The sequence below is a fragment of the Zingiber officinale genome, chromosome 9B, assembly GCF_018446385.1.
Source record: "Zingiber officinale cultivar Zhangliang chromosome 9B, Zo_v1.1, whole genome shotgun sequence".
Taxonomy (NCBI): Eukaryota; Viridiplantae; Streptophyta; class Magnoliopsida; order Zingiberales; family Zingiberaceae; genus Zingiber; species Zingiber officinale.
In genome coordinates, this window is record NC_056003.1 from 4,007,698 (window position 1) to 4,116,024 (window position 108,327).

The 108,327-nt window shown below is 38.4% G+C and overlaps 12 protein-coding genes across 19 annotated transcripts; 2 read left to right on the forward strand and 10 right to left on the reverse strand.

Annotated features, from left to right (window-relative positions):
* Nucleotides 1-13,575: 13,575 nt before the first annotated feature.
* Nucleotides 13,576-20,631, reverse strand: LOC122023835 (protein SAWADEE HOMEODOMAIN HOMOLOG 2-like). The gene is made up of 10 exons (XM_042582212.1): nt 20,374-20,631; nt 18,585-18,670; nt 18,471-18,516; nt 18,260-18,398; nt 17,555-17,618; nt 16,619-16,670; nt 16,243-16,386; nt 15,198-15,317; nt 13,910-15,003; nt 13,576-13,820 (listed from the first exon to the last, which is right to left on the reverse strand). The coding sequence occupies exons 1-9, from the start codon at nt 20,425-20,427 to the stop codon at nt 14,644-14,646; spliced, it is 1,065 nt and encodes a 354-aa protein (XP_042438146.1). The 5' UTR covers nt 20,428-20,631; the 3' UTR covers nt 13,576-13,820; nt 13,910-14,643.
* A 110-nt stretch (nt 20,632-20,741) lies between these two features.
* Nucleotides 20,742-30,743, forward strand: LOC122022443 (alkylated DNA repair protein ALKBH8 homolog). 2 transcript variants are annotated; one of them, XM_042580454.1, is made up of 8 exons: nt 20,742-21,029; nt 23,308-23,633; nt 26,416-26,517; nt 26,838-26,924; nt 27,350-27,475; nt 28,684-28,974; nt 29,344-29,409; nt 30,451-30,743. In XM_042580454.1, exons 2-8 carry the CDS (start codon nt 23,316-23,318, stop codon nt 30,535-30,537), a joined length of 1,077 nt encoding a protein of 358 aa, XP_042436388.1. In that variant the 5' UTR covers nt 20,742-21,029; nt 23,308-23,315; the 3' UTR covers nt 30,538-30,743. The 2 variants fall into 2 exon arrangements, with proteins under 2 accessions (XP_042436388.1, XP_042436387.1); XM_042580453.1 differs by having other exon boundaries at nt 20,742-20,952.
* Nucleotides 30,744-30,774: 31 nt separating this feature from the next.
* LOC122022442 (pectin acetylesterase 7-like) lies at nt 30,775-33,623 on the reverse strand. The gene is made up of 13 exons (XM_042580452.1): nt 33,466-33,623; nt 33,259-33,389; nt 33,045-33,127; nt 32,532-32,658; nt 32,289-32,368; nt 32,126-32,212; nt 31,934-32,058; nt 31,802-31,862; nt 31,671-31,724; nt 31,511-31,588; nt 31,342-31,447; nt 31,135-31,271; nt 30,775-31,065 (listed from the first exon to the last, which is right to left on the reverse strand). The coding sequence occupies exons 2-13, from the start codon at nt 33,386-33,388 to the stop codon at nt 30,958-30,960; spliced, it is 1,176 nt and encodes a 391-aa protein (XP_042436386.1). The 5' UTR covers nt 33,389; nt 33,466-33,623; the 3' UTR covers nt 30,775-30,957.
* A 1,941-nt stretch (nt 33,624-35,564) lies between these two features.
* LOC122022741 (probable folate-biopterin transporter 7) lies at nt 35,565-38,779 on the reverse strand. Of its 2 annotated transcripts, none has more exons than XM_042580830.1 (2): nt 38,427-38,779; nt 35,565-36,750 (listed from the first exon to the last, which is right to left on the reverse strand). In XM_042580830.1, exons 1-2 carry the CDS (start codon nt 38,677-38,679, stop codon nt 35,699-35,701), a joined length of 1,305 nt encoding a protein of 434 aa, XP_042436764.1. In that variant the 5' UTR covers nt 38,680-38,779; the 3' UTR covers nt 35,565-35,698. The 2 variants fall into 2 exon arrangements, with proteins under 2 accessions (XP_042436764.1, XP_042436765.1); XM_042580831.1 differs by lacking the exon at nt 38,427-38,779 and adding an exon at nt 36,973-38,426.
* A 466-nt stretch (nt 38,780-39,245) lies between these two features.
* On the reverse strand, nt 39,246-45,201 carry LOC122022740 (probable methyltransferase PMT20). 2 transcript variants are annotated; one of them, XM_042580827.1, is made up of 8 exons: nt 45,035-45,201; nt 44,569-44,862; nt 43,927-44,075; nt 43,598-43,793; nt 42,894-43,104; nt 41,596-42,265; nt 40,397-40,474; nt 39,246-39,695 (listed from the first exon to the last, which is right to left on the reverse strand). In XM_042580827.1, exons 2-8 carry the CDS (start codon nt 44,836-44,838, stop codon nt 39,482-39,484), a joined length of 1,788 nt encoding a protein of 595 aa, XP_042436761.1. In that variant the 5' UTR covers nt 44,839-44,862; nt 45,035-45,201; the 3' UTR covers nt 39,246-39,481. The 2 variants fall into 2 exon arrangements, with proteins under 2 accessions (XP_042436761.1, XP_042436762.1); XM_042580828.1 differs by lacking the exon at nt 45,035-45,201 and having other exon boundaries at nt 43,598-43,710; nt 44,569-44,708.
* Nucleotides 45,202-46,458: 1,257 nt separating this feature from the next.
* Nucleotides 46,459-47,872, forward strand: LOC122023519 (acyl-CoA-binding protein-like). Its single transcript, XM_042581648.1, has 4 exons — nt 46,459-46,597; nt 46,892-47,009; nt 47,450-47,512; nt 47,596-47,872. The coding sequence occupies exons 1-4, from the start codon at nt 46,586-46,588 to the stop codon at nt 47,673-47,675; spliced, it is 273 nt and encodes a 90-aa protein (XP_042437582.1). The 5' UTR covers nt 46,459-46,585; the 3' UTR covers nt 47,676-47,872.
* A 243-nt stretch (nt 47,873-48,115) lies between these two features.
* On the reverse strand, nt 48,116-54,445 carry LOC122023518 (urea-proton symporter DUR3-like). Its single transcript, XM_042581647.1, has 8 exons — nt 54,039-54,445; nt 53,344-53,451; nt 53,074-53,252; nt 52,765-52,985; nt 51,425-51,687; nt 50,386-50,624; nt 49,118-49,767; nt 48,116-48,630 (listed from the first exon to the last, which is right to left on the reverse strand). Exons 1-8 carry the CDS (start codon nt 54,216-54,218, stop codon nt 48,326-48,328), a joined length of 2,145 nt encoding a protein of 714 aa, XP_042437581.1. The 5' UTR covers nt 54,219-54,445; the 3' UTR covers nt 48,116-48,325.
* A 1,508-nt stretch (nt 54,446-55,953) lies between these two features.
* Nucleotides 55,954-59,545, reverse strand: LOC122023517 (transcriptional repressor ILP1-like). Of its 2 annotated transcripts, none has more exons than XM_042581645.1 (2): nt 59,391-59,545; nt 55,954-59,306 (listed from the first exon to the last, which is right to left on the reverse strand). In XM_042581645.1, exon 2 carries the CDS (start codon nt 59,280-59,282, stop codon nt 56,487-56,489), a length of 2,796 nt encoding a protein of 931 aa, XP_042437579.1. In that variant the 5' UTR covers nt 59,283-59,306; nt 59,391-59,545; the 3' UTR covers nt 55,954-56,486. The 2 variants fall into 2 exon arrangements, with proteins under 2 accessions (XP_042437579.1, XP_042437580.1); XM_042581646.1 differs by having other exon boundaries at nt 56,274-59,309; nt 59,391-59,523.
* A 3,770-nt stretch (nt 59,546-63,315) lies between these two features.
* On the reverse strand, nt 63,316-71,807 carry LOC122024133 (altered inheritance rate of mitochondria protein 25-like). 4 transcript variants are annotated; one of them, XM_042582688.1, is made up of 13 exons: nt 71,662-71,807; nt 71,428-71,497; nt 70,934-71,342; nt 70,348-70,434; nt 69,029-69,070; nt 68,896-68,940; nt 68,059-68,124; nt 67,904-67,960; nt 67,755-67,816; nt 66,558-66,678; nt 66,405-66,482; nt 66,231-66,334; nt 63,316-63,708 (listed from the first exon to the last, which is right to left on the reverse strand). In XM_042582688.1, exons 3-13 carry the CDS (start codon nt 71,324-71,326, stop codon nt 63,681-63,683), a joined length of 1,083 nt encoding a protein of 360 aa, XP_042438622.1. In that variant the 5' UTR covers nt 71,327-71,342; nt 71,428-71,497; nt 71,662-71,807; the 3' UTR covers nt 63,316-63,680. The 4 variants fall into 4 exon arrangements, with proteins under 4 accessions (XP_042438622.1, XP_042438620.1, XP_042438623.1 ...); XM_042582686.1 differs by having other exon boundaries at nt 70,934-71,497; XM_042582689.1 differs by having other exon boundaries at nt 70,934-71,437; nt 71,662-71,787.
* Nucleotides 71,808-73,443: 1,636 nt separating this feature from the next.
* Nucleotides 73,444-77,712, reverse strand: LOC122024348 (WEB family protein At5g55860-like). Its single transcript, XM_042582962.1, has 3 exons — nt 77,518-77,712; nt 75,972-76,149; nt 73,444-75,415 (listed from the first exon to the last, which is right to left on the reverse strand). The coding sequence occupies exons 2-3, from the start codon at nt 76,122-76,124 to the stop codon at nt 73,649-73,651; spliced, it is 1,920 nt and encodes a 639-aa protein (XP_042438896.1). The 5' UTR covers nt 76,125-76,149; nt 77,518-77,712; the 3' UTR covers nt 73,444-73,648.
* A 1,280-nt stretch (nt 77,713-78,992) lies between these two features.
* Nucleotides 78,993-82,791, reverse strand: LOC122023881 (protein NRT1/ PTR FAMILY 8.3-like). The gene is made up of 5 exons (XM_042582294.1): nt 82,591-82,791; nt 81,433-81,538; nt 81,054-81,271; nt 80,410-80,957; nt 78,993-79,970 (listed from the first exon to the last, which is right to left on the reverse strand). The coding sequence occupies exons 1-5, from the start codon at nt 82,648-82,650 to the stop codon at nt 79,163-79,165; spliced, it is 1,740 nt and encodes a 579-aa protein (XP_042438228.1). The 5' UTR covers nt 82,651-82,791; the 3' UTR covers nt 78,993-79,162.
* Nucleotides 82,792-83,310: 519 nt separating this feature from the next.
* On the reverse strand, nt 83,311-94,154 carry LOC122024682 (ER lumen protein-retaining receptor-like). The gene is made up of 7 exons (XM_042583354.1): nt 93,873-94,154; nt 92,058-92,323; nt 86,500-86,615; nt 84,734-84,807; nt 83,846-83,909; nt 83,719-83,764; nt 83,311-83,618 (listed from the first exon to the last, which is right to left on the reverse strand). The coding sequence occupies exons 1-6, from the start codon at nt 93,961-93,963 to the stop codon at nt 83,728-83,730; spliced, it is 648 nt and encodes a 215-aa protein (XP_042439288.1). The 5' UTR covers nt 93,964-94,154; the 3' UTR covers nt 83,311-83,618; nt 83,719-83,727.
* Between the last annotated feature and the right edge of the window lie 14,173 nt (nt 94,155-108,327).

The window sequence follows — 108,327 nt, forward strand, 5'->3', positions numbered from 1 at the left end:
TCCTGTCTCTGTGTGCTTACTTTGTTTTATTCCGCTGCACATTTTAACTCCGATAGTTTTTCGATAATCGAACAAGATAGCCACGAGCGCTATTCACCCCCCCCTCTAGCGCTTCTCGATCCAACATCAATCGCAGATGCCTACAAAATTTTGAAAAAACTATCTAAGTTAAAATTAGACGAGCTTTTCTGTGAGTTAGAATTACATGAACAAACTAATGCTAGAGCCGAGAAAGGTATTGCTTTATTTGCAGGCTCATCCAAAGAAAAGAAGAGCAAGCCTGAATCTGAAGAAGATTCTGATCAAGATTCCGAAGACGAAAAACACCTGGTGAACCTGGTAAGAAAAATGTTCACCAGGAGAAAGAGAAGCTTCAGCAAGAAGGACCTTCAAAAGATCAGTTCTCCCTCGGAACAAAAGAACGTGACGTGCTTCGGATGCAAAAAAAGGGGCACTACAAGAACGAATGCCCAAGACTGAAATTCGACAAACCGAAGTCAACCAAAAAGAAGGCCCTCAAAGCAACGTGGGACGATTCCTCGGACGAATTGGAGGCAGAAGAGCAGAAACACCAGAGCCACCTCGCGCTGATGGCCCGCGAAGCTGAAACGGAAGACGAGTCGGAAGATGAAGACGGGTCTGAACCCGAATCAAGCCACGAGTCCGTACTCGTTTCCGAAGGCCCGGATGAGGTACATTTTAATTTAAACAAAAAGTTTTTTAAAATTATTTCCTGCTTAAATAGTAAGTTAATTAAAATAGAAAATGAAAACAAATCACTCCTTGAGGAAAATCAAGACCTCAAGGAACAAATAAAAAATTTAAATTCAACTCAAGATCTAATACTTGAAGAGAATTCATCACTAAAATCAGAAATTAATAACTTAAAAGAAATACTAGAAAAATTCACTACAAGATCAAAAAATCTAGACTTAATCCTGAACAATCAAAAAACATGTTATAATAAAACCGGACTTGGATACAAGTCGAACTCAAATAAAACCTTTAAATCGTTAATAACCCAATACAAATCAACCAATCAAGCTTGGGTTCCGAAAGCGTGTTTGACCACGCAAGTAGGAAATAATCAATATTACATACCTAAAAAAAAAAATACATTATATAAACTCGAATAAACAAAATCAAAAACCAAAATACAAGTCAAAGAAATCAGAAACTCAACAAAATATAAATTATCACCAAGTTAATTATAATTATAAAAGAAATCGACACAAACCTAAAACGAAAATTTAAATTAAAGGCCAATAATTCAGGGGGAGGCTCCAGAATAGCTGGCACCTCCAAAACTAACTTACTCGACAGGGTAACCTAAACAAACTAACCCGGCAGGGTAATTAGGGTTAGTTAAAAAGAGATCAAGTTTAACTTGAATCATGGTACTGGTGAAATTTTTGGATGATAGTACGTTAGGGAAGCTTGGGCATCGCATGTCTAGAAAGATATGGTTTCGATCTGGTGCATTTGGCCAAGTGGAACTGACCGAAGCTACCCTTAAATGGATCCTAACTAGTTAGACCAAGATTTAGTACTAAGCTCTGTGGATAGGACTATTCGGAAAACCTCGAAAGGTTGGTTACTTCTAATGACGTCCATGTGACTCACCAAGCTTAGAAGTTTATCCGAAGAATGCCTATTTGTAGAGACCAAAACTAAATCTGAATCTAACCCAAGTTAAACCAAACTCCATAATTAAAATTCAACCCATCTCACAAAATTATAGGATTCCCTGATTGAAAACTTAAATCGGGTGAGATGACTAAGGATCAAAATTAAATTTCAAATTTCAAATTAAATTAAAATTAAATTTTGAATTTCAAAATAAATTAAAATTAAAATTCGAATTTCAAATTTAAATTAAATTTTGAGTTAAATTAATTAAATTAAAATTCAAATTAAATTAATCAAATTAAATTTTGAACTGAATTAGTTAAGTTAAATTTTGAACTAATCAAATTTCGAATTAAATAACTAAAATGAATTACGATTAATTTATTTTTAATTTTAAAACCAAATTAACCTCAAAAACTATTTTAAAAATTATTTTAAATTAACTTTAAAAACTATTTTTTTAAAAAAATATTATTAAATTAAATTTTTAAAAAAAATTATTAAATTAACTTTAAAAACTATTAAATTAACTTTAAAAACTATTTTAAAAATTATTAAATTAACTTTAAAAACTATTAACCTTAAAAACCCTTTTAAAATTATTAAATTATCTTTAAAAGTTATTTTAAAAATTAAATTAAACTAAAAAAAATCATTTAAAGGGTCAAAAACCAGGGGCGGGCGCCCCTAGTATTCCCTTTGGGGGCGCCCGGGAGGGGATCCAGGCGCCCCGCCCGAAATCAACCCGGGCGCTCGGAAAGGCTCCGGGCGCCCGGAGTTCCCTATAAATAGGGGGCAGCAGGCGCCCCCAACACTTGCCCCAAATCTCTTCACTCTTACCAAGGTTCTATCCGAACCTCAGTGTGAGAGTGTTCTAAAATTAAATTTTCTTGCGGTGAAGACGCTGCTGCAACTCAACCGAGGTCATCAGTTCTATATTTTACAATGGCTCCTTAGTAAATCCTTTTCCTTGTCTAAAAATTCTTTAAATTTGTCTTGATATTTTTATTTAGAATATCTCTTTGATATAATAGTAGGAAACGAACAAATACTGGTGTTGGGCCCTCTAACGCTAGTACTGACCCTAGGTTTCCCACAGATGAACTTAGAGTCAAGTTTGAGTCAACCATTTATATGGCCATTAGGACTAAATGTATAGATAGATCGTTCTTTCTAGTTTCTTGTGCTCCCGTTATGGAGGTTATAAACCACTATAACTTACGGAACCTTGTTGAATGTACTAGTCCGGTAAACATAAGTCTGTGTGCTGAATTTTATAACAACCTAGTGAAAGTAGACAACCTTACCTATACTACTAGGGCAGCGGGTACTGATATCACTCTATCCCCTACGACGATCCGGGAGTTTTTAGGGTTACGTCCATCCACTTGTTCCTTTTTGTGCTATCCTCCCAGGGATCTACCATTCGGGGATCCCTACTCACATATCACTCTTGATACGATTTATTCGTATTTTTTTAGGGGAGAGCGAGATCCCACTGTGATCCAGTTTAGGTCGGTAGAACTTCGAGTCCAGGACTACGCTCTTTATAGGGTCTTAGTCTTCTACATTTTACCACTGACTACACGGGACATCGCTGTGATGCGCCCATTCCATTCATTTTTACTCTATGCCCTGAGTCATAGGTTAGATATTGACGTCAGCCTACATATCTTCTCCACTATTATCTACTCTGCTGGATACGTGACTAATAGACGAGTCCACATGCCTTTCTATCACATTCTGACAGCATATATGCCCTCGTTGCACATTAATGTCACTAGAGGAGGCATTCGCTATATGACTGAGTTTGACGTCATAGCAGCTAGGAACTTCTCTCTAACTAGTATCCACATAGATGAGGGTGACGGTACTATGTCTTGGCGGAGGGGGGCACGGCACCAGCACAATCCAGACGCACAGGGGGAGGCCGAGCAGGATGAGTTCATGCTTGCATTGTTTCCGGAGGAGGCCGTTCCACCTCCACCACCAGCTCGAGCACCACGTCACGCACCACGCACTCTAGCCGACCGCATGACTGGACTTGAGAGAGCCATGGCGAGTCTCCAGCAGGAGAACTCTGACTTTCAGCGTGGCATGCGGCGAGAGGTCTCCAAGTTACAAGCTGACGGGCAGACCCGACACACTGAGCTGATGACACTACTCCGCTCCTTGGGATCTGGACCACCCCCTTCCTCATCTCAGTAGCTCTAGTTGTGACACTTCAGTTATCTACATCACTTGTAGAATACTTATTGATCTATCTAGTGTTCTTTCTGATATGGATTGATTATGTTTGATCTTAATAGACTAGGAGTTTCAAATTTCAAAAATATTTTCAAAAATGGTTATTCTCAAATTATAGGTTAAAACATATTTCATTTTCAAAACTTTCCTATTTTTAGATTTTTAAACATATTTTTAGCCTTAGACTAATTCAAAATCCTTAGAAAACATGTACCCATAGGACTAGTTTTGAGCATCTCACCAAAACCCTAGGCTTACCTTGCTTGTGTTTGACGAACATAGAAAGGGGTGAGATGTATATGCCACTTGCCTAAGACTTAAGATATTTATTTCAGTGCATCGATATAAGTCTGGGCGTTAAATACAAAATATACATTAATCAAGTTAAGGTTGAACTTAACTTGACTAACCAAGTGAAAGCTGCTATCTTATGATAAGTCAGTCAGTAACAAACTGGTTAGACATTTGATTTAATGTCAGATTCAGGGGGAGATATAAAACTACTTCAGTTTTTCAAATTGAATTTTAAACTTATTTTTTCATCAAAAGTTTAAACTCAACTTATTTTTGAAAATTTCTGAAAAAGAATTTTACAAAATTATTTTGAAAACTCCTTTGTTTTAAAAATTATTCTACTTTGAATATTTTTAGCAAATACTTTTTATGTTCGTATTGAAAAATGTTTTCTTAAAAAATTTCTTAAACCTATTTTTGAAAACTAACTCTTATAAAACTAAGTTCTTTCTAAGAATTGGGTTTTACTTTTTATTGAAAATTGATTTTGAAAATTAGATTTAACTTAGTTTTGAAAATTGAATTTAAAAATCTAGTTCTTAAAATTTGATTTTACTTAATTTTGACAATTTGATTTAAATTAGTTGTAAAAATTGCTTTGATATTGAAAATTGTGAAAATTAGATTTTTTTAAAAAACTTAAGTTTACAAAATCATTTTTCCTTAATTTTGAAAATTGAATCTTTTTGTTGAAAAATAAATTTCAAAGTTTTAAAACTGATTGTTTCCTTAAATCTAAAACTTAGTTTTAGAATTTTGAATTTGTAAACTTATGTTTGAAAAGCGTTTCAAAGTTGAAACTTGTTTTGAAAATTTAAACTTGATATTGAAATTTAGAACTTATACAATTATGTTTGAAAATCAGACTATCTAAACTTAGCTATTTTTCTAAACAGCTAATGCTTTAAACAAGTTTTCAAAAGTTTAACTCCCCCAGATTAACTTGACATTATTTCTTACTTTGTCTGAAGTCTATGTTGATGCTTACTTAATCCATACTCTTTTTTTTTTTATGAATGCCAAAGGGGGAGGGTTAGGTGGTTAAGTTAGCTAAACCAATTTGACCAACTTGAAAATACAAACTAACTTTAAAACCACATAAATGCATGTTGTTTCTTGCATATGTTTTCACTAACTTAACCAGGTTGTCATTCCATCAAAAAGGGGGAGATTGTTGGTGCGGTTAGCACTAACGATTTAACCCAGGTTTTGATGAATGACAAATCAGGTTAAGTTAGTCTGTTGTTGTCTAAACACTCTGATCGAGTGTGCAGGAGAAGTCCAGACAGGTCGACGGACTGACCGGATGTCTGGCACGAAGCCCAGCTAGGTCGACGGGCTGACCGGACGCTTGGCGAGAAGACCAGCTAGGTCGACGGGCTGATCGGATAGTTGGCGAGAAGTCCAGACGGGTCGAAGGGCTGACCGGACGTCTGGCAGGTAAGTAAGGTAAGTCACTGGAGGGGAGTGACTGCGAGGACGCATTCCCGGGAAGGGAACATTAGGCGTCGATCCGGCTTAGATCCATTTCGGATATCTAAGTCGAGATCGTGACTAGATTCCGGTCTCGGAAAGACGGAATCTAGGTCATACTCAGTTTTGCTAAGTCATACTTCTTATACTAAACTCATAAACTGTGCTAAACACTTTATTTCGCAGGATCTATTTGTCTCGGACTAACCTTGTTTTGCAGGAAAGTTGTTCGCTGGAAAAAGGTGGTCCAGGCGCCCGGAGGGGATCCGGGCGCCCGGGAGGCACCCGGGCGCCCTGGAGGCAAAAATTATCCTGACCGCGCGTCGCCACTTGGAGCTCGCTGGTTGGACTTGCCACGTCTCACCAGGGCGCCTGGAAGGGATCCAGGGCGCCCCGAGCTTCATATAAAAGATGGGGTGGAGGCAGAGATCAGAATCAACTCAGAACTCTTAGACTGCTTGCTCTACTGCTCTGCGCTCCTGCGACGCTAACGAAGATCCGACAATACGCTCTTTTCCTCGTCTTTAATTCTTGTCGGTATTTATTTTATTTTCATTAGCATTTCTGTACTTTAAATTGTAATAATATTCTAACTGCTAGTGATTGCCCAACGAAAGTACTCAAGGAGTACGGGCCTTCGAGTAGGAGTCGTCACAGGCTCCGAACGAAGTAAAAAATATCGTGTTCATCTGTCTAAGCTGTTTTATTTCCATTGCGCTTAACTCTTTTATACTCGTTGTTTTTCGAATCGATATTCACCCACCCCCCTCTATCGACGTTTCACGATCCAACAGCATTGTCATCGTCATATAGTTATCTTCTGTCAGATTCTACGCCTACTTCTATAGGAATGACAGCTTCTCCCCCATAAACCAGTTGGAAGGGAGTGATTCCGGTAACTTCTCGGGGTGTAGTACGATATGCCCAGAGAACACTAGGCAATTCATCTACCCAGCTGCCTCCAACATGATCCAGTTTGGTTTTTAATCCTCTTATAATCTCTCTGTTTGTTACTTCTGCTTGACCTTATTCATAACCCTTTGATAAGTTGCTCCTGCATTTTTTAGTCCAAACGGCATAACATTATAACAATAAGTACCTTCAGATGTTATAAAACTGACCTTCTCTTGATCTTCCTTAGCAAGAGGGACTTGATGATAGCCTTGATAGGCATCCAACATAGAGATGTATTCACATCCGGCCGTAGAGTCTACTAATTGATCAATCCGGGGCAAAGGATAGTAATCTTTTGGGCAAGCCTTGTTGAGGTCATGGAAGTCAATACACACTCGCCATTTATTTCCCGGTTTAGAGACCAGGATAACATTAGCTAACCAGCTAAGGAACTGCACTTCCCTGATGTAGCCGGCTTCCATGAGTTTATCTACTTCTTCCCTGATGATTTGATTTTGCTCAGTACTAAAATTTCTCTTTCTCTGCATAACAAGGCGAGCATCTGGAAAGACATGCAGAGAATGCTCCATAATTGAAGGAGAAACGCCTGTGACTTCTTTAGGCGTCCACGTGAAGACATCATTATTCTTCTTCAGGCATTGAACCAGCTCGATTTTCAGCCCAGGCTCAAGATTGGTCGCGACATAGGTAGTGGCTTCAGGTCGACCGGTCTGTATCTGGACCTTTTCCTTTTCTTCATAAACCAGAACAGGTGACTTCTCTTGAATGACATTGACCTCCATTCTTTGAATTTTTCGAGCGGCGTTAGCCTCGGTCCAGATGATCTCTACATAACATTTACTGGTTGCCTTCTGATCGCCCCGCACTTCCCCGAACTGGTCATCGACAGGAAATTTAATCTTCTGACAAAAAGTAGAAACGACCGCCCTAAACTCATTTAAGGTCGACCGACCCAGTATCACATTATAGGAGGAGGGGGCATCCACCACCATAAAGTAGGATCTTCTTGTTCTCATGAGAGGCTCCTCCCCTAGAGATATGGCCAATTTTATCTGGCCAAGCGGTTGTACTTCATTATCAGTGAATCCGTATAAAGGGGTCACCATCTGTTGAAGTTCGCTCAGGTCAATCTGCAGTTGATCAAAAGCTTTTTTGAAGATAATATTCATAGAGCTACCAGTATCTATAAAGGTATGAGAAATAGTATAATTGGCTATCACAGCCTTGATTATTAACGCATCATCATGGGGTATTTCTACCCCCTCAAGATCTTTGGGCCCGAAACTGATCTCTAGACCGGTTGCTCTCTCCATGTTGCACCCTACGGCATGGATTTCAAGTCTTCGTGCATGTGCTTTTCTGGCCCTATTGGAGTCTCCATCAATGGGCCCACCCGCGATCATATTAATATTTCCCCGGGCGGCATTGCTTCTATTCTCTTCTTGCTGAGCGGTCGTGACCTCAGGCTGAGTCTTCTCAGGCACGTGGATCGTACCGACCGAGGTTGGTAACACACCTTGTTGAGGCTCGACCGGACGATATTCTAACTTGAGCGGACTTTGCTGCCTAGGATATTATTGCCGATAGTAATTTTGTTTCAGATATCGATCCCTATTTGCTCTTTTGTTTTTCAAAACAAAACAGTCTTCTGTGTAATGACTGCTAGTCTTGTGATAAGTGCATCATCTCCTTGGTGCTTCTTGCTGTATCTCCACATGTTGCACTGCTTGTGGACGATACTCTGTATGCCAATGGGGTGGGTGAACTACTCGAGGTCCCCTCGGTGGAGGAACGGGAGCAGGAGTCTTCTCCTTAACAGGGTAGGAGAAGAAGTAGTACCTTCTTTTCGACGGGCGGCTTGAGCTTCTTCAACATTAATGAATTCAGTAGCACGTTCGATTAATGAGTCAAAGTTGGCAGGAGGATTTCTTACCAGATCCTTAAAGAAATCATTATCATTCAGGCCTTGAGAGAAGACACTCACCAATATCTCGATAGTAGCATTGGGTACATCGATAACCTGATTGAATCTCTTAATATAGGCTCTGATGAACTCTTTAGATCCCTATTTAATTGAGAATAAGCTCCAGGGAGTTTTGTGATACCTCTTGTTGCTAGAAAAATGATGCAAGAAAACCTTCTTGAAAACTTTGAATTTTCGAATAGAATTCTCAGGCAATCTCTTAAACCAGCATTGAGCAGCTCCTCCAAGCGTTGTAAGAAACATCCGACACTTTACTCCATCGAAAAATTATTGTAATAATGCTACATTATCAAATTTTAACAAATGATCATCTGGATCTGTAGTTCCAGTGTACTCGCCGATCTGAAGATTTTGATACCGCTTGGGAAGTAGATCATCCAGTACACTTTGAGAGAATGGAGAGATAACTCTTTCCGGCGAGCTATCACTAGCTACCATCATCTTAACTTTACGCTTCTCTTTGTCTGGCGCCTCGCCAAAGGATTCCTGGAATATAGGCCTTCGTCCTCCTTGTTCCAAAGGAGTACGAAGGAAGGTTCGAGGACGCCTAGTTGGAGAAGCAGTGGCCGGAGGGAAATATGCATGATCTTCTTCTTCCGACTCTTTTCCCCTTCGGTGCTCAGTAGTCGAGATAGCCAGATTATGAGCTAATGGCAGAGTAGCTCCAGTATGGGCTTATTGTTGTTGCTGTTGTTGTTGTAAAGCCTTCTGTACATGAGTGTTGATGAGGAAATCCAAGTCTTCGCGACTAATGGTGAGTAAGTTTGATTTTCCAGTGTCTTCCATCTTGCAGCCTCAGATTCAGGTGAAGTTCCCACAGACGGCGCCAAATTTGATCCTGTCTGAGAACCCTGACAAAACGGAAAGCTGGGAGAAAAACCTACTGCTGATGAAGAATAATACCTGTAGAATACCAATCCGAAAAACCCAAAGCGGATCTAAGAGAACAAAATCACAGAATGCCCTCCTCGTTCGAAGCTCTAGAGACGAGAGGAAATCTTTGATGAAGAAAACAGAGATCTGGAGCTTCCAAGGCTTCCTACGTACAAGAGATCAACCAACACTATCGTTAGTGACCTAAGACCAGGGTGGGAATCTCTGGCTAGGCCCTTCGACACTCAAGTTAGTGATCTCTCTCGGTGTGGAAGAAAGGAGAAGATGAACAGTAGTTGAAAATTAGGGTTGTGAGTGCGAGCATCAACGTGAGCATACCTGGCCAACAGAGAGGATTTCTCTTTTTATACCACTTCATATAACCTCCGTAGTCATGAAGTGGACCCCGGTTTGTTAGAGTTTGTTATGAGATGACGTAAGCCACGTACTTACAGAAAATGGCTTTTAAGGAATCTCTTTTCTACCCCAGATGTGCCTTTTTTGTCGTCTAGTACCTGCAGAAGAGTCTAGAAACATTCTTCCCGCCAAGCAAGTCAACCTGTTATACTATTACATAAAGCACATATTTTCATAAGCTATTCATAAATATCCTTAAAATATTTATTCCCGTCCTGTCCTGTAAGTTATATTTTATCACCCCTGTTTGGTTATCCTATTTTCACTACAAGAAAACAAGGTTTCAAAGACAGATTTTTAAAACGGAATTGAAATCTGTTTTAGATTAGACAGATTTTTAAAACGGAATTGAAATCTGTTTTAGATTTTAATATATTAGAGACGGATTTGCAACAGAATTAATATTCTGTTTCACATAAATAAAATATAATATACGAATAAAAAATTAAGACAGAATTTAAAATGAATTAGAAATAAATTTATAAATATATTTTTATAAACAAAAATAAAAACAGATTAAAAATGAAATTTGATACAAAATTATATTTGTCTATAAAATCTGTTTTTAAAAAAATTAAACAGATAAAATTCTGTTTTTAATTTATATAAATTAGAAAGAATTTTATTAGATAATTATAATTTTATTTTATTTTAATAAAATAAAAACGGTTTTCTCCTCTTTCCCTAATCTTCTTCTCTTCCTCGTTTGACACCCGCCGCATCCACACAACCTTGGTCCGGTGGTACTTGTTCGTGGTCTTCCGCCATGGACGACGCTAGGGGTGTAGCCAAGTGGAGACCTAAGGTGCGAATTCCTCCCTGAGATTTAACAAAAAAAAAAAAACTGCAGCCAATCTAACTTTCCCAATTCCTTCCATCGCGACTTTCCTCGGGCGATCTTCTCTCCCGATCTCCGATCTACTCATGTGATTTTTCCTCAGGTAGACAGGCCTCTCTCCTATCCCGCTTCCCCCCAATCTGTCGACAGGACAACAAAGGCGCGACCTCGTCATGCCCGCAGCTGCCTCGCAGCGAGGTAGCGAGGTCGCGAGGTCACAAGGCAGAGTGCGACATCAGTCATGTTGGGGTTCAATCAAAGTCTCACATTGGAAAGATTTGGTAAAGATCATGGGGTTAAAAGGATGCAAGATATCTCCATTGGCATGAGGCCTTTTGGGAAGAGCCCAAGAGCAAAGCCATGAGGGTTTAGGCCCAAAGTGGATAATATCATGTCATTGTGGAGATATGTGGACATCCTTTGAGCTCAACAAATGGTATCAGAGCCATGGTTCAGACCAGATGCCATATGGGGTGACCTTGAACGAAGTTGAGGGTGGGCCCGGAGCAAGTTAGGATGATCAGATGCTTGTAGGAAAGGCCCCGAAGCAGGTCAGGGTGATCGGATACTTGTGCGGAAGCAAGTAGGTCAGGGTGACCGGATGCTCACGGGGAGGCCCGAAGCAAGTCAGGGTGACCGAGTACTTGCGGGGAGGCCTAGAGCAGGTCAGGGTGACCGGGTACTTGCGGTGAGGCAAGTAGGTCAGGGTGACCGGATGCTCGCAGGTAGGCCCGGAGTATGTCAAGATGACCGGGCGCGAATGCTTGCGGGGAGGCCTAGAACAGGTCAGGATGACTAGATGCTCGCGGGGAGGCCCGGACCATGAGAGTAATTGTGGTCCTTCGTTTGAGGGGAGGATTGTTGGGGTTCAATCAAAGTCCCACATTGGAAAGATTTGGTAAAGATCATGGGGTTAAAAGAATGCAAGATATCTCCATTGGCATGAGGCCTTTTGGGAATAGCCCAAGAGCAAAGTCATGAGGGTCTAGGCCTAAAGTGGACAATATCATGTCATTGTGGAGATATGTGGGCATCCTTTGGGCACAACAAGCCACATGCTCTCAACCTCAACTGTGTGCCCTCGACCGGGCCGCGATACTAATCTTTCAAGTTGTATTCCACTGATTTAGGGTTTGAAGAATTTCATCAAGACAACTAGAGTCCTTTTGCTCAAAATGCAAAAATTTGATGGAGATGACTATCCTGAGGTATTGGACTTTATCTATTTTCATCTTATTCCTCTCTTCAATATTTTGCTTGTTAAAGTGCAGACTTTTCATGAGATCCTATGTCAGGGTTGACTACATGAATATTGTCCCTCCATTGAAGTGCATCCATGGCTCTATTGTTGCATATCCAAATCTCTTAAATTACTTTGTAACGGTCACTAAAATTTTCTTTGGTCTTCTTCTCCTCCTTTCAACTGTAACTCTTATGTTCTTGTGTAATTAAAAATATTTTTTTTTAAGATGTTCATACCATCTTAACTATGTTTTCTCATTTTATAATCTACATAAATCATTGTAGTTAAGTGGCTTGTTGAATGACTTGTTGGAATGAAGAAATTCCTTGTTGCATGTCTTATACCGCTATTGCACTTGTTTATTATGATCCATATGAGGAGTAGCTAACCAGTTTTATCTAAGAGATGCCTAACTATTTAGGTTGCCAATTAATTGATAGCCATGCTCGTCACTTGTGTTGAAATATGCCCCAGTATGATTTTTCAAATAACTTTTTGAAGATAGCTTTAGATCAACTTGTGCAGTCTGTTAGCATTGTGATTTTACTGCAGAAGTATATGTTCTAGATTATCATGATATCATATCCTGTGATGTTCTGCTTAGCTTGTTGGATCAATAATGTTTAGGTTATTTGGAATCTCTGTGATCTCTTATTTGTGGCTTTGTTTCCTTGCAGCACTTCTGCTTCCATGGGAATCCCACTGCATGCAGCCAACTTTTCTAATGTAATTTCAACATCCGTTCAGTCTTCATCTGGCCTGCAAAACAATTGGTTGGGGAAGTCGGCACATATTTCCATGGCTGATATTGTCAAGATGGGCAGACCTCAAGGGAAACATCCAAGCATGTCTGCCATTGCAAGTGGAAAACCTTACATATCTGAAAATGCAGCAACATCAAATGGACCACATCTCAATGCAAAACAAATCCCAGCTTCGATCTACAATAATATTTAGAATTTTCAAAAATCATCCCTAGTTAAAAAATCCAAACTACACCACTTCATTTACTCCTAAGCTTCTGTTTGTACTGTTAAACATATTTATAAATCAATTTACAGTCTTTTTATATAAATTTTTAAGACCGTAATTATTTTGCAAGGTTAAAATTATAACAGCACATTATTCTAAACTTTAAGACACCCTAGTTAAACATGCCAAACTTCCACGTGTTCAAAAAAAAAAAAATTTAGCTTACACTGTTTTTTTTTAATTATTTATTAAGAAATAATAATTCCAATGGTATTTTAGAGCTAAAAAAATTGAAATCTCTTTCAGTAAACATGGGCCTTTTCATCCATTCTCATTATATATCTTGTTATAGTAAAATGCTCAAATTTCAAATGGAGAGAATCTAAGTATTAAATGGAGAAAAAAAAATCCCGTCAGTTTAAGTTTTACAAAATATTTTTACCTTTACAAGCTGTGATTTTGATCTATTCATCTTGAACTTTCTTACACCGAAGAAGAGTATGAAAAAAAACTCTATATATTATTATTATCTGGCATCATATTTTATCTATTTATTAAAAGATGTGTCTTTTATTCAACCTGTATCTTTTGGAAGTTCTTTTCGTAGCTCTAAGTTAAAAAGGACTTATGGTATATTGAGTCACCAATTAGAACAGTGGCACAAAAGGATGGTACCTTTGCGTTACTATATAGTAATCGTTGACTTGTCTCCAACAAGACAATTTCTTTGATTAATATTTTATTTTATACTATATTTTCAATAAACATTGATCAAGTATCATCACTGAGTGTAATTATATGTCCCAAGCCAACCATGACAACATTACATACTCCTTATTCCATAACTACTATACTTATGCCCCATAACGACATACGCAGGAGCTCGTTCACTTTGACTTTGCTGGCTGAGTTGCCTTGGGAGTAGTATTTGCGGCCTGCAACATACATAGGGATGGTCATATACATTTTCCAGTGAACTAGGGTTTGCAATAAATAATAAAGAAGAAGTAGGATGTGAATGGACCTTCTTTGGTTCCTGTGGCCTCCTGTTCGTGGTGGCTGCAGGTTTGGTGCCTGCAGGCTTGAGCTGAACCTTAGGAGCTGGGGATGAAGCCACTGGCTTCTCTGCTTTCATGGAGGCCATACCGAATTACACGCAGGGAAATTTGCTTCTGGATCTTGCATTGCATCCACTACAATTTATAGAGCAGGACAGGACAGGACTGGAGGACGGTGCTGTGACACAGAAGCATGAATAGGATGTGAAGGAAGAATGATCAGGATTCCTTGAACGCAAATCAACGTTTAGGAGTAAGATGCTCGTCTCTTTTGTGAGCCGCTATTGAGCAGGATAGGAGATTCCGATCAGTAGTGGAACGGAAAAGGTGCTTGGAAATAATGGAGGAATTATTGAGGCAAGTTGTACAGGCATAAAGGGGATTCTACCTTTTTTTCGTTTTCATTGGTGACTTTTGAAGACTTGCAGATGCATACGTCTTTCGTTAGCGGGAGAAAAAAAAAACGTATACAATCGTTCAGATCAAATGCTTGATGGAAAGATAATAGATCATTCTGAGGTAGTAGAACTATCGAATGTGGGTTACATTTCCAATTTCGACGAACTTAAATTTAACTAAGGCATTTTCCAACCTAGAGCTCTGGTATTAAGCCTGACTAAACTGAAATGTTGATTCACCAACAATGAAATAAAGCAAATGAGTTTTTTTACTTTGTGTTCATCCTACATCAACCATCAGACTAGGTATTTCCTTCTGGTTGGGACTCCATGCTCTGGTTGTTCACTGCAGCCTCCTCAGTTACAACCTTCACAGGGGTGCTGCTGCTATTATCAACAGTTGCTGCTGCTGGACTATTGCCATGGGAGCTAATCAAATCCTTTGAAGGAGGAAGGGAGACCATTGTTACCTCGTCGGTGTTGACATCCATTAGCTTGCGCTGCTTCCCGTTCCTTTGCGAAGCCAAATCCTTAGGAATCGACCAGCTGTCTGTTGCTGTGGCTTGTAGATCAATGGGGCCAGATAATTTTGAAGCTTGCAGCACCTGCAGACGGTAATCAGTTTCTGGGCGCCTACATATTTTTCTCAGTGGAACTATTTCCTGGGGGAAAACAAAATGAAATTACAAATTGCTTCAGGCATCAAAAAGTAATTCGACAAGAAAAACAGCAGCTAAAATATGTTCATTTGTGATCTAAAAAAATGATCATAGAAAATTTTGTTATCATCTTGAGTTTTTCCATTTACTTGCTCATACATAACAAAGTCAAAGATAGAAAATTATACATACGGTACCTCGGATTGGTCATGATCATAACGAACAAGGAATCTACACCTGCATCCTCGTACATCGTGCCTTCGTCTTTGTACATCAAGAACATGAGCATCAAAGTAAAGAGCCTGTTCTTTACCTTCCTGAAAACACCAGCCGAGAAATGTAATAATCAAATAATAAACAGTAAAATAATTTTTTTTAGAAACATTAAATTGCAGATGAAGAACTTTTACGTTGCATTGCAACTAATGCAAGAGATAGCAAATAATAGGTTCTTCAAACCTCTGACTGAACATGGAAACAGAAAAAAAGTTCATATCTAGATTTAAAATATTTTATATAATTGTCATATGAAAAAATCAATTAAACTATTTTTTATTTTTTTTATTTTTAATAATGTCTCAAACTTGGTCTTCCACCATGTAGACATGAGTCACATGACATACTTTAATTGGATGGTAAGGATACTACGCTAATTGACTAAATTATAATAACATATGTATGCCCTTAATTGACCATTGATGTTAAAGTTTCAATACATAATGGGCAATAAAGGAAGCCAAAATGTGTACATAGTTTGGAGTTGGTCTAGATAAAAAGGTCAGGTAACTGCTGCCAAAACTATTAAATTCAAATTTTAGTAAAATTTGTGCTGCATAAATATACAGATCAAGAGAATGAATGGTGAGATCATAACACTTTTCACCCAAATGAAAGAAAGTCCTCAAAGAGAAATTTATGTTCCAACCAGAGTGATGCTTGTAAGCATGGCCTAATTTATTAAGAAGCTAAAACGGCACTTAACTAGACTTATATTCAGTCATCCAGTCAAAGACAAACAAAAGAAGAGACTGCCCCAGGATTTGATAATGTGAAAACAGAAACACAGAACTGAAATCCATTATACTTCAAGATCAATGATTCACAAGTATGGATCTAACAATTCAAGATGTGCTATTCTCCTAAGTACTATTTTGATATTCACATTTTATGTTCAGAATGCTCACCATCAGTTAAAAATCACCAGTGGGCAAAGTAATTTAGAAAACCAACATGGGAAGTCACCTGAAAGCAAAGGATAAGGTCTCCCGGAAGTACAGCAACACATTCAGCAGCCTCACATGGAAGGGAACGCTGTCTAACATATCTGCGTACATTAATCCACTCATCCTCTTCCACACCAAATCCCGAGAACCGAACACGAACTTCCTGGAGAAGTGAATACTATGAATTAGACAAAATGAAAGTTCCCTACATTTATACTATCAGGTATCTACTATGACGTATCATCAATTGGACCAAAATTATTTTCTGATTTCAAGAAGTTGCTTGCCATAAATGCAAACTGAAAGAATGATATTAACAAGCATTGCATCAAATACTAATGTAACAACAAGACTGGAGCACAGCAAAGTAGAAGTGGAATTTGAATATAATTTACCGGATCACCAGTTTCAAGCATTCTATAGGAAAGAAAGGTTGAAACATCATACCTGCATATGAAGTCACTATTAGATTCTATGTGGAAATAAAAGGAGAATTATCATATAACATTTAAGAATGGAATCTGATTGTAAGGTAATTTGCCAAGAAAAGGCCTAGGTTAGAAGAATTTACCCAAGAGCTCTTGTATTTCTAAATCCTACAAGAAACAGAAAATTTTGACCAGGATAATAATAAACAAGAGTAGTTGGCTAGCACCATATGGCATAGGTGCTTTGAGCGTGCATATGTAAACAAGAGTAGTTGGCTAGCACCATATGGCATAGGTGCTTTGAGCGTGCATATGTAAACAAGAGTAGTTGGCTTGCCTCTTCACTCTTCTACCATCCTTTGCCTTCTCCATTTACTATTTGAAGTACGGTTTCAAGAGTTTTGTAATTGCGAGATTTACTTGTAAGGAATTGATTCCTGACATAAGTCTAGATGAACCCAATCTTGTGTGGTTAATTTATGTTAATCACATTTTAGTTTAGATGCAACTTGAAAGGTGTTTTTGCATATATTTCAGCATTGTTTCTTATATTCTCCATTCCAGTTCCTTGGATGAAGTTGTATTCTTAAGGTTCCTCATGATTTGTAAACTTTCACCTCATGCCCTACATTATAAGGTGTCCTATTCTAGTTGACGTTAAATCTTTCAAACAGACTGATTTAATTAAAAAAAAAACAGGTGGGATTTACTTGGCCTGCCAAAATTGTATCCCTAGACAAATATAACAGGTAAGAAAGCTTGCAAGTAGTCAAACATAAAAAGGAATATTAAGCATATAAACTAGCTTATTCAATGAATTTATGAAGAGAAAATTGGATATAGACATAGGTTATTTCCTTGCAAGCTGTAGCAATAAAATCTGAGGTAAGGAAGTATTCTCACCATGCCCCATCTCTAGCGGACTTTGCTTCGAATTCCACCAGAGCATTATCTGTTGAACTCCGTCCTAGATGACAAAATAAAGGGATCATTTAATGTGGGAGAGGATAGTGAGAAATGATATCCAAATATAGAAATCGACCAAACAAAGTTACAAGTCAGTTAGGTGGAGGTCCCTTGATACATTTCCAAGAGGGTGAAGCAAGGGTGCAGACCTTGCTCCCCAAGAGGGTGAAGCAAGGTGCAAAATCCCTTGATAGTTAAGCATCTTAGGAGGGTTCGATTATCCCATGCAGCCAACTAACATGGTCACTTGGTACATGTTTGATTGGTCAATATAGGAGGTTATGATACCATGTAAGCAAGGGAGAGTTAAATCTAATATAAATTTACCAGGGCAGTTAGCTGGGGTGCCCTTGGTACTTGATCATGGCCATTATCTTCCTACCAACCATGTGGGACTAGGCCCAGGGGCCAAGCAGACCTAGGATCTTGTTTAATATTTAGATTACTAGCATGGAGGGCCAATTTCTCAATTCTTCCAACAGAACTTCGCCATGTGAACAGACTTAGGGGAAAATAATCAATAATTGCTACTCTTAAGCAAGTTATCAATTTGTAAATAAATATAGCCTTCCTAAAAGATGAAAACAAGAAAAGAGAGACACAACAGGTAGAAAGAAAAAACAGTAAACCAAAGGGAAGTACCAGGAGTAGAAATAGGAGTAGACACATTTGTAAAAGGAAGTGATTCTTCTCGATGCATTGGCAAAATGGTTAACTTCGCAGGTGCCTTGCTCAATTTTGCTCTCTGTGCATATCTCCTATTCTGGAACCAATTCCATACCTATAACATCTCTACTGTTAACAAAAGTTCAAGAAGGTGACATCTCAGTAGCAGCATGTAGAGGTAGTAAACCTGCTTCGGTTGCACGACAATCTTCCCAGCTCGCTCAGAGGATTGACTTCAAACAGCAAAAATACTAAGAAAATTCTCTGTGAAGGTTGACCAGAAATTGACACACAAACATACCTAAATTTGTCGGCGAGTGCACACATAATTTCACGAGGTGGTATTGCATTATTTATTTCTTGTAAGCACGATTCCATCTCCGAAACCTTAAATCAGTCACCACCAAATTTCATTAGATCACATAGTAGATTGAGTTATATGGTATATGCCTATCACTCATTGGCGATTGATGATTGTATTAGTTGTCATAATTAAGTATTAATTAGAACATTGAACTGTTTCCAACAGTAAGCATAGTAGGCATATGATTTCCCAAAGGAAAATTGAATACATATATAAAAAAGTGCAGCATTTCCAGGAAAATAATTGCAAACTAGGACGATGAGCAATTATAGGAGATACATATGCCATTAGTAATGGAAATAATATAAATGGATGGTAATCATTCAGTAATTAATTTGGAAAAGAAACATCATTAACATCATCTAATTGTGTCAATCTCAATTATCCTCAAGTAAAATTTATGCAAGGCTTATCACTACTACATTCTTCAAAACGTGATTTAGATCACTGATATACTAACACTAACATAGTTTACAATTGAGGTGTTAAACAACATATGTAGCAATGGTAGTGCCAGGTACTCAAGTAGATATGAGAATACAATAAAAAGGCTCAAATCGAATCAAGTTACATAGTCAAAGTTCACAATTGGGAATGAGAACCAATATGAACCATGAAGCATCTTCTAAACATTGAAATTTGTTATTCTTTGCAATATCCACTTTGCTAATCAGAAAACTGATACTAACTAGTTTTAAAATTGATCTACTTGTTATTTATGAAATGGGTTAGTTGATGGCACTAATAGCACAAAACTAAGAAACAAGTCCTCCTAGTCCAAGATTCTCTCAAACTTAGCTAAGTTTAACTACCAATTAAGTGTTGAAAAGTGCCCAAACCGGGATGTCCTTTGCATTATTCTAATAAATGGCGCTCAGCCACTCACAATTAAGTTCTCCAATAAGATCACCAAAGAACAGCATGCACAATTACTGGTTAAATACAAAATTCTAAGACCGCTATGACACCATTAAATAATAGCAGTCACCTACATTAGCATACTCCTGCATATACCAACTTACTCTGTGTTTAACATTAGTGAACCGAAGTGACTGATGTACTAGGAGGAGAGTAGAAGATTAGGGAAGAATTTATTCTTCTGACTTTACCTTCCAATTTTGAAAAAAGATTAAAAAGAAATCCCAAAATTGGGAGGCAAAGTGAGAACAAAAAAAATCTTCCATGATCTTCTACTCTCAAGTCTCAATTGACCATATTTATTTCTTTTTTTCGATGATCTTCTTTCTTTCCTGATTTTCAGTGTTACCCTTTTTCTCTCCAAGCAAACCAAAAATTAAGTATTTCAGAACGGAATCTAGGTTTTCGTTCCTTGTTTTCCATTCGCTTCTTTTCCACCTCGTCCATGGATTATCACAAGATTATCATCCCTACACTCTAATTTAAGACAACGAGGTTACTTATTCGCTCTTCGTTTCTAGATTTTTGCAAGGTATCGTCATTGATGACTCCTAGCAGCCAATCTGTGCGGAAAATGGTTAGCGCGAGGAAACTAAATCAGACTAGAAGAAGAAAAAAAAAAGCGAAAAACTTCCAGTCTTGAGTCTCCCATCGAATTGAAACCAACAATCTCCTATAACGAAAATTCATCCGCAGGCACGGAAACAAAACCCTAAAATACCACCGCTAAAAAAAAATATCACAGAAATTTGAAGGCGAGGGATTCGCAATAGCAAGGAAGAGAGAGCACAGAGATGTTTCCATGTACCTCGTTCTGAGTGAATCGGAAGACGGGACCTCCGCCGTGCGGAGGCCGACCCATCGCGGATCTCTGGTGGAAAACGGAGCGGCGACCGTAAACAAAAGAGAAAGGGCTAAAGAGAGAGGAGAGGGAGGATGCAGCACAAAGCAGGAGCACCAGGAACCGATCACTCTCGAATGCGCTCAACAGCCGTCACCGAGCGGATAAATTTGGTGGCCGGAGCTTTCTTTGCACGGAGGAAGAAGGATGTCAAAAGCTCAAATAAAAAAAATTAAATAAATTAAAAAAAATTAAATAAATAAATAAATATATATATATATAAAAGAAAACTTGCTAATCCGACCCCATACACCTTTATATAGGCTAACTTAAATAGATTCATGCCTTTTGGTTGCACCAGTCCATGTTTATGCGGGCTCGCTTGAAGTAGCTGGTCAACAAACAACCGGCCTGCTATCACGAACGTGCATATCTTTCGAAAAGTTTCCTGATTGCATTCCTTACGAGGGAGAGAATGAAGAGCAGAGAGATTTCGGCTTGAGCTCCGATCGAGAAGGCAACGGGTGGTCTTGAAGCGGGTGCGAGGTCCGTAGTTTGTTTCTCAAATCCTCGAGTGAATCTTCGTGTTTCAATTGTACTACTTGTTGATTGCAAATGCTGTGGTAATCTTGCTCTTCCTTGATCTAACTATAATTTCAGTTTCTATTTGATTACGTTTTGCCGTGGGCAGATCCTTCGTTGTAGTAACGTGCACAATAACTGTTTGATGTAATGCTTAGGAGATTATTTTTATCACTGTTTGCATTTTTTTTTTAGAGGGAAAGGGGGGAGGTAGGTTCCCTTCCTCGCTATATTGTGTAAAATCCTCTGTAAATCTTGTTTATTTGCAGATTAGGGCTGAGGAAGACAGCCACACTTAACAATTGGTGTACCCATTGGTATAACAGTTTAATTACCAAGTCAACCAAACATTGCATCAGGTTACATTGATTTCCTCACAAGATCCAAGTTTTGCTCAAATCATCCAAGTTTGGTTACTGCTGCTGTACGGAGACTACTTTGGTCGAAAAAGTTGAGCTCCATTCAGTTTCTTGTACCAAATGTACTTGTACGTTCTAGACAAACTGTCTCCAACCAAAATGTTGCCACTTCACATAGGACTAGTAGTAGTAGTCGTAGAGAAGTTTATGGGCATTGGCTGTAGAACACGGACGAAGCTAAGGTAGGTGAAGGAATTTGTTCAAATGAAGTTTATTCTTATGTTAGCCCAACCTAGAGTTTTAACTTTGGTAGAGCGGAGTTGCTTCAAAAGAGTCCATGCCAGTTGACTTGTATTCCACCATCCCTAATTTGAGTATAGAACTTTTTGGTTGAAAAAACCTCCTTTGTATACGGTAAAATAGAGGAAAATGTCCTCTTCATCTCCAGGTGGAACGTGGATGGAGAGTAGGAATTGGATCACACATGAGGAGCAAACATGACTAGAGAACCTGATCTTCCAAAGGGGTTGGTCTCCTTCACTGGATAGAGTACAATAAAGCAAAATAGTCAAGATTCACAAGTTTGATTGGATATGAGGAGTCTCAAGGAGGAGATATACCAACACATTTATCACACTGGAAGGAAGTAAGGTAGTCCTCGGGTGCTCGGTGACCACCAAAAGTTGAAGGCTTTCATGCAGTTAAGTATAATTCTAGATAGCGGGAGCTATCTGTAGGAGGGAGTGTCATGCAACGCCATGGGGGAAAATTTTGCACCCATGGGAGTAGAGTGGAATTCACTGTCATCCACCACCATTTAGAGAGCAAAAAGCTAGCTTCTGGCAATAGAGGTCAATTACATCAATGCCTAATTTCTATCTTCAGTCTATGCATTTTTGGCCATACCATCTTGCATTGTAGTCCATTTGTCTTTAGACTGTAGGAAGGTGCAATGGGTTTCTCAATTTTTTGGTTGACCCAAGCAGTTATCTCACAAACTTCAGATACTTAAGTAAGAAACCCTAAGAAATTGAATTCCTATTGTGATTCCTTCTTAAACAAAATTTATACTTTATTTTTAGGAAACTATTTTTATTGTGGAATTCAGTTCCAACTAAAATGGAAACATGTTGCTGGAAAAAAAAAAACTGGAATCATGATATAAACATGGCAATTGTGATGCTCTTGATAGGCAGTCTTGCACCAACATTATATATGATTTTAGTGCCAATTACTTGGATGGAAGATGGAAGATTCAAAGGAGAGGAGGAAATGTGACAAAAAGATGTACATAAAGGATGAAGCTCCATATATCATTAAGTTTGTGAGCCTTTCCCTCCTCTCTCGCTATAACTCTCATACTAGTAATTCGACTATTGTCTCATCATGCCACTTGGGATAGGTCTGTATGAGGAAAAGAAAAACTCCATCTTAGATTTGCTTTTACCATGGTTTGCCATGTATTCTTCACGAGAAATCTATTCTTATTAAACATTTATACATGTGTGGGATGCAAATATGATCTTGGAAAGGTAAGATAATGTTTCTATGAATGAATTTATAATACGAGTTATGTCTAATAAAAATTGAAATCTACTTTATATTTCTCTGATAATTAGCTATAGAACTGGTCTGGTGCACTTTTTGGTTTACGCCCCATTGATTAGCATTGAGAAGTATCTCATCGTGGAAAAGATGACTCCTCGTATCTTCCTTGCAAAATGTTATTTGAATGCCAATATGTGTGATAAATGTTGCAAAATTGTGTGGTTTTTTAATTTTCTCATAAATTTTGCTTGATGTAAACAGTGCATGAACAGATTAACCAATCATATGATATATCTAACCAAAATGCCTCTTCTATACAACCATCCATCTTACTATTTGATTATAATATTACTTTCTCTTCTTTCATGAGATGGAGTGGAGTTATCTCTTATTTTTTTTCCCATGTTCTTAGGTTGTAAAATGCCAGTAATTCAGATGAGTAATTCAAGATTTACAAAGCCTAAAGGCTTGAAGCATGAGCCAACCCCTTACTTGTTCATTGCCAATTGTGGACCAGCTGTGGGCATACCTTTTGAAAATATTGAAGCTGCCTTTAGCATTTTTGGGAAGGTCATTGGAGTCCATGCTGCTGATGAAACTGGTGCCCGTGTGATTGTTTGCTTTTCTGAAGTCAATGCTGCCGAAGCAGCCATTAAAATGTTAAATGGATGCCCTTGTGCTGAACTTGGAGGGAGAACCTTGCACATACGCTATTCAGCAATTCAGCCACCGCAAAAGGTTTAGTCAGAGACTAATTCTTTAAATTGAGTAATACATCATATGTTTAAGTGTTTTACAGACATGTATTGCTTAAATATGTCGGAGTTTATATTTGTTTCCAGCAGATATATCCTACTTGATGATTAGGACATATCATCTAAATCCCTTACTTTGCCCAATATACTTATCAACATATAATCTTCTCATATATAGAATATATCCCACATTGAATTTCAGGTGGGCATTTATAGATACTAAAAACTGTTTTAGTTAAGCTGATTTTTTTTTTTTGAAAGGAGCCCACAAATTATATTTGATGTGTATGGACGCAAGCCCTCATTTGGTAAAGGTGGATTTCAGACACATGTAACACCTTAGCCACAACTTCCAGGTCCTTTGCCAACACTGTAGCAGACACTGTACTTGAGACAAATTACTATTATGTCTCCTCTAAAAATGATGGGCTATAATTATCTATTTACTCCTTTATATCAAATACTAAGAGGACTCATTGTTATTGACTTTTGTTTTATCTATTTAGTCTACCATTGCATCAGTGTGTATATATTGCTGCCATGTGACTTGATGGTCACGGGTTCGAGTCGTAAAAATAGTCTCTTGCAATGTAGAGTAAGGCCATGTACAATAGACCCCAGGACCCTACATTAGCAGGAGTTTCGTGTACCAGGCTACCCTTTTACTACTCAGAGAGGTAACTTTTTTAATAGTTCTAGTCTTGGGTACTATTTCAATAGCAAAGAAATTACATTCAATGAGGGAACAATTTTGTGATGCTTTCTCTAGGCGATCTTTATTTTATGTACAGTTTCTATTGTTTCCAGAGTTTGAAGGATCATTTAGTGTCATGCTATTAATTATGAGATACTGAAATATTTGTGGAATTTGTCAATCAATCATGATCATAATGTTTGAAGAGTCCACTGCTATTTTATTGAGTTATTCTTTGCTTGTTCCACTTGGAACATTTTGTAAGTACTAGATCGTGAAGCATAAGAGTGATTTTAAGATTTTTATATAAGCATATTTCTAGTAACTTCTTATGCATTAGAGTTAAAATCATATCTGTTGCAAATTGTTTATAATCAGTCTACCAAGCATAGTTTAATTCTTTTTCTTTTAGAATTTGCAAATTGTTTGGTAGTTCTCCAAAAGGAAAAATGATTCTCAAGTGAAAATCTTGAGAAATTATTTTCTGAGGTTTGTAGATAGGTAGTGGAAAAGCACAGCATACCACCGAGTGTTGATGGCATCTTCCTTCATGGTCTTTATTGTCTCAGCTTAATTTTATGTGAATTTACTAGTTGGTTGGAATATCTCACATTCAAAAATGTTGTAACCAACTGCCTTCTCAATGTTGATCAAAGTATGAATTCTTTTAGTTCTAAATCATCAAAGAACTAGTCATATATACCTACACCGTGATATTTTCTACAAGGGTTCTATTCCCTTCATTTTGGCATTTTTTTGTAATGGAAATCAATTAAACCCAAACTAGATCAGTTGTCTCCTTTCCTGTTTAGTCTACTACTAATGGTACTAAGATGAGTTGAACTAATCTGGATTGGTCTAGACTGGCCCAATCGCATATTAAAGCAACCAATTGCATTTGCATATGTGCGAGATGTAATACAGTTGCATATGGATAGACTACCTAAAGCTTTGGAGCTGCAGGTGAAGTGCCAATGACAGGCGAGTTCTTTTCAGTCTGATGGGATAAACAGCAATTTCTAAATGAACTGGATGCATGATGGAAGCTGAATCCAGATATGCTTCCTCACTGACTACTAGCTTCTGTATTTTTTTTAATCTTATTTAGCAGTACAATACTTTGAACTTTAACCTATTATCCTGCTATTTGTCATGTTGTAGCCTTTGGTTCTCCGCAGTTTAACCTTTTTATCAATGCCATCTGAGTGAGAACCAAGCTCACTCTTACCTTTTCTCAGAAAAAAAAACGAACAATGATTGGTTTATGATATCTGCCCTGCTCTCCCTTGTCTTTCCACACTACATATAATAGAGTTGACAATATTAAACACGACCCAATATCATGACCCAACACAACTAGAAACACAATTAACAAAGATAAAACCTAAAAGCAACACAATATCACCCAAATATATAAATAGGTTAACTTGAAATGAGCTATTTGTCTAGATAATTATTTTTAAAAATATTAATAACTTTTATGCCACATAATAAACTTTTAGGGAGTAACAATACTTTTTTTAAAAAAAGTATAATCAATTTAATATTTTCTCTTATAGATTTTTGTTGACCCATTTATGACACAATTAGTATGGCACAAATGACCACCCCTAATATATAATAATAAAATAAATATATAGTGGAACAAACTATGTAGATAATTTCTGTTGGCATGGGATTAGAAAAACAAATAAATTGGTGTATGATATGCATTAACACAAAACCAGCGTTTGGCAGTTATATAACATCACAAGTATGAAATAGTTGCAGTAGTCTCTCTTGCTACTAATTAAACAATTTTCTGGTTGCTAACATTGTTCGCTTTCTAGGAAACTTTATGTTTTCAGTTTTACCTATCCAATACTATTGTTCAAATTAACTGTGATGTCTTCAAGTCATATCACACTTTTTATATATATATATTTTTACAACATGAAGGAGCTGATTTTTCTCATGCATTGACCTTTGTGTGATTACATGTTTCTCCTCATTTTGGGCACTTCATTTTTTAATGAAAAATCCATGGAGACAGATTTATGCTTGTCCATGACTAACATCATACTATATCTAGGTCCATGGTGATAATGTGCTTCCAGTGTCTTTCTTAGCATCGGATTTGGATATTCCAGGAATCTATTTGGTGCATGATTTTATTACTTTGGAGGAGGAACAGGTCAGGAATGATTGAAAAATATATTTTGTAGAAATTCTTCATGAATATTATGGTGGTAGCTTACTGGTAGATTAGTTAATTTCTGCTATGATGCAATTCTGAAGTGACAAACACCAGGATACTTGATTCACACTTGTGTGTATTCAATTTACTATAGAGGTCACCAAGGATTTCTTTATAAGAAGGCTTCTATAGAAAACCCAACTATTATTTTTGTTACATAATTGGTTTTCCTTAGTGTGCAGAAAATCATTTTTATTTTCCAATGCTTCTTTGATTTGATATCTGGTAGCCCACTTTTATCAATAATATGATCTCAGGAACTTCTTGCGGAAGTTGACAGTAGGAAATGGATAAATCTGGCAAAACGACGAGTTCAGCATTATGGCTATGAATTTCTATACAAGGTAAATTGCTTCCTATCTAGTTAAACTTTTGATCAGTTGTCTGGATCTTGTAGAAAAGCTGATTCTTTTCTGTCAAATTCTTAAATTATCGTAATGTTAATTTCAATATTTCATGATTGGTAAGGTTTTGATGTAACTATTTCTGTGTCAAGACCTGTTTTATTCTAGCTTATGTCAGCCCACAACTGAGGTAAACTATTGCTGTTAGCATAATAATTTTTTTTTTGACATTTTAGAACATTATACATTTATGAGTGTATTGTGTGCAAGGTATTTCTCATTTGTCAAGCCAGATAGCTCCTTCTGTAATTGCCTCCATGTTAAGCCTGTTCTAGTATATTCTGGTTTTATTAGTTGGGTAACTAAAATTTTCTCTCTGGATGGTTATGGTGAATAATGACTCCCATCACTATTTTGTTATGCAGACAAGAAATGTTGATTCAAAGCAGTTTTTAGGTGAGCTCCCATATTTTGTTTCTAACATACTTCAGAAAATTGTATCATTTCCTGGTCTTGTTGATGATCAGAATAAAGAGATGGATCAGTTAACGGTATGTCAGGACATTTTTTTTTCCTTTCAAAAAGTAGTTTTACTTATCTTTTCAAAGTATTTGTACTGCAATAAACTACAGATACTTTGGTGCATCTTCAGTTGTGAAACAAAAGAAATGAAACTTTTTTTTTCAACCAGTTGATAACAACGATAACAACTGGTTGATAACAATTGTCAAAAACATTTTTTTTCAACAGAAAACATACCTTAGTGAACCTTCAATTATTATAACAATGTTTTTTTTTCATCCATCTTTAGGTTGCCACAGAAGTAGTTGAAAACTTGAAATATGGACTAAACGCCGATTGCTACAATTGGGATTCTAACCTTGTGCCAACTAGTAGAATTTCAAGCGCCTAATAAAGAGAACAAAAGGAAACTGTTTCTGCTTCTAAGTAATAGCTAATTGTTATCACGGTTGTTTTGGTTCAAAATATTTTATAATTAGTTGAAACTATAATGCAATGCAAAATATTGCATGTGTCCATGTATTGGTTGTTTGGATTTGTGCCCTTGATATTAAATCATCAAGTGGTTGTCTCTTTCTGGTTAAGTATTAAAATTCTGCCTCTTTTACCTTTTCTAGTTTTAGATAGAACAGTAAATTTTTGCTCCATTGAATCAAATTTTATATAGAAGTTGTTGTGTGCTGTGAAATATAAAAACCATCTATTTGGAATGAAAAATAAAAGTTTCAAAGAAATATGTAATTCCTAATATGGCTTCCATAGTAATTCAAATTCCGTTAGACCTAATTTGGTACTGTTGAATTTGAATTAAACTCTCAAATAGACAAAATTGAATAGTTCTATTCAAAATTAGAAAGGTAAAAGGGCATCCTTTTCATATTTAACCAAAAGGGTGTCCTCTTCGAGATTCACAAAGGGCATTTTTTTATTCTTTAGTGTTGGTTATGTACCAGTTGAATCAAGGATGAATCCCATATATAATAATATAAATAATATAAAGATATGGCTTAATGCATTTTTTATGCTTTTTTTAAAAAAATATTTTGCAAGCAAGATTATGGTACTAGAAACTAAACAAGCACATCAGAAAAAATAAATAGTAACCATTGGGTCATGATTATGATAGTCTAAAATGATTACAGTCATTCTTTTTCATTCGATTTCCTTAGCTTATGATCCCCTGCTATATACTTCAACTTGGTAATGTTTATAAGCTTTAACTTTAAATTTACTACAGGTTAATGAATATCCATGTGGGGTGGGTTTATCCCCACACATAGACACCCACTCAGCTTTTGATGAACTTATCTTCAGCCTCTCTGTTGCTGGTTCATGCATAATGGAATTCAGGAGATATCCTCTAGGAACTTGGCAATTTCCATCTGCATCTGTTGATGAAATAAATGAAGACAGCATTCTTTTGTCTTCTAACACCATTAGAAAAGCTATATTTCTTCCTTCTCGTTCTATGCTCTTGATGTCTGGGGAAGGGCGGTACGCTTGGAATCATTATATTCCACATCACAAAGTATATTTCTTTTCCTTCTTTTTCTTGTAACTATTTGGCTCATCTAAATTTGCTTGGCCATCATTTGTTGTTTGAAGCTTTGAAGTTTTTTACTGTACATTACAACAAAACAACAAGAATGCTAAGGCCCAAACTATCTGAAGTTGGCTCTATCTGTTTCCTCACCATTGACATCTACTGAGGGCCGCCATATCACAACTGTTGAACCAACTAATCACCTTTACTTTTGTTCTTAGACAAAAATTTTCAGTTCTTCCAACACCTGTCCAACTTGTTTTGTTTATACAAGTAGGCATAGAACAAAATGAATATATCAAAGTATCTGTAATCTATAGCTGGAGATCTGCTACTTTAAACAATGTCTTGCAGGTTGACATAATAGGAGACAAGCAAATAAGAAGAAGTTCTCGGAGGGTTTCCTTCACTTTTCGCAAGGTTTGTGTATAATATTCTTGTTTCCTCATATAGTTACCGTTGTTAATTAGCTAATTAGTCGCTTAGGATATCTTTGAGAATATGGACTGCAGTTACTGATTTTTAGGAGATTTGACAAGTAGTCTTTCCTTATTTTGTAGATATGTTATTGTACAATATGTTTTATTTCAAAGGAATACTAATTCATCAATTTCCTCAGTTTGTCTGTGTGCAATGTTTGTTATGCTTGTATGTTAACTTGGATAGATAAAGGGAGCAAGTACTTTCCCTGAATCAATTTGGTGCTTATTATTTTGTAATATTGAAGAAGACACAGAATAGATACTTTTTAAAGTTGCTTTAGGTGGTTTTCTTTTTCACATCTAATTGTTTTTTCAATAACAACGCTAATTTTAGCTTTATTTATCCAAATATACCTTTTATTGCTTCTATTTCTTATATTTATTTTTTCCATTTATGTAAAACTGTTGGAACTAATTGTCTTTTTTATTTTTTTTTTCTCGGCAAACTGTAGAATATATTTATTACCTGTTTAATCTTGACATTTCATTTGTATGCAACATGAGATTGGTTCTAGATACCATCTACTATGAAATTTCTGAACTTTCACTTTAGTATTGACAGAATACATATTGCAGTCATGTTCATTTAACTTTTCATTAATAATGTTCTACTATGGGACAATCAAGATTTACTTTAAGAAGAATCATTGTTGTTGTGTTTTTCTTGTCTGCTTTTGTTGCATCCCCTGCTTTTCTATTACTTGTCACACGAACAGAACAAGTTGTAAATAAGATTGTATGAGCTTTCTTATCCATTCAGATAAAAATTTCATAGGTTGTAGATTGTAGACACATCATGTCTTAAACCATCCTTGCCTGCTAGCTACTCAGGATCAATCACACTAACTTGTGTCCGTAAAGCATGCTAACAATGAAACATGCTTCCTCAGTGTTTACAGTCTGCAAGAAGCTTTCTCATTCATAGTTTGATTTATGTTTGTTAAAACTTAAAAAAAGGTGCAACTTTCTGTAATTGCAGATTAGGCAAGGACCATGCCGCTGTGCGTACAAGCAGTACTGTGATTCTCAACAGGAATGTAGAGATCAACAACTGAATTCAGTATAGTTGTTTCATCCCTGAAGCTTAATCCAAGGAGCAATTGTTCCTGTTTTCCCAGATATTCGACAAGTTTGGCTGGTAGCTATTTGTGAATCTTTCTTGAAAATCAACAATCTAATTAGTCATTGAGATCAAACATTTGTAGGGACTTTCCCCTCTTATTTTTGTTTTTAAAGAGCTCTTATGGAATGCGAGGCAACAGTTCTGTAGTCGATGGAATTAAGTTTGTCGTTGCACATTATGTGAATCTAAATATCTTAAATTATGATAAGATCAACTGATCAAGTCAATATTAGATAAATACAACAAATGCAAATATTGAAACACGTTCCTTTTCTTCAAACAAAGCACACCAACGTAAACGTTATTGCAAAGCAGAGCTAAGGCACTTCGAGGACGATGATGAATGAGGGGAGGAGTTCAGTTTCATTCATTATCGATGTTTCGGCACGAAGAATTGCACGGGTACGGGCAGTCAATCTTCCTGACAGCACTCCGGCCATAGTACCAATCTCCAACAGCTTGGGCAATTCTCTGCGAAGAGTTGAATTCGATTCCATTATGGACTAGTAGTTCATAAATATGACTAAGTTTTGAGCTTACAGTCTTATCGATCACTGGAGAATCAGCTGCTTGCCATGTAGTTTGATCTCCCGAGTGGCAATGAGCATGGCAGGAGAGTATGAACATGCCTGTAGAGCTGCTGGCTGGCAATGCTTGCAAGAACTGCGACCTGTAACCTGGATTTTAACAAGCAGGCATCAGTACTTGAACCTTTTTTGCAGCTAAAAGTGACTAGAAACTGCTAACCTTGCAATGTCTGTAGTTGAGACGAAGAACAATGCTTGATGTCAAGCTTGCAATCTGTCCAAGCTTTACCGCGATCGGCAGAACTCGGAGCTAAAATATTCCTGATCTGAAATGTGCACCATTACTAACTAGATAGCAAACGGAGCAAGCAATGCCATGGATTTGTTACCTGCCATGCATCATATGCAGCATTGAGAATGAACAGAGGTGTCCTCATCGTAGCCACCACATGCTGTGGGAAAAAGCACTGCACTTGCAATGTGCAAGATTTGTTCAGATGAAATGCTACAACGAATGATCGATCGATAAGGCAAAGAAATACTTCTCACCATGCTTGGTGGTAGCCTTGAAGTGCAAGAAGGAGGCAAATTCTTGGCTGAACCCTAAGAAGACACAGACAGACAATTAACACACATCTTCCCTGGAAACAGTTGCATGAGATTACTCTTCCTCAACATACATGAAGGTTGACAACATTAGTGAAGAAGGACTTGATAGAGTCTGCTCCTGAGATATCTTTCCTATCAGAAGCAATTGTGGTTCATTTAGCATGGCATGTAATGCTAGAACACTCAAGGATGATCGAACTTACGCATCGATGAAGTAGCCGGCATCCGAAAAGCACTTCACTTTCGCGCTTGCTGGTAGAAGATTGCGGAAGTTGTCACAGTGCAGAATGGATGCCAATCCACCAGCTGAACAGCCAGAAAGCAGTGCCTACAAGAGTTCAGAAGTATTAGCACAAGAGTTGCATTGCAAGGCTGCACAACTTTAAAGTGCATACATTTTGTGCTCTGTTCATCCCCTTTGCTAACAGATCGTCGATAATGGCACGCCAAACCCTGCCTCCTCTATAGTGAAGATTTGTGGCCTCACAAAAATTTAATTACGTCAGAAAATTATCACTAAATCTCATCCATAATGATGTTATGGTTTGAGGAGATTACTGGATTAACAGCTTCCACATCCCCAGTAAAAGAAGAACCATCACAGTACCGAATCTTGATCCTATTCCAGTTGTAGAAGTCTGCAAGTATGCCATGCAGTGAAGAACAAGAAGAGCACACTGAAGTTATTTAAGCTTGAGAAGAAAAAAGATTAATTTTGAGGAGCAATAAAATAGAGATTCATACTTTGGATCCATACTTATATTGTATTATTACATCCATAAAGCTATCGAAACTCCATACCAGGATTGGCTTTCTGATTATCTCCAAGAATTCCAGAGAATGAGAGTGGCTTCATATACTTGGAGGAGCCTCTGAAATTGCCTTTTCGTTCTACACATTCCTCAACGTTCCTGCACCATCCTCCTCCCTGAAAATGGATGAAAATATATATATAATGCATGAAATTAGGTAGTTTAAAGTTAAAAGGGTATTAATGGTGCACGATTTAGTAAAGGCAAAGCACAATGTTGATAAAAGCTCGAAAAGGCTCAGAGTAGAGTCAGAGCAATATGTAAAATTGTTAATACTTAATTTTCACAGCCTAATGGACTCAACAGGTGTAGTAGCTATAACTGAGTGCCAAATAAATTCTAGGTTAGTAATCAATGCTACAACATATTTTGGGAGGAATTGACACTTCTCAGGAGGGATTGAATGAGAATGTTTGGAACAAGAACATGACTTTTTACACATGTTTCTTTGTTAAAGATAGCAATACTGCTCAAGATGCAAGAAGATGAAAAGGGATCAGACCTCCATGTGAACCAACCAATTATTCACACCAGAGCCAAAACCTGGAGAAAAATGATAAGCTGGGGGGCTTCCATCCAGACATACTGCAAAATAAAATAAAATAAAATAAAATTTGTGCAAGAAAAACCAACTGGAAGATGCAGAAGCATGAAACCGATTGATTTGTTGAAAGATGAAAGTGAAGACTGATGATGATGATGATGAATAAAGAGACCTGCTCCTTTAGCCACTGCACTTTGCAGGATAGTCATTGGCACAGGACCTCCATCCACGTCCAGAGAGACCAGTGAGAAGATTAAGCAGAGCAAAGGATGGATCCATGCTCTTGAATTAGCACTAAACATTCTGCAGTGTTACTAAAATTTGTGAGCTCCAGAAACAGAGAAAAACGCTGCAGAAAACTGTGGGTGGATGTTCAAACCTCAAGGATAAGAAAGAGAGTTTGGGACGTGGAAGAAAGAAAGAGATCTTCGAGTTTCAAGTTGTGCGCAGAGATTCTTCTCTCCAAGGAACGCGATTTAAAGGCTAATCCAGCGTTACTAGCTAAGTCTGTGCCAGTTTCTTAAACAAATAAATAAATAGAAAAGTTTGAGCTGTTGGATTCCTGTTTTGTCATATATATATTTTTTATCATGTAATTAAGATGAAAATGAAATGAATAAAATTTAAGCAGATTCCGTCCAAATAAGCAAGAGAAATGAAATGGAGTGAAAGTAAACCAATGCAATTTAAACTATTTCTTTTCTTTTAAACATATTTTGTTATAAATATTTATAAATGTTGTTCTTCATGTGTTTTCATATATATTTTAAAAAATGAATTAAACATGTATTTTATATGTAAATGAGTTCTTATGAAAGTAAATATCAAATTTATGGAAAATTTTTTTGTTCATTTACCAACCCTTTGATTTAATGAAATTTATTTGCATGGAAAAAAAATATAAGTTGGTAAATAATGATATTAAAAACGTGGGGCCTGGTTTTAGTCCCTTGGGGCCACCGCTAGCTGTCTCTACGTGGACAGGAGCGTCGGTGGGAAAGAAAGAACTATGCCGCCGACGCGCTGCTCTTGTCGCAATGCACGACAAGCATAAATTCCGTTGCTGAGTCGGCATCAAGGAATGCATTATAATAATAATGTAAATAAAAATATATAACGAAAAGGATAAACTGGCACAAATTTGAAGTATGAAAGCAGTCAAAAGCCAAACTTTTACAAAAGAATCAAAAGGATGTGTTGAAACTTTAAAGTAGAGATGTTAAAGAGAGCAATGAAGTGAAAAAGAAGTTTATGTGACAAAAGGTGACTTCCCAAATTCTCTTAAGATTATTCTCCCAATAATTCGATCCCTATTCTTATATAATATATAGACCATCTACAACTAAATATCAACTTGGCTATGTCCTTGGGACAAGTTCTCATTCAATTGAATGTGTTTAGATGTCAATAAGTCTTATTATTTAGGAATATTAAATAATTTTAAGGTGCATTTGGTTCAAGTTATTATGTATAATTTTGGTTATGTGATTACCTGATAATCACATAATCAAGATTATAGGGAATAAAACATAATCAAATGTTGTTTGGTTCAATCCAAGTAATACAATATAAACTTGTTTGTTTGAAGGTTTAATGAATAATCTAGTTTAATATTTTACTATATTACCCTTATTAATATTAATAATAATAATAATATTATTATTATTATTATTATTATTATTTAAACTCTCCATTTATTTTTTACCTTTTCTTTTTTACTTTTTCTTTATTTCTATATATATTTTTATTTTGTTTGTTTTTTTTTATGTTTTTTAGTTTTTTTACTTTTTTATTTTTATTTTTTAAATTTTTTTTACTTTTTTATTTTTTATTTTAATTATTATTTTTAATTTTTTTACGTTTTTTGTTTTTTTAAATTTTTTTTATTTTTTAAATTTCTTTTACATTTTTTATATATTTTTATGTTTTTAACGTTTTTTTATTTTTTTTACTTTTTAAAATTTTTTTTTTATTTTTTTTAGTTTTTAATTTTTTCTCATTTTTTAAATTTTAAATTTTTTTTTAAGTTTTTAATAAATTTTTATTTTTTTAATATTTTTTATTTTTTCCTTTACATTTTTCTTTTTTGTTACATTTTTCTTTTATCCGAGGATATTTTGGATAAAAAAATTCGTTAACCCTGGAATCAAGAAAAATCGAAATTTTTCGATTCCTGATTGCATGTTTCTTTTACTGACGTGTCAGACATAAAACATTACTCGAGAATCATCGATTATCTAAATCAAACAGAAATTTTATTGATAACCTTGAATGAATAATCAAAATTATCAAGAATAATCTCCAACCAAATAGGGTCAAATACACCCTAGACGTTAAGCAACAATTCACAAATCAACTAGAGAAAAAGCATATTAAACCACTTCATTTATCATCAGAATTCTTCACAGGAGTGTCTTCCAGTTTCAAATGGGCAAGGAAATCAAAAAGCAAGATCACAATTAATACAACAACAAAAAATAAAGTAAAAAAAAAAGAGAGGAAAAAAATTTAATTCAAATGTCACTTGGTCAACACTTGGGCAACTACAATTAAGTTTTTTTAATGAAAAAACCGATATATTCTATGAAAAGAATTTACAAAAAAACTTTAGTCTAATCTTCTTTCTTCACAGGCCTGCTGACATCTGGGACCCACGATATCAAACAGAGAGGCAGCAGTGTGCAAAAGGCTTGTATTAGGATTGCAACCGGAAAATATGAGAAATTATCAGCAGCAGATACTCCAACTGATGCAGCAAGAGCCACCCCGAAGTAGCCACTGATTATATTAGCAAGCGCTATTGCTGACATCAGAAATGCCATGACTGACGCTTCACACCCAGCCGGGCACATAGCTGCCATGAGCACGCTACTAGGAAGAATCTTGAACAAGAGCAAAGCTTCAGATAATCCTGAGAAGATCACCACGTACACCGAGTCTGGAATCCCCATAGCTCGGTAAGTCCCTTTGACGAAAAAGACATCGGATACCATGAACATAGCGACAGTGGACTGCAAGGCGAATAAAATTTTCTTTGCAGGGAACTTCTTAAATTGCTTGTTATAAGCGATACTCCATATGAGCAATGCGACTTGACCAAAGACCTTGGAGAAGCCAATGACTGAGGACGGGAGATTTAGGTACTGAGTCTGGTAGAAGAACATAGTGCCATTCAACAGCGGGACAATAGCATAAGATGTTGAAAACCACATGATGGAATGATAAATTTCTGGCTTGTGAAGAGCAACGCCTAATTCCGATATCTGTTTCCAGATGCTAGTTGATTTTGATTGATGGCTTATCTTCTTGGGAAGGTTAAGCGAACTCTCGGAGACGCTGATCGTCAACAAGTATTGGATAACCAGTAGGACCGCAAAGAAGAGGAACATAGTTTTTGGAGGGACGTGACTGAGGGCAAGGCCACCAAGGAGATTTCCAAGACCGCCTCCAATAGAGCCAAACATATGAACAAAGGACTGAAGCTGACCAGATTCTGATGGAGTATGTGATTGCTTTCCAGCCTCAGCAACAATGGCATCGTTGGCAACCTCAGCTATAGAGGCTCCAAGGTTTCCAAGGAGGAGAAAGAGAGTGAGGATGGGAATAGAGAGGTATGTTGCAGGTAACGTAGCAATTGCAATCCATGAGAGTACCTGCAAAAGTGCTGTAGATGGAAGTGTAGTTGGGAAATAGATCAACAACACAAAGCAAAATATACAACTCAAAGATAATGGAATTGAAAACATCTTTTGTATAGTTTAGCTAGGGTATAATCATACAAAAACAGTTTACACTTGAGAAGCATGGATTTTGCAAAGAGAGTTGGTTTTGACATTTGGTGAAAATTGGACTTCTTTCAAAATAATTCAAGCTATATGAAGATTACCTCTATATCTTAAGAGGAACAAATCTCTGCTCCCTTTTACAAACAGATTTAAATGAACAATGGAGCACATCTACAGAATCTGGAACAGTTAAAGAGAGCAGATTTCACCATTACATATCAGAGTTTCAAAAAGTAAATGATACTTAATTGCATACCCACAGGTACCAGTGCATATGCTGTCCATATATATACATATATACATAGTGATTCAAGCAATACGAAAATTGTGCTTCCTGTAGGTCTGTTTGGGTAAAACAGTTTTTAATCAAATCAATATTAGCTTGAACTTTAACAAGTTAAACTTTTGTTCAAATATGTTTTGCATAATCCTTAAGACAGTGATTAGTGATTGCAATGCAGTTATCATTGTATAATCCTATGTGGCCGCATAAAACAAAGGTACAATCATTATTTTTTAAGAAGAAATGCCAGCGTAAATCTAGAAGAAATGAAACAATTGGATGAAGATTTTCAAAAGTGAAGTGGACAGAATTTTTAGCGAACTCAATGAAAAAGTCAGTTTCTTAAATTTTAGAATACATTAAATTTTCTTTACTTTTTCCAGGAAAAGAAAAGAAGAGAGTCAAGAACATGCCAATTCGTCTTCCCAAAGCAAAGGCAAAACTCTAAACTCACCGACCATTGTGGAACACTAAATTTCTAGTTCTTCCTTTTTTAATCCCCCCAAAAAAACAAAGATCATAATTCATACAAAGTGGCAAGTACAGTGCATTTCAACCGAATTATATACATTAAGAAAAAAGAAGGTAGGGCAAACTATTAATATGCATGACATATAGTCTAAGTAGAGTTCAAAACAAATTGCCTTGCACATCAAACAAGATTCAATAACCAATTTCGTGAGATATACTGTATATGCTCAAGTAGATGATTCATATAAAATCTCCATTCATGGTATCATATTCATAGAATCATAATTATTGAAGTGAGTTCTCTTTCATAGGAACTCGAGTGCTTATTCATCTTCTTATGATTTGACTCCTTTTTGTTTCCTCTTCCTCGTGCCTTAATTTAGGGTGTTAACTTTTTTTTTTTGCTCAAGTCCTTTAAGTGAATTGAAGAATGGAATCAACCAATGGTCCCTAATTCAATTTCATTTTTTCCATGATTCCATTCTGAATTTGAAGATTCCAGAATTGGTCTTCTCTGATCAGATTCAGTTGATTCTTTGAGACACTATTAGGATACGTGACTAGAAACGTAAAGGGCAGGGGAAAGGGGCATTCCACCGGATTCCACTCGTCACATAAAACGTTAAACATCGCCCTAGAACACATTAGCTCCACCAAAAAAAAGTCAAAAGACAAGCAACGCTTAACGAAACCGACACCGACCTCTAGCTCTATGCAGCTCACTCGGTCCGTAGGAACAAGGGATCCGCGATTCCCAATGAAAAGGGGATGACGAAAAAAGAGAAAGCAAAGAGGAGGTACCTCCGATGGCCACGTAGGGGAGGCGGTGCTGGCCGTTGATGCTGATGGCATCGGAAAGGATGCCGATGAGGGGCTTGGCCACCATGGGGAGGTTGGCGGAGTTCTGAAGGATCTGAAGCGACGAGGCGGCGACGCCGAGCCCGTCTATGAGAAAGTAGTTCACGCCAAGCCACGGGAAGCACCGGAAGCCCTGGACCAGGAACCCCATGCCCAACACCTTCCTCAACAACGCCTCCTGCCCATTGGCGCCCATCGCTCTCCGCCTCGTTCCCTCTCTCTCTCTCTCTCTCTCTCTCTCCCTGTCCACGCGTAGCCGATCGCTCGGTTTGCCGAGGATGTTACGGAGTCGGAGAAGGAAGGAGGCGATAATTTATAGTATTAAAGAAACGAAAGCGGCAGCAATAACGTTTCCTTTTCCACCGGTGCCACGTATCGCCGTCCATGTTTTCCGAGGGATTCGAAACTGGGGCCGTTTTAAATAATCCATTCTCGAGCCATCACTTGCTGACACGTCGAAAAGGAACCAGACACGTGTAATGAAGAGAAAGGATGGAATTGAAAGAAGCGGATCAAGAATCGCAAAACCGTCTAAATTTATTCCAAGAAAAACTCTAGTAGCAATGACTGATGATGACTTATTTGAATATTAACTCACTAAAAAAATAGCTACGTGGCATTATAAAACGGCATTAAAGATGGCTTTAATATTTCAATGCCGTTTCTTTATTTTATGTATTTTTTTCCTATTTTTGTATATACTTTTTTGTTAAGCTGGTGTTAACTCCTGCAAGTTGATTTGGTAATGCAGAATGAAATAAGTTGACCATGAACCTGAAACTCGCTCCTACAATAACCTGGTGCATACATACTACAGCTAGTTTCCTAAGAATACATATGAATATCCGAATTTCCGAAACTTTGACTGGCCGGTAATCTCTCCCAGTTAAATGAACTAGAACCTCTGCTTGACATTGGCATGTATAACTACGCACCAAGAAAATCTCTGCTTGACATGGGAATTCGTCTGAATCTAATAAACCTTTCCAAAATCTGGCTCATTGATCACTGGCATACCAAAGTCTCTTCTGGCATATTAGTATCTTCTCCTTGGATATGTTGTACTCGGTGACATGTTCTTCACAATCCCATCTCATCCCCTTGGCGATGGTCGCTATTGCATCGATAAAATAGTACGATTCACGAACTATTGCATACCCCGTTGGACGAAGTATGCGGTCCATCTCAAGGAGCACATATTTCATTTCACATCTGTAGATTGAAGAAGAAAAAAAGTGATATATATAATATAGAAAATAACTTGCAGCTGCTGTGGCGAATTGGTGAAATTGGCAAGAGGAGTGCAAAACAGATACCTTTCCGATCATATAAACTGTTTGTATGCAGCAAACAACAAGATATCAACTTCAATCCATGTAAAGAGATAGTGTCTCAAAATTTGTAAGAAGAAAAGAGCTACAATTGTTTCTAACAAAACCAAATATTTATCGAATTAATGAACAAGAGTATTTGCGTGTGTGTCGTAAATTGAATAGGCCATTTTGATATATCCCATTTAAACTTCACAATCTCATTGCTTTTGAAAGACAAAAAAACCTTGATAAAATGAATCAAAGATGTGAGGTAAATTCCAAGAGGTCCGGAACTGTCTAGATGGGAGTTGTCGATAGATTGACAATCATACCATCTTGATCTGACTATGGACCAGTGTATTATCTTTGGTCGAAAAGTAGCTGAACTTTTGATACATAATAGACTCACTTAAGAGTGAGGGTATTATGCAATCATATACCAACTATTTTTCAGCCTTTTGAATAGAATCACACAATCACATCTAGATAGAAAGTAACATACATAATATAGTTTTCGTCAGACATGGATATCCAATGAAAAAGATGAGCAATATCATTATCTATAAGAAAGAATACAATAAAGAAGTAATGGAACTATACCTGTGACTTTCGGCTGTAAACAGACCATCCAAATGCAAGAGATCATAGGTCCGAGGATAAGTTGAGAAAGGCTCACACCTAAAATGCACAAATATCAAAAGTAATTAGGACTTCATCCTGACTATTGCATGTACCTTAACTATTTGAAAAGAAAATCTTCAAATGCAAAAAGTCACAAGATATCCAGTTAAGGATCTTCTACAAGCATTCTATATATGATTGAGATCACCTTCAGGTTACAGAATGATCTCATGTAGATTGAATAGGTTTTCCACAGATTGATGATGCACATCATGCTTTTTTATTTTGGAGACAATCTAGAATTACAGAAGTAAAATAACAAAAACTGCAATCTGATCAAGTGTATAGATAGAATCCACATGTTGCATGTCGGGCTTGTTTGGTTCAAACAGGAGATGGTTGAATGGGCATTGATCCTATTGCAATTGAATATATGTAGATTACCTCCATTTATGAATTTATCCTATAAATTTACTTGGTAATGCCAAAATACCCCCCTAGAGTTTATGATCATCAAAATGACTCCCCACTAAGAGTTTTGAAACTCATGTCATTTTACCTCTCAATCATTAATAGTGTTTAATTAGTTAATGAAATGCTGGCATGGTAGTTTTCAATTTCAATGAAATTATGTCACCTGTTTGCTGTGTGATCATTCTTAACTAACTTAACAATGTTAATGGTTTACCCTTAGTGACATGAGCAAAACATGTGTGAAAGGCTCTAAGGTTAGTTCCAAGAAACGGAGAATTTCAAAAAAGTGAAAGTGAAATGAGCAAATAATCAATAAGATTAAAAGCAAGATTTTACCAATTTTATTTTTCTTTCTAAGCTTTCTACCACAGTAAAAATAAAATGCAGTTCATTTTGAGCTCCTAGAAACTAAAAGCATGTATTTTCTTGCTACAATGGTCAAAATTGAGCATCCAGAGCTCCATGAGAAAATGAGACGAAGGTGGACATATGCAGAAACAAAAAAGAAAGGTTTTGATTGATCCTGGTCAAATTTCATATAGCAAGTGTAAGAACTCAGCAAAATTTCACTTGATGAGAGACAAGCTTTCCAAACAAAATATGCACGAGACTATGATGTATGAGAAACACTTGAATGATGCTGATAAAATATATAGGCATATAGCCACTCAGAAATCCAAGTTCTGTGCATATTTGTTACTAACCAATCATGATAGGTGCCGATTAATCCTCTATCATAGACAATTCCAAGAGAATTTGAACCGTAAGAAGATACGATGTTCATGACCCATACTGGAGAACCAATGAGAATTGCCGCAAACCCTCCATACAGTGTATTCATATCCATAACATTCCGAATTTGATCACTTCCAAGAGCAGGAAGCAATGTCTTGTAATGTTTCACCCTGGCCTTCCATTTGTTGTTATCATGCTTAAACCCACCACGATTGCCATTGTACACTGAGGAAATCCGTGCTGGGGTTGGGCGCAATCGATTTGGCCATTTTGGTAGAGAGTTCAATCCCAACTTAAACTTTTGGTTTGGAATATTCAGGCATGGCCGCAGTGGAGTGTACCATCCTGAATCTGGGTCAGAGCTGTCATCACACTTGGGCGGAGAGGATGAGGAATTAATTTTCTTATAGCAGCTATGGTCCAGTGACTTCTGCCACACAGAAATATCATCCTTTTGGTTATATAGTTTGAAGCACATGCTAGTCAACGACTTCTTTAATTTGTTGTAGTCTGATCTCTGTTCTTCAATAGTTGTGTTCCAACCTCGCCATCTGTGCTCATAGTTGATAGGTGGACCTGATAGCACCCAGAAGCCTCCAGGTCGAAGTATTCGGTGTATTTCCAGTAGATAAATACCATCTGAGGAATATGATATAAACAAATGTGAAGCGATTGATAGATTCTAAAATGTAAGAGAGCTCATTTTACTCAAGCAGCCTGAATTAGGTCAGAATTAACTGGGATGATGAATAACAACAGTGATACAATGACAAAAATTCCCTCACGATGTCAAAAATTAATAAATAAAGTCCTGAAAGCTCCTTCAACGGGACACTTATTTGGAAAAAAAAAGTTTGATAAATATTAACGAGATAATTTATTCAAATGTGTGAACTAATTTCAATGCAAGCCATGAAAGCTTCAGATAAACAACCAGTATTTCTAATATGTTTGTCCATGGGCGACCTAGTTTACAAGCTAAAGTGAGAGTGAAAAGAGTTTCATAGTCAAGGAGGTGAGGCAGCATCTAGCAACTTAATCACAGACTCCTAACAAATTATACATTAAAATATTACATTTTTTACAAGGATATGATAATCAAACCATCATGAAATGTACAAATCTTCAAACACAAATGCAAGTTTATCCTTTCAGACACTTCACTATCACACCTTGTAACTCACAAGTTTAAAGAAGTTCAAGATAAATATAGAAAACAAAAATAGTATGATAATCACTTTAGCAGTTGCAGGTAGAGAAATCTCACCGAACTCTGTCCAGGGGATGAGACATCTGGAGCAGTGAGCCATATCAAATGAATTTGAAGGAAAAGGAAGACGCTGAGTAGAAATGATGCCTAAGATTGCTGGAATACCTCGTTCAAGAGCAAACTGTACTTGAGCCTCATGATTATCTCTAGGTGCAAGTGAAATAGTTAAAATGCCATGATCTAGCAAATCGCCTCCCCAGCTCGCGACCTATTTAGGGAAATTGAACAAAAGACTGGAACTCATAGCACACACAGGCATTAAATGTATTTAAGTAGAACATCGTCTCGTAAGCTAACTTAGATTGGGAAGTATAATAAAATTCAAGTCCACGGCGACACTATATGCATTTTATACAGGACACTATCACAAACTAGTCAAATGAATCAAATTATTCTTTGGCTTAAAAACCCAATGCCCAAATGAAAAGTTGGAAATGGAATAAAGAAGATGATAGCAAACTTAGGAGTAAGGAGAACCAAATGCTCTTACATATACATCTACTCCATACACATAAAGAGTGAAAAAAAAATCTGGTTCATCGAGTAATTATGGAAAAGTGAGAAATCATCATAATAATGGATTTCAGACAGCTAAAAGTTTAACTGTCTGCAAATATCTGAAAATGGTGAATCTAGCAAATACAAAAAGGAAAAACTGTACAATAATTTAGGCCATGAGTTAAATAGTTAGTTGTACATACACCACATCCAGTATCAATGGCAGTTCGGACAGTTCCATTCTTCATTCCAGGAATCAGATTTTGCATCAGTTTTACATATGCACCAACTCCATTTGGGAACATGGTACCTCCACCTGGAAAGAAGAATTTGTCACCTTCTTTCCTTAGCCAGTGTTGATTTGATTTTTCGTTGTTTATCCAATCATAAGGAACATTCCTAAAGGACAAAATAAAGAGAAGCTAATCTTTGAAGACATGATACTATGAAGGCCATCAGCAAACACTACTGCATTTACTGAAAGAAGTAGAATATGAGAAAATGGACACACAGAATAGCAAAGAGGATGTACCTGTACCAACATTCTCCTTTGCTCTTTGGCCATCGGATTGGTGGTTTATATCCAACGGGAGGAGGAACCAAACATTCTTTCCTGTCAACCATTCGTGGGCAATGCCGTTCCATAAAAGTAAGCCTATATTTACCATATTTCTTCCATCTCTGAAAAGGAAATAAGAGGGAAAAAAACATCCTCTGTGAAAATATATGGTTAAATTAGAGTGCAGCATTTCAAGCTAATCACTCAAAATAATTATGTCCTCCTTTGTAGACAGTAAAACAACTAGAAGCTTGAAGAGAACATAAATAACATTGACAACTATGATGCAGTTAACTGACATTAGATGGAATAAATCTTTGTAAAGTATCTAAAATATATGCTTCCGTAGAAAAGTCATAGAACCTACTATAACACGCTATCAAAGGGGAAAACATTCTAGAAAATTATATGAGAAAAGAGAATTGAACAAAAACATAAACACAAATTGTTAAAAGAAAACACAACAGCTAGAGATTGACCAGATAAGTTCCTCTAACCCCTTCATTGTCACTATAAAAATCATTATATCCGGATTTAAATTGAGATTGATTATTTAGTTTTAACAAAAGGCCTTCACTCAATTCTAGCATTAGAGACGGGCAATAAATTGTGTACCTTAGGATCCGTGCACGGCGTATAATCTTGATAATCCAAACTGCACTCCGCGAACTCTACATTCTTAATTTTGAGAGGAGCTACTCTTGTATCATGGTGGGACTGTATTACAGGAGTAGCATCACGCTTAAAGTATCTGTTTTTCTCAGAACAAAAGATGCTTCCAAGATAGAAGGAAAATCCACATAGGAATAAAAACGTTAAGGTAATTTGGGCAATCCTATAATTCTTGTCAGGGTTAACCCCTGGCTTTAAATCTTTGTTCTTCATTTCGATCCTTCTAAAATTTAAGGCCTGCAGCAATCAAGCATCATAGTAAAGCAATTCATATGAGATAGCTAATTTTCGAACGAAAACTGCAGTCTGAAAAGAAAAAGAACTTGCTAAAACGTTGTGAATGATGTACAAAACAACCAATTTCACAGACAAAATCAAAATCAAAAAAGAAAATGTTGGTAAAATGTACCTGGAGGAGGACGGTCGGAAAGGCCTTCGATCAACCCGTCGTGCAGGTAACGACCACAGAGTCACAGATCTATCTTCGATGTATCGAAAGCTTGCACAGATCTATCCCCGTCTCCCTTTCTTCACCCTCACTCCCCAGTCCCCCCACTCGCTGTCACTCCTAACGCGACAAAAAGGCTGAAGAAAAATTTCATTTTGCACCCCAGAATTTGTTTCCCGTTCATTTCACCCTCTGATTTAATACATTTGGACAAAAATAAAATAAAAATTAACTCATTAGCTATTACAATATAAAAAAATATTTTAATACTATTATAAATGTTTTAAATTGTGGCAGTTCATAATTACTACAGCAAATAGTAACTAAAATTAATTAAATTCTTCTAATTTAATTAAATGACTATTTATAAAATATAAAGTTATCAATAATATATAGTTGTGTTTAGGAGTGTAAATGAACCAAGTCGCTCGCGAGCTATTCGAAGCTTGATTCGATAAAAGCTCGTTTGAGCTCGTTTAATGAGGCTCGTTAAGATAAACAAATCAAGTTCAAGATTCACAATATTCGACTCGTTAGCTCGTGAACACGTTCGCTAAGCTCGTTAAGTAACTTTTAAATAAAAAAATAATAATTTTGATATTTAATTTATAGATTTTACACTCTATTTATGAAAAATATAGATAAATATATTAAATTTATTTATTAGAATAAAATTATAAATTGTAATAATATTATTATAATTTTCTCAAAATATATAATTTAGTTTTTAATAAATATTTAAATTTATGATTTATATTTATTAAGCTCGTTTAGGTTCGAAAAAGTTCGAATAAACTCGTGAATCATGAATATATTCGTTAAATAAAACTCGAGCTCGGCTCGATTATAAATGAGTCAAGCTCTAACATTTAAGAGTTCGGTTCGACTCAGCTCGGCTCGACTCGATTCGGCTCAGCTCGGCTCGATTACATCCCTAGCTGTTACTGAAAATAGGAAAGGTAAAATGCAAAAGTAATTCATAAATGCAATGAAAAAACAAACAAAATACTCGTACGACGGCACGTGCACACTGCAACCACTTATTTAAGGCCCATCTGCCACGAAAACATGCCAGACTGTCGTGGCCAACGAGTGTCAGCCAATGGTTGATGCGCACGTGGCATGCATGCGACAGCGTTGCGTATCGATGCTGTTCTGTGTTCCAAGACACGTGCGTTTGGTTTGCACCGTTTTCATTTTCATTTTCTGGAAAACGCGCGTTTTCTAGAAAACAGAAAACGACTTTTTGTCATTCTCTGTTTTTCTAGAAAACGATAGCTAATTTTTTAGAAAACGCGCGCAGAAAACGCAAACCAAACACCATTTTCCAGAAAACGCGCGTTTTCTAGAAAATGAAAATGGAAAACGCGCGTACCAAACGCCCCCTAGCTTCTGTGAAACCAAAGCAACTTCCTCTTTGGCGTCTCTGTATATCAGTCCGCCTCATCCCTGGCTTCTTGCGAAGGAAGCAAACAGATCGACAGCGGCAAAAAGGAGGAGAAAGCAGCGGCGATGGGCTTGAAGGTGCCAATATCTTTCTCCATCTATCTCATCATATCTCCCGTTCCAATCAGATCGCGATTTATCTTGACGTCCGGGATATCGAAAATTTTCGGTTTGGGGAGTGAATGATACATCTCGATGCAGATCTTTTATTTTTTTTTGTGATTTGTACGGATCGTTTCTTTTGAGAAATAATAATTTCATGATGAATGGTCTGCGTTGCATCAGAAGGCCGATCTTTCTTCTCAAATAGGATAAGAGATAGATCTCGCCTCATCTTTGCTCATATTGGTCAATGCATCACACTTGCTGCAGGAGGAGTTCCAAGAACATGCCGAAAAAGCCAGGACTTTGCCTAATACTACTACTAATGAGAGTTTGCTGATCATCTATGGCCTCTACAAGCAAGCAACGGTTGGACCAATTAATACTAGTACGCGTTTCCTGCTACATTATCTTTGGAATCCTTGTTTAGTATCATAGATCCGTTTTTGATAGATTTTGCGTATATTATTCTCTTATTTGACTTGCTCTCCAAAGCGTACAATCTTCTAACCATGAGTTATAAGTATAATTGGACCTCTGTTATATTAATGACAATTGTAGTTCATGTTTTAGGGGTATCCAAATTTATATCTTTAGTCCATGCTTTAGTCTTTCAATTCATTTAATATTGAAAAGAGAAAATCTTCCTCACTTAAGTTGTTTTCTGTTTACGTTTGAATGAAATTTCACAAGTTCTAAAATGGTATCATAGTCGTATAAACTCCTTAGTTAATAATCCCTTGCCAAGTTCAAGATTGCCGTAAGCCTACTTTGAGTTAGTTTGGAATCAGATCTCAAAATATCTTAATAATTAAGATTGATTTGCAGGTCGCCCTGGAATATTCAACCAAAGGGACAGAGCAAAGTGGGATGCCTGGAAGGCAGTTGAAAGTTTGAGCTACTCTCAAAATTAAATCTTTCTTCACTAAATCAATGTTTTGTATGCTTATTTTCTAGCTTCTTCTTACCTGCAGGCAAATCCCAGGAGGAAGCTATGAGCGACTACATCGCCAAGATCAAGCAATTGCTGGAAGAGGCTGCAGCAGCCGAATAAAACTCTGTTTGAGTGGTATCATCTGCTGCCGTAGTGATTGGTAATCTTATTAGCCTTCCCTTGCATCCACCAAATAAGTAGTGTTTAGTGTTGTTTCTCTTTTGTAACCTGGCTTGGAGCTCACAATCTGTTTCTGAACTCTGTTGCAAACCTGGTATTGTTTACAATTCAATGCAAACTTTCAATATGATTGGTGACGTGATGAGGAACTAAAGTGTGAGCCTGTTGAACAGATCCCCTCAATGTGTTGTGGATAGTTTTAACAAAACATAATATAAAGTATAAACTGCCTCTCATAATAGTTCAAGTTTACAGTGGGCCAAGAGAGAATGCTAAGTTGATATTTTCTTATGCTCAATATAAGATTCATGGGCATCATGCCACAAAATTTAGGAAACATGTGCCTGTGGTAGAATTGATCGAAGATAGGGGTCAATTCGAATCATTGAAAGTGTTACACCATTTTCAGAATAAATCTTATGTCAAACACAGTAATATTTTTGCCGTTAAAATCTTGGAAACAGAACAAAGCTGAAGGAGAAAAGCAAGAGCATAGCTTACAACAAATTATGCACCTTTAGTAAGTAGTTTACACAACACATAATAGACGACATAAAGTCGCGAAGTTCCTCATAGCAAGCAGCCACAGTTCAGCAACCACCACCCGTGATGCCGGCGGTTGCCTCTTCAAAGGAATCAAGTTTCTTGGCCGTGCCCTTTTCCAGTAAGTAGTGTCGCTCGGTTTCTGGCATTGCCAACATGATGGCACGCAGCCGGGAATTCATCTCATCGACCTTTTCAATCAAAGCATCGTTGGTGAACATGCCACTCAAGACACATGTAATTGTCCTCCAGCTTTCCAGTATCGGTAAGACTATGATTAAGGCAGAGGCAATAGAACCCCAGGCAACGGCAATGATTGCCCAAAATGTGAAGTAACCCAAGCTGAACTTTCCTACACAAGATAGAAATAACATTGAACAGACAATGCAATTAGATCAAATAGATTTTCGACACGAATGACAAGTACTTTGTGTTCATCGTAAAGGATTGGTGATCTTTTTGGCATTTTTTTGCATTTTGTAAAGAGACGAGAAGTTCGTTTCAGGTCATGAGCATGTATCATTGTGAATTGTAGGGTTCCTTTTCGTCAAAAAAATAATGAAAGTAAGAATGTTGCAAGCTAACAATGAGAAATTAGACATCTAAAAACTGGGTTGCAAAGTTTCATCCACGAACTGTAACATAAAGAAAGAAGCATCAGGAAAATATCTCACATTTCAGGAACAGTCTGGGAATGCACTTATCTGAAAGGAATTCATAAGACTACACTTAAATAATGAAAAATTTTCAAGTAAATGATATCATAGATGAGTTTTGGCTTCTTTGCGAACACTAATCAACCAATAAAAGTCATGATGGAAAAAGAGTAACAATCTTACTTGCTGGAAGTGAAAGAACTGGCCAAAGTATCACGATGATCGCCGTAAAAGCTGCACCCCATTTCACGATCCAAACTTTTGCTCTCAAAAGTTTTTCCTCCTTGAACTCTTCATCTGGCAAATCAGTTTTTACTTTCTCAACCAGTGTTATTTTCTTTGTAGTTCCCCAGTCATAATCCTGGGGCCAGAAGATGCTACAGACAGCATGAACGAGTCCTCCTGTTAATATTGCTACAAGGTTGCCGGCGAGCATGGGAGCATTCCGACCGGTGGTGTCAAGGTTTACATGGCCATACTCTATGCTTGTCACAGCTAACCAAGTAACTATTCCCAAGATACAACCCATAATTGTTCCGAGCATTGCACCAAATGCATTTGCCTTTCTCCATAGAAGCATAAAAGCTATAGGCATGACTGCTGAGCCAATAATTACTCCCATGGCAAGATACATCCAACCAAGAGAAACTCCAGCCTTGTTCAAAATCACAGCTAAAACACCCATGAATAACCCAAAAGCAAGGACTACTACTCTGGACACTTTGAGAATCTGCTTCCCGGTGGCATTAGGATTTATGTAAGTTCGGTAAATATCGTATGTGCATAAAGAAGAAACAGCTACTAACTCTGCTGAGCCAGCAGAAGTCACAGCCCTGCAACATGTGTTGATGTTTTTAAAGTATCTCTATTAACCATCAATCAATAGTTCATGGTTGGTCAGTCAAGTTACCTATAGCAGATATTTCATTTTAAACTAACATAAAAAATAAATACAAACTTGACTAAAATGATTAATGGTTGGTCAGTAATGATCATCGTTCATTGTTGACAATTTCGTTTCGCTACATTGTGTTGCATGATATTTAGTGAGAAAGATTAGTTTATTTCCTATTGATAGTAGTGCTTTTTAATTGAAACATAACAAGTGCTGAAATTGACTGTAAATTGTAAGAATTATATCTAATTGCACAGTCTCCATAAATATAGGTTTCCTTTACATTTTTTTTTATAATTTTAATACTAATATTGTTTTTATAATTTCATTTCCTATGAATCATGCTTTATATTTTACTTCTATGAACTTGTATTGAAACTAGTACAAAACAATCTGAAATCCTTGACATCTTCAAAAATCTAAAACCCTGAAACTTGAACTGAACTGAATTGGAAAATTTAGATGTGTGTATTTTTTTAGGTACAGATGTCTAGAACCAGCACCAACTTGCAAATATTTGATAATTAAGAGCACTAAACGAAAGTTCAGAACTTACATAAAGAGCATAGTAAGGAGGAGGACAGATCCTGATTTCCCCATCAAGGCAATTGCAGTGGCAGGAGGTACAAGGCCTTTCCCAGCTTCGGTTTCTGTTAATGGAAGATCAAGAGCCAATGCGCCTAAACCTAATGACGTCGCCAAAGAAAATGGTACAGCAAACCAGACAAGCCCACCCAACAAATATCCTTTGTGGGTAGATGATGGCCTTGCAGCTATGGCACTCATCCAATATCCCTGTATAAGGATAGAAAAATTGGTGCTTTCAGCCATATTTTCGTTATGTTTTGACATCTTATCCAAGAGAACTAGATCGTCAATAATATTAATGAAACTGAAAACACAAAACTGTATGACTTGAATCAAGGAACTAGCAATTACTAAACATCACCAAAAGGAATTGTATAATAAGAACTAATATTTTCAACAAAAAAAATCCAATTGAATTGAGAAATTTGTTTATATATGGAAGGAAACAATCTGTGCAGTTTAGCATATACCTACATAATACATGTAGCATTTCTAACTAAGGCAGTTAATTTGAGGTGTACCAAATTCCTGCTACAGCACGGTAAAGCTAGAAGTAATCTTACACTTTAACAAAAGAGATTGCTTTCTACCATTTGAGTTTTAGTCAGCCAAATGTCTACCTAAGTGGTTTGCACCCAAAGATTTTTTGAGTCATCTACATTTATGTACTACTAACCATTTTCTTTTTTTCATAAAAATATTAAAAATCCAGATGTAATTTAGGGTACATGAGGAGTCTGGATTTTTATCTCTACTTAGAAAACTAAATAGTGGACTTCCCACGCAGTGAGAATCTGTCTTGTCCCAGTTCATATTCTTATTAATTCAGAAGTCCTGATTTTGTTAATACTTATCAACTTCTGCATAACTAGGATAGTAGGATTGGGAAAGCCAGTTATGATCAATGTCATAAAATAAAGTTGACAAATACAGAGAAAAAAGACCTAAAGAGGGTTAACATCAACAAGAAAAATTGTATAGCAGAAATGTTTTACAATATTACTTACATTGTCTACAAACACTGTGCCAAAGTTACCAACAATGTTGATGATTCCAAAAACAAAGCCATCTGAACTTAACATGGTCAAGTATGTTCCTTTGTAGTTCCCACTTACAGGTCCACAAGCTTGACCCTTATGAGAAATTGGCTCCTGGCATACCCTTGATTCGCTAGCAACCTTAATAAGATGGTTGTATACAACTTTTGGGCTACCAAGATGACTACTCGCTGTATAGACTAAGTAAACAAATATCACCAAGACAACATGCACTGCATACATGAGGTTAAAGATAGTGAGCATTGCGATAAAGAAAATCACATGTTCCGAAGTGTAACATGGCTCATTTAAGAAAAAGATGAAAACACTTCCAGTTTTAGACAACAACAAAATCAACAAATGATATTAGCTAACTATTTGGAGTTGTGTACATGGACCTTCTCCTGCCATTGAACAAATTTCCAGATTAAGATATACTAAGAAAAAAGCTACATCACAAGTACTTACAGATTCTCAGAATATATATACATGTAGGATCAGGAAAACAATCAGAGGTGAAATCTTCTTATATACCAAGAAAGCAAAATGACAAAGTTGATATGGTCAAACACAAAGACCCGGCAGCAAAATTCACTTATTAAAAAACAAAAGCAATATGGTCATGTCAGTTATAACAATCAAATCCAATTGATGGTGATATGTGGTGAAATACAAACACCAAGACTTATATAGGAATCACTTGGCATTGAGCATTATATTTTTTTATTTAGTATTGAGGAAGTCTAAGTAACAAAATATGAAGATCATGAATTTTCTAAATAAGAGAATTGATTCATTGACTTGAAGGTGCAAACAATATGACTATACCTTGTGGTTACTTGAGTTATATTTGAGTTCCATTAGCACACAAGCTTGAGAGTGCAAGAATTTACTCATGGTCTCACTTAGATTGAGTTATTGTAGTAGGTTTAGTTACATCTTCGATTAGGGCCAACAACATAATTTACTTCACTTGAAGAACATCTCCTAGAGTCATGACATGTAGTGAAATGCAGAGATGAGATATAAGGAGACTTGAGTTACAAATATGCACATTGCATAATGCTTTTTTCTTTTTCCTACCAACGTTCTCATAAGCATTGAAGCCACTTGTGTTTGCCTTTTATGTGTTTCATAGATATTCTTCCGAGCGACACTGAATCCTACAAAGAGGTTTATATATGCATTTTCTGATAGAAGTTAAGCAGACAACAAGAGTTTTGTGGGACACATTTTATTAAAGAAGGCAGTGGGGAAAAAATGATGGATTGATAATGATGAACATGATCTTGCTTAACTAGATTAATTACCTACGACAGAGTGAATGTAACTGGCCAAGAAGGTAGCCTTCAACCCTCCTGCTAATGTATAAACAATCACTCCAAGAGGGATAAGAAAGCTCGCAGCATAGATATTCATGCCAGTGAGTGCGTTGACGACCGCAGAACCACCGAGCAGCAGCATGGCCGTCACGATTATGTTTGTCATGAAGCAGAAAACCAGAAACACGATGTGGGCAGCAGTCCCCCATCTGCGCCCACAAAGTAAACAAACAATGCAATTGCTTAAGCATCTGCAATCAGTTGGTTGCTAAACAAGAAACGTGGGCTAAGGCATACCTCGCTTTGGCAATTTCACAAACAGTGTGAGCCCTAGGCGCCTTTCTCTTGATCTCTATGGCCATGACGCCGAATAAAAGCACCTGAATGGTAGCGCCGCTGGCGTACCAGAAGGGGCCGCTGACTCCATACTCCCAGGCGACGTTGGAGCTCTGGAGAATGGTGGCAGCCCAAGTCCACTGCTCGTAGAGAATCGAACACGCAATTTTAATCTCGAAACAAGGAAAGAATTTATTCAGAAGAGAATGAGCAGGGCAATAGGATCGGTGCCTGGGAGACGATGACGCTGGCGATGAGGCCGGTCTTGACGTTTCTGCCGGCGGTGTTGAACCACTCCGACGTGTGCTGCGATCCCAAGTACCGCTTCTCCAACCACACCTATCCACACGCATTTTTGACAGCAATGAATTTCGGAATACTTTTCTCAATAAAGAAAAACGACAACGATCTTTTTCGATATTTTGACATTAAAAAAAAATCAAAATTAAATTTTGAATCGATCATGTAAATTGCTCCACGGATAAACTTAAAATGACAAGATACTCTTTTTTATTATCTACGAACAAAAGCATATAAACTGGCGATCAAAAGTCAACTCATAAAGTCAACTTTGAGAAGCTGCAGAGCTCGTGTCAGATAGATTCACTTTAAGTTTTTTTTTTTCCTCAGATCTCAACGAATATTCATTGCCGTATCTTGTACGGATCAACGATTATCTGGTGATCAAAATCATAGCAGAATCTGTTCTGCAGGAAGAAATAAATTAGCTGAAAACTAACAAAATCAGCAGCATTTTGACCTCAATTAGGTTCCAAATTGAATTCTCCTCTTCAATAATGCAACACAAAACAACAAAATGGGTCGAGCCTCTCGTTGACTAATTGGCACGAGGAAAGCATGCAATCGAAGCACCTTGTCCCTGCTCTTCTCTAAGGAAAAGGAAGGTAGAGAAAGAGGAGGCGTACCAAGAAGGAAGTGAAGACGGCGAAGAAAGCTCCAAAGCCGAGGACGACGCTGTACCCTACGCCCTGGTTCAGCACTGGTTTGCCCTCGAAGAAGCTGCTCTGCCGCACGCACTGCCCGTCGCTTGACAGCGTGTAATACTCCCCTCCGAAACCCAAGGGAGGGCAAGAGGAAGAAGCCATGGCAGTTCCCTTCCTTCCTTCCTCAAACCAAGCCAAATGAAATAAAAGAAAGACAGTGACTCTGAGAATTTATAGGGACGGCTCGAGTGTGGCAATCCCCACGTCTTTGCCTTGGAAAGTAAGATGAATCAATAGCGTCTCTTGTTTAAAATCTTGGAAAGGGCGTGGTGAAAAATTTTCGTAGATTGTCACTCTCTAGATTAATCGACGGAATATCAACTAAAATAATAATAATAAACAAAATAAAAACTTGGAAAGGGACTACAATTCCTTGTCTCTTTTTCTTCTTTACCTGTGTGGCTACTCTGAAAGTTTGCTTTTCAAACCCGGTATTGATTGTGACTGGCTAAAAAAACTGGACTTTGGAAGCTCTGCATGTGGCTGCCGTTCTGTGTTGTAATGGATGTCGTTGGCCTTTGCCCTCTTGCTAATTTGTAATAGGAGAATAGGAGGATACAGTTTTGAATCTGTTAAAGAAAATGCCAGTTGAGGATGATACATGGAGGCGAAGATTCGGTCCTTGTTGAATCTAAAATCGACCGATATAGATATAACCAAAGCAAACTGAACTGTCCTTTGATGCACTGACAAATGAATCAGCTGTAAACAGTTTCAGTTTGGTTTCCCCTTGTTTTAAATGTTTCGAACAAATTCAGTTTGTTTTCCCTTTTTTAAAATCTTTTAAATGCATCTCCAGTTGAGAATTCAAATAAAGGATGCTTGATTATGTTGCTTGAAGAAATGTTTGAATATAATGTGGTTAAGGCTCATGGAAGTCAAAAATAGCAATTGAGTAGATCGTCATGAAACTGCAACTCATTTTCTTTATGTTATCCATCCATACAGTAGAACTCATCAACAGGAAGCTGATACTAAATATATGCTCTGCGTTCACAAACTGAAAACAAGGGTTGGACAAGCAATCTTAACAATATTGCTCCGCGATAGTAAAATAATTGCATGTGCAAGAAGCAAGGATCTGCACATCTAAGTTCATTTATAATATCAACTTAAGCAGCTACTTCGACAGCAGAGATGAGCTTGGCCTGAAGAAGATTTGGAGAAAACAGAAACAAAATCACTTACTAGAAACTGATGTTCCATCTTTGAAATATTATTTATCCAGCATAACAGTTAAAGCAACCATAGATAACAAAATTTATGAAAAAAAGAACACGTCCGAAAGAAGAGATGAAGTACCATCTTGATCATTTAACTTGAAAAAGAAAGAGAAAAATACGCATCAAAGAAAGGGATATAAGCAAACTGTCATTCAGCATGGTGTTGGGAACTACTGAACTTTAAAACAAGTAAAGAAATATTTAAGGATTTGATTGCTTGGGTAGTAAATATAATGGAGTAAAGTGATAGAAAAGTATACATTAATAATGAGATTCATATGCAATTTGTGAGCGTTTTCCTCCTCTCCTTCATGTCTTTGATCCAAGTAATTGGATCTTAGGCAATAGTTCTTCATTCTTGAGCATTTTCTTGTCTGATAAAATCTTTCAATTGTGTTTGGTAGAAGCAACTACAGGGAAAAAAGTGGTGCAGACAAGGGCAAACTGTTACCATCCGATACTCTAATATATCCAGTTTTTCCCCTTCATTTTGCATGTAGCAGAGACCCAATCTGTCAAAACAATTCTGTTGGAAAAATCTAAATGCAATTCAAAATGATTCAGGCATAAATGCAAGGCTTAGACTTTAGAGACAGATACAGGATCCTCGGTAATAAATCAAAAATAAAAAGATAGCAGATTTACAAGTAAAATGTAATAGCCATTAAAAAGTTGGACACTAACATCTGTCTCTATCCAACAAAAAACAAGACAGTGCAAGCAAATCAAATCTTTTGCTACAAAAAAAAAATGAGATAAAAAAAGTCTGACATGTATATGCAATGAAAAAAGAGGCCTCTAAACAACAGGAGAGATGGAAAGAAAGATAGTACTCTATAGACGATGTCGAGAGGAAATGGATAGGGAAAGCATTCCCTAGTTTGTAATTACTTGAAGGGAATCATGGTCAGGCTTCAAAAAGCTTCTGAAGAAAAATAGATTATCACCTGTGTAATTTTAAAAAGCTTTTGAAATTCCCAAACAAGTTCAATAGATTACCGCCTGTATTATCCACTACAAAACTGAAATCTTGAGATGCTTTTGAAACAATGAAGATCCTCTTTCTTGAAAAGATTTGGTCTATGAGATGTTGCTCTAGGAAGAGTAAAGCTAGATATACAATTACAATAGATTGGCAGCAGCAATATCAGAGTGCTTCTTTGAGTTGAAAGGTTCTCAAAATTGCTCTAGCTTTGTCATACTCATTCAATGACACTAACATATTCTTCAACCGACGAGCAAGCCCACGGGTCTCCTCCAAGCTAACACCCAATGCATGCCTTTTCTCCAACTTGCCCCCTAACTCTGAAATGCAATCTACCAAAGGCTGCAACTTCTGACTAGTCCCTAGTGTGACCTCAGGACCCGACCAAATCCCCACCAATGATGCTATGATTCTTTCAGTCCTCATAATGGCATCATGTATATTAGGCATGATGCTTTTTACATGAGGCAGAAGTTTTCCTCCCAGTAGCTCTTCTAGTGCAAGCTTTTCTAATACAGGCATTGAAAGAATATTTTTCCAAAGGCAAATGTTCCTTAGTAGACGAACAGCCATACCAAATTTATAAGCTGCAAATTGAGCAGCACCTGGCACAACCTTTGTAATTACACTACTCCATACAGGCACATTAAGGTCAGTGATGGCTTCATTCAAGCGAGTATGGATTACAGCAAGTAATTCACGCAGAGCCTTGCTTGAAGCTGGGACATAGCTGATAACCATATTAGTAGCAAAGACAGCACCCTTTGTCCTTTGGGTATTCAATATGTCCCAACAGTGCTCAATTTCATGATGCAAGATGGGAAGGGCAACCTTCTCAACTATTTCTGGAATAAGATTAGCGTCTGCATCATCAGGCTCAAAATCCTGACCTTTTGCTGGCAATCCATAATTAAAAAGAAGCTTGTGCCATTCCATATCAAAGAAATCTGTTGCATCATAAAGAGGATCCCATTTCAAGAGCTCCAACCGCACATATGGAGAAAACAGAGATGGAACACTTATGGAAACATAAGCATCTCGATAACTAGACAGATATTGGTTCTTCCATCTTTCAAACCTTTCTTTCACAATTCTAAGATTTGCATACTCTTCAGATGCATCACTAAATATTTCTTCAGCAGTTTGGATCAGCTCATTCCTGCTAGAAATATACGCATTACTCTCACTATCACTTTCATCAGTACTTAATTCTCCTTCAATTTGCAACAAATTATCCATTTCCATAGATGCAATTCTTTTGGACTCAGCCCGAGCTTTTCTCAGTTTTCTTGACTCTGCCCTCCTTGTAAAATCCATGCGCTTCTTTAAGTTGATGTCTCGTCCAAACTCATCTAATTCGACGGGTAAATCTGCACTTTCTCGAGCAGCAGCAGTGGCAGCCTGGGCAGCAGCAGTAGCAGCAGCTACATAAGCTGAACTAGATCCTTTACTTAAAACTGCAATTGCTGCATTGACAGCAGATTCCACTTCATTATCATCATCTGCTATATCATCAGCTCTTCTTTCGACAACAGCTAAAGCTCGCTTCTCATGGAGTTTCTGCATTTGTTCCTCCAATTCCTCAATTAAAAAGGCCTTGTCATTCAAGAAATCACACATTACTGAAATAAAGTCTCGGAGCTGTTGCATGAAGTTGTACTTGTCATCAGCTTCTTTCAGTGACTTCTCAAGGCTGGAAACTTCGGTTAGAGACTCAGTGATATTGGTGTCTGTCCTGACCAATGAATTCGTAGTTATTTTGTGAGATTCCTTGAGCCTATTGATGGTCTCCTGCATAGCTCGGGATGCAACCTCAGCCTGCTGAGATATGGACAAAACCTCAGCGCTCCTTGAAGCACCATAGGAAGCTGATGTCATGCTTGCCGAGGTCTGATGAGCAACTCCAGGGTAGACACTAGGCTGTGGATGGAGTGGAATAGGAGCGACACTGTAATTAACTCGCTGAGAGGAAGTGTCATCAATTCTCTTTCCGAGACCTTTTCTGAACTGTTCTTCCTCCCATTTCCTCTCCTCTTCATCCTCATCGTCATCGATATTAATGTCTCCTTTCCTGAATCCACCATCCATCTTTCTTTCATCCGTGATAGTAAGCCTCTGATCAATGCTCTCAAAAACTCCCTTCTTCAACTTGTCATCTGCCTTAATCCCAAATAAAGAAATCCTCTCTTGGAAATCAGTGTCTTCTTCATCACTTGAACCGTCAGCAGAAGGACGACTACTTGGCATACCACCATCAAGGGATATGAAATCTGGAGCAGGTTGTCGTGGTTGCTGAAGTTGCTGTCTCTTTGCACGAATGGCTTTTATAGTTTCTGGATCGGGAATAGTCGGAAACTTCGCCCCTGTAAGTGAACCACCATTACTATCATCTTCTTCCAACTCCTCTTCTTCTTCCTCCTCCTCGTTCGTTTCCTGCCGTTTCAGTACGACACCCTCCTGCTTGTCCCTACCTGGTGATGCCTGCTTTAGGAATCCTTTAAGGACGATTACAGGTTCAGCCGGCCTATCAGACTTCCTGGGCTTGGCCTCTGGCACAACAGGCGGTCGCTGGGACCGCGATATGCTTCCCAGAGGCCGAGCGTTCTTCTGAAGCTCGAGGAGCCGCTCCTTGGTATATTCACCGACCTGCGGCTGGACATTGGAAGGGATAGAGGAGGCCAAACGCGAAGCCTTCGAACGGTCCTTCGAGGATGTGAGCCTGTGGACGGAGGCAGCGCCTGCGGAAGAAGAGGGGATCCGGGAGGGGCGGCGGTCGTTGTCCTCCTCCTCGTCGTCAGCGAAGCTGAGCCGCTTGGGGGCTTCCGGCTTGGAAGCCTTGGGCTTGCTTAGGGTTAGGGTTTGGCTTTTAGTGGAGGGACTTGGGACGGACTTCTCCTCGGCGTTAGCATCATCGGACTCGGAGCGGCGTCGAAAGTTCTTAGCTCTGATACTACTCATCGATCCAAAAACCTACAGCGCTCCCTGCTAATTCGAGAACGACACAAAATTGCCGTGATCTTTCTTCCTCTTGAGAAACCCAAGAGAAAGCAGAAGGAATGAACTCACCTCACCGGCCTTTTCTCCCCTCTGTTTCCTTCTCGATCAAACCGTTTGCCCTCTCAGGGTTTCAGATTTGGGGTGACGGCGTCGCGTGGTTGCGTGCGAGATCGGCGGGGAGACGAGGAGGAGGCAGAAAACGGTGACTCTGAGACGGGTTATAATAATCCTACGGGCAGAAGATAACCCTGCTGACCACTTTGACGCGTCTTAATTGATCTGAACCGTCCATTCGCCTGCTGCCCATTTTGACACGTCTTAATTGATCTAAGCCTAATCAAGTTCGGTGGATCCGGACCAGCGATCCTGTTTGAACCGGATCGGTTTAGGTTAATTAGTTCAATTTTAAACTGACTGAGTCGATTTAATCGAAACCTAATAAATGGAATTTTTTCTTACCGAAATTTTTAATAAAAATCGATTAATTTCATTTTTGACTAAATTAAACAGTAATATATTTCTATAAAATTTAAATTTGCGTATGACATTTGACCATCAATATTAAAATATGGTATTATTGGAGTCGTGCAAAATTAGATATTAGATAATATTCAACATCTAAATCCACGATAGTTAAAAAAAAAAAATCCTCACGGGCAGTTGGTTAAACAGTTACAACTTTATTATAATGGGTCAATTTTTAACGGAAGAGTATGCCTTAAAAAAAACTCCAATCCCATAATTTACATTCTTTCAAACAATCTTAAGATGAACAAAATATTTAGCTAATTATTTTGTACTAGAGTGAAAGTTACTGAAAATCGAATTAGAATTTGAATATCCAGATGCAATGAATTAATCCATATATTTTTTAAAAAAATAAATTTCCAAAATACAACTTTTAAATTCAATCTATCCGAACACAACTACATTATCAAAATTTTAATTAAAAAATTTGTCTTAAAATCAACTTCAATTATGTATATAGTCCTCATGTCTAAAAAAAAAAAAAAAACTTTTATTTCCACTCTCTAAAAAAAAAAAAATTATTTCCACTCTCTAACTAAACACAATGAACATCAATTTATCTAATTATTTTTTATATTTTTTAAATATAAAAAAATTTAAAAATAAATATAATTCTTTTTAAATTTAACACATTAAATTAAAATTTAGTATATTTTTTATCAAATTAAGTATGAGTCTTTTTCTATCTTAATTGGATGAAAAATATATTAAATTTTTTTAAAATTATGCTCAATTAAATGTAAAGTAACAAAATATCAAAGAAAATTTTGTAGGTAGGAAATGCAAACAAAATATGTTTGAAATTGTGATTAGAGATTTTAAGATTTTAAAGAATTCGTTTAAAAAGAAATTTAAAAAAATGAATCTCTACACAATTATTTTACCTTTTTATTAGGCAAGTTGCATGTCCCCTACATCTAAATTTCATAAAAATCAATTTAGTACTTGAAGCTAATAATTTTATTAATACTTCAGCAATAACAAGATTAACCGTCAACTAGAATTATTTTGCTTCTACATAAATATAAATTAAGACAGAGATTAATTCGACAAATTATCCAACCGCATACAAAAATTTTCAAAATATCCAAATCACATATCCTAATTTTAAAATTACTAAATTAAATACCCAATACTCATTTTACCCCTTCGCTCATTTAATAAATCGACAGCTAGGCACAAAGCCAAAGGGAGACGATGGCGACGACCAATAACAGATCTAGGGAGGAGCAGGGGTGTGCTTGAGGAGGATATATCCTCTGGACCGCTTTTTTCAGTCCAGAGGATGAACCACTCCATGCATTGATCTATTTGAATGGATCCTATCTATTAAACAAATAGGGTCCATTTAAAGGGCAGGGATCCTCTGGTTCAGGATTCCTAGACCAATCCTCGACCTTTTGCATGTTCATTGGATGGGTGGACTGTACCCCACCTGTTAAATAGGTGGGGTCCAGTTCATCCCACCAATGAACATGCAAGGCCTCCTCTAGTCCAGAAGATTCTGAACCAGAGGATCTGGCCTCCCATTTAAAAGGACCAATAATCTTTAGTGGTCCATCCTCTGGACCGCTGCTAAAAGCGGTCCAGAGGATCTTGTCCTGTGCTTGAGCACACTCTTACTCCCGAAAAATTTCACTAGTATGCTGCAGTCCAAGGGGCAGCGAGAAAGAAGACAAGTTCCAGCTCCCTTCTTTAAGCACCCTGTTCTTTTTTTGTCTAGATCTGCCACTGGCGACGACCGTCTCCCTTCAATTTTTAAGTATAAGAAGTGTATAGGATACAAAAATAGAAGGTGAAAAAGAGACGAATGGGAGACAACGACACGATCGCTCCCACTTAATGTAAACATATACATTTCGTCCCTTAATATAAATTTTTTGACTCCATCCATAACAATAACAATCAATTTGGACATACTTTTATTTTTTATTTTTTAACGATCAAAAACAACTTTTTAGATTAAAAATTTATTATTCTAAGAGCATAAATATAAAAAAAATTAGTCAAATAGATGACATTGAATCATTAAATATATTCATCTACTTCTCTTAATTATATTTATATTCTTAAATTTCAATTTAGCATAATATATTAAGAAATTTTTAAAACATGAATCAATTTTTTTAATGATTAAAAAATTTAACTTTACTTCTACAATGTAGCAATCCTATTTCTACGATCATAAACAGTAACTTCAATTGATTATAATTTTTTTTAATGATTAAAAAAATACTATTTATGTTAAAAAAAAATGACTGTGTTGATATAATATGTTAAATTGATATGGGAGAATATAGATATAATAAAAAAAATGACTAATAAATCTAAAGAGTTAAGAATAACATTAAATTATGTATATGTGTTCGACTTAATTATATTCCTACCTTAAATATTAATTTGACACGTGAGCACTGATTTCTAAAAACATGGATTAAATTATTTAATCGTAAAAAGGCATAAAGTTTTTAATCAAGGGTTGTAGTATAGCAATGAATTAAATGTATGATACATGCCGATTGCGATTAAAACCTTTATGATTAAAAAAATCTGAGTCGTATTATCAACACTTTTAATATAATATATCACATTAATATTTAAAAGCATAAATTTAATGGGTAAAACTAAATCAACATATTATTCTGAATTCTTTAAATCCATCAATCCTTTGCTATCAAAATCGAAAAAAAAAATCTGAATTCGAAATGACATAAAATCAAATCATATATATTTATCTAATTATTTAAATTACAAAATCAAATCATATATATTTACCTAATTATTTAAATTATATTTCTGTTCTTAAATATTAATTTGATCTAGTAGTATTTTTTTTAAATACGAATTAAAATTTTCAATTATTCAAAAAAATATTTTAATCAATAATTTTCTATGATCTTTTGATTCTTTAATCATAAAAAATAAATATTTTAACCGATATATTTCTATGATTATAAATAATAACAATCACACTTATCGTTACATTTTAATTTTTTTAATTAACAAATTTAAATTATATTCAAAAAATTATTACTCTTAATATAATAATATAATGTGTTAAAATTAATATAATGTGTCAAAATTAATATTTAAGAACATAAATACAATCAAGAGAAATAAACACATAGGACTTAATTACATATCATTTAGAACCTTTTAAATCCAAAACTAACTAATAAACCTAAAAAACTTGAAATGACATGAAACAAAATCCTATATGTACGTTTAAATCTATTGATTATATTCATACTCTCAAATATTAATTTGATAAAATAATAAATTTATTATCAACAAATTTTTTTAATTATTTAAAAAAGTCAGAATCGATTGGTAACAATCAATTCGGTAAATTGATGGAGGGACAAAATGGATATTGAATACGTAATTTTATCATTTTAAAATTATAATACGTAATTTAAATATTTCAAAAACGTTTCTACGCGTTTTGATAATTTATCAAATATAATTTGAGTAACAAGAAAAATAGAGATAAACCTCAAAATAATAACTTACAATTTATCTCCTCAGAGAAGAAAAAGAAGCAAAGCAATGAAACACTAGACAGAAGTAGTTGGGAAGAGGAAGAATTCAAGAGTCAAGTATTCATTTGCTTCTTTCCTAGCTCTGAATTTATTATTACGCCAGTTATAATGAACTCATTCAACAACGAAGCAGATCAATTTGGGCACAAGAATCACACCCACCTTGCGTAGTTGCTGAGACGAATGATATGGATTGTTTAAGATCATGATGGCTGTTTTGCAGAAGTAAGCTCCTCTTCGAACATTCTTCGAACATGCAGCAACATTTTCCATTAAATGGTTCCATTTTCTACTCTGCAACGAGAAATGGGAATGCCCTGAGAAGAAACATATTTGTCAGTTGGGAATCAAATTAGAGCTACTCTTCTTGGACTTCAGCTGAAATCTCAACTATTAGATCCTTTTAATCAATTTAGTGAATTAACATAAACTATTAGATCCTTTTAAATACTAATTAACTTTTAGCTGATCGGACAACTACCTGCAGCTTACATTCAGATAAGTATGTAGAGATCAAAATCAAGGTAACACCCATTAGTGTGAAGATAATACAAGCATAAATGTCAAATGTAGCAACCCAGAATTTGAAAAACACAATACGATATGTTTAATGATTCAAAAGCTAGCATTTTGCCGGTTGTTTTCCAAATTCTCATAATGGGTAGCCAAGTTCATTCTAATATAAGAAGAGACTGTGATTTCCACTTTCCAAGTGTTGTTTACATGTTATACCTGTTTGACTTAAACCGACCCCATAACCAACCTGTTAATCCCTAAAACCCCTTCCCTCTCCCTTGCACATCCTATGCACAACAATTCCATACTGTTCACAACCTACTCACCCCTCTACCCTTTGATTCTGCAAGACCACGCAATGACCTCACATCTACAATATCTGGGCAGCTCTGAATTGCAGCACTACCCCTTGTTCCATGACCCAATCTCATCGAGTAAGATAAAGCTCCAATATCTGGTTAATACAGTGCATCAAATGCCTGTTTAATATAGAATACCATGCAATGCATAAAATCAATGTGATAGTGCATCATGGGCTCACAGTCCATTGCTTGTGTCCATGAATCTGTATTTGTGCATTAGCTGTTAAAGACGATTAAGGAAATCATAATGAGTTGGTAATTCTCATGCAAAGCCAGTGCTCATCTAGGGCTCCACATTTTTCAGATCTGACAAGATGCAAGCAAATACCCAACATACCATGTATTCTTCCAGATCTCTTCCCACAGACATTACTCATGGATCTCATAGGAACCAAGTGATCTTAATCTTTCACCTTCTTGGTCACACATCAACCAAGCTTTCTTCTAGATCTTCACAATTTGCAAATCTTGCATGAACAAACAAATCTAATGCGAACTGATAATTCTTCTCAATCTTTGCCTAGTGTAGATCTCACACAGACCATACATGATTCTAGATCTTTGCCTGTTGAAGAATCATTCAGGCAAACCCTTTTAAGATATCACATAGACCAACTATTCTAAATCTTTGACTTCTATGGTATCACACACACCAATCAGAACTTTCAATAACCAAGCAATGGTCTTATGATAGCTAATGATAGATTTTTTTTAAAAAAAAAGGCCTAGTCTCACAAGCAAATTTAAAAGACTAATTAGCAACACAGGTACCAGGAATAAGTCACCGATTCTTCAACCCATTGACAATGATCTTGGTATAGGCAGCTTGCTCTAGGTGTGGAGATTATACTAGGATCTATGAGAAGAAGCTCCTCTAATTGAACCATAACCAATGGCAGACGTTTTCCATCTTAGGGCAGATAGATCTGGGATGTCAAGTTAATCAGCTTCAAATTGATCCACCTCTCAACTGATCAAGTAGTTATGAAGAAGAAGCCCCTAGGGCGTAGCACAGACTCGGGAACTGACGACCTGAGATTTACCCCACCATGCGTCTTATGCTTGTGTACCTACATGTACCTCCCTCCATATCCATGGGGCTGGCACTAAGGGGGTCGTTAATGTAGCGGATCTACATAAGAAGTTATGAAGAAGAAAGCATGAATGGGAAGAAAACAGATTTATGAATTCAGTAGAACCGCAATGTCGAGAGATGGCCATGGTAACACTACAAGTAGCAGAGAAAAGTACTGTCTAGACTTACAGAATAAGAATACCTACCTAAACGGCATGGTTGGGAAGTTAGGTCATGTTCTACACCTCAATCTTGCAGCCCATATAGCCTCAGTAAACATGAATTGAAGAATTATAACATGAAAGAAGAACTATAGCTCAGATTCCAGATTGGGAGGAAATGAAAAAATAATTAATGTCCTAAACAAAATAAGCAAAAAGACCTTGAAACCTTTCAGGTTCTTTCTATATATGATAGTAGTCTCAAACTAGCCAAACAAGAAGTCTGTAACAAATTAAATTTCTTTATTTCCTTATTTTTGGAAGGGGAACTCAAATATATTATGTTGGGTCAAGAGGTTTTCCTGAATGAAGTTTGGTTCCATGATCTCTAATTTCTTCTTAACAAAGATTGTTTGCATCCAAACTTTAAACCAAAGTTGCCTCATCTCAACTTGGATCCAATGACAAGTTTTCATATGCACTAATTTTTTTTCTCAAGCGCTACTATAACTTGTCAAACCAGAATTTGATCTCAAGACTTCTCAGAAAGCACAACAGCCAAAACCTTTGTTAGCTAGTTATGGGTTTTGGATATTTTATAAAGCTTTCCATGTTACAAGTTGCAAATCCAATCTAGCAAAAGCAACATGAAAAAAATAAGTACTAAACTTTAAACATTTACAGATACTTTAGGTATTTAAATGCTGGTAAAATAGTTATCTAACCAGCCTCCCCGTGACCGTGAGAAGTAATCACTATCCAGAGAAACAGCAAGAGCAATAGCCACAGCTCTTTCGGAAAGAGTCAATGGGCGGGAAACTTCAAACTCCTGAAACAAAGACAGAATAGGTTACGTGACATGGAATTCATAGATCTACAAACAATTTAGTTGCACTAACGCTTGAACCAGGTCTATTGTTAGGAAGTGAATCAGCATCCCCAAATCGAACCACATATTGACCAGCATCAGTGAAGAGCTTCAAAGAAACAAAAAGACAAAAAACTAGTAGAAAGTCAATTTATTCATATATAACATAACAAATGAAGATTACCTCTAAACCAACACCTCTCCAGTTACGATCAATTTGTGCCAACGCATTGTCTTCTTCATCCCTTAATGTGAATGTCCAATTCCAGAAACCAGGATTTTCAACCACAGCAAATTGCTTGTTTCTATAGATTCAAGATAACAACAAAAAAAGAGTAGGCAAATAAATATATTTTGTCACAAAATTGAGAAAAGGGAGGTATGGCACAGTTTGAAATTATCATCGGATCCTAAAAATAGACTTAATTAGAATCCATCTTTTGCTCCAAAATTTTCATTTAATGTGTTATTCATCTCCCTATAGATGCATTTTCCTATATAAATTACTTACAAATTTCTCTTCTCTGCTATATAATTAATACATGTGTTCTAGATTCATAGTGCTCTTACTAAATAATTTTCACTTACATTCTATGTAGGATATTTCTTTTTTCTCTACAAAATGGTTGTTCTTTAAACAAAAATGGATGTTCTATTTTATTGCATTCTATGGTATCAAAAGCAAAATCAGTCAAAATCAGCTTAGTGACCTATATAAGTTTGTGCAGCTTCCAACTAAAAGACTTTGATGTTCCAAAATGAACAATAAAAAATGAAGAAAACAAATGTGAAATGTGTGCCAAAAGGTAATCTTTCAACATTAATTCTTGCTCAGAACAGGAAATGTGGATCAATAAATAATTTTTTCATTATTTATGGGTTATATTTCTTTTCTATGTCAACTTTAATCTAACCAAATAGAATAATCCTGTTGATACTGATTCACCAAACTATATAACTCCTACCATGATAGGATCTTGGTAATTAGCCTTATGCTCAACCTAAAATTTGTTAGCTAAGCCTTAGGAAATTACAACATCTGATGTCCTTAATATTTTTGTTCTCACCTTGGACCTGTGTTCCACTAATGGCAGGCCTTGAGTTATGATTACATATAGAGTTCCAAATAATGTGTTTACAGGGTGTGTCATCAATTACCTAGAATACCTGTGTGCGCGACAGGGGTGTGCAACTGAGGGCAGGTGCCACGTGGGTAGGCGCCCTCAGTCACGCACGCCCCATCTGCACACAGGGCATGCAGCATATCTTTCCTTTATATATACACACAGTTGGCATCAGATAATTAAGATCACATTGAAAAAACAAAATAAAGGAAATACCATTATTATCAGTATGCAAAAGAACTAGATAAATCAAGTACCCTAAGTACAAATCATAAATTCTCCGCCAAAGATGCCAGCGTCTGTGGACTACACCAACTTCCTACAGGAAAAAGAAGCTGAAACTGTTGAACAATTTGTAATAGCTTGAGGTTATATACATAAATGCCACTCATCATAACTTACTTACCTTACCATCTACTTCCGCATATATTGTGCTGTTTATCCACCAAAAGGGCCTGTGAACCTAAACCCAAAGTAGATACAGTGAACACAGTGTTAAGTTGAATGAAATATACTTAAACTAGTGCTTAATGTTTTTAGAACATGATGGTAATTTCATACCCTTAATACTTCATTACCCATAGCATCAAACATGCAAGCGATGAATGGGCGTCTTCCACGAAGTAGCTAAGAGGCACGTTAAAATAACAAGACATTCAGAAAAATATTAAGATGGGTTATGTAAAATCAAAATTGGTTTATAAGGAGTTTTAGAACCACATAAAATAAAAAAAAAACACAAACAATAAATTGTATAATTTAACTTATGGATGAACACTGAGCATGATTTAAAATATAGTACCATGACATCCCAAAATTGTATTTATATTTGTTGGTTGATTTTAGTTTGTTGATTATAGAGACTGCAGAGCAGTACAAGTGTTAATGAGCAAAGGTGCTAAATTGAAGAAGGCTGTTAAGTTGCTGCAAGAAGTATAATGAACCTTGTTTAGGCACTATGTGAGATTATCACATCACTCTAATGATGGGCATCAATGACCAGATGATAAAGGTGGCTAAGAGGACAGATGAAGTGTTGCAACTTGCGAGTGTAATCTATCAATCTCTAGCTACCACTCAAGGCACTCATATGAATGTTGTCTTCAGAATCTTGAGATAGCTGAAATGAGATCTAGGAAGACAATTTTCTCATGTAAGAGCAAATGGAGTGATGTAGCATCTACCTTAGCAAATAGCCAACATTGATTCAAATGCAACCTTACTAAACTATCAACTATTCTGTGTTAATTCACAACAAAAATATAATTGTTTAAACATTTGAAAGTTTATGTTCGAATTGATTTTAAGTGACAATTTAGGACAGAAAAAAAGTATAGTAAATCCACATTCAGCTCACTAGCTATCAACAATGAAGACGCTGGATTCAAGATTACATACCTGCCTGAAGATGACATTACTTTTCTCTTGAATGAAACCAACAGGCTGAGGAAAGAGGCAAAATTAATAAACAAAGATTGCAACAAAGTCAAACAACTAAGCTCAGTTTAATAGAGGCGAAAAATTCACATACTGACTGAGGATAACAAGGGTCCATTATTTGATAGCGACTCTCCTGCAACATGAGAAGATATATGGATAAGGATCTTTCTCTCTAAGGACAAAAAATTAGCAAAACAATTCTTATAAACGATGGTTTGAGAACATTGTCTAATATCACAGTGTAACACTGATTCCAGGCTTTGGTCAGATTGAGACCAGCTCTGTACCATACATACCGTTACCAATATGAATTGGTAAGAAATGGCGCGCGCAATATACTTTCACTCTGACTTGCAATTTTTCTACAACTTTCTTTCTCTCCAACATGCGATTCTGCTAGAGCAAGATTTTCATTCCAGTTATAATTCTAATCATCACCATCAAAGTGTCAAATTGTACTTGTCCCAACTATTTAGAGTCGCTCATATGAATTTTTTTCCTCCATTGAACTCAACATAACAAAATAGTACTTACAAATTAATAATTATTATTTTTATTGAATTGACTTTTTGTTTGCCGATCTTACCTAGTGGGATAAGGCTTGATTGATATTGTATTGAATTGACTATTGTTTGAACAATCCATCTCTTTTCGCCTTCCACACTAATAGATTTAAATCTTCTTACTATAAAATTCATTGCCCATTTTAGAGCATGTACATTTCATCTAAACCTATTTTCTCTCATTTTATCATTGCCTCCTTACTAGAAAATCATACAACCATGCTACCTCATGTTAAAAATGCCTACCTTATCTTTGGTCATGATAAACCATACACCTATAACTCATGTTAAAAATGCCTACGTCATCTTTGATCATGATAAACCATACACCTATAACTCCTCATGTTAAAAATGCCTACCTCGTCTTTGATCATGATAAACCATACACCTTTAACTCCTCAAGCTGCTTAACTTTAAAGGTGTGTTTGGTAGGTGGGATAGGATAAGAATAAAGGCGTAATTAAAGATATAAATAATCATTGGCTCCCAAGGTATTACTTAGGATTAATGGTGTGATGGTGTAGGGATTAATGGTGTGATAAATAATCATTGGCTCCCCCAAGGGATTATTTATCACACCATTAATCCCTACACCTATAATCTTATCCCACCTACCAAACACTCCATAAGAGTGAACTCGAATTTTCTAAAAGGATAGTGGCAAAATTAACTAGATGACGAAAAGGAGCCTCAAAACTCTCCCTTGGGAAATAATTACTTTGCATAAGCATAGTAAAAGCTTCTAACAGATTAAACTTCACAAAGAAGATTTAAGTGCATGAACAATTCACAAGCATATTGGAGAACAGAAACTACATATGCTTCACACAAAGTTTACTCCAGTTACCTGTTCAAAAGAGAACATGACGTTTGCCCATTCTATGTCTCTCACAATAATCAAACTATCTCTGGAAAGAAGTGGTGCAAGTTTGACCTAGAAAAGGAAAGGAAAAAAACAAACGATCACTAAATCCCAGGTCTTGCAAGGACAAATCAAAATATGTACAGTACAACAAGGGAAAAAACATAGACAACTCTTATTAAAAGAATGCTTTTGGGATTTTTCTTAGCATCTCCAACAGAACTGTAATCTGTATGGTATCAAATCAGATCTAGATGAGTTTCGCATCACATTGATGGCATGTAAAATATAGTACATTGACAAAAAGTGGCCTATTTGCATTACCAGACAGTTTAGCAGCATGGAGATCCTACTACGTCTAAAACTATACTAGACCAAGAAACTAAACTTAGAAGTTACAAACGCGAGCATATCCCAGTGATGGAATTGAACTCACAGCTACCAAGATAAGAAAACCACCATGCACAGTTCTGTAAACAACAAAGCTTTATTCAACCTGATTTGGCTTTCCTAATTTTAACTTACTAAAGGAGAACTGAAAAGAAAAGGTAACAGAGAAAGTGCCACCAACTTTGCCACTTGGTGCAGGTTGTCTCTTGCTTCTCCTACTCCTTGCTTTCTCCTGTTGCTTTTCTTCAATCCAAAGCCGTGCAGCCCTGCTAAAATATTGTTTCTTCCCTGCTGGGCATGAAAAACAACGATGAGCGATTAGCCGACTATTCAAGCCCATCTGCAAGCTTCCTTTTTCGCATTTTGGATCAGATGAACATCCCCACATAGTTGTAATTCCCATGCCCAATGGCTGCAAGAGTTCACGAAGGGCGTTCCCTGGCGGAGGGTAACTGCTGTTCACGGCATATTTCACCAATTTCTGAGAACCCTGATTCCGAAATGCCAAAAGAGAAGGAATTGCTTTTGCAAACTTGATGGGAGGAGAAGCAATCCATTTCTTCAAACACCTCATCTGATTACCGGCCACACTGTAAAGAGCCGTGCTTCTAATTGTGGAAAGAGGAATGAATGCTTAACGAGCCGTCAAATACAGCCAATATTTCTCTCCCTCACCTGCAATGCCCTGAGAGAATGGAGATTCTCAACTACTCAATGGCCCCCCCAAAAAGACCCTTTTCTGCAGCTAAACAACGAGACAAACGCAGTGAGGATGGTAATCGCCAATCTCGAAAGTTAGCCGACAACGGAAACAACGACGGGAAAGAACTCGCGGACGAGAGAACCACAAAAAAAATCTCCAAATCGACGAGGAGGGAAGGAAGGAAGGAAGGAAGGAAGGGAGAATACCTGCAAATCAGTTCGCCTTTCTTCTCCCCGCCCTCGTCGACCGATTCCGAGGGTTTTAAATGGAAAGACAAAGGCAGGAATCGTCGCCGAAGGCAGTCGGAAATAAGGGCTGCGCCGCTCATGAAAAACTCGACTCGATTTTAATGTTAATCAAGCTTGAGTCAAGTTGGAACCGGCTTATTAGAAATTGAATTGAATTCGAGTCTAATTATTACTAGTTGCTTGTCGAGCTAAATGAATCATAATATATAGGCTAAATAACTTTTAACCCCCATGTGTTTTTCATCCAAAAATAATTTACCCCCTTATATTAAAAAAATAACACTTAGCCCCTATGTTTTAAAAAAAAGAAAAAAAATAATAAATAACTAAAATAACCCTTATTTTATTGAAAAGCATGCTATAATGTAATACTTCATTATAACAATTTTGGTTCCAAAGGCTAGTAGCCGTCCGTGATTTACCTCTTCCGTGTTGGCCTTGGGACGAGTTGGCAGGGGCGCTGGGAGCGAGCGTATTCACCTTTTTTTTTGCCACCAATTATAATAATTTTGGTTTATAAGGAATACTTCATTGTCACACCAACACTTCATTACTGTTTTATTGTATGTTACATTTGATAATGAGAAAGAGATTTTTAATTATGAACTTTATTCCATCTTTATTTGATTTTGGTTCATTAATTTAAAATTTTGGTTTTTTTTATCTGGTAAGGGTAGTGGAATGAGTTTTTTAATAGTCATTTCTTTTAGAGTTGCTGCTTATCTATTATTTATACTGGTGCATGTATAAATTTTGTGAGAACTTTTTTAGGGACAAGTGAAAATTTTGACCTATACATCAATCAAGTTTGGTTAAGATTAAGCTTTCAACGATTATGTGAGATTTTTTATTTTTACTTTTTTTTTTTCTAAAAAACTAAGGTTACATTGAATAAAGATATTTCAATTAGAATAATTTTAACATTTAGAATAGTAAAGGAATAATTTTGATCATTTATTATTTTTTTTTCTTTAAAGCATAGGGACTAAATGTCATTTTTTAAATACAGGGGGAAACTATTTTTGGATGAAAAATAAAAAGGGGCTTAAAGTTATTTAGCCATAATTTAACATTTAAATAGCAAAGTAAGGGTTATTTTGATCATTTATTATTTTTTATCTTTTTTTTTAAACATAGGAGGGTTAAGTGTCATTTTTTAAATATAGGAGGGTAAATTGTTTTTGGAAGGAAAACATAAGGGGGTTTAAAGTTATTTAGCCTAATATATATTTTTATAATATATAATATATAAATTTATTTATTAAAAAAAATTAAGTTCCAGCCCATAATTAAAAATTGAGCTCAAGCTCACTCTACATGCTCAAATAAATTAAAGCTCGAGTCAAATTAATATAAATCGAGTCGAACTAAACTCGAGCTCAGCCCTAACACTGGTGTCAAAAAGGAGCCAAAACTTGGTTTGAGTCCAACTTATTTTTTCATTAAAATTAAAAAAAAAACAGAAAAGTATAGAAAATTTTAATTCCCTAAATTTTTATCTTTTATTTTAAAATTCTTAAATTTATGAATTAGTCAGCTGGGTCATCTGCCGACTGGACCTACAGATTAAGCTTTCCCGCAAACATTTTTTTTTTAAAAGAATATTTATTTATCAGTAAATAAATCAGTTGACAAATTTCAGCAGACAAAGACATCGAATCAAACCAAAGTCCATCAGAAATTGCTCCCTTTATAAACCTTTTCAAAAGAAAATTCGCCAAGCGCGCTGCCAACCATCCCTTTGGACAATCACTACATTAAAAATGGCGCAGAGTCGTAACCGCAAAAAGACTTCAACAGTGATGAGCTTGTAGCAACGGAGGCTGAACATGAATCCACAATTCACAACTGACCCAAGAGCAAATCATTCACACCTATACAGCTCTCGGAACGTCTAAAAAGTGGGCTACTGAATCATACAAGCGGAGGTTGCGTAGCACAAGGATCATACGTGCTTCTTGCATGGAGGATAGTCCAGAGAGCTGCCATCAATTTGGCTCTTCTTCCTGTGGAATATGCTGCTGAGGTTTTGGAAGAGTGACTTTCTCGAGGAGGATTGTTTCGAGACCTTGCGGCTTCCATGAGTCTTCTCTAATGTCTTCACATTCTGCACCATTGATTTCAGTGGCAATGTCTCTGTTGAAATCTGTGTTTCGGCCAGTATCATTGAGGCAGTCTCAGCGACCCTCTTCAGTTCCTTCTCGTGCCACTTCTTCAGCTCTCCTTCGACAGCCTTCTTCGCAGCCTCAGCGATCTCTGCCCTCTTCAGTGCCTCCTCCGTGGCAGTCTCCATGTCCTCTATCTCCTTCCTAGCTGCATCAAGTTTCTTAATTGCTTCAGTCTCGTTTGCACGCACAACTTCCACCTGGGCTAATGCTGCAGCAACTTTGATCTCTGTCAGTTTCTCGGACTCTTCCGCTTTCCTGGTTAATGCCTCGTACTCTTCTTTTGAGATTGTTACGTTAGCTCCAGACTCAGAAGCTGATGCCTGAGCAACATTTGTTTTCAAAGATAGCTTTTTGATGAGATCAAGGGCTCTTGTCTCTGCTGCTTTTGCTTCTTCAGCGCTCTTCAAGGCAACCTGTAACTTCTCCTCTGTCTCGACCAAAAAAGTTTGAGTTACCTTCGCTTCACCCCTTTGCTCTTCAACAGTCTTCTCAATTTCTTCTGCTTCCTGCAATGCAGTCAGCGATTCAGAAGATAGCTGCTGTAGAGCGGACACTAAATCGTCAGATGCTAAAGTAGCTTTTGATTCTGCAATCACAGCTGCCTCAAGCTCAGCTTTGCAATTCTGAAGTTTGACGTGAAGGTTACTAACAACAGATTCAGTTTCTGCATCTTTCTCTTTGAGTTCTGCATGCTCTTCCTGTACAGCTTCCAACTCAAGCTTTAGTGACTCCACTAAACTCCTTAGTGAACTCTCTTCTTCAACAAGTTTCTGAAGCATCCCTTTAGCTCCATCAAGCTCGGAAGTCAATGTTGTAACAAACCCCGAAGCTGAAATCCGGGCATCTTCTAATTCCTTTTGTACAGCTTCAATCTCGGCATTAGTTTCAGCCAGTTTAGCCTCAAGGTTCTTATTAACCTCGGGATCAAACTCTTTCTTCAAAGATGCCAATTTCTTTTCAGCTCCCTCCAGAGCTTGTTTGTAGGATTTTGGGGTGGCATCTTTCTCCATTCGAATTTTTAACTCTTGTCGAGCTTGATTAGTAGCAAGCTTCACGTGCGTGAGTGAATCCTGAGCAGCTGAAATCTCTTTCGAAAGCTCAGCAACCCTATTAGTGTTGGCATCAAAAGACTTCTTTGCCTGATCTTCTTGCTGAATGGCATTGAGCTTCACCTCCATGGACGCATCAAATTCTCTCTTAACCGTTCTAAGTTCTTGCTTTGCTGCATCAAGCTCTGCAATGGCAACTGCATATTGCTCCCTTGCATTGTCAAATTCCTGTTCCTTGCCACTATTATTGCCAATACTCTCAACAGAATTCGCATCTTCAAGTTTCTTGGTTTGACTTTTTGCATCCTCTGTTGCTTTTAAAGCTGATTCATTTATCTCATTTAGTTTCTTGGTCAGTTCCTCGACAGTTCTTTTAGCACCCTCCAATTCAACAAGCGCTTGGATCCTAGTTGTTTCAGCATTGTGAAGTTGTTCCTTGTACTTGTTAAGCTCTTTTTTAGCCAAGTCAAGCTGGGTCTCCTTAGTTAAAGCTCTCTGTTAAATGATGAAAAAGGTCAACCCACAATATCTGCAAGAAAACAATCGACTACTGTCCATACACAAACTAGACTACAACTGTCCATATACAAACTAGATTACTATAACTTATATATCCAAATAGCATCATGACAAAATAAAAAATCTAGCTTCGCCAAGAGAGAGCCCTTAACAACAGCATTGTAACTAAATTACAAAATCTAGTTACTAAATGTATAATGCCAATGATACAATAACTTCTTGAACAATCCTTTATGACCCTATGTGGAGAAATACTCTTAGAGATCTAGCATTTTTCAGATTAAAGTCAAAGGTTAGCAGCTAAAACATACATCCAACAGCTTATGGAGAATTCAAATGTACAGTTGGAGATAATTTTACAATAACAAGGACGAAGAACAGCTGTGGGCAACGTTTGTATATTATATGAAATCACAGAGACCACTTCATCATCTTCAACATTGTTTATGTTTGGTATGATCTTCAAAACGTTCAATGCCATTTAGAAAAACAAACATACTGAACCTAAATAGAATACAAATGGAAAGTATACCTCGATAGGTGGAGCCTTCGGCTTTCTCACTGTCGATGTGAATGCTACCTCACCAAAGAGGCTGACAGCAGCTTTGACAGATTGAAAAGGAGCTCTTGTGTCTATCTCAGCTTTGTGTGCATCAATGCAAGCTTGTTGAACTTGTGTTCCCATGCCAGTTATCTTAACTTATGACAGCCTGCACAATGGTCAAAAAGGAATTAAATTTCCAGATTAGTATAAAAAAGGGCGTTCCTAAGAGACTCAACCATGAACAGTCTAAAATTCACTCAAGTACGCAAATTTGGCTAGAAGAATTCTGTGCTAGAATAAATAATAAGAGTCTCACAATGATTATTCATTTTACAGATGAATTATCCTACTTGGGTTATATATACGTGATGGTATTCTTTAATAACTAAATATATGTTTTGCTCTTAGCTTGATATCAGAGTCATAAACCAATGCCAGCAAGCTGAAGGAATGTTGATGAGTGTGTCCTCGCCTCAGTCACGCCTCAACATTCATAGTTCATAGTGCTTCTAGAGGTATACAAGGTGTCTTCTCCCAGCTGCCTAGCTATTGTGGTATGAAATGAGTTGCATTTTCCCACACCATTTAGGAAGCAACTAAGAGCATTCAAATACACGTCCGTGCAACTCATAATAAGTTCAAAATATCAGTATGAGTTCATAAACATGGTGAAGCAACAAAATTGCAAATTAATATGGCGAATGGTGGCAATAATATCTTTATCATAACGAAGAAAAATAGCACTGGTATATTAACTAAAAAGTCTAAATGGAAAAAAGATTAAGTAGATGGAAAGCAATATATTGCAATGGAGCAGTGAGACAAATCGCATATTAGCAATTTCTTAGAAAGTTTAGACTGATTAATGAAATGTATACATTGCTGCTCGGTAGAAGTTTCAACAATCAACAAACAAATTGTGCCTGTCTCCCAGTGAAAGGAGAGATTTCAAAGGCTTTCTACAAATAATTACAGGTAAAGAAAATGTGCGTTCATTGAGTACAGACCTGAAGAGCCAAAGTTGAGAGATTTTATGGGTACAAGGAATTAAAAAAAAAAAAAAACTACCCTTATAATAGATACCAACAAAAAAAAAAGATTAATGTCATTTCCACGAAGTGTTCTTTGTGTTGTTGTTGTTGTCCTCCTGCAGCCAGATAAACATCGGAAAGAACAAATAATTTTTCAGAAAAGTATTAGTTTTTTTTTCTTATCCGGAATTTTTTGCAAGTTGATGAATAAGATATCATTCCATGTTTCACGAGCAAACATCGCAAACTCTCTTTTCACCAAAAACGTTACTTGATTTGACAAGATCACGAAACGAAAGCAGCTAAACTCGAAATAAATTCATCATCTTTCCATCGGATAAGCTGGCCAACCAAACAGACAACGCAAAATGAAGCGACTAAGCATGAGGAAAACGGTAAAAGCGTCACAAAATCAAAAGAATGCCAGACCCGGAAGAGGATCCCAACCGAGGATCAGATCATTCCATGAGTTAGAAACGTAAGAAGGAGATCAGAGAGCAAACCCTGGTAGCTAATCGGCGCGGGGAGACGACACGCGATCGGGATAGCAGACGGGGACGAAAGGAAGCACGCATGCGCCAGGTCGAGGGAAGACCAGAGTCCGGCGGCGTCACGGGGAAAAGGATCCGCGTGAGTCGCCGGAGGGATGGAGGGAAGAGAGCGAAGTGGCAGGGCCAGGTGGTAAAAGAGCGAAAGAGGACAAAGGCAAGAAAGCGAACTTGCGGTAAAGCGGGTCCGTCGGGACGTACGTTTAAATTTAATCACAAAAAACCTGAAAAGCAAAAATTCACGATCGCTGTCACGACGGAGTCAGCGACGAATAATCGATTTGGTTTTAATTGGACAGCATGGTGTTCCTATTTCACAAGACACGAAACACCGGTCAAATTTAATTGAATACCTTTGCCAAATATAAATCTATTATATATATCTTATATACATGTATCCGGTTCTTAATCATCAAAATAAATTAAAAAGTGTAGATGAATTTCAACGAATGGCTCAGTGTCGATGCCATAAAAGATTTTTGTAATCATCAAAATAAACTAAAAAGCTTAGATGAATATTAACGAATAACTAAGTGTCATAAGTAATTAGGATTCCTTGTATGTAATGTGTTCTAGGTAAAATTTAAACCCTCACGTGATTCAGAATTAAATGAACCAAACCGTTCATGAGTTGTTCAGAGTTCGATTTGATAAAAAATTCATTTGAATTCGTTTATTTATCTTATCGAGTCGAGCTCGACAATTTTATCAAGCTGAGCACAAGCTTAAAGACATTCAGCTCATAAACTGACACACATGTCTGTTTATAGGCTCGTGAGTTCAAACTCGAGCTTGGCTCGTTTAAAGGACTCGAGAACAAGTTCATTTATAAGCTCGTGAACTCGAACTTGAGCTTGGCTCGATTAAAGGGCTCGCGAGCATGTTCAATGATGTGTTGAGTTTAGAAGTTTAATATAGTAATTTGAAATATTTAATGATGTGTTGAATTTATATTATTTTAGTTATTAAATTTGTTAAATATTTATTCAAATAAATTTTCGAACTTACTTAATAAGTTGTAAAACAAGTTCTAAAACAAGCCAAAAAACAAGCTCAAGCTCGCTTAACGAGTTAGATTCATTAACTATGATAATCAAATTAATAACGAACCGAGTTCGAACTATTCGTGAATTTGATAATTCCAAAACGAGTTGAGCTCAAACCTTGTGATAAAAACTCGATTCGAGCTCGAGCCGAAATATAACTTAAACAAATCGAACCAAGGCAAACAATATTAGACTCAAGTTCAGCTCGGTTCGGCTCGTTACACACGATAGTGGAACACGAAATATAAATTTATGAACTTGGAAGGATAGTAATTAAATTTTGGTCAAGACTTAATTTTATATTTCTTCTCTATAGTTGATATATGATAGTAAAAGTATATTTTGGTACTCATCAATAATCAAAATTTAAATGTCATAATCATATTAGATATCTAAAGAATATGGCATCACTTGAAAATAATTGAACAACAATCCATTCAACAATCAACATCCACATAACATGCCGTCTCAGTTTTTCTTCTAGACGCGACATTCAATGATGATTAAAGAATTCGATGATACTTGCTCAAACAAATCCTTCGAAAACTTCATTCTCAGTATTCTTCTATGACCTGCTTCAGCCTGTAGTTCCTGGCAACAAAAGCATAAATGCAGAAATTTATTGTGCAGATTCCTGCAAGACCGTAGAAGAAGTAATCAAGGTGCCCCTTGTTCAGATCATCTGGGATCCACCCAGGATTTCCGTCGCTTGCTGTAGCAGCAGAAACGACTGTGACTATGAAAGAGCTCAAGTAATTTCCCAGTGCAGTTGAGAGCAAGGCGAATGCTGTGCAGATGCTCCGCATGCTATCGGGTGCCTGTGCATAGAAGAACTCGAGCTGCGTGATGTAATTGAAGACCTCCGAACCTGAGATAATAAAGTACTGGGGAAATTGCCACCCTATGCTTATCAGGTGACCATGCTTCACACTCTTCAGTCTAATTGTTTCGATAAATCCAGCTGTTAGCATGGCTATGATCATCGTAAAACGGCCAATTCCCATTCTCTGCAGATTAGTAAGTCCAGCTCCATTTGAAGTGAACCTCTCAACTACTGGGGATATAACCCTGATGTAAATGAAAACCCAGATCATGACACACATCACTCCGAAGGAGGAAAGTGATGCAGGGGGGATGGTGAAGGATCCAATCCTTGTGTTCATTGCATTACCCTGTTGGATGAAAGTGCTATTCATTTGAGTGCATGCTGCAGTATACACAACACTTGTTGCCCAGATTGGTAGCATCCGCAGAAGTATCTTCAGCTCCTCCACTTGAGTTACAGTGCAAATGGTCCATGAACTCTGGGCACAATCACTGCTTCTCTCCAGATTTGAAATAGTAGCTGCCTTGTCAAAGAATCTGAAAACACAAGCTCAGAAATAGTTAACTACAACTACATGAGAATGCTTATCCAATTGCAGTTCAAAGAGAAGATCAAATTTTAAAACGCCCTGTGCTAATTCCACAACTTAGCCACTTCATAAACACAGCAGTCGAATGATATGATTATAACTCAATGCAGTCCACATGATTAATTGTTCAAAACTGGATTCGAGCAACAACTGAAATAGGCTAAACATGTGCAGCTACAAATAAGTATCCATATACTTTCTCATTAAGCAGAAATAGGGTAATAGACTTAGTGAAGACATAGGCAAAATGCCTTTTGGATAACTGGTAATTTCTTTGAATTTTGATTGAAAAAGAAACGATATGGTACTTCAATGAATGCATTGATTTATTTGATAACTGGTTAAATGACTTTCTGATCCAGATGCAAAATCTGCCAACATAATACCTGAATTCGTCAGTATGTGCCAATCGCCTCTTGCACGATTTCTCTTGGTTTACCACGTAAAGTAAATTAGGGTCGGTTGGAGTTTCCACGTGCATCTTCCTTACAGTAGCTACAATAACCTGAAGAAGACTCTTCAAAGGACTGCCAGTTGGCATCGTTAACTTGTATGTTGAAGTTCCAAGTAAAAAGCCTCCAGAAGCTATAACCATGCAAAATGTTGAAATCCCAAATCCAATTGCCCAGCTGACATTTTGTTGTATCCAAACTATGAAAGTACCAGAAAAGAGCAATCCTAACATGGAACATACATAAAAATAACTGAAGAAGGATACTTTCTTTCTCATTTCTATCGGTTTCTCCTCATTAAATTGGTCTGCACCAAAGGGCAGCAAGGCTGCTCTGGTTCCACCAGTCCCAAAGGCAATAACATATAACCCAGAAAAGAACACAAACGTTTGGAATGCAGTTGCAGGTTGACATGAATTTCCATCACATGAAGGAGGTGTTAATGATGGAATAGTGGCAGATAAAGTAACAATCACCAACCCCTGCAGACATTAGAAAGCAAAACCATAGCATTATTATGATAACTAACAAGTATTTCAAGAACATTTAGTGAAATGTTTTGAGTGTAGTTTACATACAAGTAGGTACAATATGATGGATATTACAATTGTCCTGTAATTTCCAAAATAGGTGTCAGCGAGGAGGCCACCAAGCAGTGGTGTGAAATATGTAGTTCCACCCCAAAAGGAAACATTTGCAGCACTTGAAGAAATAGGCCAATGAAGGACAGAACCAAGATACAAAACTAAGTTTATGCCAATGCCATTGAAAGCAATACCTTCCAGGAATGAAAATGCTGCAACATCAACATAGCATATTACTAACGTTCAAGTATTTAGGAATATATGATTGTTCAATTAATTTTTATAGGATGTACTACCAGATATTGTTAGTATCCGTTCTTGATAAGACAAAGGCTATCACATAAAGTATGAGAAAAATATAATCAATACTTACCTAAGATTATTGGTGGTGCCTTGGAGATAGAAGTTACACTTTGTGGCTCAGATCTTTGATCGATCTCCTCAGAACCATTGTCTTCAAAATGCCTTGATGATTGGCTCTGCAATGAGTGTCCAGGTAACTAGTAAGTAATGAACTAGTATCTCGTTTTGCCAGTCCATACGAGATCATCATACTTCTAGAATCTAGTCACAGTAAAAGCACTCCAAATACTATTGCGTGATATTTTGTTTAACTTTTCAAATATACATAAAGGGAAACAATGATGTAGCTAGGATTGCCCGAGTTAGATCAGTATCGGCAATAGTCTGTCTCATTTTGTTTTCAAAAAACAATCATCATCTCACAAAACTGAGAAGGTTTTTAAAAAGGAGAGATTTAAAGCAATTAACTAGAAATTAGTTAGATTAGATTAGAAAATTGACACAACTCACTAAAATTTGGTTAAATTGAGAATTGAAATGATGAAACCGTGTTAATTTGGTCAAAGTGAGATGGCTTTGAAGAACTTGATCAATCTATCCTTTCCTTCAATCCCACTTGATTTTTATAGAACTCATAGGAAGGAGAGAGAATCTATGCTTCCTTCATGAACTTGGTTATCCTTGCCACAACTCTAAGATTCACGATAAGATAAAGGAACAATGGCTTATAGAACTTCAAAGGAAGGAGAGAAAATCTTTACTGCACTTGTAAAATTAGTCATCCTCACAACAACTCAAGGTGCGCCAATCAAGGAACAATGGTTTACCCCGTAAAAATTATCCACAAAAAAAGGTAAACCTCACGAATCTACGCATGTAAAAACAAGAAATTCCGCCCAAATGCCCATTGAGATAGATGTTCTGCAGATCGAGCAACTGAGGTTTTAAAAAAGGAAAAATAAGGGAAAGAGACTACAGATGAAGCAAAAGTGCAGGAAAAATACAGAAATTTCAACCATGGAATGGACTTATTAACCCTAGACGGCAAAGGGTTCTTAGGAACCCACTAGCGAATTTACCAACCTATAAGAACAAGTAAAACAAAACAAATTCAAGTTCCTTCAGAGGTCGGAACAAGATTTAATTGCTAAATCGCCATCTTTATTCATGATGAGCATGAACAAAACGACAATGAAAAAAGCGGTAGGAAAGGAGATCTGAGAGCCACCTTATCCAGCAGAGGACTTCTTTCGCCACTTTCCAAAGAAACTCCATCATCGTTCTCCATGGATTTGAAGCTAGCCAAGGAGGACGGTTAAAGCCCCTCCAGCTGCGGATTTTCCAATGAGAAGTTCGACATGGTGGAAACTCGATTTGAAGGAATGGTTCGAAGTCAAACTGCGATGTGAGTTGTTGGAAGGTAAAATGTAACTTCTTTTCATTTAGTATCTTAAGTAATCAGCACGTGATAAAGGAGAAAATTAATAAGCTTTCACAATCACACTGACCGGGAGTTTATTTACTAAATGAGAATCATCTTATATTATTAAGCTCGATCTCTAAGGTGTTAATTAAATTTTTTTTTCATCTTTCTTTTTCTCAATTAATATATATATTTATCAAATTTTATATCACTTAATTTAAGATATTTATTGATTATCTAAATATATATGGCATCTTCAATTTTTTTCTCGACAGATACTATTTCACCACTTTTTTATCTCATCCATCATCATATATTCACATAATATTTCACCATCATATATTCACGTATTTAATTTAACAAACACTCTCACATTTCTCATCTTCTATTTCTCATCTTCTACTTATGTGATCCCTTCATAGCCCACAAAAAACTAGTTAGTTAAATTTTAAAATAATTAATTATTAAAATTTTAAAATTTATATTATTTTGAAAATATAAGAATAAGAATACTAAGATAGCTCATGTCAAAACGAGTGTCAATGGCATAGTATTGTTGTTGTGGATGCTAATGGCCTGTGAAATATGATATTATAATCATATTAGAACAACCTGTAGTTGATATTATTTGTTCAAGTACATTCAATTAGTCGATTAAAAAAAAAGATATCATTGGCCCACGAAGCAGTCATCTAGTTCATCAAATGAAGAAATCCGGCTGAGCAACAGACACTTGTGATTAGTTGTGCTGGAATTTGTTGAACTAGGAACTGCTATTACGATCCAGAAGTGAGCAAGAAACAACTTTCTCAAGGCAGAATCGGATGCTCAACCTGAAGTAATTGAATTTGATTAAGAATTAGAAGTCATCGTATTGGAACTGCCATAGCTCAACCTGAAGTCATCACCAACCAGAGAGAACAATCACTGTACCTTTATCTGTCAAGCAGGAAGCTTGAATTTTTCTCGATTCTTCCAACTGTTGATTACAAAACAGCAAACTGTAAGTATATTTTTACAGTGCAGTAGCTCAATTTAAAGCACACGAGGAGGTGATTACCTCATTATGTAGTAGTAAAAGAAATCGGCATAAAGAGCCGTTTGAACCAGTCCAGATAGCCAAGCTGCAGTAAGGGGATATATGTCCATCAGTTATATAGACTATAGAACAAATTATCAGTAGACGTCCTGTTTGGCTCGTTACTTTGCATGCCTTAATGTTCAATGGAATAAGAGAAAGGAAGACTCAATCAAATATGATGGTAGAGAACACAACGACTAGAGATAAATAAATAAATCTTTTAAGACCCCATGTTGAATAGGTATACCATACTTCAAAACATGGAAAATCAAAGTACGCATCTATGTGTACTTTTTAAATCACTTCTTCAAGCATTTATCAGATTTTTTTATGAAATAAAAAAGATTGCTGGAGGAAAAAAGAAGCATAGTTATTGAGCGGTCTGATGCTGATAATTCGATTAGTATTCTGAGGTTAAGGCATGGCATGATAATAGAGCTGAGAAGAAGAGTCGAATTGATGTATAACAAAAGCAACTGAATGGTCGTGTGTGATCACGACAAGACTGTATTTAGATTGGACAAGTATCTGAATCAACTTATGCTGACACGAATAGATATCAGGATGAGCTAATTTCCTTGAAGTTCTTTGCTATTTATTTCACGGGATTTTTGGAACAAGGTTGGACAACACAATGAGAATTCAATTAACAGTCTAAAGCAAGAGAACTCCCATCAAGCATCAAACATTCCATCTGATATCAGGTAAGTTCATCAAGATATGTAGAACCTTTAGATTAACAAAACAAAATAGTTGTTGGAAAGGGAAAACAGTTTTACGTTTTATTTTGAATAAAAAGGATTGAAGTGGCCAAAGCACGCTCAATAAATTTTATTAAGAAAATAGTTTAACTAGATAAGTACTCACGTATCCAGCGAAACTGGTGGTTCTCAGTGAAGAATCGATACATCCAATTCAACAAGTACAACGCCCTATAAGCCCTAAGATAGGAAGAAACATCATTAAACAAAGCAAAGGAAATCAAGTAATAAAAATATCCTGACATGATATGTAATATAACTAGAAGTAAACAAAATAATGAAGCAAGCATATGATAAAGCATAAGAGAAAAAATGCAGGATGAGTGTCAGCTATGGAGAAATCATGTTTAAAAACATTAAAGTTTAAGCAGGATTTCTTTTACTTGGAATGTACATACAGAGAGCTAGAATAGTGAATCAGATGGGGTCATATACATGCAAACTTGCCCTAGACGGCTAGACATCGAGAAAATATTTCCCAGGATGACATTTCACACCATGTTTGCAGCGACCTCTTGGATTTCCACACCATAGAAATGTCAACACATGGCATCGAGAATCTGATGTGGTAGTAGGATCAGATTTTTTTTTTTCCCGAGTGAACTTGATGAATAAAGTTGACTCTGGAAAAACTTATATTCCAGAATTTACAAGATATGGCTACAAGATCCAAAGGAAGAATTAGAAGGAAAGTGAAAGTATACTGTACATGCAATGAGAGGAAATGCAAAGTAGGATGTCCTCAGCAATTGGACACGCCTTATACATATTTTAAAAACTGTTAAGCACCTCTGCGACTTCTCAGCATGACACATACAGATTGCAATACACATCTATCCTCATATTTTTTGAATGTACATTTTTATCCTCTTTGAACGAATCATCTCAGTTATTAGATGATATTGGCAATATATATCCCATATTTAACCCTTATTTTCTTGAAACATACTTTTTTACCCTCTTTAGATAGCTATAAAAATTATAAATTACCTCTCAGTAATTTTAATTCTCAATTTGACTCTAATAAAATTAGATGTGCACCCTTGATATTATTTAGTTTCATTTTCTCTCTTACAAAATTATAAGTGCTTTAAAAAAATTCCAAATTTTAACTATAACAATATTACATATTTGGCAAACAGATTTTTAGATTTTACCCGCTTTAACTCTTCAATAATAATGCAAAATTATAGATTGCTTCTCAACAATATTTATTTCAAGTTTTTTATTTCTTTTTAATAGATATGGTTCAGGATGGACAAGCCTGATAGGGTCTGTGGGGTTGTATGGACAATCAGATCGATTGGATTGGGTAGTCTCATGACTCCATCAATCCAGTCAATCAAGCAGCGCAGGTTGGACAAACAGATTGGTTGACCCTGTTAAACCAACCGAGGTGTTGTATGAAACAATCAGACCAGATGACTCGATCATGCCGATAGGGCCTAATGGAACAATCAAGCTGGGCAGACTGAACAGACTAGTACAAGCTTATGTCTTGAGAAGTATGTTTTGCAAATTATATAAAATTCACGTTGTTCATTTTTACTCTTTCAAATACATTCAGGCCTTCAAATCACACATTAACTTTGGTCTTCAGCCCTATCCCATATTGATATCCTTGACCCTATCTGTAACAGATAACAGGTAGGATCTATGATTCCTATTGTTTTCTGATCATCTAATAGCAACTTAAATGAGATGTTATCGTCTCAAAAATTTTAAGTGCTTAGTCAGTTGTGCCCAATAGGCCTGAGGCCCAATTTTTTAATTAGCCTAGTAATTTGGACAATGTGTCTTTGTGTTCTCAAGCTCAGTAAAATCATATAGATATAAAACTGATGCTGAATAACCAAAGAGATTAGAACATACCCAAGAAAGAAAACATAGTTTCCTGTCAAATTGTCTATGTTTCTTGACCTTTGCAACAAAACCAATTGCGGTAAGATTGCAACAGCTTCAAGATAAATTGAGAATGTCCATAAAATCTATTCACACACAAAAACCAATTTAAGTTAAAAATTCAGCAATTTTCAATAATGCATAATAATGCAAGGTCTGTGGTAAGGTTGCTAGCATCTTCAAGAGAATTTGACAATATCCATAAAACCCACCCGAGAACAAAATTAATTTTAAAATTACATGCTTTGAGACCATGGATGCAAAGTTTCAAGTTTCAGTGTGGACATATATATCAACCACTAGATACCGCATGCCAACTGTTATTTACTATTACAATAACACAGTTAGGAGGTAAAACAAACTCCAAGCACTTTACAGTCAGTTTGACAATCATTTTCTCTTTCTTTCAGTGATTTTCTTTATGATAAGCACCAGCAAATAGGCATGTGTATATTGTTCAGTATACCAGCCTTACTAGTACCACCTGGCTAGTCAAAAAAAAAAAAAAAATGGAACCAGTACTGCACATGAATAAAAAATTTCTTCAATTACATTGTAACCTGAACAACTTGTTATATTTACTATAAATTGTATTGAAAGAACATACTGTTGCAATTCTAAATTATAAATTTATGAGATGGCTATGGTGAATAAGATCAGAAGAAGAATGTAAACAAAGAGTAAACTCTTTAAAAAGTTCATAATTTCAGTGACAATGATCAGCTTAATTCACATCCTGTGACAATTGTACAGCATAGCTAAAGGATCCTAGAAATTCACTTAGATAGTGTGTAAGATCCGACAATTAAATAATAAGTGTTATTAGAGAAATAACCTTATTGGATTCTTTAGAAATTTTTCAGGATTTAATCGGAGGCCTATGATATGTTTTGAGGAGACAGATCTATTGGTCTCAGAGGAGTCCTATATGGAATAACCATCAAGTGGGAGGTGATTGAAAAATTAACTTAGGGTTATATTGATTAAACCCTGTATTAAATCTTGCCACAGTGACCTAGCTCCCTTTAAACGCCGCTTCTCCTCTACTCCTTCCCTGATGGCTTTGTTCATCGCGTCTCTGCCCCTGATGTCGCCAATTCTTGACCGTGCCGGCGTTGTCCAAGCCATCACCGGTCGAGCCTCCTTTCTCCTCCACAGATTGCCCGAGCCCGCCCCGCCACTGTCTTCCTCACTGAGTCACTTCCTTTGTGCATGCGGGTCTTCAGCCAAGAGGGGAACTCGTGCCCTAGCTCCGATCCGTCAACGCTTTCCCTCTCATGAGCTTCCTTCTTCCCTTGCAGCCCGACGCTGGCTATCCGAGCCCTATCGCTGACGCCGCTGGCCAACAAGTGAGACCTCTCCTTTTGTTGGCGTTGTCGAAAGGAGATTGGTTTCAATCTATACATCATTGAATGGCGATTGGTGTTGGTCGTTGTTTGTCATGCTCCTCTCTTTCCTCCGATCACCCAGCCGTCGCTGTCCTCCTCTTTACTGGATCGGCATCATGGTAGCCCTGGATCCTTCACTATGCAGCTACAGATCTGGATTTGGGTAAGTGTGTAGATTTGGATTAATGACGGATGGAATCCTATCTTGGTTGTTTCATTGGATCGATACCATTTCTTGGAATTTGAATTGTTATTTAGTAAACCTAGATCTGGTTCTTAGATTTTGTTATGGAGATTAATGGGGGAGTAATACCGGTCCGAATTTGGTTTATATGGCAGATTTGGAGTTCTTGATTTGCGGTGGCTATCCTTCTTCGGCCAAGGATTTAAAGAAGGCGGTTATTAAGGTTAATTTCATGGTTCAACAATGATTTGATCAATAAATGTATTAATATCAGATTTGGAGTGTGTTATTATGTGATGGTTTGGTTAATTAGATGGGTGATGGGAAAGACAATTTTGATGAGTGTGATGATTAGTGGTAATTGATTGTGGAATATGGATGATTATGTTATTGTTGAGATGTAATTGAGTTTATATTTGGATGGTGGATTAATTAGGGTTATTTAATTCATTTTGGTGGTGGAATGCTCAAGGATACTTAAATCTAATGTAGTTGTGATTAATTATCATCCTATTGGTTCATTATGCTTGTAGTTGATACATGGATTAAATGATGGTGTAAAAGGGAATCATTAACTGATTGGGATTGTTATGATTGATTAGTGAGAATTAAGTAATTGATCGGTGGATTAAGGATGAATTTATCATCTAATTGGATTTGGATCATTAGGTGGAATTAACATAGTTACCTAATCGAATTAAGATTTGAGTTTTGGGTTTAGCTAGTTGTTGTATATGTGATTAGTTAAATTGTACATCATGTGATTTGAAGAACGTTAATTCGAGACGAGCGTCTCGACGTGAGATTGGTTTATCACGATCGACAAATAAAGGTGGGTACTTCCTGCTTTGTCTCTTTAGTACTTTGACCTTGGTGCATGAGCTATATATTTGGATAGTTGTTGTATTTACCTTGACTCTACTCGTATTTTTCCTGAGTTTGATACTTATCCACTCAATCTTTGGATAATCGATTCGATGTCTATTCAGTCTCTCGTTGTCATCTATGATATTTAGCAGATACTAGATACCATGCTTATTTGCTTTGATTGTTGTTTATTCACATACCTTATTAAGCATGCTGGTGTAGCATACATAATTTCTGTTTATATATATCATGACTGTTGCATCTTGCGCATCATATCATTGCATGCATGTCAACGGCAAATTCTCCTTTGTGGTCGAGGGAGTCGTTGATCAGGGTCGCACACTCGGCCACTCATGGGTAGTGGTAGCTGGAGTGTGGCGCTTGTCCTGTAATGCTCCCACTCGGTCACTCATGAGTAGTGGCGGCTGGAGATGCGAGCAACAAGGACCCCCATTGCTACGTAGCTAGTTAGCTACTATGCGCCTGTCCACTCGGTCACTCGAGAGTAGTGGCGGCTGGAGTGTTGTACAGTTGTCATTTATCCGGCCTTTCGACCATATAGGGGTCATGATGCAAAGAGGTAAGCGGGGTGATCATCCGTACATACGCTTTTGTTGTTATACTTGTTTAAGCTGATATGCATACAAATATTGAGATATATACCTGTGTATGTGTTTAGGGCGTACTTATTGGTAATATGTATATACCTCACATGTTACCCTTGTAGTTATGATCAGTACTGTAGTAGATCTATATTACTCCTGACTTTCTATTACTAGCCTAGGATATGATTTCAGGTATGAACATTTATTATGATATCATGATAGTATCTGTTATTTTCCCTATGAGACTGTATTCCTTTGTATCTCTAGTTCTTTATTATGTTCATGCACTATCTGTCTATTACCCGCTGAGTCTCAGCACTCACCACCCCATAAACTGATTTTTTTCCGCCAGGGAACAGGTAAAGGAGTTAGGAGTAGCTTGAAGATCCTGTCCACCAGTCCCATGTCACGAGCAATTTTTCTGTTATTACTTCCGGTTGTATTATTGGCTTTGGACTTATTCATGTATATGTATCTTTTGTATGGAGTTTAGTTTTGTGGTTTCTGTATTTGTGTTGATGTGGTTTGTTGTTGTTGTGTCAAGCCAGACGCAGTTAGTTGTTTTGTGATTTTGTATTGGTTATTTTGTGACTTCTGTTGTGTTTTGTTCCAGCCGTGTGTGCTGCTTATTATACAACTACGTGATTATGTTCTTTTTGTTCCAGTTATGTGGGTTGTGTATATAACTGCATGGTTGTGTTTTATATCCAGCCGTGTGAGCTGTTGATGGCTTGTGAGTAGCCTTAGGACCAAGGTTTAAAATTTCGACCCGTGCTGAGGTTTCGATCCTGGACCGAAACGATACAGTTTCGGTACCGTATCGTGCTGTGCCGATATAATTTCAGTATTTTTTAAATATAAAATATATTAATTAAAAAATAAAATTTTTAACATAAATATTTAAAAAATAAACAAGATAAAAAATAATCTTTTAAAAAAGAAAAAGATATGAAAATAGATACATAAAAATTTTATTATATTTTTTAAATTAAAATAAATGAAATATAAAATTAATTAGATAATTTTATTAGGGTTTAATAAAGTCTCTTTAGATTATCTCCACTATAACTAGGAGTTGATTAAAAAAATTAACCTAAGTTTAATTAAAAAAAAATCTGAAATCCGTCACCACTCACGAGCCCGCACGACTTCGGTGCTGTCACAGGATTGTGCGACTATCCATGGCCGTAGGGATTGCATGACTCCTTCGGTGCGACCACGTTGGTCGTGCAACCCCTCTGCAGTGAGCGCAGGGTCGCACGATGCCTCCACAGCGGCAGCGGAAGGGTTGTGACCTCTCCGCTACTGTTGCAGGGTCGAGCGACCCCTCTGCTGTGACCACGGGGTCGCACAACACATCACATCTGTCGTGGGTCTGATGCCGGGGTCGTGCCAATGTCGGTCGCCGAACGGAAAGAGACGTTTCGCCCATTTCGCCCGTTTCGGCACGACACTTTAAACCATGCTTAGGGCAACGTATACTGGTTTCATTTGTCACTACTACAGAGGAAGTGTTGTCCGATTTTTGTCAGACAACCTTACCCTCGGGACGTGACATAATGATTGCTCAGATTAAACATGGCAGAAAAAACCTTAATTGAACCAAGAATTACTATTAGAACAAATAAAATTCAGTCAGTCAACGGTTCAATACAGAAGAAGCATAGTATTCGACAAACTCATCATTTTTGTAACAGGTGAACAATAAGGTCATATGCTGTCTGGTACGGATTGACACTTGAAATCATGGGAAAGTGTAAAATCAACATAATGGCATTGGCTATTGAGATCCCATAAACAATCTGAAATGAAGATTTGTCAAATCCTTCGATTTTAGATGGATTAAAGTCTGAACACATTTTAATCAAATCAACATTATCTTGATATACAATTCTAGACAATATGTTTTCTTTGATCTCTAAGTTGTTGATACAAATGAACAAGGTTTGAATACAGCACAGGAAAGTTCCTAACAAAGTTACAAGATGCATCACAAAGGTCAAATACCAACCTGGCTACAATATTAAAGAAAAGCACTAGGCGATAATAATTCAAAGTTAAATATGACACTGATATGTTCACAGACTAAAATAACACCCAGACAAAAACAAAACTAAAATCAAAATGTTATGAACGCATGCACATTGAATTAGGTGGAATTTTTTGAATGGGCAATTAACAAATAAGGTGATAAAAAAGAGGATAGTTAAGAATTGAATTCCAGATTCTGGAACATTAGGCACATAATATTATAAAATTGTTTACAAGAGGTTACATGACGGCGATAATGGCAGACCACATTGAAATTACAATTAAAACATCATAAAAATTATTGTAAACTGGAATAATGGAAACTTTTGTGTACAGAAGAACATCAAGCAACAAGTTATGAACAATTGCAGAAAATCTATCAATCAGAAAAAACATGCTCAGAGCTCTACAATCTGTCACATAGCAAAAGCAGCTTCCAATAGAAGGAATTACCTCGATGATGGTAAACGAATGATGTATCAGAAGAGCCAACACAAAACATGGTACCAAGAGGAAAAAATGCTGGAAAGTATCTTCATTCTTGTTGTATGTCTGCCTAACAACTTTATGGTATCGCATATACCAAACTATGCAAATGGAGGTGCCAAGGAATACAACTTTCATCATAGAGTTATAGAGTGAATAATACTTTGTGAACAAGTCAAGATATCGTGCGATGAATATGATGACATACAACTCTTGAGTCTTAAGTGATATGCCTGAAAAGAAGGTACACATCAGAAACAAACCATCATTGAACAATAACAGATTACAATAAGTTAGAAGGGTTCAAAAAAAGATGGGAAAAAATAGATTCATAAAATAACAACAGTCACAAGTAAAGACAGAAATAGCTAGCATTATACGTTTTACACATACATACAAGTTGGACAATGAGATTGTCTCAGCTAAAAATTGAAGAATGACTTTGGAAAGAAAAGGAAGCAATGTCATTGATATAATAAGATCAAATTGTAAAAGAATTTCAGTGAATGAATTACAGTTTTATTAACTGACTGCAAGTGTATGAATTTTTAAAAAAATCCAGTAAATTAATTACAGATTGTCAACTATATGTAAGTGTATGAATTTCACATCAATACAAAATGAATAAGCAGGACATTGATTCATATAAATTATTTACCATTGGTTGTGTTCACATATGCATGTAATTAAACCATATTTTAAATTTGATTGGTACCAATGACTTAGTTGGACATCCTAAAGAATAGCAATATGTGAGTGCATATGCATATGTGTACGTAATAAGGTGAAAGTGAGACACAATACATCCATACGAATGGATCTGCTTTTTGGAATAAGACACAGCACATTATCAAATGTTTCTCACCTTGTGCAATATTTTAATAAAAAACGCGTGGGCATGAGTTTTTATTTAAGCCAATACTTTCCTATTGCATGAATAGAGCGGAAAAACAAAATATCAGGTCAAAAAGTTTATTTTGTGCTCCTACATGCCAAGAAGAAACCCATAGCATGTGAAAACCCACTAGTAATTGAAAAGGAAACTTAGGATCTCAACAGATAAAGAAGAAAACATGCAGTCAAAAAACTTGATATTAAAACTGAAGATCGCATGCCACTGGAAGCTGCCATTTAACTTCCCTGATGAATGCTCAAAGACAGCAACATTCTTTCTCTCCAAGATGAGCACGGATAAACAAGAATTAAAACTTGTACTTTCTAGCACTCCAATTAAAAAAATAAAAATATTGCGAACGCATGATATCCAATGTTAACTTAAGTTGAGAGTTTGTTGGTTAATCAGTTAAAGTTAATTTCGAAATTAAGATGATGGTTAATACAGAGCAAGTCAAGGATTAAATAGTAGTCTCTTTAGTAACCTAGTCAATCGAACGCTTGATAGCTTAAGTTTCCGTCAACTTTTTTTTTCCTAGAACTTTAATTGCACCATATATCTATCAGGAAATCAAACAGCCGAAGTAGCTAACATACCATACAATTCTGAGTGTAGCACTTTGCTTCCAACACTGAATAATAACACAAGGTCAAGACGATTTCTCCTAACCTTATAACAACTCATTATGTATTTAAAAACAATAAATTTAATTTTGGCTTCCTCCATTTTGTGCTATATTCACCGTCTTACCATTGCAATTTTTATATGCTAGATGGGAAGTGTAGATGCTGAAAGAAAAATGGAGGGCAAAAAACAAGACGTAGAAAGATTACAATCCTATTGCAGTGAAAGAAAAGGGGAGGAGCGCAGATTGACGTTACTCGTACCGGCACAAGATTTCGTGGTCCGGATCTTGAGAAGGAGCAATATGATGCTGAAGAGATGGGTCATATCCCCCGCTAACCTGAACGCATTCATCTCTCTCTCTCTCTCTCTCTCTCTAGTGATTGTACCTTCAACCAAGAACTCCACCACTCGCGAACGAAGACAGCGACGGAAGTAATCTGAGCTTCGCCACCGATTCCGCGGCTATGACCTAAGCGAGCTAGGCGGAGGCTGCGTTCGGATCCCGTGCACGGATCGGGTGACTCGGACCTGAATCGAATGCGATACCCGGAAGAGCATTTTTGGTTGCAATAGAAAACAAGGGTCCACCGTCTCCACGTGGCAGGCTCTGGTCTACACGTAACGTGTTCTGGGGACAAAACGTTCTTGATAGATAAAGCTTTATGATTACTTTTCTTTAGGAAATTTACTAAAAGGTACGTAAGGTAAAATTGTCATATGATCCCTGATCTTATATTTCTGAAAAGATGTTCGGTCTTAGAAAAATATTTTATTACTCACCAAAATAAATTATAAAGTTACTTACATACAATTTAAAAGTCTAACATGTCTTAACTGTAAATTCTAAATATTTTTTTAAACAGATGTATTTATAGGGCATTCCATATATATAATTGTTGAGAATGTTGAAAATATATTTTTTTAATTATTTTTATAAGAATGATATAGGTAACTAATTTACATAGCGAATTCCCTCCACGACTGATATGGTAGTGGTCAAGTACACGTCAGTAAAAAAAAAAAAAAAAAAAAAAATATCTTACTCGCTGGCTTTCTCTTTCTCTTTTTCCTCCCCTGTCGTATTTCTCATTCTCCTTCGCGTTCTTCATTCCTCTCCCATCTCTTCTCCCTTGCTGACTTCCTCTTTCGCTCTTCTCCTCTTCTGCCTTATCGCTCCTCCTTCTTCTTCTTGTTCTTCATCCATCTCTCGACGCTCCTCCCGTTAGCGAGCGATCCTCCCGTCAGTGAGCTAACCCAATGAAGAAATCAAAGCCCTCCATTTAGGGCCAACCTAGCTCTAAATTAGCCATGCCTCATTTTTCTTCTTCCCTCTCCCTTCCAAGAAATCGAAGCTTGAAATTTCTTTGCCCTAATTTCTCATCCCTACCAGGTGAGAACAATTTGTGCTCCATTTTTTTTAAGCCCCAATCCTAAAGTTGTTTATTATTTTTGTTGAATCATGCCCTATTTTTTTCCCAACCCCAAGCACCCACATCAGTTGAGGAAGAAGAAGGAGAGGGAGAAGGCGAACATTGCAAAAGGTAGAACCGCCACCTTAGTAGCCCCCTGGGTCCGACCCCACAGATATCCAGAGGGGATAAATCATGGTTAAGCTGGGCAGGAGGGGTGACTGGGGGTCGAGTGGAATTTAAAGCGCAACAGACCGAGGTTTTACGCCCGTGTGCAACTGGCGACCCTTGAACCTCCGTTGTAAGCGTCAGGCACCCTTCAGCCCGTGGGGGCAAAGGAGAAGGAGAAAGAGCACATGAAGAAGAAGGAGAAGGAGAGATGCGACAAGGGAGGAAAAAGAGAAAGAGGAAGTCAGCGAGTGAGATCTTCTTCTTTTTTTGCTGACGTGGACTTGACCATGTACGTTGCCACATCAGTTGTGGTGGAAATTCGCTACCCATATCATTTATCTATGATGAATATGATAATACTATTCAATGTTAAAAAAATTCCGCTTCATTATTTAGCAGCATGCTCGCCTTAATAGGGTTGAAAATGAACCAAGCGTTCGTGAACAAGCTTGGTGTTCGGTTTGGTAAGAGCTTGTTTATGTTCATTCAATATACATAAGATTAATTAAACAAACAAACTTGAACAGCTCGTTAAGCTAAACAAACAAGCTTCAACACATATGTGTTCAACTCGTTAACGTTCATGAACAATGTTCACAAATCATATTTATTAATAAAACTCTTTTCAATATGCTAAATAAACAATAAAATAAAATAAAATAAATAAATAAATTTAAATTATCAATCTTAACAACCAATCAAACTGATCCGGTTGTAAGAACAGGCCCCCCCCCGGTCCGGAGGAGTCAACACCACGTGGAAGCCAAAGTAGCAGATGGCCAAGCGGAGAGGGGCGGGTTCGACCGGCCGGGCGGCTGGCCGGTGTCTAGGTGATGGTTGGTGTATCGCCGAAAGTCAGTGTTCCGGCGCTCAGCTGATAAGATCGCAGGGCCGATCGGATTTGACGCTCGGCCAAAGCCATCAGGTAGCACTGCTAACAGTCTCCACAAAGCACGTGAGTAAGAATCTCCCCAAGTAAAGCACCACATACGTCCGGCCGGATGTCGCGGAAGTCAGCCGGCCGGACTCTCTCCAGGGAGTAAGGGCAAAAGGACAAGTGACACCTTTTTCTGACAGCGGGTATGATCCACATGTAGGCCATACTTCAAATCTTATGACGGGGTTCCGCTGTCCCATCGAAGACATACTTGGACTGTAGCAGTATGGGTCAGGTAAGCTCACTGACAAGTCCTTACTGGGGTATGGGCCGCTGACACGTGTACACCTCGGTAGGTATACACTCGCTTCTCCGCTGCCCTATATAAAGGCCCTCACCTTTCACCGGAGGTACGCGTTTAACATCTTGGAAGCCACTTTTTTCATCTGTTTGCCTGACTTGAGCGTCGGAGGGTCGCTGCCGGGAACCCCTTCCCGGCCCGACTTCTGTGCAGGTTCGCCGGAGTTTCTTGCGACCAGTCGAAGATCCACGTCAGCATCCGAGGAGCGCCACGTGTCCAGCGTCCGTTAATTCAGCATTCGGACAGGATCAATTTGGCGCCGTCTGTGGGAACGCTCCTGCATCCGAGCAGAAGCAATGGACGAGACTGGACGACAACACACGGTGACGCTCTCCACGGAGGAACTCGACGCTCTGGTCGAGTTGAGGGCCGCCAAGCTTGTGGAGCAAAAACAGAAAGCAGCAGCCGAGGGGCCGAAGCAGCAAGCAACGTCCGCGTCTGGTGGCCGAGCGGAAGTACCGCAGGCCACCGTTGCATTTCATCGGGTCCTATTCCTCACCCCGGAAGCTGCAGCAACCCGTAGAGATCGAGGATCTTCTTCTGATGAAAGGCCAAGACGAGAAGACAGAAAAGGGAAAGCCCCCCGAGCGGAAGCATCGCCCGAGCGGATTAATCGCCAATTCTCAGAAGCCATCTTGAAGGATCCTTTGCCAAAGCACTACATGCCCCCGACGATCGGCGAATACAATGGGACCACCGATCCGGATGATCATCTGGGTAAATTCGACAACACTGCTACCCTTCACCAATATACGGATGGGGTGAAGTGTTGAGTCTTTCTAACCACCCTCTCTGGATCGGCTCAACGGTGGTTTCGGAGGTTGCCGGATGGGTCCATCACAAACTTCAAGGACTTCCGAACGGTCTTCCTCCATCATTTTGCAAGCAGTCGGCGTTATCAGAAGACGAGTGTCAGCTTGTTCGCAATCAAGCAAGAGCCAAGAGAGCCGCTCAGAGCCTATATCCAGCGGTTCAACCGAGTGGCCATGGATATTCCAACGGCCACCTCGGAGACCATGATGAATGCCTTCACACAAGGCCTAGTGGATGGGGATTTCTTCCGATCACTCATTCGCAAGCCGCCCCAAGACTACGACCACATGCTACACCGGGCCAACGAATACATCAACGTAGAGGAAACCCAAGCAGCCCGGAAAAAAGAAACACCAATCGAGCGGGCTCCTATTGCCGAGAGGAAGTCGCACGCTGCCCATCCACCCAGAGGACCGAGGGCCGAAGCAATACGATCCCCCCGTGCAAGGTCCCACGTGCAAGAGGTATCTGCCGCCCGGCCCAAGCCAAAGAAGAAATGAACCCCGATGTTCTGCTCCTTCCACCGGACGGATACTCACAACACAAGGGATTGTCGAAGTCTTCCATTGATTGCTCATCCCGTTCCTTGGAATGATGGTCGACGATCTCCTTCATCCGATAGGCGACAGAGACCTCATGAAACCGAGCGGACGCAATCTGACAGGCGACAACATCAGACTCCCGATCGGCATCGCTCTCCGAGGCGGGAGAATCGCCGCATGTCTAGGAAACGATCTCGACCGTCCGCTCGGGAAGAAGAAAATAGAAGTAATACTTCCAGAGGCGAGATAAACATCATAGCTGGTGGTCCGACCGGAGGAGATTCCAACCGAGCAAGGAAGGCGAGCGTCCGACAGTTTCAGATCCATGTGGTCGGCTGCAGCCAGGAACGGGCGAGCGGACCCGAAATCAGTTTCGGACCCAGGGACTTGGAAGGAGTTGAAGTCCCTCATGACAACGCCCTTCTCATCAAAGCGGTAATAGCCAACTACACTATTCACCGCGTTTTTATTGACACAGGGAGCTCGGTCAATATCATATTAAAGAAAGCATTCGATCAACTGCAAATTGATCGAGCCGAGCTGCTCCCCATGACAACCCCCCTTTACGGGTTTACGGGCAATGAAGTTCAGCCGGTCGGACAGATCCGTCTGGCCATATTGCTGGGAGAAGAGCCGCTCAGAAGGACGCGTACTGCAAACTTCGTCGTGGTGGACTCTCCGTCGCCGTACAACGTCATCTTGGGGCAACCGGCTCTCAGCGAATTCCGAGCGGCCGTTTCCACCTTCCACCAAAAGATCAAGTTCCCCGTCGAGGACAAAGTGGGAGAAGTACGAGGGGATCAACTGGCAGCTCGGCGATGCTACATCGAGATGGTCCGAGCAGAAGCCAATTCTGCTCGGAAGACGCCTCGGATCGAGGTGAACGCTATAACAGAAAAGCCTCCCTCTTTAGTTTATGAAGAAAAAGAGGAAGTGCAGATTCATCCGACCCGATCGGAGGCCACGACGTTCATCGCGGCCGACTTGGAGGAAAGCCAAAAACAGGAAGTGATCAAATGCCTCCAGAGAAACTGTGATGTCTTCGTCTGGTCGACGCACGAGCTGCCTGGAATTTCGCCGAGCATAGTGCAACACGAGCTACATGTCCGGCCGGACGCTCGGCCAGTGAAGCAGAGAAAAAGAGATTTCAGCGCCGAGCAGAATGTCATCATCGGTCGGAGGTTGAGAAACTTCTGGAGGCCGGCCACATACGCGAGGTCCAATTCCCAAGCTGGTTGGCTAACGTGGTGCTTGTCTCCAAGCCCGGCAATAAGTGGAGAGTGTGCATAGACTTTCGGGATCTCAACAAAGCTTGCCCGAAAGACTTTTATCCTCTGCCTCGAATCGATCAATTGGTGGACTCCACAGCTGGCTGCGAGCTGATATGTATGCTCGACGCTTACCAAGGCTATCATCAAGTACCGCTCGCCCGGGAAGACCAAGAAAAAGTTAGCTTCGTCACCGCCGACGGCACATATTGCTATAATGTGATGCCGTTCGGATTGAAGAACGCGGGAGCCACTTACCAACGCCTGATGAATAAAGTATTCAAGGAGCAGATCGGGCGAAATATGGAAGTATACGTGGACGACATTCTCATCAAGTCCGTCCGAGCGGCTGATCTCTTGGAAGACATGCAGGAGACTTTCCGAACGCTAAGAAGGTATGGAATTAAATTAAATCCCCTGAAATGTCTGTTCGGAGCAAAAGGAGGGCATTTCCTGGGTTACATAGTGACCGAGCGGGGTATCGAAGCAAATCCCAGCAAAGTGAAAGCCTTACAAGATATGCCGCCCCCAAGAAATTTGAGAGAAGTGCAGCGCTTGACCGGTCGGATAACTGCTCTGTCCAGATTCATCTCAAAAATCGCCGACCGGAGCCTTCCTTTTTTCAAAAACTTGCGCAAAGCCACCAAGTTTCACTGGGACGAAGAATGCGATCGGGCGTTCGAAGATTTGAAGACGTATTTGAACTCCCTCCCGGTACTAGCCAAGCCTGTTGCGGATGAGCCGCTTTGCATCTACTTATCTTCTACTGAACAAGTCGTCGACTCAGCATTAGTAAGGCCGAGCGGAGAAGAGTCAGTGTATTTTCTGAGCCATATTTTAAAAGATGCTGAATCTCGCTACACCAGGCTCGAGAAACTTGCTTTCGCTTTGGTCCTCGCCGCTCGGTGCCTCCGTCCTTATTTCTTGGCTCATACTATCATCGTCCGGACGAATAGTCCATTGGGAAGAGTGCTGTTGAATCCCGAAGCGTCCGGACGGCTTATCAAATGGACAACGGAGTTGAGCGAGTTCGACATTCAATTCCAGCCCCGTTCGGCGATAAAGGCGCAGTCCTTAACGGATTTCGTCACCGAGGTACAAAGGCCAGAGCCCGAAGCCGTGTGGAAAGTATTTGTAGACGGATCGTCCACTCGGCTCGGGAGCGGTATTGGTGTATTATTGCTGTCTCCCCAAGAAGAGAAGATGCACTTATCCGTCCGGCTGGATTATAGAGCTACGAATAATGAGGCAGAGTATGAAGCCCTTATAGCTGGCTTACAGGCCGCCCGGCATGTAGGGGCCGGACGGGTAACGCTCTATTCAGACTCCCAATTGGCCGCTCAGCAGCTGACAGGTACTTTTGAAATCAACAACGCTCGGCTCAAGCTTTACGCTCAAGCCTTCGAGAAACTCAAGGCCGACTTCAAAGAAGTTATTATCCAGAAGATACCCCGAGCGGAGAATCAAGCGGCTGATGAGTTAGCCAAACTTGTAAGCTCAATAACGCCGATCGCCATCCAGCAACCAATGGAACAAGTATCTTTGGTAGCACACGTCGACCGGATGGAGGGCCTCACATCTCCGAGCGACTGGCGGACACCCATCATGGAGTTTCTCCGCTCGGGTGCTACACCGTCCGATCGGGATGAGGCCCAGCTACTGAGGAGGAGAGCCGGTCGATTCACACTTATTGGAGATCAACTCTACAAGAAGGCTTTCTCCCGCCCGTTACTGAAATGCGTGAGCCCAGAAGACGCGGCGTACATCCTCCAAGAAGTGCATCAAGGATCCTGCGGTGGACATCCGGGCGGACGATCGCTGGCCAAGAAAATCCTGTTGGCCGGATATTTCTGGCCAACTTTACAAACAGACGCCGCTCGGACCGTCACGACGTGCCTTTCTTGCCAAAGGTATCATAATTTCTCTCACCGACCGGCGGAAGAAATGAAGGCCGCTACCGTCTCTTGTCCATTCGACCAATGGGGAATGTATATCGTGGGTCCGTTTCCTATGGCAACCGGACAGCGGAAATTTTTATTGGTGGCGGTTGATTACTTCTCCAAGTGGGTGGAGGCCGAGCCATTAGCCAAGATCACCGAGCAGATGGTCAAGAAATTTATTTGGCAGAATATCATCTGTCGGTTCGGCATCCCTCGTCGACTTATTTCCGACAATGGGCGGCAGTTCACAGGAAAATTGCTCGAAAATTGGTGCAAAAGTTTCTGCATTGAACAGCACTTCACCTCCGTGGCGTACCCCCAAAGCAATGGTCAAGCCGAAGTAGCCAATCGGGAAATTCTTCGTATTCTGCGTGCTCGGCTCGACCATTTGGGAGGAAGTTGGGTGGATGAAGTGTCGGGCGTCTTATGGACCATCCGAACGACTCCAAAGGAAGGAACGGGCGTCACGCCTTTCCATTTGGTGTACGGCGGTGAAGCGGTGATTCCTGTTGAAGTCGGCGTCGAGTCCGCCCGGATCCAGAATTATGATGAAGGCAACGCCGAGCGGAGGAACATGGAGCTAGATTTGGTTGAAGAGGAGCGAGCCAAGGCGTCCGTCCGGCTGATGGCGTACCGGCAACGGATGAAGCAAAACTACAATAGGCGCGTGATCCCCAGATCGTTCCAGGTCGGCGACCTTGTCTGGAAGAAAGTCAAGTCGGCCGGCGACGTCGGCAAGCTGGAAGCTCCCTGGGCGGCCCCCTTCAAGGTTATCGAAAAGCTCCGCTCGGGCGCTTACTATTTGGAGGATGAAGACGGACGACAGCTGGATCGGGCATGGAGTGTGAATCATCTCCAGCCTTATCGTGCCGGATGAGAGGTGCACTGGTGTAACTCATTTATGTATACTCTAGTCGCCCATGTCCTTGTAATGCAGGAAGCAAAAATAAATTAAAAGGATGGCTAGCGTGTATGCCGAGCGGTTGTGTTAAAGATTAGCCCAAGACCGTCGACCTCCGACGTTAAATATCGAGAGATGAGCCGGCGTCTATAAACCCTCCGAGCGGAAGACCGTCGAGCTCCGACGTTAAATATCGAGAGACGAGCCGACGTCTATAAACCCTCCGAGCGGAAGACTGTCGAGCTCCGACGTTAAATATCGAGAGACGAGCCTGCGTCTATAAACTCTCCGAGCGGAAGATGCCCATAAAAGGGATGTAGTTGCCCCAGAAACTCGCCTTCAATATTGTTAGCGCGTCTCTATGGTCCGCTCGGCCCAGCACTCAAGGGTACTTGCTGGGATCTAGCGAGCAATTTCTGCGATCAGAGCTGAATATTAAGCAGTCGGAATGTTACATATTTAGCCGAGCGGAAGGGCGAGAAGACAACATACATATTCACTAGCAAAGAGACAATACGTGAAAGAAAAACATTGCATTAAGATTAGAACTCAAAGCCGAGCGGCCTAAGTACAAAAAAGGTCATTTTTTGGCCTAGCGACCCCACTACACCTACAGACGTCTACTCAATGAAATCATAGAGGTCCATGGGAATGTTGCTCAGAAGCGCCATTTGATCGTCGGCCGGAATATTAGTACACTCCGGAAGAAGACCCTTAGACTTCAGATAAGTGGTGGTGGCGGTCATAGCCAAGTCGAAAGCTGTGTACATCCACTCGCATATTTTCTCCGAGAATTCAGGCGAGCGGATATAGCTCTGTCTTAAGGCAACGAGGCGACTCGGCTCGGCATCTTGATATTCTTTGAAAGCCGCCTGGGAGCCAGTAAGGGCCTCATTCAGATTCTGAAGCTTGGACGCGTCGGCCGAGCGACCCGCCTTCTCCCTGTCGAGCTGCTCTGTCAACTCCTTTATCTTCAGCTCCAGGCCCCGAGCCTCCACGTTCTTTTTCTCCAGATCGGAGATAGCCGTATTTTTCCGAGTGGTGGCCAAAGTTATTTTTGTGTCGAGCGACTTGACTTGCCGCTCGAACTCGGCCAAGGCATGGGTCTGATCGGTCGTCTTTTTCTGCTCGGCCGCCAACAAAGCTTGAGCTTTCTTCAGCTCCTTTTGCAGCTCGGCATACGAAGGGCCCTGAGAGCCGGACGGACCGCTAGCCGCCTTCAGCTGCCTTAACTCCTCGTCCACCATGGCTAGGCGGTTGGAGACTGCGATCTCCTCCACCCATCTCTGGCAAAAGAAAATTGTTAGCAGCCGATCGGAAAAATGCAGGCAGAATTTCAGAGAAAACGATCTTACCCCCGTGGCCTCCTGCATGTGGCTATTGGCCAGGTTGCGGAGGGGGATCAGCGCGACGCGCTCCCGGGCGTCGGCCCACATCTCGGCTAGGGGCCCCTTGAAGGTGATGGTGTGCTCGGGCACGGTCGGGCGGTCGGCCTCGGGCAGCAACTCTTCAGTCGGGAGATGAAGAGAGACTCGTATAGTGCGGTCGTGGCCGGGGATCGTCCGACCGGCGGTTTGAAGGGGATCAGAAGCCGGCGCAGAAAACTGGGAATAAATGATTGAACGTTGGACGGAATGACGAGCGGGCGGAAGGGTGCTCACCGGAGTAGCCTCAATTGGAGCAGCCGGCTCGTCCCATTCAGAAGGCGTCCGGTCGGACGAAATGACTTCGACCTCTGGCGCCTTGCCCCGAGCAGTCGCAGTGACCCGCTCGGATGGTTGGACCGCGGAGGTAGCCGACCAAAGGGGAGTCTCCACTCGGCGTCGCTTTTGTACAGGTGGCTCTCCCTCCTGAGCGGAACCTTCCTCGGGGACAGTTGGTTCCCCAGTGGGAGTGGCTACGCTCGCCACGTTCTGTTGAGAAGCCGGAACAGTTGACTCAGCCTGAGTCCCGCTTTCTCCTTCATGGGATCCGACCAGCTGGATACCGAGTGCTTCCATTTCTTTGGCCGCCGCGGCTTCCAGAGCCGCCGCCTTTCTCTTTAAAACGCCGGCCATCACCGAATCCATGACGATGTCCGCTGCAAAGGAAAGAAAAGAAATCAGTTAGCAATCAAAGTAAATACCAAAGTAAAATTCTTACCGAAGCCGGTCGGAAGAGGAGTCCGTATGGGACTCAGGCCGAAGATGTACATCACTCCTTCGTGAAGGAGCTTATTGATGTCAAGGCGCAGACCGGCTAGCATATTTGCAGCATGGAGGTAGTCCGGTCGAGTCTTGAATTTCTTCAGCTCGGGAGTGGGGGGTAGGCTGACCTGCCACTGGGTCGGGAAGTTGGCCCGATCGGGCATTCGAATGTAGAAAAAATAATCCTTCCAATGTTTATTGGAAGAGGGTAGTTTGTTGAAGAAGACTAAGCCGGGCCGAGCTTGGAACATGAAGGTGCCCGGCTCAGCTTGTTTGGGGTAATAAAAATAAAAGAAGACCTCCGGTCGGAGGGGGATGTTGTGAATCTTGAACAAAACAACAACACCGCAAAGGAGACGAAAGGTGTTGGGTACCAGACTGCCGAGCGGCACACCGAAAAAATTACAAACATCTATGATGAACGGATGTACAGGGAAACGCAGACCGGCGGTAAACTGGTCGCGGAAGACACAGAAGCTCCGCGCGGCGGCCTATGCGGCCGAGCGGAAGGACCGGCTAAACGAATTTCGAAATCATCTGGGATTTCAAAATTGTCTGTCAAAATATTGAAGTCCCGCTGTTCGAATCGGGATTGCATGGTAGTGTACCATGGACCGAGGGGCTGTTCTTCGGGATGGGAAGAACTAGCCATGAGTCGATCGGGAGGAGTCAAAAAGGCAAAAAGGTAGAAGAAAAACAACAGACAACGAAAAGAAGTTTCAAGGATTGGAACTAGGGAAAGAAATGCGGATGAGACACCGGAAATGCGGAAGAAAAGTTATAAAGCCTTACAGAGAGGAAAGGGATCAAGGAAGGGGCGCTGGAGAACAGAGACAGTATCGCCGGAGCTCCAAGCGCTGGGGACAAGGGTTGAAATCGCGGAGGCAAGTGAGGGGAATGGGAGAGAGTGAAGATTTTATATGGCGGAGGCCGGGCGGCCTCCGCCAGTGGATCCAGGTCACGGGAGTCAAAGTGCACATCGCGCCGTCCATTTCGAACCGCCTCGATCCCATCAAAGCACCACACCGCCGCCGCCGTACGATGACGACAGTTGGCCACGTGGCGTTTGGTCATTCGATGCATTTAATGAGCGCATGCTCAGCCTTAATGTTGAAGATTGGCACGGGTTACGAGTAGATCCGAGGAAGGTTGTTGTTGACCAACCTTAAAGACCATCCCTGCGGGAAGCCGATCGGAGGAGGAGTGCCCGAAGATGCCGCCCGGCTAGGCTACTAGTCCAGTCAGTTGGACTAATCGCCTCCTTCGACTAGACTTGAAGGGGAGGCAAGTGATCCGGTTGTAAGAACAGGCCCCCCCCCGTCCGGAGGAGTCAACGCCACGTGGAAGCCAAAGTAGCAGATGGCCGGGCGGAGAGGGGCGGGTTCGACTGGCCGGGCGGCTGGCCGGTGTCTAGGTGATGGTTGGTGTATCGCCGAAAGTCAGTGTTCCGGCGCTCAGCTGATAAGATCGCAGGGCCGATCGGATTTCACGCTCGGCCAAAGCCATCAGGTAGCACTGCTAACAGTCTCCACAAAGCACGTGAGTAAGAATCTCTCCGAGTAAAGCACCACATACGTCCGGCCGGATGTCGCGGAAGTCAGCCGCCCGGACTCTCTCCAGGGAGTAAGGGCAAAAGGACAAGTGACATCTTTTTCTGACAGCGGGTATGGTCCACATGTAGGCCATACTTCAAATCTTATGACGGGGTTCCGCTGTCCCATTGAGGACATGCTTGGACTGTAGCAATATGGGTCAGGTAAGCTCACTGACAAGTCCTTACTGGGGTATGGGCCGCTGACACGTGTACACCTCGGTAGGTGTACACTCGCTTCTCCGCTACCCTATATAAAGGCCCTCACCTTTCACCGGAGGTACGCGTTTAACATCTTGGAAGCAACTTTTTTTATCTACTTGCCTGACTTGAGCGTCGGAGGGTCGCCGCCGGGAACCCCTTCCCGGCCCGACTTCTGTGCAGGTTCGCCGGAATTTCTTGCGACCAGTCGAAGATCCACGTCAGCATCCGAGGAGCGCCACGTGCCCAGCGTCCGTTGATTCAGCATTCGGACAGGATCACAAACAATTAAAAGTTTCAAACAATCAAACAAGCTTGAATTGAAAGCTTGATAACATCTAAACGAACCAAGCTTAAGCCAAGCTCGAACCAAGCTCAAGTCAAGCTTGAATTGAGAGCTTGATAACATCTAAACGAACCAAGCTCAAGCTCATAAAAAATAAACCAAGCCAAGCTTGAACACTTATTCCAAAAGTTTGGTTCATTTTAACTTCGGCTCGGTTCGGTTATCTTATCAAATAAGCCTGAACACCCCAAAGTTCAGTTCGGCTTGAATCGTTTATAGTCCTACGCCTTAATCTTTGCCGGCTACTATGCAGCGTGAACTTTTTTTTAAATAATAATGAATTTTTCTAATTTAAAATTTTTATAAAATCTTATTGACATAAATTTTAAAAGAATTAAGAAAATGAATAATGAAAACAATGTCTGATCAGGAAATTTATCAAATTTAAATATGATGTGCACTTTGCCTATGTCCTCTACGACTGAGTGAGTCGAGATGTCTTGAGTCAGTCGAAGTTGGAGTATTGAATAACTTTTTAATACCTTGATTCTTAATCAAGTATCAGAGATAAGTACGAGAGTGGTGCGCATATATATATATATATATATATATGCTACGGATAAAGTCGTGTGGATCGTTGCGGACATGTTTTCCTGATCGGTCACCAGTCCGATCAGGGAACCTCCTGATCGGTCTCTGAATCGATCAGGGAACCGATCATTTTCTGATCTTAAGTCCCGCAGGATATCACTGATCGGTCCAGAGACCGATCAGGATATGTCCTGATCGGTCCACAGACCGATCAGAAGCCTCCCAGACCGATCAGGATATGTCCTGATCGGTCCAGAGGGCATGCCGCGTCGACGTCACGCACAGTCGCGCATCTTAAGTCCCGCAGGATATCACTTTTATATATATATAGTTTTGTTAAAATACATACCTGTGCATGCGGACTCGTCCGTGACCCACAATTTGATTTTTTTTAACATTTTTTTTATTTTTTTAATATATGTTTTCTTTTGTTTATATATATATATATATATACAGAAGTGATATCCTATGGGACTTAACATGCGCGACGTCGACGCGGCATGCCCTTTGGACCGATCAGGACATATCCTGATCGGTCCTGATCGGTCCATCACTTCTGATTGGTCTGTGGACCGAGCCTATCAGGCGCGCACAGTCGCGCATGTTAAGTCCTGCAGGATATCACTTCTGTATATATATATATATATATATATAAAGATTTTATACGTTAAAATAAGGACCTGGTAGCGGCGGAATCCATGCCGCGATCTCCAACAGGTTCATCCCTGGGCTGGGTCCAGGCAGCCGGAGGCCGCCGGTGGTGGGCAGATGGCCGACGGTCGGGTGGGTGGCGGGCGCGTTGAGCGGATGGCCGGCGGGCGAGGAGGCGTGGTGAGCAGCTTCGGCGAGAGAAAAATTTATATTTAAAAAATAAAAAATATTTTAAAAAATCAACTTTTGTAGATAGCTGATGAGTACGTCGACAGCCTTCGGTCGCCTGGACCCACCCACACTATAGCCATTGTGGTGACCGCACCTCCTCGCACGCCCGCCACCGGCCATCTGCCCACCGCCGGTGGCCTCCGGCCGCCTAGACCCATCCATACTATAGCCTAGGGGATAAATCCGTCGGGGATCGCGGCATGAATTCTGCCGCTATCAAATCCTTATTTTAACATATAAAATCCTTTTATATATATATATATATATATATATATTTCAATAAAAAAAGTAAAATTTGTAAAAGGAGTAAATCAATTATATATTATAATTTATTAGTTGGATGTCAATATTATATGTCCAATGATTGTGAGAGTCGTCTCACGTGAAATGAGGCTTCCGAGAGCACGTGACTGAGTCCAGCAAAGTTGGGAGTCTATCCTACTCGTCCGCTTAGTCGCTCACATTGCTCCATGTCGCTCACGTTGCGCACTCATGGAGGAGCAGAGATCCTCTAGATCGAAAAAAATGGTAAAAAAAAACTCCTTTTTCATATATTGATGGAGATACATGATTCTCACCTATGAAATTTTATCTGGACCGTAAATAAGATCTAGAGGATCTGGTCTACTCATGGAGAGTGTCCATATATATATTATATTATATATATATATAAAATAGATCCTGTCCATCCGTCCG

Bases quoted from the DNA above. Each gene is read 5' to 3' on its own strand.
- LOC122024682 (XM_042583354.1), bottom strand. From the start codon at position 93,963: ATGAATGCGTTCAGGTTAGCGGGGGATATGACCCATCTCTTCAGCATC. The intron at 86,616-92,057 runs GTAATTCCTTCT...GTGTGTGAATAG, and splicing joins ATTCGTTTACCATCATCGAG to ATTTTATGGACATTCTCAAT. The intron at 83,765-83,845 runs GTAATCACCTCC...TGTAATCAACAG, and splicing joins TTTTACTACTACATAATGAG to TTGGAAGAATCGAGAAAAAT.
- LOC122023835 (XM_042582212.1), bottom strand. From the start codon at position 20,427: ATGGGTCGGCCTCCGCACGGCGGAGGTCCCGTCTTCCGATTCACTCAG. The intron at 17,619-18,259 runs GTACTTCCCTTT...TTTGTCATCTAG, and splicing joins TACTCCTATTTCTACTCCTG to GACGGAGTTCAACAGATAAT. The intron at 15,318-16,242 runs GTGACTTCCCAT...TGGTGTTTTCAG, and splicing joins ACCTTATCCTTTGCTTTCAG to GAAGGTAAAGAACAGGCTCT.
- LOC122023517 (XM_042581645.1), bottom strand. From the start codon at position 59,282: ATGAGTAGTATCAGAGCTAAGAACTTTCGACGCCGCTCCGAGTCCGAT.
- LOC122022443 (XM_042580454.1), top strand. From the start codon at position 23,316: ATGCCAGTAATTCAGATGAGTAATTCAAGATTTACAAAGCCTAAAGGC. The intron at 26,518-26,837 runs GTCAGGAATGAT...ATATGATCTCAG, and splicing joins TTACTTTGGAGGAGGAACAG to GAACTTCTTGCGGAAGTTGA. The intron at 27,476-28,683 runs GTATGTCAGGAC...AATTTACTACAG, and splicing joins AAGAGATGGATCAGTTAACG to GTTAATGAATATCCATGTGG.
- LOC122023881 (XM_042582294.1), bottom strand. From the start codon at position 82,650: ATGGAGAACGATGATGGAGTTTCTTTGGAAAGTGGCGAAAGAAGTCCT. The intron at 80,958-81,053 runs GTATGTAAACTA...TAATGTCTGCAG, and splicing joins CCATCATATTGTACCTACTT to GGGTTGGTGATTGTTACTTT. The intron at 79,971-80,409 runs GTATTATGTTGG...TTGTGTTTTCAG, and splicing joins GCACATACTGACGAATTCAG to ATTCTTTGACAAGGCAGCTA.
- LOC122022442 (XM_042580452.1), bottom strand. From the start codon at position 33,388: ATGTTTAGTGCTAATTCAAGAGCATGGATCCATCCTTTGCTCTGCTTA. The intron at 31,448-31,510 runs GTAACAAATCCA...TGCACATTTCAG, and splicing joins CTGCATATGATGCATGGCAG to ATCAGGAATATTTTAGCTCC. The intron at 31,272-31,341 runs GTTAGCAGTTTC...GTTAAAATCCAG, and splicing joins TCAACTACAGACATTGCAAG to GTTACAGGTCGCAGTTCTTG.
- LOC122022740 (XM_042580827.1), bottom strand. From the start codon at position 44,838: ATGAAGAACAAAGATTTAAAGCCAGGGGTTAACCCTGACAAGAATTAT. The intron at 44,076-44,568 runs GTACACAATTTA...TTTCCTTTTCAG, and splicing joins CGCCGTGCACGGATCCTAAG to AGATGGAAGAAATATGGTAA. The intron at 39,696-40,396 runs GTATAGTTCCAT...TTCAATCTACAG, and splicing joins TTTACAGCCGAAAGTCACAG to ATGTGAAATGAAATATGTGC.
- LOC122024133 (XM_042582688.1), bottom strand. From the start codon at position 71,326: ATGAGGTGTTTGAAGAAATGGATTGCTTCTCCTCCCATCAAGTTTGCA. The intron at 70,435-70,933 runs GTTGGTGGCACT...TTCCTTTTCTAG, and splicing joins AACCTGCACCAAGTGGCAAA to GTCAAACTTGCACCACTTCT. The intron at 63,709-66,230 runs GTTAGATAACTA...GTTTCTTCTCAG, and splicing joins TCACGGTCACGGGGAGGCTG to GGCATTCCCATTTCTCGTTG.
- LOC122022741 (XM_042580830.1), bottom strand. From the start codon at position 38,679: ATGGGCGCCAATGGGCAGGAGGCGTTGTTGAGGAAGGTGTTGGGCATG. The intron at 36,751-38,426 runs GTACCTCCTCTT...TTCCATCTACAG, and splicing joins CCCCTACGTGGCCATCGGAG to CACTTTTGCAGGTACTCTCA.
- LOC122023519 (XM_042581648.1), top strand. The intron at 47,010-47,449 runs GTACGCGTTTCC...ATTGATTTGCAG, and splicing joins GGTTGGACCAATTAATACTA to GTCGCCCTGGAATATTCAAC. The intron at 47,513-47,595 runs GTTTGAGCTACT...TCTTACCTGCAG, and splicing joins TGCCTGGAAGGCAGTTGAAA to GCAAATCCCAGGAGGAAGCT.
- LOC122024348 (XM_042582962.1), bottom strand. From the start codon at position 76,124: ATGGGAACACAAGTTCAACAAGCTTGCATTGATGCACACAAAGCTGAG. The intron at 75,416-75,971 runs GTATACTTTCCA...ATCATTTAACAG, and splicing joins CGAAGGCTCCACCTATCGAG to AGAGCTTTAACTAAGGAGAC.
- LOC122023518 (XM_042581647.1), bottom strand. From the start codon at position 54,218: ATGGCTTCTTCCTCTTGCCCTCCCTTGGGTTTCGGAGGGGAGTATTAC. The intron at 53,452-54,038 runs GTACGCCTCCTC...GCGTGTGGATAG, and splicing joins CCGTCTTCACTTCCTTCTTG to GTGTGGTTGGAGAAGCGGTA. The intron at 49,768-50,385 runs GTAAGTTCTGAA...CACATGTTGCAG, and splicing joins CTCCTTACTATGCTCTTTAT to GGCTGTGACTTCTGCTGGCT.